Source organism: Drosophila arizonae, chromosome 3 (genome assembly GCF_054131065.1).
Source record: "Drosophila arizonae isolate 15081-1271.41 chromosome 3, UAZ_ARI_1.0, whole genome shotgun sequence".
Taxonomy (NCBI): Eukaryota; Metazoa; Arthropoda; class Insecta; order Diptera; family Drosophilidae; genus Drosophila; species Drosophila arizonae.
The window spans coordinates 3,454,448-3,598,626 of record NC_142923.1 but is presented as its reverse complement, the minus strand read 5'-3'; the positions used below and the strand labels follow the sequence as shown (position 1 = coordinate 3,598,626).

Below are 144,179 nucleotides of genomic sequence, written 5' to 3'. Positions count from 1 at the left end.
ATTGTCTGACCGCAGACTATCTATCGCTCATCGAGGTCTCAGATGTCGGCCGGACGGAGGGCCGGTCACATATCCCCGGCAAGGCATCACGCACAGCCAAGCAGATGGAGAGTTGAGGAAGGCAGAGCAGAGATGTGAAGTGAAGAGTCGACTCATGGGCGCCCCCGAGGCGCAGTTGAGCGATTTCCCAGCGGTGGCAGCAGCTCGAGCCTGGGCCAAAAATGCAAGAGTCCCGCAACAAAGTACAAAAAGCATGGCACAAAGTCCAATTTGTTTGTAATGGCATTTACTTTGTTTACAAAATAAATTTTGTATGCACAGCGAGTAGTTTTGGTCCCTCTACCATTCGCTATCTCCATCTCTGTCTGGGTCTGGCTCCGGCTCTGGGTCTCAGTCTGTGCTGGAGCCAGTGTGCGACGCGCTGGCAAGTCGTGCAGTCGCGGTAAGGCGACTACAAGCTCAAAGAACAAAAAACAAACAGAAAATACAAAAAATACAAAAAAATAAAATAGAGATGAATGCATATAGTATAAAATTCAAAAATCGCTGTACCATAAAATTTCCCCATTGGGCGCTTGGGTTTTTGTTATGCCACTCTAGGCAAGGACGATTCTCTTTGCCTTTTTGCTGTTTAATTTTGCAATTGTCCTTTTCGACTCGAACAGAACTGAAACGGCAGCTGGAGAATGGGAGAACGGGAGAGTGGGAGTGGGAGTTATCTATTCCGGTCATGGCTGTTGCGGTTACTGATTTATGTTTGTTTATGTTGTTCAACATTTGTTTTATTTACCGCACATACTAGAAATAATAAAAAACACGCCAAAGCAAATAAACAGCTTAGCATGTCGCTCCACTCACTACCTTGGCAAAACCAAAAATCAAATTCTATTTTTGTTTAGCTTGGCTTAGATTTCTCATGTTGTAAGGGAAAAACAAGTTGTTACACAGTCTTTCGACTATGTTATCTATAAATATACTTGACTTAAGGTTTGTATCTCTATTATTCATAATTTTTATTATTTCTACCTTAAATCATAATATTTCAATTGTCTTCTGGCCAAGCTGTACCAAGAAATGCAACGAGAAACCAGTTTTCATTCTGCTTTGCTAATGCTCATAGAACTCAGTTAATCTGATTCATTGCGAAATAGAAGAAGAAGAAAATGTGTATAGTAAACCAGTTCTGAACTTTATGTTTCAATAGACGCAGTTAAGTCTCAGCTGTGCTCATTATTGGTCATTAAAATTTTAAAGCAAAAAAGCTTTGCTGTTGAGTCGGGTCAGGTCTTGGAAGTTAACGCAAAGTTCGATGCGTCACAAGCTGTGAAATTATTATTCTTACAAAATGGCATGATGAAATTTTGAAAAAATTAAGAAAAAATCATCAAAGAAAATAAATAAAAAACAATGTAAAAATGTTTTTTTTTTTATTTTTATTATGGATATTATATGGTTTTATATATATATACACATATTTATAATATATATGTAGTATATATACATAAAGAACAAAATACTTAAAATATTTATTAAAAACAAAAAACTAAAAGTCATATAGATACATTTAAATTAATTTAATTTTATTAAAAAAAATAAAATTAAAATAAAAATAAATAAATAAATACTAAAAATATGTATATATTTCATTCATAAAAAAGGAAATATTTATTTTATTTTTATTATTTATTTTTATATTTATTTTCAAAATAAGATTATATATCTCCATTTTTGTCATATATTTAAGCAAATGAAAATACAAAATATTCTTTTTTTTTTATTTTTTAAATATATATTTTCAAATAGTGATAATTAGGAAATGCCACCAAAACCTGACAAAAAATATAATAATAATATCTGTGCCGTTTAATAGATATTTATATTATTTATTCACTATCCAACTTTATACCAGAATGCATCGCTTTAGCTTTTCATTACGCCCTACTATATATGTCAGACAGTGCTGATTTGCGTTACCTAATGAATTCTCTACACATCTTTTGCGTGACTTTAGCTTAGCTAATTCATAAGAACGTCAGATAACTTACTTCAATAAGATTTGAATAGAAAGAAGTTTGAATCTTTTGTTAAGGGTATTTAATGATGCTTTTCTGGGCCAATATCTGTTAGACATCGATCGGACAGCCACCCTGTAAAATGGGTACCATATTTTTCTGATCAATTCCAGAGAGTTCGGCCACTTTCTCAGTCTTCTGAATAACTTCGGAGCTCGGCATCCGCTCGCGTGTCATTATGACGGCATATGCTGAAATCCACCAACCGTTCAGGCTTCTAATTCCACTAATTAACGAACACGCCCACGCTTACCTATATTTAAGATGCCTTCCAGCTCTATGCAGGCGTACTGAATTGAATATGTTCTATAGTCCGTGTCCAGCACATACATATTAAGGCCGTCTGGTGAATCTGAAGAAACATATTTTAATGAGTTCTCTTTGTTGTTTGCATTTCTTGTGTAAAAGCCTCACTATCAGTTCTTATTGCGTATTTTCCTCCCTTTCGATTCACTCTCAGTATCAATGTAGATCGCCGACGCACATTGCCGCTCCTATATTTAGGAACAAAACATTTAAGTATCCTTAGGGTTCAGTTTGATTAAAGATCACTTACTGGTTGTCGATATCCGATCTTAGAATTCTATATTTACCACTTATGTCCTTAGTAACATTATACTTTACGCATTTGGGCAGTGATTTATGATATAATGGATACGTGAATTGTGGATACCATATGCCCTCATACCGTCTCATATTCAAGTCTCCAACGGCTGTCATGTTCGCCTGGCACGACCCCCTTGAGATCCTCGTGGACAGTGCATGACTGCCAAGCGAGAGCATCAATATCACCGAGCTGCTGATTATATTATTATAAATAATTTACACTGATACGAATATTTACCTACATGTAAAACACTTGATTCAACATGTTTGCTAAGACACAACTGTTCAATGCCAATTGACGGAATACGATATAGATACGAGACATTTCTTAAAATCTAATTTGATATACTCTATAGCTTGAAGTATTGATTCGATATAGCTATATAATATATACTTACATCTAGGCATAAGTAACATGGTTCTGTGTATCCAAAGTAAAAAAAGAACAGCTCAAACATTTTTAACATTTTTTAGATTAAATCTAAATAAATTTATAAAATACAATAAAAAGAAATTTAAAATTATATATATTTTTTATATACATATTTTTTTATTTTTTATTTTATTTTATTTTTTTTTTTGCATTTATTTTAAGCGAACAGTTATTAAATATTTATAACATTTTATACTGTTTTTCTTATTTTTTTTAAAGAACGTATATACAATATATTATGAACATTCGTAAAGGAGCTGCTAATCAAACATTTAAATAATTAAGGTTATTAATTAATTATACATTTTGTGCATATTAATTGACATTTGTTTTCTTTTTAAATCAAGCATATATAGTATTTTGAGTATATGTTAGGAATATACTATGTCCGTACTGTTAGCTAATCGTTTAAGAAGTTCATGAATATATCGAAAAGACGCTCATTGAAGCGCCTTAGCCACTCTCATGCTGTCTCAATGGCCTTTGGCAGCGCATTGCTGACAAAGTCTTCGTCCAGGAGCTGAGTCGAGGCCACCTCGGTGCCATTGCCCTCCAGCTGGGGGCAGTGCTTCTGGTGGGTCTTGATGAGCACAGCGCGACTGATCTTATTATCGTCCAGCACCTTGTACGCTGTCTCGATGGTCTCCTTGGTGGGCTCGCGCTGGCGCGTCAATATCCAGACGATTTCTGCAATGGCAAATCAGATGATTGTAATTAACGTGTTCAGCAATGCGTCCCTCGTTGACCATTGGCCAGTTAATTATGCAGTTGCATTAACATAATTATGGCAAATGCAATAGCTGATTCGACTGTTTTGCATGCCAAATTAGCCAAGGCCAAGGCGGGACGTGCTGCGCCACATTTGGCCTAAGCTTATGGGCTTCCGCATACTTACTCAAATGGGCAAACGGAGTCAGACTGCTGCAGCTATAGACAACGGCATACGATTCATAATCGGTGCCCAGCACCTGATAGTTCGCCCTATTAGCTTGCTCTGGAATGTAGAGATACAAAAATAGCAGATATAGATACAAATATAGATAGATGCATAATTACTAGGAAATAGAGATATAGATATAGATGCAGATGCAGATACAGATACAGATACAGATACATATACAGATGCAGATGAAGATGCAGATACAGATACAGATACAGATACAGATACAGATACAGATACAGATACAGATACAGATACAGATACAGATACAGATACAGATACAGATACAGATACAGATACAGATACAGATACAGATACAGATATAAACTCATAGTACTTACGATTCTTGGAGAAGACGACAGCCAGCTGACCCGGTGCAATTACCTTGGCAGTGCCAGTCACATTCGATGGGTTTCCGGTTCTATAGATGAAAGATTCAGATAGAGCTCCTTATCTATTCTACAACTTATGTACAATCTTTAATACTCACAATCTATTGATAGCAGCATTCAGAACAGACACTGTGTTGTTATCGGCAATCTCGTAGCGTGCGTAAATACATTTCTTGCCTATCTCAAAGAGAAACGGATACTTCGCATACTCATACCAGACGCCCATGTACTGAAAGACAATTGAAAACAAGTCAAGTGAATCAGCTGTTTTTGTTACCATCTGAAGCGTTGTTATATAATGAATTGTTCCAGAAAAAAAGATTGAATAGATTCAGGTCAACAGGCTCAACGCTATTATAATGGATTAAAAACTCATTTATCAAAACTATCTATCTAATCTATTACCATTTGGTGATAAGCGGTATACGGTTTTCTCTTTAAATTTGGTTTATCAAGCAGTTCTTGTTTATTGACATAGGGGCTTAAAAACTTAAGTTTGATTTTGTTGAGCCTATTCCAGTTTGTTTTTAGATTATATTAATGAGAATTTTGATAATACTTGTACGGTATTTTCATCATATATTGGAGTTGAGTTTTTTTATTATTGCAATTATATGAAGTATTTGTATTTATTTATTTATTATTATTATTATTTTTTTTTTTTTTTGCTTTAACTTTTATGCAAAAATCTTTATTATTATAATAAAAATAAGTCAAATAAAATAATAATAGTAATAACAAAAAAAAAAAAAATTTTTAACCCTGATTTTCGATTTTTAATGGGAATAAAAAATATTGTTTAATTGAAAGCAAAAATGCATATTAATTTTATGATAATAATCAATAACAAAATGATTTATTTTACTGCAATTATTATTAATTATTTTCAATTGTAATACTGCTTTCATCAAATTCATATCTTGCTGTAAGTCAATCGATATCAATTAACGAAAATTTTAATTAAAAAGTTATTCAATAGATAACCAAGAAACGTAAACATGAAATCACAATGACTTATCAAGTCGAATAACAATAATACTCCATGGAATGTAATTGGATGATAAGCAGGCACAGAAAGTACTAGAATGCCAACTTGATAATTGGCTTTTGCATAATTAATTGAAGCGCGATTGAAAAGCGTTACAATTTATTAATTTCAAGATGGTTCCAAGTACTCAAGTGCTTAACAAAGGCACGTGTGCGTGAGTATCTAGATGTGTGTGTGTGTGTGTGTCACTTACCGCTTCCAAGTCAAAGTCTTCCGGTATGTTAACCTCTGGACACTGGCCAGGGAAGGGTACCTGTGCTGTCACCAGGACTGCATTGATGGCCACAAAAGCCAGAAGCCAATATGACGAGCTGCAATCATGAATTACAGGTGAAGAGTCAGAGAAAAGGAATGTGTATATGTTCTATATAATCTCATATATATAGATGTCTATTTACCTGATAGATTTTTGCATTGTAATTGAAAACACTTGTTTAATTAAATTAATTATTATAGTATATTTATATTAGAACTGAAGGTTAGTATATTTACAGCTCGTTGTATTCTCTGTTGGCTCGTTCGTTGAACACTAAAAATTCATGCGGCTGCAGTGCATCATTTATAGATTCATCTTTGAAAGCTTTTAAATTTGTTTTTTTTTTTTTTTTTGTTCTGTTGCTGATTGTTGGCCTCTGCGACTTCGCGAAGCTTTTTGCCACTTTTTGCGCCGGCGCTGCTTTGTTGTAAACAAATGAAAAGTGAAATTCTGACGATCCAAACGGAAGGGCTCAAAGCTCGCTGTGCGCTGCGGGGCAACAGGTGCGAGCTGTCGATGCTCTGCTCGCATTTCACTTGGCAGCACGCGACGCTTTTACTCGCCTTATCGCCAGTGGCATTATGCATTGAATCAACAACAACAATAATCATAATAATAATAATAAATGTATCAAGTGCAGCTCAATTAGATTACAATTCCTATATATACATATATTATAGTATATATAAGTCATGCATACGATTAAATCTTTGCGGTTATATGACAATCGTAAAGTCTCTAATCTTTCAAGTATTCGTAAGTTTATTCGTTGTAAGCTAATGCATTTTTTATTCCAGTCTATACTGTATTGAAACAGGGAAATATACTTAATAAACTGTTCCTTGGTCACTGAACTGAGTAATTTTCGATACAAGTTCATTATAGCTAACTTGAACTGAAAATAATTTTTTTTTTTTTTTTTTTTTTTTTTTTTAATACTCAGATGCTGTAATTCTGGAAGTTTTGGTATAAAATAAAAAATATATAGCTCTAAAATAATATAATTTACAAAACATTAGTCATATAATATAATATGCTAAGATCTTAAAAATATACTAGTCTTAAATAAAAATAACCGAAGACGTATTTAAAAGTTAGTAAAATCACTAATCTATATTATTAACCTTTTAAATTTTTAAATAACCATTTCGAGCATAATGATAGTAAATTTGCTAAAATCTTCCAGAACACAAAATAAGTATAAGGCGAACAACCTTTGCTGTATTTATCTCACCTACACACATACACATACATACAAAATTATGAAAACAAACTAAAGCAATAACAATAACAACATTACATATAACTCCCCCTTCACACTCTTCGGTTAGCTTCCACACAGCGCAAAGCTTTTGTTCGCATGTGGAATGTGTTTGCAGCGCCATCTACCGGGAGCTCAACTCGCATGCACTGTGGCGCCATCTATGCAGGGCTTTGTGCTGCTGCAACTGCAGCACTACAATCACGAGTGAAATCCTTAATAGAGCCAGCTTGTGGTCGTCTTGGTCATTATTTATGGAAATCTCTGGAATACACACACCTGCATACACTCACACACACACACACACATACACGCATATGCGCGCACGGGAAAAATTGTTGTGTTGCGGTTATTTAAAAGAGAGAGAGAGAGACAGAGAGAGAAATAAAAAACATTTTCGTATTATTAAATTAATTAAATGTAAGCCACAAATTGAGTTTAATGTACAAAAATGCGCCCATGGCAAAGGACGAAGCGCTCTACAAGCCATTCACATATGGCCTAGGTAAAAACGTTTACACACACATATTTATTTAAGTGGGCAGCTTGAAGAATTGCGTTTTAAATTATATGATATTTATACGTATATAAAGTGATTTATATATTGGTGGTATTAATAAAGAAAGTTAGAAACAATATTTATGGATTCACTCTGTGAGGCATAACAAAATAAAATAAATTATCTAAAAATTTTCTCATGATAAAAATATACATATGAAATCAGAAAACAATAAATTTAATTATTTTCTATTGCAGATTTACTAAAAAATACGTTTTTTTTTATAAACTGATAAAAGGAAAAGAAAATTATACTAAAAGTAACTTAAATTAAGAAATAAAATTGCATAGAATTATTATTATTATTTTTTTGTTTTCTTTTTTTTTTTTTTTTTTTTGTAAAAATAAATTCATAATAATTAACAACATTTTTGTGATATTAAAAAAATAAAATAAATAAATTTAAAAAAAAAGTCAATAATTTAAATGGACATATTTACGAGCAGCCCTCGCATATTAAACAAGCCACCATTGCATGTGTGTGGATAGATCTGAATGGCCTGCCAACTATTTTCGAATGAAAATTTATGATGCTCTCCAGAGCTGAGCCGTTGCGACAAATGAAAGGATCCATGAAATGGACAAGCCTAAGGAGAAGGGTAAATCCGGAGGGGGAGGTGGATGAGTAGTATAGGTAAATGGGTTGACTGATCTGCTTGGCTGGCTGGCTGGTTGGCTGGTTGGCGGGCTGCTTGGATTTGGTTGTTGGCTGTTGTGTTGCTGCATGCAGTAATTAAATTTAAAATATGTACAACGGATGTTTGAGTTTTGAAACAGGTGCCGAAGCGGCCAGCAGAGCCAACGGAACGGGACGATGCGATGGGCGGATGCGAATGCGGATGCGGATAATTGTATCAAAGGCAACCGACACGAAGCGGCGCAAGCGAGTTGCCATAAACCGAACAAGTGGGCTTTGCCATATGCAAACGCACACACACGCACACTACTCCACACACACACACACACATGTGTGTATGACACACAATTCAATCATTTTGGATGCATTTTAAGTGTATTTTGCGGTTATGCGCTTTATGGGCATTTTGTGCCATGTAATTTGATTTATATGCCAATCTCTCTCTCTCTCTCTCTCTCTCTCTATCTCTCTGTCTGTCTCTTTCGCTCTCAGTTTATCTTATTTTGATTGAAAAGAAATCAGAGTGCTGGCCACTGGATGCGCGTGTGCCATTTAATTGGCTGCTGCAATTTTAAATGTTGCTAACCAATTGAATTAAATTTGTTGATTGTTATGCAGCTGCTGCTACTGCACGCAACAGTTGACAAAAGACAGTAGGATTAAGCCAACTAAGCAAGTACTAAACGGCAAGTGACCATAGAGAGACAGAGAGAGAGAGAGAGAGAGAGACGAAGACAGAGACAGGCGTTTACTGTATAATGACCTTTCACCCAATTCCTTTGGGCTTAGCTGCGAAATGTCCCGAGCCTGGGAATGACACAACATGACGCAATTTTGGCTTAGCACAAATACAAACACACACACACTTACACACACGCACACGAACACTAACACTAACACACACTCGCTGAGGCATTCGTAACATAAATGCGCTTTTGCCTGCTTTTGTCACAGGGACTTAGCCAGGATTCACATCAGCTGCAAGTCGACAATACAGATTTGAATTGCATTGAATTGCAGTGAATTTAATTGAACTAAATTTAGTCATTTATTTAAATTGATTTATCAAATAACTATACAAATTGTTTGTATTGCAGTGTAATCAATGAAGTCTTTGGAGAGACGTCGATGATTTACATTTTAGTTATTAAGGATAAGGATAAGGATAAAGATATTCACTGTCATCAGCTGCTGTTGCTATTCATTTCTATTGCTTATTAATTTACACTATTTTAATTTAATTTATAGGTTGTTGTTGACAAAGAGGTTGCCTGTCTGCCTGTCTATGTGATCCACATGGGCTTTGATTTGTTTATAAATCTGCTGATGAATCCAAGGGACTTCGAGTTCTTCAGAAATTTCTTTGTTGACCTGCATTTTCCACATTTATTACAAGACAATTATAGATAAAACAAAATGAGGATACAATGAAATACGTTTTTCACGCAACGCAACGAAATTGAAATCGTTTCTATTTTCCATAAATTCATTCGCTTTAATTGAATTAAATAAACAACAAAACAAAACCAAGTCTAAATTCTTCACTTTGATTTCCCAAATAATATTCTTAGCTTCAAAATCAATAAAGAAAAGTCAACAACAAATAAGCTTCTATCAAAAACTGATTTATTATATTTGACTTTCGAACAAAAAATAATTCTCGTATTGATGCTATAAATACAAAATACATAATTTATTTAGCAGCTTGTTGTCCTTGGTGGGTTTTGGGCATCAGCTGAACTTTCACTCAGTTCTCGCCAGAGTTTGGGGCTTCTTCGGGGCAGACAACAAAGGCCAAAGTGTGGAACCGGCTAAAGTATTTTGATTTGTGCAATGCACAAAAGTATTGTCGTTTGGCTCCGCCAGTGGCGGCAATTTCTTAAATTTTTTATAGCGCATAACCTGTCTGGCACACATGCGCCCCTCCACGCCCCCCAGCCGCCCACTTGGCGTGGAGCTACCCGCAGCGCCGGGCGCTGCCAGCACTCGTTGTGCGCTGTTTGTTGTAAGGCTCCAAGTTAGAGCAAGGACTAAGGATGTCGTCGCTATCGTTGGCTACGCTTATTGCATTATGCCAGCGACTCGCGCGAGTCAGTCGGCGTGCGTGCACAGCGGCGGATAGGCGGCGTGGGGGAGGCGCGACTGGCAGGAAACGGCTCAGGATATATCCTCAGCCAAGTGCAGCTGATGCCATTCTTGGCCCGTGGCAGTCGCGAGCTGTTTGCTCTTGTTGGTTATGGCGTGCTAAGAAGAAAAACTCAGCGCCAGAAAAGAACAAGAAACGGCCAGCATTGCCAGGAGCCGGTGGACTTGTAAATACCCTAACTAATGGGAAGCTTTAAGTTTTTTTTTTTTTTTTTTTTTTTCGATGAAGTGTTCATTAAAGAAAATTTATTGGAATGAAAACTTTAACGTAGTTTCTCTCAGTTTAAGCTTTGTGGCATTAAGCTTACAATTGTGTTAATGAGAATGGGCCTAAGACATTAATGTGCCTTCAAAGCTTTGACTTTATGTAAAAATAAAAAAATATATAATTTATATTTTATGTAAAAATAAAATAAAATAAAAATATTTATATAATGCTAATTTATTAAATATTATCTAGCATTTAAAAATAAAATAAAATAAAATGTTTTATATAAATTTAATTATCTAGCATTTAAAACCCTTTATTTTTTATAGAAAAATCAAGATACTAGAAGAGAAAATATTATCAAAAAGATTTAACAGCTGAAAGTCTAAGAGCTTAGAGCATATAAATCATTTTGAATTCAGTATTATTATTTATTCGTCTAACATATTTTATGTATATATATATATATATTTTTATATGTATATAATTATTCCCAAGTTGTTTATAATTTTCAGATAAAGTATTCAACGATCCATCCATAAATCTAATGTTTAATATTTATTAAAAAAAATATGAACTTATTGATTGAATATTTTAGCTAAACATTTGGCGTTTATAAATTCCCTTATCCAAAAAATCTCTAAAAATATATTTGTAATATTTTTAATATTTTCGCTTCATCTCCAATCGTATGCCAAAATGTGCCAAGCTCCACTTCGGAATGCTCTTATAAATATAGGAATTGGCACAGCTTCTGTTACGCATCCCCTAACTAACCCATCAACATTTCCTGCATTCAGCCAAGCCCTCAACTCCCACCACTCTCTGATTCTCTTGCTTCCTCTCCCATTCATCCACCCCCCGCTGGCTGGCAAGAAATGTTAATACCAAAAACGAACCATTTGCCGCAATGAAAATCGCGTAAATTTCATACTGATTGTAAGTGTCGCCGTTTTGGTTGACGTTGTCGCAGCTCAGGCAGCAGATGAAGACGTCCTTTAGGAGGGGCGCGAGGAAGACAGAGAGACAGGGGAGTCTTCACTGCTGCCGTCTGTTTGTCTAGCTGCCTCCTGTTTTCGCAGTGTTCGCCTGTCGCCTGCAGATTGTCAGCATTGTCACAATTGCAATTCTTAGTTTGGCGCTGATTTGCTTGCCATTTTGTGGCATTTACCATAAGCGTCTGTGCGGCCATAACCATACCGACCGAGAGCTAAGGACCTCAGCCAAAATGCCCTTCGATTGCATTAATAGCCGAGCAGGCCAGCTCCAAGCAGAGCAAAGTGCGTCCAGTGCCAGCAGCTGCAAATATCTCAAATGAGAAAACTTTTCCACTGCTGCCAAACAAACATTTTTCCACTATGTCGTTTAGTTGTATGTGTGTGCATGTATGTGTTGGTATTCACATACACATTGTAAGCGTGTGTAGCCAGCTGGAAAGTGATACTTAAATTAGTCCACGAATAGTGTCTATATATATTGTGTAAACTTTTGAGAACTTTTGCAGTGAAACAGAATCGCTTTGGCTAGGAATAAAAGAGAGCATAAAGCGAACATCGTACAGGGCTATGCAGCATAGCAAACAGAAACTGCAAACCATTCAAATGATATTTTACAATATGTTTGCTATGCTTCAATCAGGTAATAAAATGGCGCAAGACGGTAAACAAGGGGAAGAACTATTGAGAGAGCATGGGGAGTATAAAACACACATGAAAATAATATAATAAATAAATTTAATGGGGACTCGCCAAGACATCGATCTTTCTATTCTATATTATTTAAAAATTTAGTTAACTTATTAAATATAATCTACTGATATTCGAAGTGTTCATGTTGAAAGAACGAGAAAATGAAACTAATAATTTCATCCCACTGGCTCTAAGAGACTGACCTATCAGTTAACATGGCTGATAGCTAGCCATTTAAATCTTAACTAATATAAATGATATTAAAATCAGTTTGCAATAAAATGACTAATAAAAGCAAACAAAAGGGACAACTAAACTCATACAGCTTCACAGTATTCCCAAACTGGAAGACAGATGTGGGCCCATAAGGACTTAATTCTTGATTATCTTTCATAAATGATAAATGCATATTGGGCCCATAGAGGACAAAAACTGAGCACGTCGAATGTTTCAACAGATGCAATATTATTAATATATAACTTGTATAACTTAATTTAGTATATATTGATTTATGCTTAGAGAGACAGAGAGGGAGAGAGCGAATAAGAGAGAGAGAGAGAGAGAGATAGAGAGAGAGAGAGAGAGAGAGCGAGAAACTTGTCTGAAGTGACATCTGAGCTGTGATTAAAAAATAATTTGAGCGAAAAATATGAGGCGAAATGAAAATCTAGCGAGCACGTCGCCAATTCGCAGTGACGGGCGCAAAGGCGGCCGCTGGGCGGGGCAAGTCAAAGAAAACATTTGTCAGACATCGGGAAGACTGATGGCGTTTTTGATGGCCGAGAATCAAGTTTGTTTTTACGTGACAGAAACAGGAATAGGAATAGGAATAGGAATAACAGCAAAAGCAATAGGAATAGAAGCGGGAGCAGTAGCTGGACTTGGACGTGGCATCGCAACGCCGCTGTGTGGGAATTTGGCAGCGGATATCAAAGGTCGCAGCTGCTGCAAATGGCTGGTGCTTGGGCGAAATGAGCGCCAGCCATTCGCTGTGAGAAATCGCTCGTCATTATTGACGCTTGCGAAAATTCGCTAGAATCGACACCCACACACACGCACCATCACCAGCGCCCACTCCCTGCCCCGCCCACTGGCTGGGGCCATAAATTATGCCACTTTCTGCGTATGGCCTGCCGCACGAATATATATATATGTATATAGACATCTGTAGCTGTGAAAAATCGTGCCCCAAAAACTTTCGACCCCCGCGCCCCAAACTCGAACTGTTGCCAACTTATTGAAAATCACTTAGACACACATGTGACGCTCGAGCCGTAGTCGGAGTTGGAGTCATGGCCCGGACTGGGGACCAATGCATTACGTGAGCGCACAACTGAAACTCCTTCTCTCTGTCTCTCTGCCCACTTTGTATAATTTATGTTTGAGCATTAGAATTTATTTGTAAACCCTCTTGCCCCCCTTGCCACACAGCACGAGCTAATCTTATGTGAACCAACTGCCCTGACATGGGCATGACAGGCGTGGCTAAACTGTGACCAGTCAAAGCGATTTAAATTGTTTAAGGCAATTTCAACTTGGCATTGATTTCAGAAGGGTAACAGAAATATGACAACTCTTTAGGGGAGGCATTAAGTGTGGGAATTTATTGTAATTTTATAATGAGTCGTGAGGATAATTTGAAAATGCTTATAATGAAATGAAAGTTCTTTACTTCAATGAGACTGCTTTATTCAGTTTGAGACTCTTGAAGGACTATGCTATGTTTTGGAATTTTAGTATACCTTATCAAAATATTAAAGCTGTAGGAGTTCTATATAATGGTATAATAATAAATAATAATAATAGTAAAAATAAAAAAAATATATAAAAAATTAAAAAAATAGAAAAATAGTGCCTCATGAAGTAATATTTATATTTAGAATGTATTTATAAAGTAATGTTCATATTTATAATATTAACCCATCATTAAGATTATCGAACAAATCTTATGTTACATTCATTAGGCACAGAACTCATTGAGAATAGGCATTAGCAGCTGGCTTGATATTATTTAATTCTGAATCAAGTATGCGGAAATATTAATATTGATTAGACGAATAAGTTCTACTTTATTTATTTGTAAAATCTTCTACAGTCGCCAAATACACGAGTCGGGAATTCAATAAGAATTCAAAATAATCTCTTATCTAACCTTCGTTGACTGTAGGACAAACTTTAGAGATTCTCTACTCCATTCTGAAACTATAGAGCAGCATGAGCTACAACTGCAATGGAGTTGATAAAAGGCCAAGCACTGATGAAGATTTCCGCGATTTAGCAGACTAACCAAACGTTCAAGTAGTCTCACTCGATTTAACAGACCTGAATCGTCATCAGCTGTTGGCCACGTTTCTAGTTGAGCCAGTGGATTCATTCACCTTTGCAGCTGTTCAATTGACTCCTTCCCTCTCTATGGTACGGGATTAGAGACAGGCCAACCTCAAAAAATAGAGCACGCTTATCATGCATCTTGAAGAAAGAAACGCAGAGAACTTAATATGTCCTTGCTCTCTGCTGTCTGTTGAATGTCACCGGATATAGCATTCTAATCCACAATCACAACTCAAACATTGCTTTAAAATCCGTTTAAGCAGCGTCCTGCATGGGGGAGAGACGACCAAGAGATGTCCGGGCAGCTGTCGCGGCTGGCTGCACTTGATAAACGAGCTGCCCCCTTTTCGGCAAGAACAAACGGGTTCGCCACGTCCAAGGCTCGAGGCTAGAGGCTCAGTGGCAAAACCCCAAAACTAAGCCTAAGCACTGTCAAACTCGGACATTCTAAGGCTGCTAATAGACACAGCCGAGCGTCAGCGACGACGACGGCGGCAGCAACCAGCGACGACATATTCGTAATTTATGGCCCGAGCCGGGCAACGCGCTCAATGTTATCTTCGCACTGTAAAGGACGACGGCCAGGACGACGCAAACATATCTCAGCGCACACCGTGGTGAACAGACTCCGGCCGGACCTGGCCTCGCCTCCCCAGCCGCCCTCCTGCTAACAACATTCACGCACTGCTTTTGTGGCCGTCAGTGGCCGTGGTCTGTAATTGTTTTCCTAATGGCACCGGCACCCCAAACATTGACCGCACTTAAGTTGTCATACGAGTATGTGCTGTACAAATTTATGAGCTACACAGGCCCCGACTCGGGCGCTTGTATTGCGTGAACAGCTCTATTGTACAAGGATGCAGAAGGCAGCTTAAAGGTTCTCACTTACCAATTCCTAAGAGTTTACACTCAATAGAGCTTCGGGCGAAGGTGCTGGAGTAGGTAAGACGAAACTGATATAAAAAAATTAGAGTCTGAATCCAATGGCGAATCTTGTTAAATATTTTTCAGATGAAATGTTATCGATATCTGCAACAGTTGCTGAAATATAAATATCGGAAATGTTATCACTCGTGCTTGATCTATATATCGTTGCGATTCCCTGACTGATTTATATCATTATTTATATTAGTAGCATTTATTGATAATATGAGACTGTTGTAGCGAATGGATAATCTTATTGGATTTCTTTACAATAAAATGTTATCGATAACTAATAAGATTGTGAAATGCCGCTTGAATATGGTCACTCTAAATGGCATTTTGAAATATATTTGCAAGAAGCTTTTATCGATAGTATATCGAGCAGATTATTACCATAGTGCTGGGAAATGCTAACTTACAAAATTATGGATTGTGCATTACAATTTTAAGAAAAATAATTTTAAATATTGTCTTCAATTTTGACTTAAGTCAATAATTCTGTAACTAGTTCTAGTATATCTGATCCAATTTATGAGGTCCTCATATTTTACTACAAGCAGCAATGTTTGCTCAAGCTGCTTAACTTTCTATTCGATTTTACATTTTATTTCTATTACTTGTTTTTCACCTATTCCAATTTCCCATTCTCTTTCTCTTCACTTCAATCGCATCGATATTCGCTTTCGATATCTTTGTAATTGCAAAGCGCTGTAGAAACTATTTTTTATTCCAGCTTAAATTCCCAACTCTTGGCTCTTAGCTTAGCTATTTCTATTCATTTCGAAATGACTTTTGAATCTCTTAATATGTTATTTCTTTCCCCTCTCCAGCTTATTTCAATGCCATTAAAGACTGAGCCATTTTGGCCAAAAATGAATTTATGTAAAAAGGCTTTGGTTTTGCAATGCAAACATGAATCCACAATAGCGAAAGCAAATCCTTTGGCCAGGAGCAAGAGCAGCAGCCACAGCAAGGAGTAGCAACTCAATTAGTTGCACGCACCCATTAGATATTCCAGGCACAGTTGCAGAACGATTGCAAAGCCATAAAATAGCCAAGGGCCGCATTGAAAAGACCAAAAGATTATTTTTGGGCCAGCCAAAAAACAAAATGAGACCAAAGATGTCACGCAGCGGGTTGCCCCAGGGATTTGCCATGGCACAGCAAAATATATACATAAATACATACATACATATATTTACATATAATGCATATATATGACATTTTGTTATGAATACTAATCTGGGCAGAACTTTAAAGGGCCGAACCTTACACACTTTGCATAACTCGGACAATTGCGTGAAATGTTATGAATGCTTGACAAGTATTCCAGAAATGAGAAATATAAGCAAGACTTGTTGATTTAGAGTAGTTATGATATGTGAATTTCAAATGAAATTGAAGAAGGGCTCTAAGTGTCTGCAAGGGCATTAGAATTTGGGTGTACTTTTGGCTATAGAAAATATAGAACATATTTGAGGTCTGCTTGTATTTGGAGACTGGTTCAGTTTTTAAAATTGATTGAAAATATTGCATCTCCATCCAAGATTATTTATATGAAAATCGCAGAAAGTTTCTCAAATTAGAACTAGAAAATCTCAAACATCAACCACGCCTATCGAAAAGAAATATGATATGCTATTTAGATTCTGTGTTGCGAGTTCTTTATTGAGGAGAATAATCTATAAATTTAAATCACTTGTAGATACGCGATATTGCTGCAACCTTCCACTTAAGAACTACGTAAGTCTATTCGTTCAGTCAGTTGCTTCAGCCCGGGCCAAAGCAAATGGAATCTCCACTGCATTGTTACTTTTTGGCAGCGCACTCGACCTTGCGGCACAAGTTGACTAACTGTTCCGGGAGCGGATTGCCCGAGAGGCTCTTCACGCCCAATGGCTGCAGCTTCTTCAGCAGATTCTGGATGCACTGATGCTGATAGTTCATGGAGGGGGCCGCCTGGCCCGTGTAGATCTTGTCATCCACATAGAGTATGTCGATGCCCTCGTTCATGATGCGCACATGGTAGTGATGGTTGCTGGGGAAGAAGTTGAGCTCGGTGCCCAGCTCCTTGGTGATCAGCGTGTTCACCTCATAGATCTTCACCAGAAACACGACTATGTCCGAGCTGCTGTACAGGGTCTGCCCAGCCGGCAGCACCGTGATCTCGACGACACAGCGCTCGCAGCAGATGAGCTCCGGCTCATACGGTTCCATGGCATGGAATGTCAGCAGCGTGCAGTCGGGCTAAAAGAATGGAATGTGCTAGAAAAGCCATAGGTCCGAAGATGCACTGGATAGTGCTCAGAAATACCTTAAAGCGCTTGCGATAGCCATCTAAGATCTCCTCAGTGCTATAGATGGTGCCATGCCAGCGTGGAGGTATAAAGACCTCCTGGTCGGCCGAGGTCAGCAGCATGACGCTATGCTGAAAAGCACATGACATTGCAAAATTAAGGGCTTACTTGCTTATTGCTAATTTTACCAGATGGTATGGATATTCGTGCAGATTTTCAGGAGTTATATCCTTCGGGGCACCAAATGCATCCAGAAACATCTTGATTTTTATTAAATTCGAGTGATAGTACTATTGCTTTTAATGTTTTATCTCAGGTGAACCTCCTTGGTCAGAAGTTCGGTTGAAAAGAATTTGTTGAGCCTTAACAGCTTTGATATCGCGAAAAGCTAGAGATGAGAGTTGCAAAAATGATAGACAGAAGCGGTCTATCGATAACTGCGTACGGAATGATATGAAAAAATATTACTTTGAATTTCTAATAGGATAATAATAGGTTAAATATAAAATGAACTCTTTTTATCGTTAGTGCTGCCAGACTGTCGAAGTTGCCTGATAATGGCAGCAAGTGCTGCCAGACTTTCTCACTGCAAAATTTTGAAAGCAGTGCTGCCGGACTATTTATCAGAGCAGAAGCTGTCAAACTGTTCAAAGCATAAAATGAGCTGAACTGACTAAGCAATCATTCATAAATTTACTAGACTACTCGCAGTTTATGAAATTTTTCGGTTTAAAAAGAACAGCAAACAAAAAACACAAAAAAAACAAAAAAAAAAAAAAAATGTTTATAGGAACGAGATACATATGTTTGATATATTAGAATTTTCTTGCTAAACAAACACGGCTTATTCAACTATCAAAATTATTATTTAATACATATATATTTTCAACAGAAATTATATAGTTTTGGAAAGCATTTTTTTCAATCATCATAGCTCATCAAAACATTTATTGTAATCATGATGTTCAGCTGCTTCTTGAGTCGTCCCTGCAGTTTTGGTATTCGGGTGATGTTACACGGCACCAGTTTTGGGAAGTCGTTTTACTGCGGTCCTCAGATTTGGTATATTACTTCTCTTTGTAGGTATAAATATAGGCATAAATACTTACATACTTTTCTTAAACATTTGGGGAAGTTATTAAAAGAAAGTCTTAAAACTAAATTTCACATATGAGCGGCATTATTTTATTTATATTATATATCTTTAATAATATTATATAATGTTTGAATATCATTTCCTTATTTCCAAAGCCATATCGTCTAATTCCACATATAATATAATATAAAATTAAATTAATTTTTTTGGTATTCTCTAGCTATTCAATTTTCCTTTTCGTCTGCGTCATATTTATACACTACTATGTCACTTATTCAGTTTTTGTAACATATATTTATTTTTATTTTATACATTATATTCATATCTATATGCATAGAATTCATTATTTATTTATTTTTATTTTTTTGTATTTGAAAATTTTCTTTTTATTATTTTTATATTGTACTTTTTATATAATAATAATCAGCTTACAGCTACAATAAGTTCCAGGAACTCGGAACAATACGTTTACAAAAATATATTTGTATGTATGTATATTCTTACATATTTATATATATTGGATATTTGTACGCAATTATTATATATGTATATTCCCACAATTCGAAATAACTCCTTATAATCATGTAATCATATTTTTTGTTTCACTGTAATAGGTTTATTTAATAATAATAAAACTATGGCAACAGCTTTCAGCTTTTTAGAGTTGTCGAGCCTTTGTATAAGCTTATTAAATTTTTATTAATGGAAAATATTTTGATGTGAAAAGCATGTACATCCGCAAAATTCAGTATTTAAGGAAGTTTCCTCACAGCTTTAACCTTTTTCCCATTTCACTAGGAACTCTTAAGGACCCCTCGCTCAAGCCAGCCCTACAGGCAACAATAACAGCCGTAGACATGGACATTCTGTTTAACATGATAATATTTGTACTATGCGCAGCGCTGTCTGCCTGCCACCTGTTGCCCACCTGTGTAGTAATTGATGTAATGTCTGTCGAGGCTGTGAAGTGTCACAGCCGCTGCCGTTTGCAATTGCAATCGTTGTTGCCGCCGCTCGTGTTGAGTGCCTTGTTGATCCTTTTTTGCACAGCTCCAATGGCTCCACTTGAAACTCAAAAAAGGAAATGCATGAAAAAAGGAGTTTTTTATGTGGAAACCGTGCAGCTGTCTAGCTCTAGTCGGGCCTATTGCCCCCCAGCCCCAACCACCACCCCAAAAAGCATTTGAACTTATGTATGTATAAGCACTTGGCTAAATGATAAATAGCATACGAGTTAAGGAGGCTGCATAGGGCACCGTGAGAGCTCCCACACACCTAGTCACCTTGGCGCGTGGATAACGAGAGAGAGAGAGAGGCGCGCATCCTTCTCGAGCTAAGCCCAAATGTAATGAAAATGAGATGAAAATTATTGCACCGTAAATCAGCTGCGTCCCGGGCGCCCAGCTGCGCTAGCTGCTTTCCTAGGGCTAAACGTTTGCAACTGCTTAATTTGGCTTTCATTGCGTCTTTTCTTTTCCCTTTTGCCTTTCTCTATATACTCTCTTTTTTTTAGCAATCCTTGCTTGGCGGGCCTGACATGAATTATTTAACGATCTCCAGCTGCGTTGATGCGATTTCGCAAGCATGGCTCTAAATTAAAGCTATAACAAGCTTAATGCACGCCAAAACCGCAAAACGGAAGACGGACCCCGAACCAAAGCCAAAAACTTCATTTAATGCTACAATGCTGGCCAAACAATAAGCGACCCCCAAACTCGACTCGACTCGACTCGACTCTATGTAGCCATAGACACAGATACAAATTCCCATTCAGATACACATACATGCATACATACATACATACGGCGCTTTGGCCATGCTTCATGTGGGGACTTAACTCTTTGTGTGTATGTGTGCGTGTGTGTGTGGAGCACCGAAAAACGTCGTTGTCGACTTTCCAATTTCAAGTGAAAAATCCCGCGAATGAACATGTAAACAACAATGCCACGATAGGTGGGCAAAGGCCAAAAACAACAACAACGTTAAAACAAAGGCACAAGCCGAGACGACTAAGATTGATTCGAGGCATAAAATATTCGACTAGCGAATGCACTAGGAATTTGATAGTAAATATATTCAAATGAAAAAGAAGATGAAAGCCAATAATACTATCAAATAATGTTTTGGATTCATAAATTGTGGATATGACTTGAAATACTTATGTGCATAGTTTGTAGTAAGAAGCTAGTAAGTAGCTAATAGTTAGTTCAAGTGAAGGTTTTAGCGCCACACTTTTTAAATTAAAATTGTGTTTACAATATATACAGAAACCCCTCAACTTGCTAAATTATAAATAACATAGTTATATATATTTATAAAATACACTATACAATTATTCAAAATTTCCAATCACAATAAAATATTTTATACTCACTCTCGAAACTGATATAAGTATATTGGGTCTCTGTAATGTCCGCCTTGCTGTCCGTCCGCGTGTTCGTATGAATGCAAACCTATTTATAAGCGTTTGGAGCTAGAAACTTGAAACACCGAGGATAGACTGTTCAATACCCTCGAATTATGAAGTGCAAACATTTTTCCAATACTGCCACTAAGCGCATGGGAAATTGGAAAATTTATTTTCCAGTATGCCAGATGTCATATTAGTTGATATGGATATATTATTCGGATTGACTACAACATACAAGATCAAAAATTTGTGGAATGTATAAGCGTGTTGGCAGCCCAAGATTAAAAATTAAATATTAAATTAAAAATCTATGCCCGTTGGGTCACTTTAAATCAGGTGAGACAGTAGAGAGTCCAGGTCTAAATGTGTACGACAAATAATTGGGAATACTTATCGATTTCGTATATTTAAAAAAAAAGTGCTGATTTAATATTCAAAACCTTTCTTATCATTATTGGTTTACAGTTTACTTTATCCTATTCAGAAAATCAATTTTAATGCAGTTGGATTATTTATTTATTATTGATACATGGATGCATGATCTCTTATTGATATAGACAATTTCCATCAACTCTCTTTTAATTGAATGTTGAAAAATCCCTAAGCTGTTTCATTTTGCAGCTAATATATCCGTCTAGACATACTCTATATTCAGCATCAGTTTGGCAAATCCGGCCGAAAACTACTGACAGACACCGCTGGGCGCATTCAATGCCAACGCTTGCTTCCTGTATCTGCAGCTGCAAGTGCATATGTATGTGTGTCTGTATCTGTATCTGTATCCGTTGCAGTCACTGTGGCTGTAGCTGCAGCTCGAGCTGTGGCGCGTATGAAAAATTTGCAGTGAACGTTGGAACCAAAGGGGAAATCCTAAAAGCAAATGAAATGCTGCTGAAACCCACTTGAAATATATTTGGCAATGAAAATATAAGCAAAAGGAGATAAGCGCAGACATAATAAATAGAACGAAACTAAACTCGCGCGTCGAGAATGCTGCAACGCACTTGCAACATTGCGTGGCATGCAACACAAACAGCTAAAGCAGCAGCAAGCAAAAGTGCAAGCCAAGCTCAGCTGCTGCTTTTAATCCCTGGAAATTTGTCTAAAAACCCGAAAATCCGCGTCGTTCCGTGTTCTTCGTAAGGCTGATGAATGACATCGCTCTCTCGCTTGTCGCTGCTGTGCAAATTATAAAAGCAATTTGCATTATGTGGGTCGCCGTTGTCCTGGCTTAAATGTGAATAAAGCCACGAGGAATACCATGCCCCCACCCCCACTCAATGCCCACCCAACAAATTATTCACGCTCAGGCATTGTTTGCGAGTCGTTAGCTGCTGCCTTTGGCCTTAAATTAGCTTTGCACTGCAAGACTATGATTTGTACTCTGTCAGAACTCATATTCAAATAAACTTTGTTGTTGAAAATGTGCAGAAAACCAAAAATGCAAAACTCATTTTGATTCTGTAGTAGGCCAATAAGAGTTTAGAAGGAAGAGCACTAACTAGTGCTGCAAAAATATCGGATCGGAATCGTTATAATCGATATTTTCGAATTTTGGCAAAAGATCGATATGGTTTTCTTAGTATCGATATATCGAAAAATGGTTATTCTTGGCGTTGGTTTTAACTGTGTAAGAAGCGCATTTATTTAATTTTGCTAAATTATATACAAATTGATTGATTTAATTTAATTGCAATAGAAAGAAAAAAAATTGATCAGTTTTTGGGAAGAAAACGTAAGTACAATTGATATATCCTATTGGAAAAGCTTGGAATCATAGCTTGTGTGTTTTAGGCGCGGCGAGGGTGGACTCCGATGAAGAAAATAAGACCGTGGGAGCCCCAAAAAAATCCGAAGTGTGGAAATATTTTGAAAAAGGAAAGGATGGTTGTGCGGTGTGCAGAAATTGCTTTAAGGTCTGCAAAACAAGTGGAAATACCACAAGCCTTAAAATCACTTAACACGCATGCATCCATCGCTGCAAGAGAGTGAATTGGCACCCAAGTCCGGTAGCATTTTGCACTTCGTAAATAAAAAATATGAGGCAACGTCCTCTGAGAGCGAGAGGATGTTTAGCAAAGCTGGAATGATTGCTAATTCCAGAAGGGCGTCATTAAAACCGGAAACAGTAAACAAACTATTTTTTTTAAATAAAAACCAATGGGTTTTGTCTTAATTTCTTTTCTTTTTCAAACTGCCATGGAGGCAATTGTTTTTGTTATTATTATAATATAATTTTAAGGAGCATAGTGAATTTGAGCTTTAATGAATTGCTGTTTTAGGTTTAAGTTAATGAAAAATAATTTGTTATACGACTTTGTTCGGTTGAATAAATTTGTTTTTGTTTGATGCTGTTGCTTTTATTTTAATCTTGAAATGGTTGCCATTTTATCCATTAAGAAGTCATAATTAATATAAATAATATAATAGATTCTAAGCAAGAAAATTAACATTTAAAAGAAGTGTTCGATATATCGTTTTTATCGATCTTTTTCTCTGAAAATATCGTGAATATCGATATTACGGAATATCGATTCTTTTGCAGCACTAGCACTAACTATACAAGATATGCATATATCGATACTTAAACATATCGATGGGATGTGAAGCTGTTGGTGTTGGCGATAGTTAGCGTGAGTGCGATGATCGTGAATAGCTTAAGCAGGGGAAGAAGAGGAAAAGCGTAATTTTTAAGTAAAAGCGAAGAAGCTGCGGAAATCTAATAATTAAATAACTAATTAAAGCCTCATACAATTTATTAACAATATATGTATACATATATACAAAAATATATAAGCCTAATCTTTATTAAATAATTATTCAGAGTGCAAAATGTGAGAATTTTACTCTTTTTGTAGTAAAAAAAAAAAATGTGAAATTTTTAAAATGTCGTGTAAATATAAGCAAATATGTATAATCAATTTATAGCATTTTTGTCAGCTAACAAATTTTTCTTTACATTTTATTCTGTATTTTAAAATTTGATGACTTACCAGATTTCGAATAATTTTATATTTAAATGAATATAATGTTAAAAATGTTTCATATATAAAATATACTTGTTAAAAAATATTTTAATTTCAACTTTGTTTAAAATAAAATTTGTTGTAAATGGACTAATAATATTATTTTTATTTGAGAAATGGATTAAAAAGATTTTTGAATATAAAAAACAAATAAATAAATAAATAATAAAGAAATAAAATAAAATAAAAAATAAAAAAGCGACTGCATACAGAGTGACTAATATATAATTTGGTAAGAATATAACGTAGTAAGAAAATGAACTCAAGGTAGATAGTAAAATAACCTTAAATGCTAAATCAATCTAAAAGTTAACCCAAGGAAAATCTACTTAGTAAAATTATCTTGGTTAAAATAAACTAGCTCTAGACTATTAAAAACATTTCTGAAAGTTACTTTTAACGTCAATTACTCTTTAGGTATAAGTGTTAAAAGCTCTAATAAATTAAATGACCTTTCAGAAAAGAAAAATGCATTAGGCGAACCCTAAAGTCGTCTAATGTGCCTTCATTTCAATCAACTAATTGCCATTGAAATGGAGAAACAACAAATATGCGAGCGGCGGCACTTGCAACGACTCATTCTGATTAAACTATGACTCAATCGGCTGTCAACGGAATCCACCCCCTGGACGTGGCCGATGGGCGAACGGGTGGTCCACGCATAATTGCGAATGCATAAATAAATTGATGGCTGTATGCTGGGTTTAAAGCATAATAAATTTTTTGAATGCGCCATTAGCATGATTTATGCCTATTTAATTTTTCATAACAATGCAAGCGAGTGAGCCAACACACATACACACACAGGCGCAGACACAGCAAGGATAATGGGCAAGGACAATGAGAGCAACTACACATAATGTGACAACAGGCGCAGCATTAGCGCCGCCCGCACAAAAGGACCTGCCCACAGGACGAACGGCTCTGCTGGACCACCATAAAGAAGAGTGCATAAAAAATGTGATCCGCCTAAAGGGAGGGAGGGGAGAAGGAGCTGGGGAGGTCAACATAATTGAATAGTAAAAGCGCGCACTGAAAATTAACCACCACAAATGACGCAAATAATGTTAAAATGTCAGCCATGAAGTAGTCCGTCAGTGGTGTGGCAGGGAGGCGGTACAACTAGTTAACGGATACGAGGGATGCGCTGGGGTAGACCGCATGTACGGGCGATTAAATTTCATTGAAATTGAATTACATTAAAAAGTGCAAAAGGCGAAAAAGCAGCACAAAAGCACACGCTGAAGCTAGACTTGAAATGCGACAACATCCGCAACAACAACGACAACGACAACAACAACAAGAGCAGCAAGAACAAAGCGAGCAACAACAGCGAAACAACTACTCGGCCATCCTCCCCTCGGGCAGGACAATAGTGCGCAAATTAACTTGCAAAAGCGAAATAAAAATCGCTTATGCGACCATTTTTAACAGCGACTACAACCTGATATATGTTCGTATACTCAGTGGAATGTGAGTGAAGCGGGGTATATTGGCTTTTTTTTTTTTTTTTTTTTTTTGAGGTGTGTATTGGCATGGAACGTACATATATGGTGGATAAAGTGGATATGCGAGTGCAGCCGTTTATAATGAATGTGTTCTTCCTCCGTTTTCAGAAGAGCCCTAACAAAATTATGATATTTAACTTAAATTTAGCATTATTTCATTTGAGAAATTTGGTATATGATTTGAAAAGTTTGATATTATTTTAAACAAAAATTTTTATATTTTTTTAATGGTTGCAAAAATTTTACAAATATGTTTTTAGTCTAAGGCCTGTCTGGCATTCATTATTTTCAGGTTAAAACAAACATTTGCAGGCTTCGTATTAATCATAGTCATCTCTTCGATCTATTGATCCATTAATTGGCTATATTATTGGCACTTTATATTTATTTATAATAATATGAATAATATTTTAGGTATATTTATTACAATTCTATTATATTTAGATATATGGAATATATATTATTGATTATTAATCTATGTATAGAAGAGTTAATTACTAAGTATAGTTCATGTACCACAATATATGGAAAACAATATACTAACATATTAAAATATTAATATATGTCAAGTATAATAATATTATATATATTGAATTTTAACTTTTCTCTTCATATATGTATGTCAAATTCGAATATTTTTCGAGTTTCATTTGTTTGTTATATTCACTTAATGTATTTCAAGATATATGGCTGATATTAGGAACTATTCATATTAAGTGCTATATGTAGTTATGTCTCTATCTCAGGCATATATCCCACTTTAAAATTGTTCGATATTCGCTTATATTCACAGGGATTTCAATTTAGCAAAGGGTAACTGCTGGTCTCTACTTTCAGCTTGTGCCCTTTGTCTATGTCACTATACTTCTATCTCACTCGCACGCTGCACTGACTCTTTAGTGTCCTTTGCACGCTGTCTCTCTCATCTGTCTTCCACACTGTCTCCCTCTCCCATTTTGTTGCTGCAGTTGTTGCTTTGCTTAAACACCATCTGCCGCAATTTGGCTTAATGCTAAACAGCCAAGTTACTCGTTTCTTCTATACAGCTGAACACACATACATAACATACACACACACATATACACACGCAGTCATGCAGACAAACCTTTGGCAAACGTTGCATAGTTTAGGGCGCTTTGTTTATGGTCGCGTCCCTTATCCTTTTGGCCTTATCGCATTTGTCGTCACCGCGAAAAGCAGTGGCTTATTAATTAAGTAATTTACGGATTTATTAAAAGTTTGCGCCTTTTGTGCGGCGCGATTCTTTGTCTCCGCTTTCAGAGTTCTAATTGTGCCGTCTAATTACTTGCCTAATTCGTCGAGGTGAAGCACACAAATGGCAAAAGAACGAGGCCATCTTGCATTAACTGAATAGCTAATTAACATATGTTGAAGATTTAAATCAATTATGTAATAATTATAATAATTAACTTTATTAAGAAATTTATATTTGGTTGAATTGTATAAAATATATAATATAAATTATAAATAATAATTTCATTTATATAGTATAACAATATTGATAATTAGTTTTATTAAGAAATTTACATTTATTTAAAATCGTATAATTTATAATAATTATATAATTTTTTTTTTTAATTTTTTTTTTTTTTTTAATTTTACATACCTATGTATGTCAAAATAATATGATACATATATTAAATTGTATATTAAGTTTAGTTTTTGTGTTTAGCTCTTACACATAAAGTATATATGTAAGTATATTCTTATGTATGTATATTATATTCTTTTCTTTAAGTACAATATTTCTCCAAAGTATTTTTTCAAAGTATTTATTCGAAATATTTCCTCCAAGTATTTCCTCCTCGATCACGTCTACAATGCTTCACTTCACTTTACTGCACTGCACGACTGACCCCCACTAGGCCTGGGCGACTGAAGAAATGCTGCAGCTGCTGCCCCTTATATAGGGCCACTTTTACTCAAGCACTAAGTCTCTCTCAGAGGTTGTGCCCGACGCCAGGTAGAGATCGTTACAGTCGAGCTTACTCTGACCAATGGGAATACTCTCTGATGCTGCGAGCATTCTACCTCCGTTTTACTCAAGTATAAATACCAGATGAGTACTGCTGCATACATAAGAGAGAACATAAACGATCTTTAGTAGTTCTTCGCCATTATTTGCCTTTCTTAGGCGGAGACTTATATAGAAGGAGACAGAGGGAGACAGACATACGAACAGATATATGTAAGCATGAGCACTCGCGTATGTGTGTGTGTATATGTGCATGTCGAAGGGTTGAACGATGAACAGAGTCGACTGGAATTTTCTTATGTGTTAAAATTTTTTCGCACAGTAAAATAAATATTTTAATATTATAATTTTTAAACATTGACTTTTTTATATTATATTTTTCTAAATAAAATTCTTGCCCACTTACCCAAAAATTCTTGAATATATTTATTCGTGTCAACTGCTGCTGTGGCTGTACTTTTGACAGCTGGGAATCAAATAAAGAACTCGGCGAGCAGAAAAAATAAATCACAACAGAACTCATCATTGCGAATTATACAACTCGCAGCCAGCATACGCACAACATAACATAAATCTACTTGACGCAACGTGCCTCCGACCGCCACTCCAAGCAGATAACAACAAGAATCCCCAAACCCAGCAGATTGAGTCCTCAGAGAGTCTGAATGTGTGGCGCAGCGGGCGTGCCGAGAGAGCCAAGATTTATGAAACAGTCGAGTATTTTCTATTTAAGTTAATAACAATCATAATAATGGAACTATGAAAATTGATGCAGCTCTCCCTCTCCCTCCCCCTCTCCCTCTCTCACAAACACACACACACACACACATTCTGGGCGTGTTGTTGTGTTAAGCTGATGATAGATGATGTGCATATAAGCTCAAATAAACACAAAAATCGCTATTGTCTACAAAATAAGTTGAGCATATTGTGAGGTGGGCCGCGAAGCGGGAGAAGAAAAAAGAATACATATATATAATGCCAGCAGGTCGTATACGTAATGTAACATTAGGTGGGCGAAAGTCTTTGCATATTTGAGCAGCTGCTGTGCTGCTTCTGCATTTGTGACATTCACTTAAAAATTCCATTACAGTAAGCTCCAATAACCACATGAGCAGTAGACGCTGTCCCCCAAAAATCTTATTTCAGGCAGCGTTAAGCACACAAATTGCAGTTGACAACAGCAGAACTAAGAGCGCATACCTTGACACATGCATATATACATCTAAACACATATATTTATATACGTAGTACTTTAATATACTTTGGGGTGGCAGCGTTTATTTGTCGGCTACAACTCATTAAATGCTGAAGAGCACTTGAACAGCTGCTCGAAACAGTTAAAGTTGTATTTTCCTTTGCTCCATTGCTCAAAGATGAGCCGCATTTGACCTGCGGCTACACTTAGCGAACACCTCGATGAGCAGTCAAATATTTTGCACGAATTTTGACACATTGTTAAGGGAGCGAGAGGATTTCAGAAAATTATGCTGCACGGACAAATACTTTGCACTTCTTTGCCTATCAACTCTTTGATCGAAACGCATTTTTGATGAATTGGTATAAGAAGTGAAGAAGCAAAGATGTGCTGATTTGTAGCTGTGGCTGTGGCCCTTTAACAGCTAAACGGCTTACACGTTAACTGAATTAATTTAAAATCGATATTTATCGAAATGTAATATCTAAAAATATCGACTTACTCGACTAGCAGAAACTTAGTGAAGATGAAAGAGTCTGAATGTTAATTATGTATGATTCTTTAAAGAATGTATAAAAGCTAACACTATTGCGTTATAAATTAGGAATACTAATAATCGATTATTATCGAATTTTTGTATTTATGAATTACTAAATGGAGTTTGGTAAAACAAGCCAAGAAAAGGGAAGAACTCATGCAGCAATAACTATTCTATAAATCTTGAGCAGAAAAATTGATGAAATCGATAAACTGACTTTATGAAAGCTTTATCGAATTTCAATATATGAGAATGTCAATTATGAAAATTTTCAATAAGAAACCTGACGTAGATTTAACATTATGAAACTCAATATGTATGCTCTGTTATACCCCTTTTCATCACCACTTACAGGGTATTCATAGCTGAACAACAAATCATGACCGGCGGCACTCCTCGAACTGCTTTGTAATTTTGTAATCAAATTAATGTTGTGTATTTAACAAAGTTTACGCCAAACTTCAAGTAGTCTCCAGCCACTATCGCAGCTCCACCCCGGCAAGAGCACAAGTCAACAAAAATAAGGGAACACGCAACAATGGCCAGAACAGAATGTGGCCTGCAGCGCCGTGCGAATGCGAATGAATGAAAAGCGTCAAAGAATTCACTTTCATACTATCGCAAAAGAGAAATCATTCAGACAGACTCTGGCCCCTGTCAATACCGAGTAGCTAGCTGCAAGGCAAAAGGCGCCAGGGTTGTCAGCGCAGCTCGGAAACGAAATATATATATAAATATAGATAGATAGATATAATATACAAACTGTCATTCGCAAATATCGTGTGGCTGAATGTGTGGCACTGCTGAATGCACACAAACAGATCTGTTTAAACACATATGCTCGATGTATGCTTCGAGTGTTTCCCATTTCAAATGTTTGCTTACGCATCTGCTGAGTGTGTGTGGTTATGTGTGCGTGTGTGGTTGTGTGTGGCTGTGTGTGCATGCTTGGGTATGTGATTTGGTCATGTACATTGATTCAATTTAGTAGTTTTCATATTTAAAGTGAGTCGCTTGGCTTGACTGAACCAAAGGCAGGCTAATTGAAATGATAAACAAAACTGGATGTGTTCCAAATGAGGTTGATATATTTGTGAGTTGCTGAAAGTTCTACTGTTAAAAAGTGTGCTAGACTGAGCTCTGATCTTACTTAAGCTGTACTGTATTATGGTATAGGGAAAATATAATATCTGAGCAGATTAGGGTTTTATTTCAAGAGAGAGAGAGAGAGAGAGAGAGAGAGAGAGAGAGAGAGAGAGAGAGAGAGAGAGAGAGAGATCTATGAGAGGAAGTTATTGTTCAATGCGCCATATGATAGGATCTTAAAAGTACCAATAATTCATGTTAGAAAATTTGTTCTTATTATCTTAGGGAGCTTTTGAAAGCTATATATGTTTTAAAAAAAATAAAAATAACAATAAAATAAACGTTTAAAATATTACTATCATACTATACCCCACTTTCAATGAGTATTTAAAAACTTCATACCCAGTAGAATTAATTAAATTTTGAAAGCTCTATTATATAGTCTCAGCCAAATGAGTTTTGGTCTAAACAATGCAATTCTGTTTCTCATCTGATTTAAAGCTCTATCGATATATATATTTATGCTCAAAACTCAAAACAATCCTACGTAAATTTATCTTCAAGCGAGGTAACTAGTACAGCTTTACTCCGTCTATAAGCGCCTGCTTTTCAACTTCCCAATAACAACTTTAAAACCTTGCACAGACTTTAAAATAAATATCGATCGATCGCTTTCAGTCACGCAGTTTGCCGAAACTCTCAGTCGCCCACACATTTTATGGCATTTGGCTAAGCTATCTCGTTGCGGGCTATCGAGAGTCATTGTCTGCTATGCTGCTAACTGTTCAATATGCCAATCAGCACATCATATTGTCAATAACGAGTACCGTAATAGCTTCCAGTCAAAAGCCGATGCAGTTGCCAGTTACCAACATTAAGCGGCTCAGTTTAAATATGCGCAAAGCCTTTAAGCGGTTCTCCGACTCAGACAGTTGATGGCCAAACAATGACAGGCTAAACAACAATAACAACTACAATAACAACAAACAACTATTTGTCTATGAGTGTGAGAACCGCTGTGTGTTTGTGTGTGTGTGTGTTTGTATGGGTGAATACACATAGGTATGCGATTCAAGGCAATTTCCTTAATGCTATTTGAGGAGCGTCTGGAGTCGTCTAGCAGATGGCCATAATTAACGCACGTTGTCTGTCAGGCATTTTGGTTCAGCAAAGTTCCCTTTATGAACACACGCAGAAACTTTGCGACGCATGCACTGAGACAAAATGTTTTGAGAATGTTGAAAAAGCTTTAATTTTTATATAAAATAGTATACTAAATATAGAAATAATAAAATTAATTATATGTATATTTATATTTTTTGCGCATATTTCACTAATTTAATATTTTATTTTATTACATGTATTTCTAAATATGTATGTGTTTCTAAATATTATATAGTGTAATAAAGTATAGTATGGAATACTTTTTCTTATGTGAAAAATTTTATACATGTATGTATGTCTAATGAAAAGTACATATTTATTAAAAATGCATACTACTAATTTATGAAAAAGAAGTCTGGCATATAAAATCAAGAATATTCAATCTCATCATTTGGATGAGAATTTGTTAGTTTAAAATTTCTTCACAATTATATATTTAAGGCATATTTGTATATGTTCAATGCAGAGGGTTTATATTTATTGTAAATAAATTTCAATTTGAAGCAAAAAAAAAAAAAAATAAATAAATAAATAAATAAATAAAATAAATTCCATAAAATTAGGAAAAATAAATAAAAATTAAAGTTTTTTTTTTCAAAGAATGTAAACAAAATATATTATTTTTTAAAATTATCTTTTTAATAAAAATAAAATAATGAATTTTATACTTAAATCTAAATTTTATATTCATAATCTCTTTATAATTTTAGACTTTTAAACGAGTTTTTTATTTTCCTTTTCTATATTATTTGTTTTATTTTTTTAAGTTTTTTTCTACTTCAATTCCATATAATAAATATTTTTATTTCAGCTATACATTTATATTTATGTTTAATTTTTTGTTGATTTTTCTCAGTGCACACACATGACAATAATAATTATTGTCTTTATTATGCTCCTGTGCATGTTTTACTATTTTACTTATCCGAGTTTTGCCATTTAGCCAAATTGGCAGACATTTGTCTTCAGGTCGAGCTAACTACTGCTGCAGCTCGCACTCAGACTCCAAGTTCGGGTCTTGGAGTCCTCGAGTCCTCGTGGACTGCTTTGGCTGTCATTGCTCATACTTCAACCGACATCCTTCAACCTGTCCGCCAGCTTTCAGTTATACTATCTCTGGTATTTCTCCTTATTCTCGTTTTGCTTATTTTTTTTTCTCTGCTCGTCCAACTTCACCTTGATGTCGTCTCAGGCTCCACATTGGATGCCTGCGAGTGCTCGGTGCTTAAAAGCTTTTCATTTAGCTTAATTAACTTATAACAATTTGGTGGTTTATTATCTTAATTTATAACCTGAAGGCATAAATCGTTCCACTCTTTTGTCTGGCGCCGTCTGCTTTCTAATTAAACTCTTAAGTGAATTTCATTTGTGAACTTTTCTCCATCTTCATTTATATTTCATTTTGATATGAACGTCTTCACTTCTCGTCAAGAGTTTTCACTTTGATTTATTAGCGAGCTAATCAAAGCTCTCTATCAGAACCCAATCAATTTGACAACGTAATTTATTTGCTCGCATACACAAAAAGGAAGGCATAAAAAAAAAAAAAAGAAAAAAGAGGAGAGAAGCGAATGCAACTGTAATACAACTAATTTATTTAAAATGCTCGTTCATGCCATGTCGAATTCTTGTCTATTCATCAAAAGCCAAAAGTCCTGGGCGACAGGACATGGGTCAAAAGGCTTTTGTGTTTGCTCTGACCCCACCTCGCCAAGGATGTCCCTTGACCCCAGGCCAAAGCTATGCAATTAATATTGAAAAGCTCAGCACTACGCAAAACTTGGCAACTCAGCTTGAGGGTGGCTACCCTGCCGCAGGAATGAGTGAACTCAATGAAGATGATGGAATTGATGAAAGCGAGCATGTGACAAATGTGCTGCCCGGCCAAGGATTTACAAATCTGGCTAAGCATTTCTTGAACGTAATTAATTGAACAGATTCCACTGGCTGGTCAAGCAGAAGATACTGAGGACGAATGGAGATAAAGTTGACATTTGACAATGGACTAAGATAGGCATAGACTAAAGTTACCACAGTGAAGTATGTGAATATATTAAAGATATTAATAAGACAAATACTTGGCCTTAAGTACATGTAAACATATTTGGGATTGACGGTGAAGGCATTTGTATGCTGTCCAAGCCAGATTGATACTGATTTGAGTAACTACCTTTTTAAGCTATAATTTTAAGAAAATTTATTAAAAATTAACGGGACTTGCCATTTTAAAAAAATATATATATAAAATTATACAATAATCAAGCCTGTGAAGGTATTTTAATATTGCTCTCTTAGAAAAGTCGTTTTTACGGCCATATTCGCACTCAATGCATATTCATTCATATTGATGTATCGGGATACTAAATCTGGTGACGGTTTTTCTCGCTAATTTATAAAGGAAAACGTACCCAATATTCTTATAGTATTTCTTCTCTTTGCTTTTACTCAGAAGACCCTCGACTGCAGTTCTGGCACTCTCATCGAATAACTATCGTTACTAATCATATTCATATAAATATACACACACATGCACGTATGTATATGTACGCATTTTCTCTTCCTCCTTACATACCAGTCCACATCCAGACATGGAAATTAATGAATTTACTTCTCCTCAATATTAACTAACAAAACAAAAAAATAGCAGCTACTCAAAGTAAGTTTTCCAAATCTTTCGTCGTTCTGCCTCATTATGTGATTCATTAAACGTTTAGCGGGTTTTTCTCTCAAATATTTTTGTCTGTCAGCCTTGTAGTTTGGCTGGTGGGGGCTGCTCGGCTGCTGGGTGGGCGTGTCATGAGTTGCACTTTTGATAGTGAGAGCGTGCGCGCGCGCCTGTTTAATGAGCTATAAGTATCTGGCGTCAGTCGAGACTCGACTCGTTTGGTTTGTCATCGCGCCGCTAAGTATGCAACAACTTTTGACAAACGACATTACGGCCATTGGCAATTAATTTCGAGTGCGATGAGACAGCAGTTCGACTCTGGCGGCCTATTGGCGGTCATTGCGTAAGCACCAGTCATGAACGTCACATTACGTCTCATTAGCGGCCGTGGCTGTGGCTGTGAATGCGGCTGCTGCTGCTGCTGGTGCCGCTGCATCCCGGAAATCATTTATTTCCGCCACTCAACATGAAAATGAGAACGAGAATGAAAATGAAAATGAAAATGAACAGTTTTTCGGCACTTTTCAGCGGCAGTTTTTCAAGTAGCAAACAACAAAAAGCGACATTGTCATCGAATCTCTATGGGGGAGCGGACTGGGCTGGGTGGGTGGTGGATGCTTAAACTTCCCCAATTCCCAGAGCTGCAAAAAAACAAGTAAAGCTGATGTGATTGGCTGTGACTGACTGGTAGATACCCTACGTTAGTCTATACTCTCTGTCTGCGCTTAGTTCAATGTATTTGGGGTGTATCTAATATTTTGTAGCTGTACTAGCATATACCTTAAGTTCATCAATTTTCTTTGATTGCGCTGCGTTCTTTATTGAATATCCATAAGCATTTCTGAACTAGAAGATACTCTAATGCTATAGAGTAAACGACAAAAGCTGCAATAAAATTAAAAAAAAAAAAAAATAAATAAATAAATTAAAATTAAATAAAAATAAATAAAACAAGTAAGAAAACTCTAGTCGAGAGTGCTCGACTAGATACTACCCTGAACCCAACAAATAAAAATGCCCATTTAGTATGGCTGAAATTTCAATTTCGATGTATTTAAAAATATAAATAAAATACCAAACTCATTTAATAAAATATAAAAATATTTTGAAACAATTGAAAAAAATTAACATCAGTTGCATCGATCGGGATTCGAACCGCGACTTCTCGATCGAGCGTCATGCAGCTAACACACTAGGCCACCACACTCCTGCTAGTGGCGCTGGCAAAACTCAAATAGATTCACTGCTGCAGCGCCATCTACCAAAACTAAACGAAACTAACTGCTGATGTGATTCTAAGAATCTGCTAGAATACCCAAACTATTAAAAATGCACATAAGGTATAGTTAAAATTTCAATTTCGGTGTATTTAAAAATATAAATTAAATAGAAAACTCATTTATGAAAATATAAAAATATTTTGAAACAATTAAAAAAAATTAACATCAGTTGCATCGATCGGGATTCGAACCGCGGACTTCTCGATCGAGCGTCATGCAGCTAACACACTAGGCCACCCCACACCCTGCTGGTGGCGCTGGCAAAACTCAAATAGATTCACTGTTGCTGCGCCATCTACCAAAACTAAACGAAACTAACAGCTGATGTGATTCAACGAATGTTTTTGTTGTAGCTGCTGCACGTGCGTTTGTTAATTGCCAAATATTTGATTATTTTTTATTAATTTTTGACTGAACGGAATTTAATGAAACTTTCAGCATATGATCTACATATTATATTGAATATTTGAGAAATTTAAAAAAAAGAAAAATCATTCACAATTAGCTATAGTGGCATCTGATTTGAACTTGAATGTTTTTACTCGATAAAAACATAACGGGATGATTTATCTAATTTTAAAAGCAAACTCGACGTCCGCGCTGTATATACGGTCATTTAAAAAAAAAAATTCAAGTCTCTAGCTCTTATATCTTCGGAAATCGACGCGTTCAAACATACGGACAGACGGACAGACGGACAGACAGACAGACGGACAGGGCCAAATCGACTCAGCTCGTCGCCCTGATCAAGAATATATATACTTTGTGGGGTCTGCCACGCCTCCTTCTGCCTGTTACATACATTTCAACAAAACCATTATACCCTGATTTCCCATTTTCAATGGGTTCAGGGTATAAAAAAAAGAAGATGGGCTACATTTTTATCGCTAGCCTTAGCATTTGCCTAGTTGGTTGACTAGAATATATTCAAAATTAATTGCTTTAATATAATAATAATAAACAAAATATTGAAATAAAATAAAATAATATTATATAAAATTTTAAAAATTAGTAATGACAAGAATGATAAGAAAACTCAAAGTTATATTTTTGTAAAATACAAAAATACAATTAAATACAAAAATTTTTTCTTTTTTTTTTTTTTTTTTTTTTTTTAATCAGAGAATTGGAGTTCATCTAAAATTAAGACTAACTTAAGAATTAACCACTGGCAACTGGGGCATTCAGTATGATTAACAATGTAGTTAAACTACAGCTCTGACTTTCATATTATGGTGGATTGATGCGCTAATATCGTAGAAAAGAGGAAGGGAAGTAGATAGCCAGACGGACGAAGAGAAAGAGATGGAAGAGCAAACCTATAGAAAGACAAACATAACACGATCGCCTTAGTCTCATCTCGTTCAATGTAAAATATATCTCAGCCAATCTGACATTCTTCCATAGCTCCTGTACAATCATCACACCCTCTCAATCAATAATTCCAGGGCATAAAAAAACGTATTTCAATTGAATTGATTTTGAATGCTGCGCTGTCTGCCGCCTGTCTGCTGCCCATTGAAAAGTGCGTGCGTGTTTTTTGGTGGGGCACAGAGAGCAGCAGCGAGGTGGTGGCTATCGGTGGGGTCGTCGCACACGTTTCTATTAAGTTTCAGTGAAATGTCTGTGCAGCAGCAGCAACTCCCTCAGCCACCCACTGAGCATGCCGCACCTCGCTCTGATTGACTTTTGCGTTGACATTTGCGCTGGGTTATCGCGCGCCGCCCTTCGCTTGCTTGGGGAGTTTTGCCGGCACTGACGCGCCGGGGCTTTCCCCGCAGCAATGGGCGGCCTGGTCCACATCCACATCTGTGACTGTCTGCTGGCTGTTGCTCTTGTGATTCCACAATAAACGCATTATGCTGCCATTAGTTGAGTGCCAGAGCCTTCCGCTTGTTTGCCAGCTTCCGTTTGTGTTGTTGTTTGTGTTGTTTGTTTGTTCGTTTGTGACTCGCTTTTCAGTTTTCCTTTCTTTCATTTTTTTCACTCTCTCTCGCTGTCCCCAGCAACAATAAAACTGCCTTGTCAATGGGCGAGCTCTGTTGCCTCTATGTGCGCAAACAACATTTTCAAAACTTTTCATGCAATGAATTGTTAATTTACTTAAACAGTTGCCCCATTTGCCAGCCGTTTCTTTATTTTTCCATTTGCCCCACCTGTGGGACAGGCTGCTCAATGACTTTTTAGTCAGCTGAGCCTAACAGGCTCAGGCACCAAATGACATTTACGCTGATTGCATTTCTATGAGTACATAATAAATTCTTAGATTGTAGAGTTGCCCTCTACTCCAAGGCCTAACAAGTGTGAATAGAATGCAAAGGGAAGAAACAGTTAGTCCATATTCACCTACCTGTTTCGAATTGGAAATGAAAATGCCATTTGCGACAGGATATCGATAGAAAGTTAATCAGAGCTAGTTAGACGAAATCTCAATTGAATAAAAAACAAGGAAAATTATATATAAAAACAGTTTTGAATGAAATTTTAAAAATTATATACTTTACTTAGTAGTAATAAATAATAGGAAAAAAATATTTTAAACCTGAGGAATATACATTAAATAGATTCTTTCTAATCTAAGCTAAATAAAAATAAAAAAAATTGAATAAAAAATTCAATTAAATTTAAAAAATATATAATATAGTAATTTTTATGTAATAACAAAAAAATATGTAATTTAACCTGAGAAAAATTTTTTTTTAAATATATAACATTAATAATAGTGCGTTTGAGTTCTCATACATTCCAATAAGGTAAGAGATTGTAATATTATAAATGACTACATATAAAAAATAAAATGACTACGAAAATATTTATAAGTATTTTGATATGCAAATGAATTGCCACAGACATTTGTTGAAGGTGAAATATATGCCATATTATTTCTTAACATTGGAAAGATTAGTATTAGTGTTTCTTTTTTTCCCTTTCTAGAGCATTGTTATCAATTTCATGGCAGAGGTATATTTGTGCATAAAAATTGATATGCTAATGAACATGGAAGAGAAATAGTAACATATAAGAGAATATATAATAGTAGAGAATTACAAAGATGATTGGCAGAAGGCTTTGATATACTATGGGTAGCTCTAGTTAAAGGTTTTTGTGACTAATGTTCTAATATACAAATATTAATTAATTAATTAATTAATATTAAAGTATTAACAAAGAGGTATTCTGTATTGTAATAAAAGTCAGATATAAAATCCAGAATAGGTACTACTATAGCTGATTTTATAAAGTTCTGCTATCTGCGATTGTTTTTCGATTGGTCTCCAGTTGAGTCCCAACTATTTCGGCGTTTCAGCCATATTCTGATCACACTTTACTCTTCCACCATCGATCATTTGAATTGGTTTTACAACCATCTCATCATCTATGTATAAATCAGTTCTGCCTCAAAATATTGCTGGCCTAACTTAGTTTCTCTCAGCTTTTGCTTTTCCAACACCTAAAGTTGAATTTTTGCCTAGTTTGTTGTTGACGTTGGTAGTAAATGGCGGTCAGCCTCACACGCACATGTACACGCCCATTCAAGCAACTTCAAGTGCTACACACATACACACACATTCACACACATGTGTGTGTTGGATGCAGCTGCGTGTGAGTGTCACCTACCGTTTAACGATATTTTGCTGACAGCGACAACGGATAATTAGTTTCGCTAACGAGAAAACTTCCACGTGCTCGCCAAGTCACACACACACACGCACACACACACAAACGAGCATCGCACTTGACACATGATGGGGATCTCGGGTGCAACATGTTAACTCAAGTAGCATTAACAACAACAACAACAACAACACGAGACATGGCCAACACGTAGTCCAATACGAGCTGCTCAGTCATTCGAAGCGAATCGCTGGAATCCTTTGGCTGCCTCGCCTCCGTTTCGTCCTGCTGCTAATAAAATGATTATGTGTTTGTTTTAGTGCTCGCAGCCAGCAGACAGGCAACAGCCAACAACCAACAGGCAACAGGCAGCAGCAGGCAGCATCAAGACATCGTAACGCTGTTGTCTCTCGGCCTGGCTGGCACTTTCGAAAACAATTGCTGCGATTGTTTACATATTAATGACAGCTACTTTTATGAACTGCCAACATTTCGGTACATAATTGAATGCCGCAGCAAGTGCCTGGGCATAAAACGCCATTTCACGCCGGCTGAAAATGAAGCGCAAATTGCGCACATCTTTTCCTTTTTCACAGCTAAAGCATATTCTGGGAGCCCAAGTAATGGGCACATGTGAAGTGTAATCAGCCAGATGGAAGCAGTCAATTTTTTTGACTACGAGCAGCTAAACATAGAATTTCATTGAAATAGATTTGATGTGGAAATTATTATATTTTTAAAGGCTCTCTAGATATAACACAGAAATCAAGTTTATGTCCGCGTGGATCTTAGCTTATTTGCTAAATAGCAGATTCTTGCCTTGAATGGCTGCAATGTGAGCTAACTATAACAACACAATATAGAGGCAAGACGACATCGGAGCTGCATGAACATAGTAACAGTATATATTTGAGACTTGAAAGAACATGACAACATTTTCCTAATTTAGAGTGAAACAAGATCTTAAGAAGGCGACCATACAGTCTTCCATATGAGGAGTACTACTAATTTATAATTTATAGTTTTATATTATTTTAATTATATTAAGAAAATACAGTAAAAGAAATGTTCTTTGGTTCTAGAAGTAAAGTGAATATAAACTTAATTTGGTTTTCATTCATATGAGTAGATGAAAAACCAATATACTCATTTATATTCATGAATGGTTATATAAAACCTAATTTTTGGCTCATAATAAACACACAAATCTAGTCTCTATTTCATAAATTTCACTCCTATTATATGCAGCATATTTTCATGTACCATAGCTCTCTGCATCTCCTCTCCCCTGCTCGCCCACGCCCATTCCAACTGATGATTAAATTTACATTAAGCACATTTTGTAATGCATTTACCTTAATTTTTTTTCTCTCTCTTTTAAGCAAACCGCTCATAACAAATGTTGCCATGCAGCCGCCCGTCTCCCGTGGCCTCTGTTCAAAACACGCACCGGAAGTGGCTGTCGATTTGCAACAAATGGCTGCCGGATGTTGCCAAATGGCGCACGTGAGTCGCTCTCACTGTTGCCGCTGCTGTCCGTCCTACTCTTTTTTTTCAGCGTTCCTCTAACCCCTTGGCAATTAATTGCCTAGCACGTAATTATTTTGTAGTTAAAATGGGCACAGCCCACTCACACATACACACACACGCGCACACATGCATAATTTTGGGTTTTTGCAGCTAATTAAAAGCGCGTCGCTCTCCTGAAACTAGATGGCTTGCAGCTAAGTTAAGTAAGGGTAGCCATTGCAACGTCGCGACGGCAGCAACTTTTCAATTAGCCCTGCACTCGGTCGGCCATTTGTTTGGTGGGCAGGTGCGCCGGAATTGAAATTTATGTTGCCTACTTTTGTGCGCTGATAAAATTCAGGCTTGGCACATTTGCGAATTGACTTTGACTGTGGAGAGGGCTTAAAACGAGTTGCGAGAGCAATAAATGACCAAAATGCATTGAGTGCAATTCTTAAACTAATGCTCAGTTTTATATTTTATGTAATTTGTATAAGTTAAATTATGTATAATATTTGTATATATAAAATGTCAAGCAAATACTTACGAATACCAGCAGGTAATATTTTTTACTTAAATTGCATATATTTATTCTATATTTCACTTTTGCTGCTTGAAGACATTTATATTTGGATTTTATGAATTTATTTTATACATTAAGTGTTTGTTAAATTAAAGTGAATGCGAGAATTCATCGTACTCCAGCTTATGCTGCCGATTTTATGTGCTCAATATATTAAAAAAAAAAAAATTATTTATCATCACATTTTTAAAAAATACAAGATTTGCATAGAGTAATAATCGTCAAAAATAATAATAATAATAATCTCAAAAATCGTCTGGTTGAGGACTTCAGCTGCTGGCTGTGAATAAATGTTTTGTAGTAGAGCTTTATTCATTTTTGGGCCCTCTTAGCTCATTTTTGTTGACCATGGTAAAAATCAGATATATTTGACGTGCTTACAGCTGCAATACCTGGAGACCTTCTTGTTCTTGAATCCTTCGCAGTTTTAGTCTAATTACCAATAACAGTGACTTCAATTCTCATTCGACACGCGAACTTGAGTAACCAACTAAAATATAGGTATTTTCTCTTTGAATAGCCCAGTCATTAGTTAATAGCTAAACAACTCTGCCCACTCAAAGTAAATAAAGAGCTAATTTAATTAAAATTTCGAATCAGTTTCATCTTTGATGAAGTCCACAATGCAGATAGGCAATAATAGAATAAATAGACGTGTGTGCTTGTTTTGTGAATTTCATAATTATGGCATTTTTTATTTGCATTTTAATTGCTACATTGTAAATACGCGTATTCAATATCAATAATTACACATAGACATACATTGAATTTCTGTATTTTCTAATGGATAAACAACATACGAATATTTTACGATAAACACATCAATATATATGTACTTAATATTTTATGCTTCATACATTATTTGCTTGAATATATGCATATGTTTATTTATTTACTCATGTGTGTATATATATATATATGTGTGTGTGTGTGTAAATGCATATCTAATGGGGTTTACAAATTGTGTTTAGCCATTAAATTGAAGGAGTTTTGTTATATATGCCTGCTGGTAATTACGCACTAATTACATAAGTAAGTCTGTATGTATATATGTATGTATTCTATGTATAAATTTATATTTATAAGTAATATGTGCTTGTGTTTGTGTTCTACAACTAAATAAATGGGCTCTGCTATAATTATTTGATTTTTAATTACTATATGCACAATTTGATTCGTCGTCCTATTTGCATATGCGAATACATTCAATTGAAAACTCGTCTATGTTCTAGCTTAATCAACTATTTACATTTTACATAATTTATTAAATTTATGGTTTGTTAATTTTAGTTCGTAATTAAGCTGTTAGGTAACAATCTAACTAATCATCATTTAAGCGCCGGCTATTAGCTGCCCGCATACTTGGAGGAACTTATCATACGTTTCGATAACATTTACAATCATCTACAACTAAAAACTAAGCCTAATTGGGTATAAAGCAATTACAGTGAGAGAGTGATATAGTAGAAGAGAAAGTGCGAGAGAGAGAGAGGGTTAGTTAGTCTATCACTAGCATAGAGCCATAGATATTGGCACTTCTTAGCAAGTCAGCTTTATGTATGAGTAGTTAGTTAGTTCGAACGAAACCTTTAAGAGTAACTTGTTTACTTCCTTTGAAATTATCAGCTTTAACTCAGAAAATGCTCTCAGTCTTGGTCACATTTAAGAAAATTAGTTGTAACAATATTCATATCAATCATATATCAAATCAATTTCGTGGTAAACTGTCGTCTAAGTTCAAATGCGTTGGTTAACTGAATGGAATAAAGTTTTAGGAAAGAAATAAAGGAGGAAAAGCTGTTGAGCATTATAAAAATCTTGTATTGAGCTTTGAGTCTAAAGCTCCATCGTTTATGGGACCTGAAAGTATCTCAAAATATTATTAGGTCTGCAGGAGCTTTTGAACTTTCTTGGCTGATGAAATTTGCAGCGCACTGAAAGCTCATTAAAGCTTCTAATACAAAGAAAATGTATTCAAGGCATGACTTCAAGGTTTTTTTTAAATATCAAAACTTAAAGCTTATGAAATTTTATAATTTCATTATTGCCAAGTGAGCTATCTAACGTAAATTTTCAAGCTTTTGCTTAATCGTTTACAAATTCAAGCTTTCTACTAAAAAGTTTATCGCATTATATAGAAGGAATAGTTTGATTAAACAAACAAAACTTAAAAACTCAACTTCAAGCTCTTCATTCTTCGGCTTTACAAAAGCTCAAACTAATTTTACTTTTTTCCTTTAATTTCTATTATCTACCTTCGCTTTATTCTTTCAATTAACCAAGACGCTTGAACTTCTCGTATTTTCTTCGCTTTTTCTACAGTCAGTGCGCTTAGTATGCGCCCCGTGCTCACTTCTGCGCTTAATCAAAATTTTCGGCGCCGCCGTTGTTGAAGCGTTCGCACCAGGCGAGCAGGTCACGCACCTCCCTGGCATGCAGCTGCTCCTGCACCTGCGCCGCCGACTGGCTGCTGCTGGCCGCGGCCAGGGGTCAGACATTGTGGCAGGGCTGCTGGCTGCTGCTGCCGCTGCCGGAGTTGCTCAGCAAACTGCGCTCGCTGGCCACACTGCCGGGGGCGTAGATCAGCTCGGCGGCCTCCTTGGCCAGGGGCTCCTCCACGTGGGCCTTGCGGCTGGAGCGAGTGCTCTGTGCGCGCCAAGATTGCGAGTCGAGTGGCAGCTGCTGGGGCAGATGTTGCTGCTGCGGCTGCTGCTGCTGCGGCACCAGAGGCAGCAACTGTTGCTGCTGCTGCGACGGCTGCTGCTGGTCGTCGACCTTCACATAGAGGCGCTCCATGTCATCCAGATCCCCGTCGGCCGTATGATACAGCGCCTGGTCGTCCTCGTGCGACATCAGCATGGCCATGGGCGAGGGCGAGCCGCCGCAGCCGGAGTCAGCCAGGCCGTTGTAGCAGAACGAGGAGCCATCCAGATCCAGCAAGTTCTGCTGATGGCTCTTGGCCAGCGTCTGATCCGGCACCTTGAACCGAGCGCTGTCCCGACCAATGCTGCAGCCATGTGGCAGCTGCTGCCGCCGCACGCTCGCCGTCAACTGTTGCTGCTGCTGCTGATGGGTGTTAGGGGCCGCCTCATAAGTGTGGCAATTGCTCAGCTTGTTCTCGGTGATGTGCATGTGCATATGCTTGTCCTTTGGATAATAATATTGATCGGAGTAAACAGAGCGTGCGCCGGCCGTGTTGCTGGGATAGATCTCGCCCGTGGTGGACATTTGCTGATAGATGTTGGCGCTGGAGTGCGGCTGCAGCTGCAACTGTTGCTGCTGCTGTTGCTGTTGCTGCTGTTGGTAATGCGGATGCATGGGTCGCTGCATGCCATAGGAGCTCGGGCCTGGACGCTGCTGATAACGAGGCTGCTGCTGCTGCTGCTGCTGTTGCTGTTGCTGCTGGCCGGGATTGAGTATGACGGAGGTGGCGTAGGGTGCGGGCGAGGCATTGCCGTGACGTCCATACTCGCTGGGCGCCTTGCCAAAGCTGGACACCTCCGCATAGTCGGTGGGAATATTCGAGTATTCGCCCACGTAGCTGCAAATGAAGAGATAAAAACAAACAAAAAATCATCATTTATTGCCCGTCGCTTGTTTATTACAATATTCCCACAGAGTGGGGAAGTGAGAGTGACAGAGAGAGAGAGAGATCGAGAGAGAGGTGAGGGGGTAAACACATTTTTCGGTTATAAATTTGTCGGTTCGTTTCGAATTTTTGGGTCGCCCTGCCCTGCGCTTGAGGTCGAGAATTTATGGCGTGCGGTCGGCATACGTAGCGGAAATTTGCATTCGCCTCCGCACGGAAGCACAGCTCCCATGCAGGGCGGACGCGTGCTCATGTGTAAAAATGGAATTTATATTTCGGATTTAACATTTTACATATTCACACCTGAACAACTGCCCAGCTCCATTCGCCAGCCGTTAAACCCAACTAATGTACAAAGCTGAAGCTGGAGCTAGCGTTGGCGCTCTAAGCGGCAGATAATGCTTATCATCAGCTGCACCTGGGCAGAGCAACCGAATGAAACTCACGCACTCAGCTAAATTAGCTGAGCGAAATATATCAGAAAAACGAATTGAGGGTTCTAAGTGCTGAACTTGAAAATACCCTTTGCCAACTCACTTGATTTGTTTGCAATATCTGAAATATTATTTTATATATATAGAATTTTGTTTTATTATAGTATTTATAAATATTATTTTACATATAGAAAACTTATTTTTATATCAATATTTTATACAGAGAAAAGGACAATTTAATATTTCATTTCTTATATCTAGCTCATAAAAGTCTTGAGATTCAGAAACATTAAAAAAAATCCTATTTCTTAAATCAAGATCTCAAAATTCTTGAGAACAAACAACAGCAATTTCAAGAGCTTCAAGTTCTTGAGAAATATGAAGCTGAACATATTTAAATAATATAAATATATTCAAAATTTCTTTTTTGAATGTTACCTAAGCAACAGTCTGTCAAAGTACACTTCCAACAACACTTTTACAGGTCACAAAAAAGGAAAAAAAAAAGAAAAAAAAACGATGTGAACACAAAAATTTTTAAAATTATTTTCGTATTTAAATACTGAAAGCGGATTAAATAGCAGCCAGCAAGGAGTGAGTGAGACAGAGACAGAGACCGAGTAAAGCTAAAAGCTGACTAAAATATGTATGCACATTTATATATGTATGTATGTATATATGGCGCATTGATGGAGTCGCCATGGTGCAGTCCATGTGGAAATACAAAAAAGCAACAACGAAAACAACAAAAAACACTTTGGTGCGTGCATTTCAAAATACGCTTTTAATGCCCTTAATGAGTTTTCATTTGGCGAAGGGAAATGTCTGCGCGCTGAATGAATCCTTTGTGCCAAGGAAAACCAAAAAACGAAAGCAAAACTGGCTGGGGTCAGCGTTAAATGTCAATGGAAACTATGCACAAAAGTAAAGGAACTGCACGGGCATAAGTAGTTTAGGTGGAGCTTACTTTGGGAATTTTCAAAACAGCTGTATTTTTAAATTAAAAAAAAAATAATAATAATATAAAAATAAAAAATAAATTGATACGAGAAATTAAAAAGAAAATTAATTATCGTAAAATATATTTGAATTGAAATTGATTTAAGTGACAAAAAATGATTGAATGAAGGAATTTAACTAGCCTGCAAGGGCTGCAAACTGTCTGAAATACTTTACAGTGTGGAGCAGTGGGAAAAAATGTAAACGATTTGGTTTGCTCGTAAGCTGATAAAATAATTATTTTTATATATGCATGTATTATTTTACATATCATTTGTTGAAATTTTTTATAGAGAATTGAATTATATACAAATAAAGAATGAAGCTCTACTTTTAATGGAATTCGGCGCAGTGCAGAAAAATGCCAGATATGCAATATGTTAAAAATTATTTACAGTTTTTTGCCAAAATGCCAATGTATTTGTATATAAAATTATAAAATGAAAGGTATTCAGTTGAACATTTATATATATACATAAGTACAATATATAAATATGCATTCAAGGTATATAAACTTCAGATGGAAATGGATTTTCATCAAGAAGGGAAAAAAAATCGTTGATATCATTCACCTGGCATTGACAACTGTTTGAAACAGTGATGATAATGATATTTAATAATCAGGTAAAATACCTTCTTTTGATTGTATAAAATAAATATAAAATTTCACTAAATATATCTGTATAGAAAACATTATCCCAGATCTGTAATATTTTTAAAATACTTATTTCTACATAAAAATAAATATTTTCATAAATAGCTTTTTTTTAAATTGAATAAATTTTTTCAGAGTAGTTTCCTTTTTAGAAAAGTGTTTTGCATATAGAAGCCTTGATAGAGAACAACATTTTTTTATATAATTCATACTCAACTCTTCTATTCATTATGGCCTCTCATAACTAGAATATTTAATGAGGCTACCAACACTCTTAGCGGACTCTTAAAACAGCATTAAAATGGAAACCTAACGAATGCATTCATTTTTCTGCACGCTGAGCTGTTTTTATTTTCACACATATGACACTCAATAAAGTGTGATTACTTTTATATTGTTATTGTTATGATTATTGCGCTTGTTATTGTTATTGTTATTGTTATTGCCATTGTCAGTGCACATTTCGTTCAGTGAGTCGTGAATGTGTTTGTTGCAATTATTATTAATATATTTGCGCACATTTTCAATTTGTGTTTTTAATGTCTAATTAAGTGTGCGAAAATAATTTTAATTATGTCGCTGCAGATATATACAAATATACACATACTTATATATTCATATACAGTAGTTGGCCATGCAAATTGCATTTAAATTATGGATATATCGAGATTTATATAAATTTATATATATTTCATTTGCTCGTTACATTTATTTTTATTTTTATTTTATTGATATTTGGCCCCTGCCCCGCTGCTCTTCAGCTGCTTTTTATGCTTGATTGGCATTTAATTGCCTTTCAGCGGACAGCTGTGATTTTTGCCAGTCGCCGTGGAGTTATTACAATCCACTCTCGAATTTATTCGATCCTAAAAATCGCACTTTAAGCATCGATGGAATATTAATTTAAAGTATATATATATTTCTCTCTCTCAGTGATTTAATTGCATTCAATCTATGAGCTCTGCTGTGCGTAAAATTGGCCACAAATAAATAACAATTACGGCTTTTTCGGCAGCGCGAATCAACGGAAAAATTAAACAAATCTAACAAAATGCAAACAATTATTTTCTGCCTTCTGATTGCCAGACAAATAAATTAGCCACGCCTGCAGTTGCCAGCTCCACCAGCCACCAGCCTCTATATATAAATATATAATATTTGCAGCTTTGATTAACCATTCCACCATAGTCGAAAATGATTTATACGAAATGTAACCAGTAAAAAAGAAAACATTAAAATAATTTGACCAAAACATATTTCGGGCAGGCCAAGCAAACTGTTTGCACAAATTAAAGTGGCTCAAATTATCAAAAAAAAAAAAAAAAAAACATTTCATTTTAAAGCTAAAAATATTGTGAGAGGTATTAAAAGTCCAAAGGATCTATATTTAATTTTTTCTTTTTTTTTTCGATTATAAAAATAGCTAAAAAAAATATATATATATACATATATATATATATATATATATATATATATATATATATATATATATATATATATATATTGTAAATATAATTTAATCAATTTAATTTAATTTGTTATTTTTTTTTTTTTTTCATTTTCATAACTGATAGAAGCTATTAGTTTCCTATAAATATATGCCTAATTAAAGCAGCTCTGATTTCTGTTTACATTACCTAAGTACAACTCCAGTCATTTACAGTAATAGATTCCCACCCATTTCCCATAGTTAGCTAACAGCTAAATGGGACTCTGTTCAACTTTACTCGAAAGCAATTTAAAGCTATTAACTCTTAAAGCTAGACAAATGTATGTGCTGCAGGTAGCAGCACAAACTGCTCGACACTTCAATAATTACATTTGTGCCAGAGCTGGAGCTGCCTGAAAAACTATGCAGCCAATGTGAACTGTCCGCCGAGAGCGAGAGAGCGCCAGGGAGCTGTCCACTTGCTGTTGCAAAAATCAACATAAATAGCGCGCCAACATCTCCATTTCTAACTTGATTTTTGTTGGCCCGGCGCCGCCTGCTAAAAAGCGAAAACGAAAATCTACCAACAAAAACAAAGTGGGAGTATGCGCTGCCATTAGATGGGGTATATGCGACTAGGATATAGCCTAAGTATGATTGGGAAAAAAGTTAACTACATCTTAAGAATATAAGAGAGCTGCTTAAGGAAAATCGATATTTATCTGGCTTTTATTAATTGATTGAAGTAGTTAAAATATCATAAATTATCATATAAAAGGAAAGAATATCTGTCTTTTCTTTTTATTGAATTATTCATTTGAAATATCATTAAAATATCAATTTTAATAAATTATCTAATAAAAGGAATAAAAATGTCTTCGATATTGCTTTACATCGATTTAGATAAAAAATGATCGATAAATTGCAAACTTTTTATAGATGTATAAAATATGAACCGATACGCTTATAAATTTGTCTCTCAAACTGTTCTTGCATTATATATCAATATGAGGAGGAAAAACTCGGAGTTTTACTTAGGTGAAAAATCGAAGGATATCGATAAATGAATCTATTTCGACTGCAACTTCTTCGCTTGTTCCATCGATGTTATTCACGAATCATATAATAGTCTTCAACTCTTGAGTGTTACCTAGCGCTACACCCATTCAATATACCCCCTTTGAGCATTTCCAGGGGCCACGCGGTATTACAAAAGTTGTGCTAAAAAATTGTTTTTGCGACGCGCCAGAAAAATGCAATTTCACAGTTTGGTGAATTTTTATTGTCGTCGCTTTGAGTGGGTCCCCAGTTAAATTTCCCATTTCCCTTTCTTTTTTCGCTTTGCGCATTTACTCTAGGTGGACTATGGTGGAGGGGGCGGGGGCGTGTCTAGCTACGTAACTATGTGGAAAAACTTACCGCTGATGATTGCGTTCGCCGGCATGTCCATGAATATCATCGATGCCGCCTGTGTTGCCGCTGCTGGTGGTGGCGCCGCCAGAGCCGGCACCACTGGCACCACAGACTGGCGCATAGTCCGCTATGTGATCCTTCTGCATGTCGAGGGTATCGCCACTGGGCGAAGTGCGCCAGACCATGCCTCCCGTGGAGGCATCCAGCCAGTAGCCGTTGCCATTGCGCGTCGATAGGCTCGGCATTTTAAGCACGTCACTCGTGTGATTGCCTACAGGTGAGAGAGCACAGAGGGAGAGAGAGAGAGAGGTGGAGAGTGTGAGTGAGAGCAATTAAATGTTTTGCTACAAATTGTGTGAGTCAAATAAATTGTTGCCCTAAATGAACAAACAAAACATAGGTAGAGACAAGCTCCACGTAAGTCCTTCTTGACTGTTCCCAAAAACCGATTCGCAAACGTGCTAAAAACAGCTTCTTTTGGAACTTTATATTATATTTATGTAAATATTTTTTGTTTGTTTTAAAGTTGAGTTAAACAAAAATAAGGGGAATATGCGCAAAATCAAACTATAAACGCATACAGGTCCTGCAAAATCGTGTATTGCGGCAAATTACAAACTGCCCATGGTATGTGCGCGGCTCAACTCTACATCGAGATCTGAAACTGTTTACTGTGGAGGAACAGATTGGGAGACACACTAGTCGATATAGTGACAGACTGGCTAGACACCGGAGCAGACTAGCGAGAAGATTGCTTCCTGCGAGACCACTAAGGCGATTAAAACGCTTGGGTTTTGCCAAAAATATGAGATAAGTCGTTTAGGGATACTTGTAAATATATATTTGTAAGTCCTCCTGAATTGTTGTTAAGGTACTAAACTTGCATTGTACAGATTCAGCGCTTAAAATATATATACAAAAAAAAAAAAAAAAAAAAAAAAAAAAAAAAAAAAAAAAAAAAAAAAAAAAAAAAAAAAAAAAAAAAGCCGCAATTATAAAATTTTCTAATACATCTTATATTCTTCAATAATTAGCAAGAGTTTCTAGCAATTATTTTTAGGGCGAAAGTATTTTATTTGTATTTGGTATTCGTTTGGCTTGTGGGACTTCAATGCAGTGCTATAAATTCAGCGCATTAAAAATAATATTATGCCAAGGGCGGGTCACAGGAGGCGTATGCGCAATTTACCCTATTGTCACAGCACACACACACACACTCAGACACACAGTTGAAAATCAAATAAATTATTGTCAATTTTCCAGTTGGCGCTTGTGCAAAAATGTGTTGCATACTTTCGAGCAGCTCAAATAAAATAAAGGAGTGGAGAGAAGAAAAAAACCGTATTGCATAAAAAATGCAGCAATTAAACTGTCCCCGGGTTATAACTGCGCATCAAGCGAGTATTTTATGGCACCCGTTGTTGTTCGGGGTGGGTGGGAGGTGGGCGTGGCAATTGGGCTGTTGTTGTTCATTGTCTACGGCCATCCAGGTGAGCTTTGCGCTTTTTGCTGCTTAGTTTATTGCAACTGGCGCCCAATGAATATGCAACGGGCGTCGTTTTTTTAGCATTTCATTTTTCTGTTTTTGTTTTTTTGCGTTTTTGTTTCGTGCTTCCCGTTTAGCTGCGGCTTGTTGAACAATGCCAAAGCGGCACAGCAACGTGGCAGTTGTTGCTGCCACGGGGACAGCTCAAAACAAAATCACAACTATATTGTAAACTAGTGTAAACTATGGAAATTGAAAATAATAGCCAGCAGCTTTTACGGGCTTGTACTTGATGCGCTTTCGCTGCAAAAGTTATTTTCCCATAAAGCTAATGTTTTGCAAGGATTTCATAAATGTTTTAAGCTCCATTTCATGATGACCATGTGATGGACAAATATAAAACAGAGATGACGTATCAAAGCAAATAGCAGTAGTAGATGTAGAAGTAGCTGTGGAGAACGTAGTAGTCATATTAGTTAGATTGAAAATAGGAGTAAGAAATAGTGACAGTAGTAGTAGTAGTCGTAATGATAGTAGATAGATTCAGTATTTGGCAGTTATAGTAGTAGCATTAGGCAGTCATATTGATAGTAGCAATAATAGTAGTAATAGTCAGTAATATTGATAGTAGAAATAATAGTAGTAGCAAGCAGTAATGATAGTAGGTAGAAAGGTAATAAGTCGAGTAGTAGTAGCACGTAGAAATAGTAGTAGTATGTAGAAATAATAGTAGTAGTAGTAATAATAGTATTAGTAATAGTAGCAGTAGAATTAATAGTAGACTAGGAGCAGAATTAGTAGTAGATTAGTAGTACTAGTAGTAGTAGTAGTAGTAATAGTAGTACATAGAAAAAGTAGTAGAAGTTCATTTAAGAAGTATGTATAAATAGTAATAGCTGTGCATAGTAGCAGTATTTAGAAATAGTAGTAACAGTATATAGTTATAGTACTACTACCTGTAGTATATATATGAGGTACTAGTAGTTGAAGAAGCAGCAGCTGTATGATTATGAAAAAGTAGTATGAAGTGCTTGAAGAATAGCAGTAGTTCCTTGTTTTCTCACTTTAGTAATAGCTACTATAGGAAATCTTTATTAAATTTGGAATGTTATTCCAAGCCCTTTGCTGCTCATTGATTTACTTCCCAATATACACGATTTCCCACTTAATCACATCCCATTTGTGCACCCAAATTGGAATCGTATCTGCCACTTGCGTCAGTATTTAATTTGCCAGGGGCCTTGTTTATTGCGTCGCGCCACAAGCCAAAGAGCTGCGTTTACTGTGCTGCAACCAGCTAAACGGAAAGCCTAAGCACCAGTTGCCACATGCAAAGCGGGGGCCGCTCCGCTCAGTCCGGCCCTTTGGCATTCTCGTAATGCTGCTAATTTCAATTAGACCACAAGGTCTGCCCTCAAATGCAAGTGTTGAACATGCCAGGGACACACACGCACACACACACATGCACACACTCAACTTGTTGGTTAATAATGCACACAAAACTAAATGCATAATTGCAGCCGACTCTAGGGTAAAGCTGAAGAGGGAGCGGCAGCAGTTCCTCTCCGGCGTGGAGCGTCACGTGCAAAATGTTAATTTCTATTATGCGCCCGGCACGAAAATTTCTGCTGTGCTGCCTGCTAAAATATTTATTCGCACCTATTTTGTTGTGCCGGTGTGTGTGTGTGTGTGTGTGCCTCGCGAACAATGGAAAATTAGTGTTATTTATATATGCAAATCTCTGTATGTGTCTGTGTGTGTGTGTGTGGGAGAATGCAAAAAGTCTGGCTAGGAAGGAAGCGCCACTAGCTGAACGCAACGGATGCAGCTCGGATGTGGCCGGGCACCGTCTCCTCGTCGCCATCGTCGCCCTCGTCTGCTGCCATTGCTACGGTTTCTCGTACTCACCTCGCATGGTATTTAGTGCCGACTGCTTCATCATCATGTGCTTGCGCTTCACAAACACCATGGCCCCAAAGGACAACATCATGATGGCCAATATGGCGCCCAGCAGTATTATGAACCAAGGCTGCGTCAGCACATCGTTCACATGATCCTGATTGATGGGATAGCTGTGGACGAGACCAAATCAAAAATGCAAATAAATATCAAAATTATGAAATGTGATTAACACTGAGGCTAAACGATCTGGCAACGCTCAATCGTCATGCGAGCTTATTAAGTTGGCTGCGCCTGAGTAGTGCCAGAAAGCTTAAAGGAAACAGATGAGATCTTTTGCCAAAGGAATTACTGGAATATATTCAAAGATTTCTAATTCATCTTCACTTTATTAAATGAATTAGGGGATTCATAAATGAATACACAGTTCTTCATATGGAGTCCTCACAGTATTTTTAGTAGAATTCTTCAACTTACCGCTGATTGATAAACGGATCGAGTCGCTTCGTTATCGGATCCAGTCGCAATGTCGCTGGCACACAATACGGTCCGATGCCAGCATTATTGCCCGCCGCCACGCCCACCGTATACATGACGCCCTCCGTCAAATTGGCCAGCACCAAAGTGGGCGAGGCAGCATCGATGGTCACATTTGTCAAAATGCGCGAGAAATTGTGAGCCGTATCGATGCCGCGCACAATGACGTGATAGTAGAGCAAAACACCTGCAATTGGGGTTAAGCATGAGGATTAAGGTTAATGAGGGGTTGATTAGGGCGGGAGGCAGATAGGGGCGGGTGTACTTACCATGCTCCTCCTTCAGTTGGGGCGCCTTCCACTTCAAGAAGACCGCAGAGGCATTAAGCAGTATGGCCTCCATGCCAAATGGCGCCTCGTTGGGCACTAAAAGGAAAAGGAAAAAAATGAAAGATGAGTTCGGATGGGTTAGGACTTTTTGGGTCTACGGCTTGAAATGCGTTTTTGATTGTTACGCCAGCTGCTCTAATGAGTCGCGCCCGCTGCTGCTCTAATTAATTGCCATTTAGTGGGTTTAGCACTTGAGCGTAGTTCGGAAACAGTTCCGGGTAGAGGCAGACAGCTCATTGTGACAGAGCGAGAGAGAGAGACAGGTGGGGGGGATAGGGTTGTATTTTTAGATGGCTACGCAGTGGCTGCATTCATCAGCGACAACTCCTGCTCTGGGCACACTTCAAAAGCTCATCTTCATTTGTTTATTTATTTCCTGATGTCACAGCACCGTTCGTTCGCTGCTCCGTCTGAGGCAATTTCTTTAAATAAACACACGTGCGAATGCGAATGCGAAACAAAACAAAGCAACGACATCGTCTCTAAATAGCCGACCGTCTAGGTGGAGCTATATACATATACATATACATATGTATATGTATAGGGTTAGGTGTACTTAGAAGCGTGTTGCTGCGATTCCTCTCTCACTTTTTTTTGTTTTTGTTTTTTCTTTCTTCTTGCTCGCTTTGTTGCTGCTGCTGCGACATGCTAAAGTGCTCGTCAGGCTTTTTGTCTATGGGGGTTTTCTCTTGCTTTCCATTTTTCCCGTTTTTTGATTTCGTGTTTTCCTTTCTGTTTTTGCTAGCCGTGTCTGATGACGCGCTTAACACGTAGCTGCCATTGTGTGGCATACACGACCTCGGGCCAATTGTAGCTGAGCAAAAGCCAGCTACAACACAATAAAGCAGCAAAAAATGTGCTGCACTTCACATTTGACAAACCAATTGGAAAATTGCAATCGAAACGACGCACTTCACTCGATGTTTATACTCATTTTGCAGTCGCGCACTACCGAAACCGTATCAAACCAACTCAGCTCTAAGTGGATCATCTGTCCGTCAACTGAGTTGCTGACTTGAATGATGCTGACACTGGCAAATTGACAACATTATTTTATATTTTATAATTCTTCTTGAATTCTTAGCATTAACTGACGTGTTCCCTAATTTGCGATTTGTTTTTATTTTAGCGAATAACTAACATACGAAACTATTCTAATTTTTAAATTTTAATTTTTAAATTGATTTTTTTTTTATTTATTTATTTTTTTTTTTTTTATTCCTATATTATTATAAACTTATCAGATCGTCATTATGTTTATAAATGTTTTATCAAAATTTTTTTTTTTTTTTTTTTTTTAATAAAGTTTTCTTCTCCATAATAAGAAAATATTTTTTTTTAACTAATAAAAGTAAAATGAATATAATTAAATTAAATTGAAGAAATATATTATATAAACCACATTAAAATTTTTATGCAGAAAAATTATATAAAATATAGTTTTTCACATAAAAAAATAATTGTTTTTTGTTTTAATGAATATTTTAAATAAATTTAGTTAAAATATATTTTGAAATATTTTTATTAATTTTTTATGGTAATATTTTTTTATTTTATTTTATTTATTTATTTATTTTTTTTTTTTTCATTTCTTCTTCAATGTAATATCCCCAAATTTCTCTAGATTTGCAGCATATTCACTAGTCAGCTTCAGCCTGTCGGCTGCTTCTAGCACTCCCCAGCTGAACTTCTTTTCTGCTAGCTGTATATCCTTTACTTGCCCAGTTCCGCCTTTGCTCTGGGAGATGTGCCAAATGCTTCCTGTGTGGATGCTTAGCTGCTCCCACCCCCTGCTCACGCTCCTGCAACTGCTCGAAACAAGCTCTAACAAACGCGCATCAAAATTGCATGGCAAGGCGCTGCAACACTTTGCGGAGACACCAAAGAGGCAGCAACTCCTCCGTTCGCAGGCAGCAATAATTGTTGTTTATCTTTACACAATTGCGTTGGCAATTTCTTTGAGCTATTGTTGTTGTTGTTGCTGCTGGCAGTGGGGAAAAAGTCAGACGCGCAGGTGGAAATGTGATGCATACGAAATGAGTTTTGATTTGGTTAGCAGCAGCGCAACGCAGTGCAATTTAGACAAATGCATCTACTCGCAGACAGAGGGCGCTTTGCCGTTGACGGGTGTGCATTTTATATTGCAGTCGAGCGTTTGTTGACTTATTTGCGGCACTGTCGTGTCGTGCCTCCTCCCTTCCTCTGCTCAGTGTTTGCCTCTGCGGCTTGCATTGCTTGACATTTGCCTCGCTGCTGTTTATAGTTGCCTCTCTCTCTCTCTCTCTGCCACTCTTGCTGCTCTTTCTCTATTTTTGTATTTAATTATTTCGTAAAAAGTCGTCTCATTGAGAACTGTGCGCTCTTTTGAAGTTTTTCGGGTGATAAAATGCAGCGATAAACCTGTCTGCAAAATTTCGCTGAAGTCTTTGCATTTTTGCAGCTCGAGAAAGCATTGAGAGGGTAGACAAAGAGAGAGAGAGAGTGAGAGAGAGCTGAATGGAATATTTGGACAGTCTTATCAGCTGCAGCTGGAGCAAACGCGCATCTGCAGGACATGTGTCTTAGTCAACTGAAGTTCGCTGCAATATCAGCTAAAGTCGACTAAATCCGCCAACTTTTCGCTGAGATATGTCGAACTCGACTGTGATATCTAAACAGTTCTTTAAGCTACGCACAGTGTGAGCTTGAATGGCCAAAGCAGAAAACTTGCCTGGGTTGTACCTTAAGATTTGGGAAAGATGAACTTATATGAGTTGAGGTCTCTAAAGACAGCAGCAGACACAGATATGCAGATTATATGAAAGGGAAGAGTAATATTCCATTGACATCCTCTTCTTGCTAGTTGGTATATTTTTAATATTGTCTCTATATTTATAACGATCCAGGAAATCCTATGGCCTTGTTGATTCCTTCTCTGTCTGAACGTCCAGCAAGCCGTAGATTCAAGCAGAGCCTAGTCTAGAACTGCTGCAACTAAGAAATTTTACATGATGGAGCGCTAGCTCTCCGTAGGAGCTTTATACCTCATTATGTCTTAGATAAAACCTAATCAGAAGTCATTGACTTGAAACGTTCTTTTAGGATTAATTTATTATCAGTCCTTTCTCGCTTTGCCCGTTTATATGTCAAAGCATTATGTTTTACTATATGAGAACTCTTTAAAATTTGAGATAATTCCTAACATCTAGTTGATCAACTTCGTCTGATAAATTCTTGAAGATGTGTAACTATTTGCAGTAGTTCATTTTCAACATGAGCAGCTCTACGATGTTCTCATCGTAGCCTATCATTAATCGATTTAGTTCGACCCAAATATCTCCGAGCCAGCACGCACACAACACAACGAGCAAATTTCTCTGCAGCTATTTTTCAGAAATAGTTTCTCTACTCCTGCATTAAAAACGCCTACTGAAAAATATTGTAATTGCAAGTTGAGCTACATAGCTACGGCTGCAGACAACATTCTGTCGAGTCATTGGGCGAATGAATCCTTTCACCTGCGACACATGTAAATCATCACATCAGGTATTCAATACGGATGAATTGCTTCACGTGTGCTCAAAACCTGAGCCTACGTGCTTGTCGCGTTTATGCTCGGGCCAGGGACGGTGCCAGGACGAGGGCCGGTGGCGTTCGCATTTCCCTTTTTTCCTTTGCTGTGCCTAAACATTCCGCATGATTCGCTTTTTGCAGTGTTCAATGATTGACATACTTTTTATTTGCCATATCCGAAAGGAGTTCTCCCTTTTTATGCGAACCTCGAAATTATATGAGATTATGGGACCCGCATCCCAGCAGCTGATGCCAGGCTGAGATAAGGGAAGGAGAGGTAGAGTGAGAGTGAGTGTGTGAGTGAGAGGGGGAGAGGTCCTGGCTTGGCATTTATGTAACGCGCTCATATCCTTTTATTGTATTAGGCTATTGTTGCAATGCGAACTGCTCGAGCCCCATCCCTTCCTCAGCTGCATTGGTTGTCACATGGAACTACCCCCGCGGCACACAGAGGGTTGCTGTGGCCTGTGCTGGCATTTATATGGTTTGTTAGATTTCGGGCTGCGATTTAGCCGGTTCATTAGGCAACTGCATAGACAACTTTTTGCCACGCATAAATAATACATCAAAGTAGAAGTAGCAGCAGCAAAAGGCTGCTCCCACAACGTGAATTGAAATGAAGTACTCACCATCTTCGAGGGTACGGGCAAGGCGCGAATTCGACGGCTTGCCCTCGACTGACTTGTAAAATGGCACCATGAAAAATTCATAGAGCGTATACTGCACGAGTCCCGTCATCGTACAGGACGAGGCACCGCCACCATTCAATATGGTGAGCATGCGATATTTGGTGCTGTACGCGCTTTGGATTTGGCTCGGCGTCTGTGACTCCGGGCCATCCATGGCATCACGTTTGCCGGCAGCGGCAATATTTGGTTTTGTCGAAATCAAAGCCGACGCTGACGCTGAGGCCGACACCGATGCGGACGTGGAGGCCAGCAGTGGATTGGTATTGGCCGTGAGCATGTTTGTTATTGGATTCGGTAGCTGGCGCGCATAGATGTAGAAGCCCTCGACGTATTTGCCATTGATGATCTGCATAAGCAAACAAAATTTATTAGCTCGAGTGGCTAGGCTTTGGCTCTCTTTAGGCGCTCGACTCTTACCTGCCAAGTGAGTTTCATGCTGGTTGAGTCCACAACGCTCGCATTGGTCAGCTCCACCACATCGCCGGACAGTAGGCTGGCGCGTGCCTCGCTCAGGTCCAAGCCGCTGTTGAAATACCGCTGCAATTCGAATAGAAATTAAAGTTAAGCTAAGCTCAAGCGTGACTTCCTTAATTCCATCTCTACTCACCGTGCCCACTGCGATGGGTTCCGACATGGGACTAGGCAGGGATAGACCGTGCGAGTTCTCTGCGCGTATCAGGAAGAAGTAGTTCACGCCCGCCACGAGGCCCAGTTGGGTGTACGTCGTGTTCTGTATGCGTGTGCCCACGGCCACCCAGCCATCGGTCTCGTTCTTGCCGAACATCTCGACGACGTAGCCCACCAGGCTGGAGGCGCCCACCTTGTTGCTGCGCGTCCAGCTGAGGGTGACCGAATCGTCGGTCTTCTCCACCAGCTGCGGCTTGCCGGGCGGACCCGGGTAGGTGGATAGCTCGGGGGCGCGATAGAACTTGATGTTCGGATTGGTGGGCGTGTCCAGGCGCAGGTAGCCGCTCCACGATGACTTGCCATTGCGATTGGTGGCCACGCAGGTGTACAGGCCCTCGTCCTCGTGGCGCTGCAAGTCCGAAATTGTCAATGTGCCGGACTCGGACAGATTGCGACGCTCGTGCTCCTGCACATCGATGGGTATGCCGTCCAGGTACCAGGAAATCTGTGGAGCCGGTGTGCCCAGCGTGCGGCAGGGCAGCACCACAATCGACTTGACGGGCAGCGTCTGATTCACCGGACCCTGCTCAATGATGGGCGGGGGCAGCTCGAACTGTGTGTCCACCGTGACAACGGTGCGGCTGCTAACGCTACCGACGGCATTCAGGGCATTGCAGACGACCACCTTGCCGGAGTCCTCGCGGGCAAAGCGCGCTATCGAGAGCACCGAGCGACCTTCGGGCGTGAGGCTGACCTCCAGGCGACCGTCTCGATAGCCGGGCAGCAGCAGCGAGCTGTTGCCCTCGACGGACCAGTACAGTGTGGGCCGAGGATGACCGCTGGCCTGGCACTCGAATAGCACTTCATCGCCGATCTCGACCAGCTGGTTCTTGGGCCGTGTAATGAACTTGGGCGGAGCTGTGGATGGGAGCAAAGCAAACAGCGGGTTGTTTAGTTTTAAAGTAGAGTGGGCGGTGAAGCCTTGTGGGGGAGAGGAGGGTAGCCGGCTTCTGGCCTTTGGGGCAATTAACTTACCGTGCACGGTGAGTATGCCCGTGGCTGTAATTGAGCCGACCGCATTGTCCGCCTCGCAGCTGTATTCGCCCATGTCCTCGAGCGTGACGTCGTCCAGCTTCAGACTGCGGTCCTCAAGTATGTGCACACGGCCTGCAGTGGGAGAAGGAGAGAGAGAGAGAGGGAGAGATGGGGTAAGTAACATGTGAGAGCAAGTCAAAAACGAGCAACTAACTCGGACGTCTTCTTCTACTTCGTTAGTAGTTCAAGTAGCGTAAAAATGGCCAAGACTGCCAGCTAAGGAGTTCAAATAACCGCAGCAAAGTAAGCCAAGAATAGCTAGCCAAAGGTGGATACAGAGCAGGGCTGGGGGCGGGGGTAGTCGTCGACACAGGGTCGGATACACACATTGAGCAGCTAGCTTTTGTGGTTGTGTCCTACAATAAGAGATAGACGACAACAACAAACGGAGCTTGAGCTATAACAAAAGGAAGCTAGGAAAGTAAACTCTCGTGATGGATATCGACGTGTCAATACCCTGTAAGATGAGAACAGAAACTATATATGGGCTATATGAATATTCCTGTGTTTTCCCTCAGCCTGACTTTCCTTCATGGCATTTTCCCTGCTTTACTTTTGAATACAATATTTCCCGCAGATGTTTTCCTCAATGCGTTGCATTTCTCTTGGCTCACTCTAACTACCCCTTGGTAAGTTGCTTTCTTTTTGGTTGGTTGACTGACTGCGAAATAGGTTTTAAATGTTGTTGTTGTAGTTGTTCGGGATGTTGTTCCTGTTGTTGTTGCTCCTTCAGTGGCCACTGTGCCAATTGTTTGCTTAACAAAAGTTTAGCCCACGCTCTCCCTATCTCTCTGTCTCTCTCTCTCCCTCACTCAACTTCAAGTCTCGTCTGAGCTGACGGAATGTGTTTTTACCGTATTTTCTTTACGGCTTTTGGCTGCGAGGGCAGTTTAAAGAAGCGTAACTAGCTCGCAGAGGGGCAACAGACTAAGTGTGTGCGTGTGTGTGTGTGTGTATGAGCTGAGCATTCTCCAACACTCTTCCATACATTTGTGTAGCTCCTCCCCCCCCACTCCGTCGTGCTGGTTAGTTGCACTCTTTGGCGTTGGCGTTTCGGGGGGGAAAAGTGCGTCCCTGTCTGAAGGACAACATTGCAACAGTCGAGTGTTGTGCAAGCAAAATTGTTGATTGCTGCCAACAGAGATTGGCAATTAACGGAATTAAAAGTTACAGTTGTGTTTACACACGGAAGGGGGCTACGACGAACGGGGCGTGGCATGGCCCACCCACAGCCACAATCGCACTAACAACAACAACAACAACTAACTAACTGTCCGTATAGGTGTTTATTACACTGCGCGAAACGAGTTGGCAGAGCGAAGAAAGTAAAGCTTAGTCTAAGCTAATGTTGGATATTGTATGGAAATAAGAGAGATGCTATAGAGAGGTTATGAGAAGTCCCAAGTTCTAGAAAGTGGCTGAGCTCTAAGACTCAGCTCAAATTTTCCATTAAGTCTGATTTGAGAGCCGTTTACAGGGGCTTTGAAGACGAGTTTCTAGAGCTAAATTAAGGTATCAATGGAACTAAATTAGAGTTCAATTTAGTTGTTTTGGGATAAAAAAAAATTCACCTTAATATTCAGCAAATGGATGGGATAATAGCTCATATAAATAATGTAATATCATATGAAATAAATTGTATTTTTCAACTCTAAGAGTTAAATACCCATGTATCTATGTTATTTCATAGACAATTAACTTTCCGATACATAAATAAAATTCAATAAATTCATCTATCAATAATTTATCGCAGTGTAGCTCAGCAAATGCTATTGCAGTGTAAACATGAAAGGCCACAGGCCAAAGTAACCGCATGAAACTAACTTTGTTTTTATTTTCTGTCTTTTTTTTTCGACCCATGACAGTTGCCTTTATAAAAACTGTTCGCCCTATGCAAATATGGCAAAGCAAAAGCTTAAATTTCATTTGAAATGAAACTAAATTCCGCTTAATTGACTGAACACGTAAACGACACGGCCACAGGTCTAGTTATGCACTAGTTTAGTCGATGGCTATAATAATAGTAAAATGGGGCTCTGCAGATACTTACGTAGAGGCATGTTGCCGCCGGAGGCTGTGCGACGCCAGAGAACATCCGGCAAGGGATCGCCGCCGATGCGACACTGGAAGACAACGGAGCTGCCCACCACAGCCGTCTGATTCTGTGGTCCGCGTATGAGAAAGGGACGAACTGCAGGAGAGGGAGAGAGAGAGAGAGAGAGAGAGAGGTAAAATATGTAGTAAAACCGTCTTCGTTAAGCACTTCAGGTATGGGAGCTCATCGCACTTACCGTGCACCTTGAGGAAGGCGGTGCTCGACTCGCGAGTGCCCACGACGTTCTTGACCACACACTGATACCTTCCGTCATCCGACTGACGGGCGTCCTGTATGGCCAGATTACCGCCATCGACGATGCGGATCCGCTTGTTGGCGCCGTTGCCATTCAGGTTCAAAGTTTGTCCGTTCTTGCGCCAGGAGATTTGCGGTTCCGGTGAGCCACGCGGTGCACCACATTCCATCAGCGCTACCTCGCCCTGGGCCACTCGTGTGTTTTGCGGTTCCAGTCGAAATTCATCGCGCAGAACTGTAAATAGAATAAATGGGAGAGTGTGTAAGAGAGAGGCAGAGGAGAGAGAGAGAGAGAGAGAGAGAGAGTGAATTTTGTTACGGGTTAAGCTTTGATTGATTCAATATTAATAACTCCGACTGAGTGAGGGGGAGTAACGGACACCGGCTTCAGAGACAAACATCCTGCAGCATTTGCTTTATCCCTTCTTCATGCTTAATGCCCTCAGCCATTTGAAAGCTACCCAGCTACAGTTACGTCCACGCCCTCGACGCCCACCTGCTTGCGCTCAATATGCCAATAAAACCTTGATAATGATGTGCTGTCCAAGCTTTGAGCTGCTACTGCTGCTACTGCAGCTCCTGCTGCTGCTATTTCGACTCCTGCTGTTGTTGCTGCTGCAATATTAATAAGCTTTGGCATTTGCAATGCGTATTTTCCTGCTGTTATATTTCTTTTTACGTATTTTACTAACAGAAATTGCAAAATTGATAATCAGCGAGTAAGCTCGACTAGCAAATATCCTGTGAATGTTGTTTAACCATAGAGTTTGAGTAGTCAAAGGTAACTGAATTTGAATGCTAGCTATAGAAACTATTGATATTGGCTCTACAACACTAATAGATCATATATCATATATCATATTTCATATTCCATAGATCGTACAGTACTTTGAGTTTAAGCTTAGATATTAGTTGGACTAATAGAAAATACTCTTAAAAACCTTTTTTCAACTGTCTTTCAACTATCTTAGGCAACACTTACTGACCCTATTTCTAATCTACATTTAAGCCAAGACGATCTTCAATTTCTAGAAATAGATATTGACATAAACTTGAGGAATGGGAATTAGGAAATTATATAGTTAAGCGAATAGTCTGTTTCCTAATGGGCCTGTTCATTGCCAACTTTCCGATGCTTATACGACTGCTCCTCAGCTCCCGAGCAATCACATCTACAGAAGAAACTCCTGTTATACCTATCCACAAGAAATAAGCTCATAAAATAGCACATACAAAACGTATTCCATTTCAAAGCACCCCGTTTGCATGTCAATTACATATACAGGGTATTTAAATGGAGAATAACAAAATGTAAAATACGAAATGTGAAATGCAGAATGCAAAATGCAAAATGCAAACTGCACTTCAATAAACGCATAATGCGCTTCACTGGACGCCAAAGGCAACACAAAAAGCAGCTTCGCAAACTAAATGCGAGCTTTACGAACCAATCCAGCATTCAGTCCAAGTGGACCGTACAATGTTGTTAAAGATAAACAATTGTTGAGAGAGCCAGGTGAAGACTATTAAATGCGAAAGCTGATGGCCCTTTTCAACCGGGGCTCAAGGACTGCAAGGATTGAAATTGAAATCCTTTTCTCGACTGCGGCTACGCAATATTAATTAATCTGCTTGGGAACAGCCCCTGGCAACGCAAAGCAGCCCCAAAAATAAACAGTATACAGTGAACGTGTGCGCTCCGCCCCCTCATCAACCTAATCGTTCCATCTGCTGTTGCTCTGGATATCAATTACAAAACATTTTTGCGAACTGCGAACTGCTTTATTTTATTAATTAGAAAGCAATGCGAGTGCATGACGTGCTGCGTCTACCAGAACAGGAACAGAAACAGGAACAGCAACTCGCAACTCGCAACTGAACATGCAATGCAGTTGCTGAAGGGTTGGCCAGTCAGACTGCCCACAAAAGTTCATTAGCTGTAAATGTGCAACGTCAATCGATCAACGTCATTGAGTGGGTTTTCGGTTTTTTTGGCATTGTGCCTACAAAAAACTGTTGAAAATTATGCTGGCAACTAAATGATGTCGGAATATGAGCTAAGGCAGTCGGGCAGTTAGTTAAAAAGTCATTTTTACATAGATAAACCTCATTTTGATGGAATAGCAAAGGTTAACTGACATAGGATTTTTATAAAACTTTTTACATAAGTTTGAGGAGGATTTCAAGTAAGTTTTGTTAAAATGTTTTAAGGATATATCTAAATTTGTGGATGGCATGATGATTTTTATAATCAATATTCTCCTCTGTTTAACTTAATCTCATTTTCAATTAATATGAATAGTAGTATCTCTAACACACAACAATTTCACTAAAATTTATAAGTTTTCCGCTTAATTTCAAACTTATTTACTAAAAACCTATCTTGCCTAAAACAGCAACCCTTAACTTACACGCGATTTGGCTAAAATTGAATGTATACTATTTCGGCTACTTCCTTATCAATTTCGTCAATATTTTATAATGATTGAGCTAAAATTGTAGATGATGCAAATGCGTATGTTTATTGAAATATCCTCATACAAGTTTTATTTTCATTTTCCTGCTCATATATGCTAGTCTTCGTTATTTAAATTTCCCACTTTACGATTACTCTTTTCAATACGATATAGCTATACTAGACCCATGCCCATTAAATCAGTATCCCTAAACTCACATACAAACTAGTTGAAATTTTCAGTAAATTTCGAGGACTATCGAATATTTACTTATACAAAAGAGCTTAATAGACTGGCCCTGAAATTCCCGACTTATAGACTTATTACTTACATGCTACTTGCAATGTTGCATTTCTGGAACGTGCGACGCCCAATTCGTTCTTCGCCTGGCACCAGTACGTGCCCGCATCGCTCTCCCTTCGCGAGTGTATGACCTGAAAGAAAGAGAGGAGGGGGAGAATTAGAGATTAGATACTTTACAGAAGAGATATGTGTAATATTATTGCGAGTAGTTATAAGCTTAAGAGCGACACGTGTCGGTGCAAAGATCAAAACGAAATGCGCTCGACCAAAAATCAAATAAAACTCTAGACCCCAAATTCAACTGCTGACCAACCAGTCCACTCGACGTATACGCAATTTAATTTAATTAAAAAAAAAAAAAACAAGTAGACAACCCTCTACAGAGGGTCGTGTCTGTCCGTGTGTATGTCTGTGCCTTAATCACTTGGCCTCTTCAGTTTTAATTGGCAACAAACTGTAAGCCGGCCGACAAGTCACTTAGGATTGGGGCACGACTCCAAAAATGCCATTGAAAACAATAAAAATTAACTAGGGGTAGGCGACGGCAGCTCTTCTCGAATTTCCGGGTTCTGTTCAGCTCGAGATATGCGCAAGTGAGTGTATGATGATTTTTAATGATAATGATAGCCCTCCTCCCCTGCCCCATGGCCCATGGACCACTCGACACTGGTGTCCGGAATATTGCAACCCATTCGTCAAAGAAATAATTTGTAGAAATTTAACAAAAACTGAATTCAAAACGCGCTCAACTCGAAATAATTCGTTAAATTCCATTAAAGTGGAAAATAGCAAAGGAAAAAATAACAATAAATTTTATATCAAATACATTTTTGTTGCATTTAATGAAAATCTACTGAGCGGGGGGTATACAAAAATGTAATATAAACAAAGTCGAGGGCGGGGCAAAAAAGGAAAAAAAAGAAACTGACAAAAATTGCAGTGCAGGGGTGGGAGTTGGGGGTGGTTAGCAGAGTGAATGCGCCCAACCCCCCGTCGTCTGCCCCTGCATTAAGACTCGTTAGCTTGAATTGTGAAATGTGCACGCACGAGGAGGCAAGGGGAAAGAGAATGCAGAAAAACTTAGAGATGGCAAAAGGGACGATATTTAAATACAATGTATTTAAACATTAAAATTAAGATGTAAAAGATTAAAAAATTAAAGACAAAAATATTTCAAGAAAATTACTAAACTATTTGCAATTTGTTTACAAAATTTAACCAATTAATTTAATAAAAAAAAAAAAAACATATTTATATGATAGAATAGTTTTAAGTACTCCGAGCATATTTTGGACTTTTATTTTTTAACAGAAAAAAAAATAATTAAACTCATCTCATATTATTCTATTTCCTTTAAGTATTTAAAATATTTTCTGTATATTATATATGGTTTTCACCCTCATTTTATTCATTTATGTCAAAAACAGTTCACAGTTTATTTTGCCTCATCGATATTTTCTGGCATTCCCTTTCCCACCCCTTTTCTTAAATGTTATGCCATCCCTAATGCTCAACAAGAACAGTTCTTCAGCCTAGACATTTCGGCAGGCTTGTAAAGGGGGGCCCATACTTATGCCCATTCCATTCTTATCGCTTGTTGTTTTTATTACGAGCTGTCTGCACTTTGTTTTACTTGCCGATCGAAATGCAACGAATCGGAAGCGCATAAAATAATATGAGCAACAATTTTGATGCACAAATGTTGCGATTCCCAAGAAATGATGAAACGAGAGGAGAAATCGTTGTGGAGCAGCTGGATTGAGGGAGTCTGGTAATATAATGATAGACTTGAAGACTTACCTTCAGAAAGAAAAGGCCGCCCGCGGGTAGCATTATGCGATGTGAGCCCGCGTCCGTCTTCAGTTCGCGTCCATCCTTGAACCAATGAATCGTTGGAGGTGGATTGCCCTCGGCTTTGCAATTGAACGTGAATGGATCATTCTTGGGGACCGTCGTGTCCATGGGATGTTCGATGATATGTGGATTTTCGCCTGTTGAACAGAAAAGAGTTGGAAAATTAAAAAAGGAAGAAAAAGGTTTTACAAACTGATGTCTATTGTTTCTTGGGGTGATTCAATATTTTATTATGCACTTTAGAGTTTTCTAGCACAGATCCCACCCAGAGACTAAAGATTTAACATATGTGCATGTTCTCTTAAGTGGTTCCCTCTAGGGACAGGTCGTATATCGTTTTTCCTTAAAACAAGTTTTGTCACTTAAGTAATTAATGCGCCATTAGGAGTTCTTATGTAGAACAAGTCGCCCCCCATCAGGCACCTAAAATTCTGTTAAGGAGCATTGAAATTTTCTTGACTGAAATTCACTTGAATTTTGGTCCACCCCACAAATTCAATTAACTCCAAGAAAATATTTGCTCGCCCACGGTGCAGACAGAAAGAGAGAGAGAGAGAGGGAGTGAGAGTGAGAGAGCAGACTAAACATAAATTTACAAGCATGTCGATAAGGATGAAACAAAGGACAACGCTAGATAAACTTTATTAAAAGCGGCAGCAAAAAACAACAACAAGTATAAGAATGTCCAGCGAAATGGAGAACCGACTGAAATGTAATTACAAAAAGCGCTTAAAGGTGAAAATTTATGTATGTGTGGGAGAGAATGGAAAACGGAAAATGGAGATGGGAGAAGCTCGATGCTCGATGCTCGATGCTGGCTGCTGGATGCTGGATAGTAACATCATTCAGCCGGAAATTAAGTTCTGCAGATTTATTGAAAGCGGATAGTAATGAGAGCTGAGCGACAGAGAGCGATGATTGAAGCGATATAAGAGTTAGAGAGCAGCCCATAAATGGAAACTAAAGCGAACGTATAAGAGTTTAAGGCCAGCGACAACAAAAACAATGCAAAAGAGAATGGGCAGAAAAAATGGGTAGAAAAAACTATAACGGCAGATATATGTATGGCGCATGCAAATCAAATCAAATCAGAGCGAGCCATTGTTATCACTATGAAAAATCACTATTCAGTGAATTCACTGTGAGCCATTTCTCAAATGCCTCCTACCACGCGAGAGAGGGATAGAGCGGCGAGTGAGAGTGAGTGAGCGCACCTTGGTAAATTTGTCAATTGCTTTTGTGCTTTGCTAGCAACAACAGCAGCAGCAGCAGCAGCAGCAGAAGCAGAAGCATCAGCCTTTTGTGCGCTTCACGCTTTTGTTTGATGCAATGCTGTGGCCATTGTCTGATTGGGCGTTCTCTTCACTCTCGCTCACTCTCTCTGTGTCTGTGTGTGTGTGTGCATTGCGTGCTTCTCTATTGTTGTTGTTGTTGCTGCTGTTGTCAAGGCGACAGCGCTTGCTAATTTAAATGATGAAATGCCTGAAGAGACGAGTTGAATATAAAGTAAATGTCAACTGAAAAGCTCGCCCTCTCTCTATCTCTCTCGCTCTTTCAAACCTCTGCACTGCGGTAGCACTGATTATTAAAAATTCACAAGCCATCCAGAGCGTTATTTGTGTGTTTTTTTATTTCTTCAACTATTTTTTTATTAGTTCATATGTATGTACCTTTGGCCAACTAAAATTCGTTGGGCAGCTAACAAAATATTTATTTAAGCAAAAATATGTTGCTGGCTAAATCCACACAAAAACGGATAGAAAAGAAAGGCAATGCATGCAATTTTAACACATGCACAAAAAGGTAGAAAATTCAAGTAAAACAAACTTTGATAAGCTTTGCAGCAGCCGAACTGCAAAAACCACCGTGAACCAAGTAAGAATTTACAACAAGAATTTCTACGCAAAGTCAGAAAGACGAAAGAAAGTTTCTTTTTCGTTGCTTTCATGCACAATCTTTTACCAATAACAAATATGTAAGTATAGGTAATGATGACTCTTGAATACTCTCCTCTACTGATAACTGATTGATTTTGCGCACTCTGCGTAGCATATTCTCATTCTCTGCTATGCCAGTCGAAAATTGCGGTGCAAGAGAAACCGCAACAGCTTTGAAGCTCTGCTCTTCGTTTGTTATTAAGCCAGCACTAGAGTAAATGAAAGAGAGCGAGCGCGATGGTGAGTGGGAGTGTGAGCAGCAAAGGAAGTCTGACTTTGCACTTAATTACGCTCATTTGGTGTACGCACTTTGTACGTGTGTGCGTGCGTGCTGCTGCATGTGTGTACAAGTGCATTTGTTTGTGTGGGTGGCAATTTATGCATATGAAATAATGTAAAAGAAGTCTGTGTAAATAAACAGCAAAGTGCTGCCGGCGTTGAAATCATGCAAGCGCACATACACCTATGCAAACAGACACACATATGCATACAGAAACTTTAGATAGAGATAGAGAGAGAGAGAGAGACTGCGGCAGCAGCAGCAGCAGCAATAATAACAGGAAGTGCATTTGTTGTTGCCGCTGTTAAGAAATCTACGGCTGCTGTTGATGCAGTTGTTGTTGCTGTTGCTGTTGCTTCTGCTGCTGTTTGTGCGTATGTTATCTTAGTTTATGTGCTTTTGCGCGTTTTGTTGTTATTTGCAGTTGCTGTTGCCGCAGTTGTTGTTATTTGTCTGGCATAAGCATAAAAATATCTGCCTTTGAGGCGTATCCCAGCAGCCCGAGCAGCAGCAGCAGCAGCAGCAGCTGTTATATGCGCTCTGCGCCCTCGCTCTGCCGCTCTCTTCCACTGCTAATTTGCGGCTCTGTTGGGTGCTAAGAGCAGTTGCGCCAATATACGATCATTATTAGCATGTCAACAACAACAGCAACAAAATCACAACTTTCGACAAACACAAACGACAAAGACGAACACGAAGACGAAGACATCAACGTCGATGACGACGCGCCGTCGGCTACATGACAAAGCCGCAACAGGAGATGAAGCAACTGCACAAATGCATACATAAATACATGTATGCAAATATGTAAGTAGTTGTGCTGCCATCGCTATGATACCTTTGCCCTCTCTCGCTCACTCTCCTACGCCCACTCTTCTACTCCATCGCTTTCTCTCTCTCCCTGTGCATCTGTTTGTAATCAAACAAACACCAAATAGACTGCCCGTCTGGACATGGAGTCGAGTGCAGGTGGAAAATGTCCAGCTGTTGAGCCAAATTCTTGTGCTAGCTGTAAATGCAGCCTGCCGGAAAACCACTGATTATGATATGTTTGTCTCCCTCACACCAGCTGACTTAGCTAACACACATTGAAAATAGAATTTGCTTGTTTAAATTTTATACAATTTCCTTAGTTTTGCGCCTCGAGCCAAATGTGCGTTGGCAAGGCAAACTTTTTGTAAAGAAATTAGGCACAAAAGTCAAATTGTGACAGCTTCAAATAGCTGTAAAAGCTCTCTTTGGAATCAACTAACTGTATCGTTGACACTGCGGCGCTGCTTCCGTCGGTTGCGTCGACTGCGGCGTTGGCGTTGCTGTTAAAAAATTAACAAAGCCTGACAACGGGCGTGCTTCACTGCCAATAGAGTAACTGTTGTTGTGCTTGTTGTTGTTGCAATGGCTCAACATGGCAGCTCGACAATAATTTATAAGCTTTTAGTGCAGCAGCAAAGTGGCTACAATAAAAACAACAACAACAGCAACAACAATGAGAGCTAAGTTTTTGATTTGTCTGTTGTTATTGCTATTTCTACTTCTGCTACCATTTATTTATTTATGTTGAATGTTTAATTTTTAATGTGCATGCAACTTACGCGAACGTTATGAGAACTAGCCATGAATGCCAAAGGGCAACGGAGCGAAGAGAGCGGAAGAGAGCAGAAGAGAGGAGCATGGGGGCCAACTGAAATGACGAAAAAGGGTTGCCTTAGCGTCGGGCAAGGCGAGGGGCTTAAGAGTTTTGTAAGCCTCTGGCACAACTTTTGCCACTTAAGCTTTATGTAAGTAAATATGTTTGTGTAAAGGAGGCAGGGAGGAGAGAGTATTGTCTGCACGTGTGTGTGTGGGCATGTGTTTACATATTGTTGTAGTTGACTACATAAAATTTTGAAAAACCTGCCATAAGTCAAAGAAAATCTCTTTAAATTCAACAGTTGAATGCGTTGAAGAGAGCAAGGAAATAGGAATTGATATAAGCAGCGTATAAGATTAACTTAGCATGCAGTTCAGATTGTCTTATACTTCTTTATGTGTCCTATCACAAGTGAGCATGAAGTTAGCTCTTATATTTTGTAATCGCTTTACATTTATGCATGTATAAGAACTGTTATGTTAACAATTCTAATTAGAAGATTCACATATAAGTATGTGTGCATACTCAATTGGTAAAAAAGCTCTTATACTTGCTGGTAAAATAAGTTCGCTAGCATACAACAACAAATCGTATATAAGAACTTAAATACTTTTTAATAAGATTTCCATTGCACGTTGTTGAGGTTATGCGCGCTTGAGCTGCTGCCAAAGAATCATTCAACTGTAAATAGAAGTACGTGTACACCTGCATAACGGCATTAAAACTCAAATACTAGCTTGTCTATTGAAAGCCCGTATAACAAATATGCATTGCAATATTCACGAGAGGCGAAACAAATGATTCTCCACTTCAAAACTTGCTCCTGCAAATCTGAGAGTGCAATAAAACTTTGCCAGAGTGTAGGTGGGAGAGGGCGTGTGAGGGTAACGGAATTTGTTGTTGTTGCAATGCAAAGTGTAAGAAAAATGGTGTAAAGTGCGCATTGTTCTTCCCGTTGCTGTTATACAGCATGCATGTATGCGTGTGTGTGTGAGAGAGAGTGGGACTTTATTTGTATTTGTTTTTTGTGTTTGCGCGCGCCTCGCTTGTTTGTTTGCTTAGGCGGTCGTCAGGGGGCGAGGGAGATGGGTATAGGGAGTTAGGGCGGGCAGAGAGAGAGCGGAAGCTGCTTGGCTGCCAATTATTTAAATGCTGGCATTTACGCTAAAGCGGATGTGGACCAAGACACTGGAGGAGGCAGAGCACACGGAACCAGTTGCCAGGAGTCGGAACTGTGAGTCGGAACCTGGAGTCGCATAAATCATTATCACATTTATGTAATATGCACAAGGAGCAAAGGAGACAGAAGACAGAAGACAGCCGACAGCCGGGCCATAAAAACCGCAATAAACCAACGGGGATTATGGCCATAATATGAGGACTTTCATTGAGGGTAGCAGAGACAGAGAGATAGAAAGAGAGAGGGAGAGAAGGAGAGGGAGAATAACATGTAAGCAAAAGACAACAATTTTATTGCCTTCTGTTTATTTTGATTGCAACAAAATGCAAGAAATCAAAAAATCAAATAAATTATTCAAGGCGAGCTGATATTAATATAAATGCCGAATAGCATAAGGATATGTGAAGGGTATGTAGGGATATATGAGGATATAGCGTATATCCTTATTGCATATAAACAAAAAACGCTTCGGGCAAGAAACATTTGATTGGAATGAAGAAACCGCAAAGGCAATTCTCGAGGGTTTTTGCTCTCTCAATATTTTCAATGTCAAATTTATGCCAGAGCACGCCGAGCGTCTGGCAACGCCGGCATCGGCGCCACGCCCCCCACACCAACACCCACGCGCACTCAGCTGTCTGCCGCGCTAATGAGCCAAAACGCCCCAAGGTGCGGATAATGTTGAGAATAGGGAAAATTCTCAGACAGCCTTGCAGACAAACTCATATACTTGCTTTGTCTCTCTCGCCCACATGCTCATTCTGTCTGCCCCTCTCCCCCTCCCTCTCGCTCTTCCATTAGACTTGTTTTTTTCGCACATTTTACGCATTTTGTTAATTTGGCGCCGCCTTTGGGGTTCGAACCACACGGCCAGCCACTCAAAATTGTAACGAATACCCTGTAGAAAAAAGGGTAAGCAAGCGGGTTCATGTAAATCCTAGTCAAAAGTTCTGTTAAACTTTTGCTCTGTTCGATTAGAATTCTGAGTATCCTTTAATATTTTTTAGCCTCTGTAAGTTCTTTTCATTTATTAACATTTTAATAATTTTTTCAATTTTCTCAAATCGTTTTTTATACTCTTCAAATCTTCCGTTTCTGAAATTTTCTATAATTTTTTTTTTTTTTTTATATATTTTGCTACGGCTTTCAAATGCTCCTATGCATAATTCTATTTAATTTATCGTATATCATATATTTATATATTTATGTATTCATCTTTTAAAAAACTCATATGCCCATACTTATCATTTACAGGTCATCTCTTAGTCTACTACTCCCTCAGTTTTTTCAGTTGTTTTGTCTGAGCTTTTTCTTTTGGTTTCCTTTCGTCTTGACTTTTGGGGTTTTCCCTCTGCGACTCTGTTTTTCAACTGTTAATTAAATTCGACAGACTTCTCCCTGTGCTTGTGTGTGTTTGTGTAGCCACGCCTCCTCGATTCCCCCACATACGCCGCCCATTGTTTTTACTTAGCTGCAAGTTGTTCAAAAAATATGCATTGGCTGTTATCTTTTTTATGAATGAATGAAAGGCCCCGGCGCAAAAAAAAAGGGTTCGCTTCTGCGCTCGCTTATCAATAAATTCATAAATGCCGAAGAGCCGAGGCAGCAAAAAAAAACATTGAAATCCTTTTAAAGCTGCCGGAGATAAAATAAAGGACGCTCACACATGGGACAGCGATCAATGTCACATCGCATATTTATATGAGCCTCCTGCTCCGCCCTGCTCACTCCCGCCCAACGTCTCCTGCTCTGCATCCATTTACCATTCAGGCTTTATCATCGTTTATAGTTTATATCTTGGTTTTCCTCCATTTTTTCCAAATTGCATTAAGAACTTGTATAGGCGCTTATCTCACTCTTCATAAACTTATTAAGTGCTTTATGCAAATAGACCCAAAAATGATGTAAGCCCGGCGAGTGGATAAACCGCTGAGCTTAGCCGGTTTCGGGTTACCTTGAATCGAAAATCTGCATTACAATGTGCGCGCCATTTTTCAAAAACTGAAAATGTTGGTGTAAATGAAAAGTTATGGGGGGTTTAGTGTTACCCAAAGCAGACTCTAAAATGCTCTGCGTGAGCTACAAATTGTAGAATTATAAGAGCAAAGTTTTTTAGTTAGAAAATAGCTCTAAAAGTTTGAGAATTATGCCATAGTGAGAATTGCAGAGAAGAGCGCCTTAAGGAGACGAATTGGATAATATCTATAGCTCTCCTATGCAATTCTCACGCTGCTCAAAAGCAAATACTGAAGTGTCTTTGAGCTATTAGGTTGATTTTATATAACTTTGATAATCGTATAAAACAGCGTCTTAGGTAGATGCGATGTTGAATAGCTTAAAAGTGCGCTTAACAGATAAGAGAGCTTTTCTTTGAAATTCTTAGTATTTCTGAAGCAAACTTTTAATTTGTTAAAAAATATTATGAGCATAGAAGTCCGAGATCTGAAGTAATAATGTGAAGCTTCAAAAAAAAAAAAAAAAAAAAATATATATATATATATATATATATATATATTAATATAATATATTAAATAATATGTTAAAATTGGAAAATATGTATAAAAAAATTTTTTTTTTTTTTTAATTTTCTAGCATAAGTAATACTCATTGATTCTTCTTAGCAATTATCTAAGCAAATTTTTCTGCCTTTTCGAGGTTATACTGAAAATATACAATATACATATATTGTAAAAATTCTTATATATAATCACACAATGCAATGTATTCAATTATTTATTAAAAAGAACAGCCACAGCATTTTTGCCTTATAATGAAATACTTGACAAGCAGTTCATATGAATGAACCATATCGGAGATAAGAGCTGACACTAAATACGCGGCTGTCAGACCTTTTGTAGCTGATAAGTCTGGGGCCTACCCTAACATTCACAAATAGCTCGCATATGACAGCTAGAAAATATAACATCAAGTGAAATCCAATTAATCATTTTCGCTTAATCTCTGAATTGTCTTATAGTATTTCGATTTGAATTTCGTTTCACATTTCGTAAGCCGATTTTCAACAAATCTCATAGTTCACACACTGAGTTAGGAACCTGTCTGCTCTATAGGACAATATGAATTCATATTTTGTGGTTTTCTGCTTCTTCTTGCTTTCATAATTTGTCAAATGTGCTTGCTCTTTGTTTAAATAAGTGGAAAAAAAGCTAAAATTAATTAGATTTGTCATAGCCATTGACATTTCGACAACTTTTCTATTAATTATATTTGATAGATGTGCGGTGTGGGATGGGAGACGGCGCGGACTGGGGGGACTGGGGGCTGAGGTCTCTTGCGACTGGGAGGGCCACTGGAAATTTTGAATGTGTCAGTCGTGCGAGGCTTGATTTATGGGCGTGACACAGTTTCCAAATGCTCCACATTTATTTTACTCGCCTGCACCAATAGAGAAAGAAATAGATTGTTAACTATTTGCTCTCAGTCTATTGGTATTTTTTAGTATTTTTGGTGGTATTCCTTGGCATATTTTACGTATTCTTGTGTGCTTACCTAGAAAGAGAAAGAGAAGAGGAAAGTGTGATTAGATTTTGGGTTTATATTTGAGAAGCGTTCGTAAAGAAGTTAAAATAAATATAAACCTAATTCATAATGAAAAAAAAAAAAAAAAAAATTATTTCATTTCAGAATTATGGATCCCTAAATAAATATAAACATTTTTTGAGTATTTCAAAATTTTTATAAAATATTCTTTTTTATTAATACTTTTTCTAAATTTAAAATTAAATAAAATATTTTTATTTTTAAAATCTGCTTTTAAATACTTTTTAATTCTTAATATATTTTATTTTTGTTTTTATACAATTTATTCAAACGATTTTTTTTCCTATGTGAAAAATTTCAAAATTTTTGTTTTTCTTTGCTACATTTTCTATAAAATATTTCTAGAAATGTTGTTTAATTATTTCACTGTATAAATTGTAGTTTTCTTATAGAGAATGGGCTAGCTTTGTTTCAGGGAACTGTCGCATATGCCACATATAAATGATGCGATTTTTACGTTTCTGGTTTTTCGATTTATGTTCGTTTTGACAGCTACGACAGATATGCATCGACCCCTGGGCACAAGCCACGCAGCTACCCAGCGCAGTCCAGCCCGACTGCCTGACTGGATGCCAGCCCAGCTGCTTCTACCTCAAACAAAGAGATCATTATCGTAGAGAGAGAAAGAGCGAGAGAGAGAGAGAGGGAGATTGAGAGATGAAAAGGAACAAAAAAAATGCACACAGATGTCGTTTATTGAATATCGATTTACGCTGACTTCGTTAGAAGAGTCGACGAGAAAAACGCATGTTAAATGTAAATATGAATAAATGAGCTAAGCGGAAGAGAGCGAGAGAGAGAGGGAGAAGGGAAACTCTGACAAGGGGGAGACTTTAGCTAGAGTGAAGTTTTTGCTGCAGCAATGAGTCATGAGTAAAGTTCAAGTTGTTGGTTTCAATGTCACATGTTGCATGTCCTGCAGGCAACAACAACTACAACAACAACAACAGCAATTGTTAAGGGGGCCACTTGAAGCGCGAAACTCAACACTGAAGCTCGAAACGACAAAGCCGCCAGGCCCAAAAGATTTTAGCATTGGATAAGCAAGCGGCAGCAGGACACAGAGTCGACTCGACTCGAGGGAAAAAAAAAAAAAAAAAAAAAAAAAAAAAAAAAAAGGGCCGCCGTCTGCTGCGATGATTGATTTCATGGCAAAGTTGATTTCAATCAGCAAATGTTTATGCAGTTTTCGTTTTTTCCCTCCTTCATTTTTTGTTATCCTCCTCCTGTTTCAGTTCTCTGCCTGGGCCGGTGCCCTTGGGGGCTCGCAAACTGACAAGAATTATGACACTATCCATATTTGGAGCCGTCTCGGGGGTCCGGCTGTCGTTTAATTGCCAAAAGCGCATAATTATGGCGCGTACATTGAACCAGCCCACAAAGATAAAGCCCAAAAGCTAATAGGCTTTTAAAGAAGAGCGAACACAATAAAAAAAGAAAATGAAAAAAAAAAACTAACTTAATCAAGAGCCATGAAATCGCCTTCAAGTGAAAGAGAAACCACGATAAAGCCAGAAGGGCAAAGGAACAACAAAAATGCTTAGCAAAGTTATTAATATCGAACCTGATGATAATACAAATTGGGAGTAGAGGTTGAAAGAGAAAGAACCAGGGGAGAGGGAGAAAAAGAAGAGATGGTTTATAAGCCGCACAAAATGAAAGCAAAAAGGGAGCAATGTAGTGAGAATGAGAGGGAGAGACATCTCATGTGATATGTGATATGGTATAGGAAATATGTTAGGTTAATAGAGCTACACTCAGCGAAAATGTGTGGAAGAGCGAAAATAGGTAGATTTACTGAAGAAGAAAATAAGAAAGAGAGAGAGAGAAGAGAGGGGAGATATAGAGAGTGAGCGGGAGAGAGAGAGAGAGAAATAATTAAAAAGAGCTGGAGATAGAGAGAAAATGATGAACAGAATCGATTTATTGAGCATGGTTCAAGGAGAGAGATTGGGAGAATTTAGAACTTGTTTTTCCAAAGGAGTTAATCTCATTTGTATACAAAAAACTCAGCTTTTTCGCTCAGTGTAGTCTGCTCAGTTCCCATCTAAATGCCCAGACTCCTGCCTCTGCTGCATCCGCCCTCTTGCTCCCCCTCTCTCACCACTCTGTTCTCTCTCCATATCAGAGGCCATGTCCAGCTAAACTGATTTAAGCAGCTCACACAACATTTAATAAACGTTGAAAGTAAATGTCATTAGTGAAAGAGACGCTGAAACACTTAGGATAGTGGCAGGAGGTGGGAGGCGGGAGGTGGCCGTGGTGTTTCGGGTCGTATGCCATTCTGCGCTGACACTTGATGAGCTGTCATAACATTAGATCATGGCTGCGAGGCATGTGGAGGAGGCTGCAGCCGGCGAGCAACAGCAGAAGGGCAGCTCATTAGACGTGGAAAACTGTTTACTCTGCTTATTATTATAAACATTAAACGAGGAAAAAGGAAAAAGGGAAAATGCTGCAAATGCGAAGAAATGAGGGAACAAATGGGGGAAAACTGAGGAAAAATGCTTCAACTAAAAACTTTAGCTCAAAATTAACACGAGAGCAGCGAAAGGGAGAGAGAGAGGGCAAAATGGGAACTTGGAATGTAATAGAGTGCCTAATTGATTGATTGATGGATTGATTGATGTATGGAGTGTGATTGACTGCCTGGCTAAATGCCTATAGAAGTCAAAGACGAATGTCAAAGGTGTTTAGAAAAATGGCTTTTCAAATATCTCTAAAAATACTTTTGGGACTTGTTGAAATATTTTTCGAAAAACAAAAAAAAAATATATGTGAGACAAATATTTCTCTATAGAAATATATTTTTCATCAAGAAATTTTCTCGCAGCTGTCATTGTTTTTAAGTGCGCGGGAAATTCGATGCGCGTAATGAAAGCGACACTTGACTGGGCTTACATATGTATATATATGTATATCTACATATACGGCTGCGCCTCTTTGCCAGCCTGACTAATCAAAAAAAAATTATGAGACGATTTGTTACACCAAATATTAAGTTCATTGTCGGCGCAGAAGTAGCACTTATAGGGAGTGAGAGGGGCTCGACTTGATTGAGATGTGGGCGCTGAAATCGAGCTGGCATTTAATCAGAATTCGGGCATTGAAAGAGAAACTGAGAATGGGAAAGTTGAAATTTAATTATACTGGTGGAGGGAAACTATTTGGAGGAGTAGAGCTGAATCTAAACGAGAGTTGAATAGAGATTGAGCATTAGAAATTGAGCTGCTTTGAAAGCACTTAGAAACGTAAAGCTTTCGTGATTTGAATATGCTGAATTTGATTGACTATTGAATTAGAATGAGAGCTACATATGTATATGTGATATGCGTATATTAAGCAGCTTAGAAAGCTCTGCAAAGATCGCTTAAAAAGCTGCTGCGATCTAGTGGCTTTGAAAGCTCTAGGTACATAGTATATCTTTGGAAGCCTCTATATCATGAATGAAGATAGTTGAGAGCTTAAAGCAAGCAATTGTTCAATAGTAATGAAGCTGCATTGAACACGCTGAAAGCTCGTTTAATTGGCTACATATTATCTTTTAGCAGATCGTTTGAAATAAAGGGGAAAAAATGATTATTATAACAAACTAAACCAGAGTCAAGCTGGAAAGCAGCTTTAAGTATAGACTGTAATAAAAGCAGCCACAAATGACTTCCGTTACAGACACAAATTATAATGTAAATCGATGCAACATGAACATGAAATATAATTGAATTGAAAATGTTGCCACACACAGCAACAACAACAGCAGCAACAGCAACGGCAGCAGCAACTGACAGCGGACAACTGAGGACAACATCAAGCAGCGGACCAAGTAAAGGGCAAAATGCTAATAAATGCTAAAAAAAAAAAAGTGTACAGAGAGAGGGAGATGGGACACAGCACAGCGACTGACTGAATAGAAAGAAAACGCTAAACACACAACATTGTGGCTCGTTTGGCCAATGACAACTTACGAGAACGTCATGTAACATGCAACTGCACATCAAATATGGATGGCAAGAGGAGAAGAGGAATAGCAGCAGCAGCAGACTGAGCTGGCTTGGCTTGGCGGCGATATATCATCAAAGTGCAGGCCAGATCAAGAGAGCCAAAGAAGTTGCTGCTGTAGCTGTAGCTGTAGCTGTAGCCAAAGGCAACAGAAGCAACAGCAGCAGCAAAATCAATGCAATTTCTATTTGTAAATGACCAAAAATGAACAACAGAATGTTGTTGTTGTTATTGTTGTTGTCAGTCGGTTGCATACAATTTGAGGCAATACATGACTCAAATGTTGCCAGCCATGTTGCATGTTGCAGCCAGCGACCACCTCAGAGCAAAGTCACTTGCTGCTGTCTTTCATTTTTTTTTTTTTCTTTTCTTTTTTTAGTTCTTATTGTTGCTGGTGGTTGCTGCTTGCATTTCTATTTATTTCACAATAATTAATAAACACATTGCCCACCATTTATCAGTGGCATGTAGCAATGTTGCTGCAGCAAGTTGTTGTTGCTGGCAAATCGATTAAGCTATCTGTGGACGCAGCTGAGTTGAGCGAAAATGAATTAAAAGCGCAGCCAGAGGAGAAGGCGAAATGCAAAAAACATGTGAGCCGAGAAATATGAAAAACGGGCGCCGGCTTTTTGATGCATGTTGCTGCAGGGCAACAGCAACAGCAGCAGCAGCAGCAGCAATAAGAAAAGCAACAACAACAACAGCCAAGGCTTCACTTGACTTGCGTATTTGTTTTTATTTTCCATTCTGGGCGCACAAAAAATTCAATTTAAAAATTATTGCTGCACGGCGGCAACATGTGCCTGCCCCAAACATGTTGATTATTTAGCAGCAGCAGCAGCACTGCAGTGCACTGGCTGCTGCGAGGCGTGCAAGACAAGTGGGCGGTGCAGGGTTTGCGACAGACGCAGCAGCAACAGGACAACGGCCGACAACCAACAGCAGCAGCAGCAGCAGCAACACACAACAGCAACATAATTTGTTGCCAGCAACATGGAGCAGCATCTTTCAGGTTGCATTTTGCATTTGGCATTTGGGCTCATTTGCATTTTACTGTCAAATTAATCCAATTTAACACAACAGCAACTGTTGCTGTTGCAGAAATTGTGCTGCTGTTGTTGTTGCTGCTGCTGTGGCAATTGTTGCTTGGTTAGGGCTACGCAAAATGCTTTTGCTGCCAAAACGAACAACATAATTACCGTTAAGAATTGCGCGTTGCACAGAACAGTTGCCACGCCTCCCCGCACCCGCCGCCCCTTAATTGCCAGCAATGTCTGCATGTCTGTCTGTCTGTCTGCCTGTGGCCGGCGTAGCTATGCAGCTGCCCCTTTGGCCGAGGCGCACGACTTTGTCTTGCCAAACGAATCGCTGACCAGCATGTGCAACATGTTGCAGTCAAGTCTCTAGCAGCAACTATTGCTGCTGCTGCTGCTGCTGCTGTTGTTGCTACTTGGCTGCTGGGAGAGATGACCGCACGTATCGATCGCATTCCGCGTTCCTAATTCGCGTTTGCTCAGGCTACGGCTACAGCTACAGCTGCCTGGCCATATATAAACAGGCAGATATCTGGCGAGAAACGCTCGACTGTCGCAAATCAGATAGCAGCAGAGAGGGGCGCGAAAGAGAGAAAGAGGAGAGATAGAGTCAGAGAGAGAGAGGCCTTTGTCCGCTACGCAGCATACGTGAAAATTATTTGCATACGACGACGACAGCGACGTCTGCAGAGTTTTGTATCTGCAAGATACAAAATATATTAAACGTACGAAACGAAATATGTTAAACGCGTGACTAATGTGAGAACGTTCCAGCAGATAATACATTCGGTACGTCGCGCCGTTCGTTAGGAGCGGCGGCAAGAGACTCGCGACTCCAGAGACTTGATCAATGATCAGACACCGACATCACAGGGCGACTGCTGCTTGGCTAATTAGCTATGCAAACTATGAGATACACAGCGCAAGATACAAGAGCTAAACTTTTGGCATTCCTTTTAGCTTTTCTTTTTTTTTTACCCGTTTCCTTTTATTCTTAGCTGGCCTGCTTTTTTTTCTGCTTTTTGGCATGTTATTTGGCGAGCATCATGCGTGTAGGAAACTCTAACTCGATTCACTGCCAATTAGCTGCCATTTTTGGCCGCGTGTGGGCGCTTAGACCGTTTTCAAAACAGCAAAATAACCCAACTCTTTCCTTCAAGCCTGTAATTTAACTAAACACTGATATTGCCAGTCAGTGCCGGCTAAGTGGGCCTTGCTTCGCTAAAATCCCATTCAGCTGCAAATCTTTATAAACGATGTTATCTGGATCAGCCCACGGCCATTTTGCAGCTATTATCAGTTAAATGAAGCTCAGTCTTTACGATTAGCTATACTTAAGATACACCTCACTCTCTCCCTTTCTTTCTCTCTTGTTCTTTCATATTCGATTGCCGCTTAGCAAGTGCATTCGTTTATCTGGCCAATTCGCATGTGAAGAGATCTCTAATGATGCCTCCAGTGGCACGTTTAGCCATGAAATCGTGCTAATTTCTGGGTATTTAATCAAAGAGCCATTAGAGTGAAATCTTTTCATTTTATTTATATTTAATTATGGCACAAGGCTGCAGTGGGCTTTCATCATTTTATATAATTTTTTGCTTGACACTAATTGGTTAACATTTTGAATTTTCAGTTAAAAATATTCTCAGAGAATTAGTTTTATTAATAGCAACAAAAATAGTATCAAATAATTAAAAAAAAATAAAAATATTTAAAAACATGAAGAAGAATTTCGTTTCGAATTGAATTTAAAATTTGTTTCATATATAAACTTAAAAATTAATTAAAATACAATATGAAGAAACAAAGGAAAATCATATAAAATTAAAATATATGTAAAGAAATATTTTTTCTATAATTGGATAAATTTCTTAAAGCATAAAATGATTTTTTTTTTTTAAATTTTATGCTTAAAATGTATTTTCTTATTTTTCAGTTTTTTTTTATTTAATTTTTTTTTTCTTTTTAATTTTTAATATACACAAGTATTTTTAAAATTTTTTTCTGATTTAATTTAATTTTTTTTTTTTAATAAATAGAAGTTTCTAATATTCAAATTTATAAGTTTTAAGTACATAATTTATTTGAAATATTTTATTTAATTTTTTTATATTGGTGTGTGAATTAACAGCGTTCCCGTTTGGTTTCTCCAATTTAGCAATTTTATGTATATAAATATATATATATATATCTTTCCATACTATAAGTTTTAAGTTAACATATAATATTTGAATCTTTTAAGAGATTCCTATTTGTAAAAATTTCTATCTATCATCTTACAGCAAACATTTCTCGTTTTTCCTATATTTCTCTACTTTTCTTCTCTTCTTTGCTTGGATTATATCTTGTTGTATTATAAATTCCATTTATATTGAGTATAACTTCCTTTTTAGGACTAATGCCTAATCTACTTGCTTTCATCTGTTCCAGTTTCCAAATGCTGCCTTTCACCCAAACTGCCTTTGCCTTTGCCTTTGCCTTTGCCCTTGCCTCCGTCTAAGCCACCTGCCTGCCTGCCTTACAGGACATATATATAGCTATATCTATACATTTATTCCTACAGTTCCTAACTTTATCGACTACATTGTATCCAAAGAGAGAGAGAGAAATTGTTACCAACATCGAGCAGCACAAATTGTCTTCTACCTAAACTCTTGAGACATACCAAATGCCATTGTTGTTGAACCTTTTCTTTTATTTTTCTTTCTCTCTGTCTATCTCTATTTTCCCTGCTCTATTGTGTGCACTTCTTTCTTTTTTCGACTATTTGGTTTTTATTATTTTTGGTTGAAATTTATGACTCGTTGTCTTGGGTCTCGGCTCTAGTGTCTGGAGTGTGACCAAGCCATGTGTTGCATTCAGCTTGAGAATGCGTTTCTTGTTTCTACTTACACACCCAGATATATCTATATGTGTGTGCGTGTCTGACTATTGTTTGGGCATTCGTTTAGTGTGCTGCAGCTAATCGGCTGCGTTTTTCTCTACCTACGCACTCGATTCTTTAGAGACCTCGCAGCGCCCAGGCACACCAACAAAATTTCTACTCTATTTGGCGGCACAAATTGCCTTTGACCTTGTCTTTGTCTGGTCAAAGGGAATATTTTCGGGACACAGACAGACAGAGATAGATGGAGAGACAAAGAGAGAAAGAGACAGAGAGAGAGAGAGAGAGCATCGCCTTGTCGGCCATTTTGAAGTTTCCATTGAAATAATTTTTCGCCGCCTTTGCATTGTTGCTTCAATTAGGCAAAAGGAAAACTTTGCACATTAAATGGAAATAGCAATGGCAATGGAAATGGCTCTAACTGTCCAAACTCCCTTCGCTCCTGCTGTTCAAACAGATAATCATAAAAATTTAGCAGCATGAAAATTGTTAAATTTTATTAGTAAAGTTTTTTGTTCTCTCCCATACGCATACAAAAAGAACTGAGCTAAAAATTTAATTTGTAACACTGGCCAACATCAAAAGCAGCTGTTTTTATTCTCATTTTTTCTTGTTTGGTTTGTTTTTTATTTGGCTATGCTGTCGAAACCAACAAACAAACAAAATTGACTTGCGGGGCATGTTTGCCGGGCAAATACTGTTTGACGGGCATTCTTGAAGTTTGTATATTGAAAAATAATTTTAATTTACCTTATATCATTTATATATATTGAAAGATCTACATAAGAGTTAAAATAAATTTAAATAGATTTTATATAGCAGAACTAATATAATAAATATCAAAGCCTTTGCTTGGATAGTTGCTGAGTTCAATGAGGCTATTTATTGAGATATGACGATAAATGGCGGTGTAATCAAGTTTTCCATGTGTCTAAATATTTTGTACAATTTCAAAAATATTTGTATGTGCATGTTGCTTGATGAGCATAATATGATATTAAGTACTCTGATCTAATGTTTATTAGGGTTTCGTTAATGACTATTTATTATTATTTATTTGTAAAAGACACAAAAGCTTGTATACCAAATTTCAGGAGGCTAGCTCCTGCAAACTCTGAGTTCCTTGAGGCTGCAGCGCTTTAAAATGGGTTTAAGTAAATATATTTGATTAAAATATATAATTTCTGTATCAAAGTTGCTAGTTAGTATGTATAATTTTTATTTCATATATGTTCATATTTGTCTTTTTTACAGGGTATCTCATATCTAGCCATAAATACTTTTAATATACAATATGATTCTTTTTGTTAACCTCACTCTCTTCTCCATTTTTCTGTTCGACTGCGCTGGCCTTTATTGCAACTGCGTATAATCATTGTATATAAAAACCATATAGATTATGGCAAATGTGCGTGTGCGTGTGTGTGTGTGTGTGTGTGTGGGTTTTACCTGACTCTGTGTGGGATTAAGGCTGCCAATGCGAAATTATACAACTTTGCCAACTTTGGCTTTGTTTTGCTCGCTCTCTCAATCTCCTTTGATTTTTTCGTTGTTGTTTTTCTTTCGTTTTCGATTCTACGAAAATTGTTGCTTATTGCTTTTGGTCTCTCCCTACCAAACCCTCCGCCATACCCGGCATGCCCTGCTGTTTCTCGCTCCCTTTTTTGGCTGCGTGAGTTATTGTCTGCATGCAGGTAAGCGTGAAAATTTGCTAAGCCAACTTAATGCAACTTCTTCTTGGTAACTCTGTTTGCTGCTCCTGCTGTTGCTGCTTCCTGCTGCTGACCCCTACGCATTGTTTTCTTATGCTACGCATTGTCTTGCACGTTGACCCGGTGCACCCTGTCTCCGTGGCACCCTGTTGCCCCGTTGTCAACTCTTTGGCAATTTATGCAGCGCTCACATTTATCTACAACTTGTATCTGCATCTGATGTTTCTCTCCTCTGTTGCGTTGTCTCGCTGTCGCTGCCTAATAGAGATATGACTTGGCATCTGAACCGTGGCTTTATTTCATTTATCTCGCCTTTTTTACAATTCACAATTTACATTGCATGTTGTCACGTCATTCTGTCAACAGTTTGCAGCTTCGCCTGGACACGCCTCCTCACGCACACACACAGAGAGAGACAGAGGGACACCTCTCTGAGAGGGCTTTGGCAATTAAGTCCGGCGGCTTTTGGCCAAGTTCGCGCGAGCGGCTTTCCTTTTAGCCCACAAATTCTTGACTCCAATTAAAGTGCTATGAAAATCACTTAAGTGCCGCCGCATTTGACAATCAACTTTAATAGAGATAGCCCCAGCTCCAGTTCCAGCTACAGCTCCAGCCTCAGCCTCAGCCTTGACCCCCAGCAGGACTCAAGCGGACCCGAATGGGGGAAACAAGTTGCGATAACAACAACACGACTTGCACAAAAAAAGGGCGCAAAAAATTATGAAAAATTAATTTCTGCCCGACGGCAAACGTCGTTGTGTTTGTTGTTGTTGTTGCTCTTTTTTGTTGCTCCGTCAGACAGACACATGGAAAGTGTTTCGCAGGGTCAGGAAAATGTATTTTTTTGCTGTTGCTGTTGTTCATGTTTATGCGTGCATGAAATGGCAAAGAACCCCATCGAAGGGGCATCACGAACAATGTTGCCAGATGAACGCGATAATAGTCTAATGTGACTGCGAACGCGTTTTAGCTATTTGATTGAAATAATAAAAGCGAAGCTACTGTTTGGAGTGGCATACCAATGACAGAGTTGCCAGACTGTTGAGCTTGAGCTTAGAATTGAGTTTTAGAGTAGCTTCAGGGCAAAGTTGGAAAATAATTAGCCATTCTTTGCATATAAGCATGCATTTAGAGTTGAAAACATTTATTGGCGTTGCCAGATGTTTACAAAATTTGTTTAAATTTAAGGAAAATATGAGTATTTTCTATATGCTTATATCAAATTTGAGTTGAAGAGTTTGTAATAGGTAAAGAGACTTGATTTGTATATTTTAGATTAAATTTTTAGCTTACAGCGTTGCCAGACAATAACATAGCTCAGAAAGAACTATCTAAATTATAAAAATTTTAGGAATTACTCTTCTCACAATTCATATGGCTGATTTCAATCGCATTTGAATTTCTGCTAGCTCTCAGCTCATATACAGCGTTGCCATATCGCTAATTAATTCATATATGTATGTATGTACATGCCACATCAACATTTTAAACTATTCCATCAAAAAAATCATGAGTAGCTGTCACGCATAAACCACGCCTAAAGGCCTCTACAATAATCATACAAAAGCGGCAGCAAACAGAAAAGGAAAGAAAGAAACAAAAATTGCTCACATCATGCTTGAGTTTAACCCTCGAGTTGCTTTGGCGATTGGTCGCATGTGCGCTGCGCTTTTGTCTGCATGTTTTACAATACATTCCACTGTTGCGGTAACGATGACGATTGCCACCACCAAACCAGCAACAGCAACAGCAACAGCAACAGCAACAACAACGGTGGCAACTTTGGCTGCAGGCTTGCTCCCTGCTCAATCTGCCTCCTCCAGTTGAGCTGGGGCTGCTGCTGCTCTTCCTTTGGGAATCTGTTTGGATATGGGCGCATTCAGCGCGTTGCCCTTCGATTTGTTGGTCTGTCATCATGCCTCATCATTGTCAGCCGGCTGCCCGACTACTCGACTGCAACAACAGCAACAGCAACAACAGCGTTTATGTTGTCGTTGTCGTTGTTGCAACATTTTCATCATCATTATTTTATGAAGCAGCAGCCTTTACCTTGCTCGCTTACACACTTTATTTTCCCTGCTTCTATGCATTATTGAATATTGTTTATAAGGCGACATGTTGCTGCCGCTGCTGCTGCTGTAACTGGCAGCAACAGTTGCTGCTGCAAATATGACTTGAACTGGGCTCGGAGTAAACAGCGCCATGCCTGGGAATGTTTATATGTTAAGTAAATATTTACAAAAAGAAAAAAAGGAAAAGCAACTCCTGCAGCGACAGCAACATCTGCAGCAGCAACAGCAACAGCAACAGTTGCATTTGAATACAGACATCAATGCCAGCCAATTGTCACCCATAAGCCAAATCACAGCAAGTGCCAAACGATGTCAGTTTGTCAGGGATCAGTGATCAACGATCAACGATCTGTGATCACTGATCACTGTTCGTTGATCCGCACAGCAATGCAGTGTGAATCAATGCAACAGCAACAGTAAAAGCAACAGCAACAATCTGCAGTCTCTTCGCAGCAATCTTCAAGTCTCGACGTTGATTTTTATTGACAGCTCACAGCGGTTTATTAATGATCGTGCTGTGTAGATCAGCGCCAAAGAAAGAGCCAGAGAAAGACAGTGAGAGGAAGGAGTGAGGAGTGAGCAGATCGAGCTGCAGATTGAGATGGCGACACGCGATGCCCGCACATCAATCTGTGCAGCTCTTGAGACGCCCAACTCAACCGCTCGCTCTGCTGTCTGCTGTCTGCTCAGCTGAGGATCACTCAGCTGTCCTTTGCTCTGGCCCCAAGGATCGTCATGCAAATTCTTGTGCATGATTAATTAGCTGCACAAATTGCAGCTGCGTTTTGTAATTAATTTTCCTTCTCTTATCTCTCTCTCCCTCTGCTTCGGTTTTCCTGCGAAATTTATGAAGCAACAGAGCTTATGCAGTCGGCGCACGTAGAGCCTGTTCAGTTGAATGCCCAATTAGGCATGGGCATAAACGATTAATCGATAATAATCGATGCGACAATTTATATAAGAGCAAATCATGCAGCGCTGCAGATCTTCGCCGCGATGACTGCGCAAATAAATATTTCGAAATTTTCCTAGAAGTCGACAGCGAACTGAATTTCCCACAAGGTGCGTCAGTGATTCAATATTTAACATTGAGCCACACCCGGCTAACCCAGTTCTAGTTCCAGTTCCAGTTCACATTTCGATTGCAATGTTTACTTTACAAGAATGAAGGAGAAAAAACAAAAAAAAAAAAAAAACAGCCAAACAAACCGAAACTCTTCAAACAAATGTCGGAACGCTGTAATTTGAGCCTAGGATAGATTTTATATATAGTCTAAAAACAAAGCAAGAGGCAGAGACAGAGATAGAGGCAGAGGCACGGCGTCTGCTGTCAGTCAAGACGGTCTCTCTTTCTTTTTTAAAATGTAAATAATGCTAAAACGAGGGAAATATAAGAAATGCCAAGGCGACGGCGACGGCGACGCCGACAAGTGACGCCTTATCTTAAATGCATGCCTCTTCGAGAGTTGCCTCCTGCCCCTGCCCTTGCCCCTGCCCCGGCCTCTGACGCATTCAAAGTGTCGCAGCACTCTTGCAAGTGATTGGCCTATCGCATTTCTTTAGCCATTTGCCACACGGCGCAAAAGTGCAATAAATTAAATAAAAAACCCGCTTCGCACTTGGCATCTATTAAAAATATATATAAAATCGTGCTGGAGTGGGAAGACTCTGGAAGCCAATCGCTGCAACTCTAAAGCTAATGAATTTGATGACAAAACTAGTTGAAAAGCTACTAGGGTTTATCAACTCTATATATGAGCGCGTGGGTTGCCTTTATAGTTGCTGCATTTACGTAGCAGCAGAAAGCTAAAATCTCCGTTAAACTGCAGCAGTAAATCAAGTTTTATGCATTTAGAAATATTTTAAGAGTTTTCTCGATAGAAAATACATAAAGATAATCGCATGTATGGTATGGTGTAAGTGGTATGAGCTTAACTGAAGGCAATTTTAAAATATTCATAAGTTCTAATAAAAATTAACTAAAAAATTAATTTTAATTTTTTATAAAATTTTTTTTATATTTTAACTTAAAAACATTTTAAGTGTTTATTATCATTTATTATTATCATTTTTCGATTGATCTCCAATTGATTTGTAACATTTGAAGACATTATTCATGTTGTTTACTTATTATTATATTGTATGAATATTTTTATTTTTATACATGTACATTTTTTTAAAATTATATTTTTATATAATTATATTGTATGTATTTTATTTTCATACATTTTTTTTACATTATTATTTACATTTGTATTTTTATATTATAATATATGTTTATTTTTTCTATATAATTTTTATTTATTTTTAAATATATATGTATATTTTATTTTATTTTTATTTTTATTTTTTTTTTTTTTTTCAAACATCTTTATTTTTTCTTTTCCTATTTATATATTTTTATGAATCGTATAATCAAATGGAATTCATTTCATGTAAATTCTCTTAAATTTCCCCAAGTCAAATATAACTCAAACTTAACCACTAGACTTAGTCTAGCATTCCTAAGATGTCTCTCGCGTTAGCTACTTGTTATTTCTCATGGAGTTGCCCACGATTTGTTGCAAATATTTCGCATGCAATAAGTAAAGTTTTTAATGTTTATGCTAAATGCGATGGCAATGCAATATCAATATCGAATGCGGGTTCTTAACATATTTCAGTGTCTTATCAGGCGGCGGCAAATGAGTCGAAGACTGAGACAGAGACAGAGGGGGAGAGAGAGAGACTCTGACTCAAGCTGTGGGCAACATGTTGCAAGACCAAGTGACCATAGTAGGTTGTTCCCGTTGTTGTTGTTGCTGTTGTTGCTGCTTTTGCACGGGTTGACAGTCATTTAGATTTATGGCTGATTGTCTGCGTGGCAGCGTCAGCGTCTGTTTATAGTACTTGTTATACCCTAAAGCCATTTGCAACTGGGTAAACGAGTTATCGAAAACAGTTGGCCCAACAAAGCTAATTTAATTCTTATATACGAACAATTGGGAATGTGAAGACATATGCTTTTACTTTTTCGTTTGAATTTGTGTTTTTGTGTTACATTTGTTTTCTCTGTTTTTTTCTTATTTCTATACATTTTTTTTAGGGATTTTTGCATAGCTCGGCAAATTTAGCAGTTGACACATACAAATTTGGTTTATAAACTCTGTTCAAGTCTATGAAGACAAAACTGATTTCCTTTCTTACATTCACAGCTCGATGTCTTCAAGACCGATAGGCCATTTATATTCAACTCGAGTACCCTAAAGGCTCTAAAGGCTTAAGTTAAAAAATTTCTTATAGAGGTCCTTTTGAAATATCGAAATCTAATCATTATTTCATTTTATTCATAGCTTTGGTATTGCTCGAGATTTCTAGGATCTCTTATTTAAATCTCGAGAGCTATAAGATTATAAGTTTCTTAATTTGGCATGTGTGATCTTGGATTATGTAAAAGAAGATATAAATTTTCCTTTTTGTATTATTGTATAGATCGACAGCTTTAGCAACTGCATCATTCTTTGTTCATAACTCGACAACTGTAAGAGCTAGAGTATGTGGCTGCCTAACAGCTATTAGTTTAACTAATAAATTACAAAAATAGAATTTTCATGGCAATCATAATCTATGTTCGCCTTATAGGGCATCTCTTAGTCGCTCACTCTTGCCCAGTTGCCTCTTATTGCAGTTGTTGGCCGTTTTTAGCCTTATTTGCACGCAGCGCAGTCCAATTTTGCATGTTGCTGCTGCACGTTGCTGCGACTCGCCGTTGATGGTTGTCGTTGTCGTTGTCGTTGTCGCTTACGCAGGTGACTACAAGAAAGCAGCGCCCAGAGCCAGAGAGCCAGTGCCAGTGCCAGTGCCAGCTAGTGCTGGCTGGAGTCAGAGCCAGAGCGGCAAACTTGTTTAGCAACATGGCCAATTTGCATGTGTCGCACTCGACGAGGCGGAAGATGCCAGCGACGGCCACAGAGGGGGGAGATTGGGCCAAGTTGAGCTTTTGGGCGGCCTAAACGTTACAGGTCCACACTACACTGTCTGTCTGGCTGTCTGTTTATCTCGCTGTCTCCCAGCTCTCGCATTGGTATTAGATATCAGAAATGCGATAAACGTGAAGCATTCTTTTATTGATTTAAATGCCAGAGTCGACTACGCTTGTGGCATCTGCTCGCTCGCACAGCTTTTGGGCCACCAAATTGCACAGTTTATGAAATGTCGGAGTGAAAGAGATTAGGATTAAGCCGTTTGTCAACTTGTCATAATTGCAGACGGCTCTGGCGCCGTCCGTCGAACGGCTTGTTAGCAAATTATAAACTTTTTTTTTACTAACTTGCAGACTGCAGTTGTTGTTGTCGTAGTTGTTGTTGTTGTTGTTGGCGACGTGCCTCAACGCCAACGTTGGCGACTCTGTGGCACGCTGCACACGCTCAACGTGGACACAAACGATGACTCAAGGCAACTCGGCTAGCAAAATTTTTTTTTTTTGTATAATTTGTTTGTGTGCCGCCGCGTAGGCAGCGCCTCTCAGCCAACCAAATCTCAACTTGCAACTTGCAACTGCGAAACGCTGCCGGCAACTGCCAACTCCCAAACGCTGCAGAAAACTTTAGCTTTAGCTTTAGCTTCAGCTCCAGCTTCAACTTCATCAAGTGCAAATATGCAAATCTTTTAACTGCAACGTTTTTTTTTTTTTTTTTTTTTTTGGGTTGCACGCTCCACGCTGCAGCAAATCCTTGTCGAACCACAAAACCTACTCAACAGCCACAAATCAAGCTGCCAGCATCAAGACATACATATTTATATATTTCTATTTGCAACTCTTGAATTAACTTTTGCTCAACGAAATTTATGCTTTAAATGGCTTTTTTGGGCAATTAGCAGCGGCCATTTATAGGCTGCATGGATATTTATATAAAGCAATTAAGGCAATTATTTAAATACTTAAATATAATTTATGTAATTTCTATTCAAATATTGGTTATAAAATTTATATCATTTCGAGTCAAATATTTATTATTATGTATACGTTCTTCATTATTAATAATACGATTTCTTCAAATATAGTTCATATTATAATATATAATATATAAATATACATGAATATTTTTAAATAATTTTGTCTTTAACCAAAAAATTATCTTTAAGCAGCTCAGTCAACTTAGTTTATTTACTATAAATTTCTATATAGATTTAAACAAGTAAAGGAATCAGCAAGCACTTGAAAAAGTATTATCAAATATGCATAAAAAATCCCAGACTAATATAATAAAAATAGCAAAACGGTTGCGAGTCTAAGCAATTGAAAAAATATTGTTTAATAGCAAATAGCAACAGATATATACAGTCAAATATAATATAGCATAAAATAATATTGTGCCGCATTACTCATGAAATGTGCTAGGATAAGATTGACTACAAGAAACATGAATATAAAATAAAAGCAGCTGGCTAAACAGATTAGATTCAGAAAATAGACTCAGACCTGGATTGTGGAGTGCGGGAATAGCCCTAACAAAACTATGAAAACGCAGCAGGTATACCATATACCTTATGTAAGACTTATGAGAGAAGTAAATATAAAATATCTGCCAGTTTTTTCGACGTATAAAAGCCATACATATATATTATATATACTAAAGGTGAATATCACTATCATCATCTCATATACATATGATTCATATATAAGAAAGATTCCATCAATAAGATAAATAAGAACTTGAGCCTAACTCATCATCCATCTAGTCCAAGTCTTTCGATTTCTATACAAATCTTTCTTACAAATTCATAGCCATATCCAACAGCTTTTGTCACGACAAACCGCAAAAAATTCCATTAAAACCTCAGCAGAATTTGAGGCCTTAGCCAAATCGTATGGCCGAGTATCCCTTGGTGTTGGTTGCCAGCTTGATTATAGCTCAGCGGGAAATCTAGCTGCCAAATCACCTTTCAACTTCTCTCTGTGTTATTTTTCTATGCTCGCAAAACGCTTCGAGCTTTTGGCAGTACGAGCAACGCCTTCTCTTCAAAAATAATACAGAAAGAAAAGGAAAAACTCCAGCATTTTCCAAGCACTCGTTGCATGCAACAACTGTGCAACATTTGGGCAGCCAAAAAAGAAAAAAGAGCTGCAAAAAAAAAAATAGCCAAAATAACGGCTGAAAGTTTGCATTTAACGCGGCTGCCAGGCTTAATTTTTTCAACTCATTTTTATTTTTTTAATATCGCGCAGAGCGAACTGAAATGGGAAGACATGAAAGAAAACCCACGGCTATGTAAAGCAACATCAACTACAAAAGGCGACTCGTTGCATTTTCCACACACACATACACATCTATCTATATAGAGTGTGGCTTGCTGCAAGTTTATGTCCAGAATCACGTCCATGTCCAGGAAGCAAAACTCTTTGCGTATTTGCGTAGGCAAAACTTGGCGCTTGTCTAAGCCTCAGACCCGACAACGACTCCCAGCAGCAGGAAGGCAAGCGGGCAGGAGGCGAGCTTAAATTGAGACTCGGCCTGTTCGCTAGTTGGTTTTTCATAATTAATTATTATTTAGCTGGAAAGAGCTGCCCTGGCAGATCAAATAACTCAGCTCAGTGGACACAAAAAATGCAAGCGCTTAATTAAAAGAAAAAATAATAAAAATAGCACAAAATATCAATTATCTCACGCACAAAACGAAGACTCCAATAGACTTACAAATATTTTATGTAGATTCTTTATCTTCTAAGAATTAGAGCTAGATATGCATAGGTAAGAGATAAGATCTATTAAAGAACTACTAAAGATCAAACTTAGCTGAAGATGTGCAAATCTTTTTGGCTAATGAGCTGTAAATGTACTATATGTATGTAAATGAGTAAGCTCTTGAAGAGTAGTATGTTGGGTCTACGTTCAGCTAGGAAATTTGGGATAAAATACTCTGGCGTATAAGAGCAGACATGAAATTTTACTATATCTTTACTAAGTTCTGAGTTCAAATAGACAGTAAAAGTAAGGTTAGTCTATATGATAATCTACATGACGTATATTGTTTGTCAATTGATACATTGCAGTTTGCCTGGATACCAAATTTCAGCTGCTGAAAATCTTAAGAGCTGCTGAAATAAACTAGAATTTAAATAGATGACTTAGCTTCTAGGTTTTTTACGCAAATATAATCACTACAATGCTGGGAACTAAATATTAAAAGAGTATCTTTGGTAGAAGCTGAGTTCGTATGGGACAGGCAACACAAACAGAGGAAACTTTTATGCCAAATGCTCTAATGAAACTCTCAAATTCTAATCCTCAGATAATTATCTGCCCCAACTGCTCAATTCACATAGATTTTTTATGCAGATAATGGGACTTTACAGCTAGTTTCTTATATATGTATATGTTGCCCACTTAGCCTAGTTTCTATAACTCAAGGGCTTTCGGCTTTACGAGCTGAAAGTATCTTTTCGCAGGCAACAAAATCAGTTAGCCAATCATGTGATTGTTCAAATAACACGTTGCCGCAGCAGCCGCAGCAGCAGCCTCAGCACTTGACTTCATTTACATGTCTCGCACAGATTGAACTCTCTATCAGCCACGCCTCCATGGCCCACGACCCAAAAAAAAAAAAAAAGAACAACAAAAATCGGAAAGAAAATGTAAGGAACTGCATAAGCTAGCCGAACTGCTACTTAGCCCAATTTCGCATAATGCACATGAGTTGCCTGCAGTGAGCGAATTCTTTGGCCTCTCTCCTCTCTCTTTTTTTCTGTTTTTGTTTGGCTTTTACACTTTGCTACAAAACAAGCCACTTTGCAAAATTACAAAAGCGCCAAAGGCCTAAAACGTTTGCCAGACGAAAATTGAGCCGCAGCAATTGTAACACTTTTTTTTACAGTCTATTCTCTCTCTCTCTCTCTATCCCTCTCTCTTTCCTTCCTTCTGCCAAAATCTCAACTAGGCAATAAAACAAAATTGTTTAAGAAATTCCCGCGAGACAAAGCTTCTCTCTCCCTCTCCCTTTCTCTCTCCCTATCTCTCTCTGTCTCTGTCTTACGCTGCTTGTCTCGCTCTACTCTAGCGCTTGCTTCTTTCAAAAATTGCATTCCAGCTGGGCAAAACGCTCCCCAGAGTAACATTAAGAGCAGACTGCTCGAGCTCTAGCTCTAGCTCTTTCACTCATTCTATCTCACACCCTACCCCCCTTTCTCACACTCTCTCTCTTTCTCTTCCTCTGTTTTACTGTCACATGTTGAGGGCGTTTAGCAGCAGATAATTTTTATGACCCGCTCTGATTCCGCTTCATTTTTTCGTAAGTGTTGCTAGTGCTGCACAAGCAGCCAGCGATTGACCCACCACCAGCTCTCAATCGGACACACACCGACATCCACACACACACACCCACCCGCCACTGCTCAGTTCACCCCCTTCGGTGGCTGCCGTGTGACGTGTGCGAGAGATAATTTTATACAATTTATTATCAACGTCGCGTGCAACACTTGCCACATGGCCAGCCACACAGCTCATCAGTGGCAGCCTCAACTGCTGCGTGTTGAATCGTGTTATATATAAATGTCTGTATATATGTACATATATCTGGCAATCGGCATTGGGCGCTGGCGTTGCGTGCCGCTGGCCGCTTGTTGCATTAAAAAGCGTTTAATAAGCATTAGATTACACGTTGCAGCATTTTCTTATTTTTTTGCAGCTAACCGATTCTGTTCGGGTTAAGGGTGAGCATTTTGCTAAGCTTTATTGGTATTATCTCACTTAATGCAGCGAACTTTAACAGAGCGTAAGATAGCGTACATGACCTCAAGGGGATTTCCCCCTGACACACGCACACACACAGCTTACGCTCTGCATGAAATTTGTTTATCTGAAAACTTTAGATTTTGATTTATGGAATTTATAAACATTTTTAATTTGAAGTCAAATGTAAATTGGATCAAATTTATATTACCATATATCAAATACATATGTCAAGAGATATGACTCTGGATAGATAAGCTAATTATAAATGAATATAAAACAAAATTGACTCAAAGTTCCTTAATTGTTTAGAGAACAAAATAAAACTTAATATTATTTAAATATTTTCAATTTCAATTCAAACATTTTAATTTTTTTGTTTTACTTTCCTTGTTTTAGGAAATTTAAAATAATTTTAATATATAATGAATATAAATTTATTTTTATTTTTATACCCCAATCCCATTGAAATGGCAATTTTTTTATTTCTTTATTTATTTTTAAAAATGAATTTAAACATTTTTAGTTTATTTTTATTTATTTTTTTTTTTTTTATGATTATAAATTTTAAGCACTTCATTTCTATGACTTTAATTTTTTATTTCATTAAAATTTTATTTTTTTGTCCATTATAAATATGCCTCTTTTTACCTTTAATAAGCTGCTAAATTCGAAAAAGACTCTAGGCAAAATTTTTCATAATTTTTCCCTTAACAATTTCCACGTTTTTCCACTTAGTGCAAAGCACATGTGAGTGAAGCAGCGCATTTTCCCTTTTCCCTTTGCATGGGCAACCGCAGCAAATGAAGACAAAGTCTAGCAAAATAATCGACTTTGTCTTTAAGTCTATAGACATATACTAGGTGTGCATACATATGCATGTGTCTGTGTCTATAGCTCTATATGTATTTGTGTATTTGAAATTTCGTAAAGTCAAAAACTAACCGCAAAAACCACACAAAGACCTCAAAAACTGTTTTCGTTTTGTATTTGCTTATTTCTCTATATTTTTTTAGATCTCTTTTTTTTTGTATTTTTTTTTTTTTTTTTTAATATTAAGTATGTTTGCCTTTTGATGTAATTGGCCAAGAAAATGGAATCTAAGGCAACGCAATCGGTTTCATGATTATTGTGGGACAATTTAATTGCCCACGAGAGAAGGAGGAAATAATGCGGCGCAGCTTTATAAACAAATGTTTTGTGTAATGGAAATTGTTGCAGCTTTAATAGATCGAACAAGAATTACATATAAATGTATATGTATGTATGTATGTATATACGCATGCATGAACAGATGATGACAAGAGACATGTTGCTGGCATATGAGTCAGAGATGATGAGCAAAAGGCAGAAGGGAGGAAGAAAATTCCCATTGAGTAGATCCAGTTGTGGAGAATAAAATGAAATAGTTTTTGATTAAATATGGGATTTGGAAATTTGATGAAACACTTCACTATATAGTTGTTTTAATGAATAAGAAACAGTTATATTTAACCATAGAGCATAGTTTTCGCTGCTCTGACTATTAGCTTGCTTATAATAGTAGTCCTATATAGGGCAAATCACAAAACATAAGAAGAATATCTGTAGATTATAGTTTTATAAGAAGAATCATATGCTTTACATGAAATGGATGAATTTTTTATATTTTTTTATTTTTTATTTTTGATTTAGTTTTATTTCCTTATTTAATCATATTTTTTTTTTTAAATATTGTTTTATGTATATTTAAGTTAACAAATCGAAGCAGGCTTTAATTATGTCCATGTAAGCAAATTTTTGATATTTCAAACAAATTCTTTTAAGAAAGTTAGCTTTTATAAGCCAAGCCAATTCCTTATGCATTATACACATTTGATAGGTTTAATATACTATGTCCATATGCATATCTATACAAAAGTATTTATATGTATAATAATGAGCAAACTGTCCATAGTTCTGTCTATTATTTCTTAAAAAATGCATTTAAAAAAAAAAAAATCTAGTCGAACTTATTAAGCATCATAATAATACATTAATAAATGTTTTACTTATACATCGTAAATTCTTGAAAGAAAAATCATTCGACAGCAGTATAGACAATTTTCTATAGAAACGTATCTCCGGCATTATTCCCAATTTTTTCCTACTAAATTTTAATAATTTTTTCTATATAATCTAACTGTAAACTGCAGCCGACGGTAAATGTTCCAGGGAACTATAACTACACGCTCACATATACACCTAAATATACACACTCCTACAATATGCTACTCTGCATGTCTGTCTGGCCATATTTTTGAATAATGTGCGATGATGTCGTGTCTATAAAGCGGCATTAAAATCCATTAGCAAACGCGGCGCATAAATAAAAACCGCGTTGCCTTAATTTCCCCGCTGCAATCTGGCTATAGCCAAAAATAACCAAATGGAGACTAAACAAATGAGGCTAATAAATAAACGAGAGGGAGAGAGAGAGAGCAAGAGGGCGCAAGACTTTGTTGCACTTCCACAAAGGATTTGTGCAAATGGCCGGAAATGAAGGCCAGGTTTGGCCTTCAAAAAGATAGACCAGGCGGAGAGGGAGCTGAAATGTTGCAATATGCAGAGTGAAAACTTACCCTTGAGTGCGGCAACTAGTGTTAATCCATTTAATCCAGCCAAAACGAGCAGCAGCGGTTGCAGCAGTTGCAACAATGCAACAAACTGACGCATCTTTGCGCTCTCTAATTTTAGATGCGTCGGCGACGTTCTGGCGACATTTTGATTGTTTCTATTTTCCTCCTCTGGCTGTTTGATCTTTTTGATTTTATTTTTATTTTGTAAGCCAAATGCGTGAGCACACATTTCATTTGAATGCATTTTGTCAAGAATTTTTTGGGTTGTTTTTCTAACTTCTATAGAATTCACTATTTCTTAGATTTTTGTCGTTTCACTTTGCTCGATTTTTCACTTATATTTCACTCGTTTTTATTATTTGTTTATTCTAAGCCATGGCGCTACGAACCGGAAACCGGAAACCGCGTGCAGCCAATGACGTTCGCCCGTTACGCACGACAATTCGCGCTGCCGACGATACGAACTACAAATTTTCCGTTTAACATGCGAAATTCGACGAAACGAACGTAACGCAACGTAACGTAAGGCAGCGCACGATACCGCTCGCACAACCGAAGCGCCCGAGTACCAGCAGCAAATTGAATCCGTCTAGCAACATTTTCAGCGTTTCGGCCTGTTAAGCTACCAGCGCACGTTCCACACACAATCCACAGCACCTCGACTGGCACTGTTAACAGAGCGTGTTACTCCCTCAACTGTGTGTGGTTGACTGTGCATGTGTGTGTCTCTGCACTGTTAAAAGACTCAATTCTGTGCGTGTGTTGTTTTTGTTCTTGCTGTTAAACTTGTTGCATGCTGTGGATGTTAGCTGTTCTGGCTTTACATGCGCTTTGTTTACATCTGCAGCGGCTTGCTTTGTTTTGTTTCGCTGTGCCGCTTCGTTCCACCGCAATGTTCAGCAACATTTTAATGTTGCCAAGCGTGTTTAATGGCAACATTTGCTTTGCTTTGCAATTAATTGTGTAGAATATTTAAATAAATCTAATTTTTATTATGAGCGGACATGTCTATACATAGCGTATGTCTTGTTGTCACTTTTGTCTCTATTTTTTATAGCTCATAAAAATATAATACGGTAAAAATCACGAACATGCTCTAGTAATTCTTTTAATTAGGTGGGTAATTAATTTTTGATTTTTTTTTATATTTTTTGCTTGATATATAGTTTTTTAATGATACGAGGAGATAGGTGCATATTTTTATTTTAAACTGTAGAATATACATCCGGTAGTTTCTGCACATTCTAAAATATTATTTTTCCAACACTATACAATATTTTATTCCAAGTTTTATTTAATTTTCAATTTATGGACTATTTGACTATTTGGCGTTGAATTGTGCGTTCGTTAAAACTTAAAACAGGTAAGAATCTTGAGCTTGTCATGTATTTTTCTTGTTCTCCATTCTTTTGTTAGATTCTCCAGTTGTTCGCACATTTAAAGAGCTCTATTCAAAAATAGAAGTGAGTTAATAATGTTGACCATTTGCTATCTAATCTGAACGAGTGCCGCACTCGCTCTCCAGCTGTTAGCTCATCCATTTCCAAAGTGCAATAAAAAAAAAAAAACTTTTCAAGACATTTCACAACAGAATTTTAGGTTTTTAGATATCAAGAGGGAGAGAGGGATAGAGAGTGGGAGAGGGAGCTGCGTATTATTTTTATATCGGCGTCCGTTAGAAGCCGCTAATGAATTTTCAAAATCAATTGAATGGACATAGATACTGTATTAATTTATCAAAGTGCATAACCCAAACCCCAAACCCCAAGCCCCGAAAAAAACGAGACTTTTTATAAATCGCTGCCTAATTTCCCAAATGTTAGTTAAATAATCAATAACTGAATAACCAACCTCTGCCCTGTCTCTCTCTCTCCCCCTCTCTCACTCTTCTATCTATCTTTCCTGGAGTGTGAACTGAGTTCATTAATGCAGCTCAGCTCGAGAGATACAGATACATTTACGAAAAGTGTAAAATAAAGGTGTGTATCTTTTATATAGAAAATTGTGCGTGCATTCAGGTCCAGTCAGGTATTCGGGATAGGGCCAAAGGCAGTGAGCGGGAGGGGGGCAGGTGTTGTGGCAACAACAATGCGCATTGTCTTCACCGTAAAAGGTCACAAGTGCGTACAATGCACGTAGCCTGACGGGCCGCAGGTAGAGCGAGTGCATCGAATGCAAACGTTCAGGTAAAACATATTTCAAATGGCCGATAATTGGCCAATTTACAGCGCACCGCTGCGCCGTTGCCGCACTTCACAGAGCGCTGCAAACGGGCAACGTTGCATGCAAATGAAATAGTTTCGTTCCGAATATTTCGAGATTTGAAAATTGCGCTGTTGCCGTATTTCAATAAACACTGAAAACTGACAACGTCGCTCTTTTTAGAATAGTTTAATAAAGTCGATGAAAATAAATAATAATAAATTATAAAGATAACTGTAATATTATTTATTTATTTTATCTTTGTTAAGATAGCCAATATTATATATTAATACGTATAATCGAAATATATACGAAATCAAAACTCATCACAGTTCTGAAACTGGGCAACATTGTGCTTAGCAGTAAGTTATTAGAAATAAAGCGCTGTTGCCACACTTCACTTTGTGACTCTACTGAAGTTTGGCAACGTTGAATGCATTTTCTAAGCATTCACCTGTCTTAAATCTGGATTAGCACTATGCTTTATAACTCAACAGCGCTGTTGTCACACTTCACCAAGTCCTCTGCCCGAACTTTGGCAACATCGCTCTGAGTTGGCTCTGGCAAAATATTTTGCTGGCTTAAGGGACGATTTAAATGTAGTTGTCAAAGTCGCAACTTGTCACATTGTTATTTGACTGACTGTCTCTGACTATCTCTCTCTCTCTGTGTCTCTCTCTCTCTCTCTATCCCTCTCTCTCTCTCTCTCTCTCTGTTTCAGTCTGTGTATCTTGTCTGCTGCGCCTAAGCCCTTGTTAATGACATGTAAGTTGCGTCTCAATTGCGGATTTTCTTAGCTTACGAATTGAAATGACATTTTGATTGTCAGCCAAAGTTCATTCTTACACTTCAGTTGAATATATATAGATATCTATGTACATGTATAAAATGAGTGTTTATTTAACACGACATTTACTTTTCGTAATTAATTTGTGCTCGTCGGCTAATATGCCAATCAAAACAGACTCAAATGGCTGCGCGAGGTTTTTGTTTTCATTTGAGATAATAGAGGCTAATAGATATAAATAATAAATAAAGGCCAAGAGCTTGCTTCTCACGGGCTCTTGGGGCTTGTTTTGTTTTAATTGAGTTCCGCAGGCTGATTCGTCTGGCATATGATTGCTTTAACAAGCAGAGCCGAAGAGTTTTGGGTTTATATAACACATGAATGCAATATATAAAGTCAATCGAATTTAATATTTTTAATAATAAAATTATAATGTAATAATTGTTTACATATTCTTATTTAAAATATATAGTATTAAATTAAATAAAATTTGTGTATGTTTCACATTAACTACAAAAGTACTTTAAATAAAACAAAATTTAAGATGGACTTAAATACTTCTATATAAATTACTAAATTAATTCATTTTTTTTTTTTCATTTAATTTTTGTTACGAAAAATATAAGTGAAATTTTAAATAAATTTTATAACAGAAATTTAGGCATTATATTTTTGTTTTATATATAATTTTCATAAATAATTTTGTTTATTTTGTATTGTACTTATTTATTTAATATATATTTTTTATTTTATTTTACTTTTATATTACGTATGGCATATTTTTTATCATTATTATTTTGAGCTAATTTTATTTATTTATTTTTTTTTATAATTTTGTTTTTGTGTAAATTCTCTAATAATTAAATAGTAATTTTAAATCCGCATCTATATATTTTTGTTTGTGTGTGTGTGTGTGTGAGTTTATTTATTTTTTTCGTCTTTGTTTATACATGTTTTTATACCCTGAACCCATTGAAAATGGGAAATCAGGGTATAATGGTTTTGTTAAAAGTATGTAACAGGCAGAAGGAGGCGTGGCAGACCCAACAAAGTATATATATTCTTGATCAGGGCGACGAGCTGAGTCGATTTGGCCCTGTCCGTCTGTCTGTCCGTCCGTCCGTCCGTCCGTCCGTCCGTCCGTCCGTCCGTATGTATGAACGCGTCGATTTCAGAAGATATAAGAGCTAGAGACTTCAAATTTTTTTTAAAATGTCCGTAATTACAGCGCGCATATCAAGTTTATCATTAAAATTCGATAACTCATCCCGATCTTTTTTTATCGATAAAAACCCTTATCGAAAACCAGTTATAAAATTATATCTTCTACACCCTTATTGCTAGAGTCTCCAAATTTTTAATGTATGCTTATATGCAATTTATACAATTTCGGTTTTTGTTAAAATTTACCCCCCACCCTTAAATTCACCCCCTCACCACCACTTTTGTAAAAAGCGTATTTCAAATACTAGAGACTTGGGCTTTGGAATATACACACATATTCACCATATGATTACGCTCTACAAGTTTCATTAAGATCGTATGTCTACAAAAGAAATTATTTAACAAATAAATTCTCATAATATTGCCAACACTGCAGCGCAGCCCAGAGCGCAGGCTTATGCGTGCGTGTGGATGCATGTGTATGTATGTGTGCATAAAAGAAGTGCAGAATGATTAGAATATCAGCTTGGAGGGTTCAGGGTATCTCCTAGTCGAGCAGTCTCGACTGGAGCTTTCTTACTTGTTTAATCCCTTTTTTGTAATACTTTAATCGGACTACTTAACAACGCATTCAAATTGATATTTCCGCATTTATTTATTATTTAGTAGACTTGTGGCCTCCTCTGTGCCGTTATCTTCCTCTTTTTGGTTAAATTTGCGCACATTTTGGCAGCGGCACTCAAAAGTCAACAAATTACTCGTACGCACACACTCGAGATAATTGAAATTAGCGTCTGTGACAGCCTGATTGCCAGCTGAGATCTCCAGAGGGAAGAGCTGAACCCGAACCTTTTGGAGCCCAACGACGAGCAACGAAGCAAAGCAAGACGATTCGCCCACTCGACCCGCAAAAGCCAAAACCACAGCCAAAGCCAAACCCAAATTGAGTGGGTTTCTTGGACAAGGCAGCACATGAGGAAATTCGCAGATGGGTTGGGACTTATGTGGAGCCCAGGAGAACAGGCGAAGAGGTCCGTCCGTCTGTCTGTCTGTTTGTCTGTTGTGCGTATAGCGCATGCTCATCTAACTCTGCAGATTGTATAATACTGGAAAGAAAAAATATTTATATATATATGGCATATAGGGATATGATAATGAGCAGGAAATGGATTCGAGTGTGTGAAATTTATGTACAGGAGTGTCGTCTTCTGCGCCATCGTCCAACCCCTTCTAGTTGGCCAACGTGAATGATGATTATAATTAAAAATCCGTCTGACTGTGTGTGTTTCTGATAATGAATTTATGCCTCAATTATTCACTTGATATATGACGACGACCAAAATCGTGTTTTCATTGACTAAGACAAGAGCCAGTTAGCTCTTTTTTTGTATAATGCATAATATTACTCAATTGTGGAACATAACTTAAGGAACACTAAAATATTCAAATGAATAGATAGACACATAAAGGAAAAAGCAAATGAACATTATTCTGACATGTTTATTAAGAGAATGTGTCAAGGTTTTTTTTTTCTAGCCTTTTGATTTACTCTACCTAAAAAAAAGAGTTTTATTTATTTGTTGTTTATTTAAAATGTGATTGGAGAACTTTTTGAGCAGCGATACAAATATTTCTAGACTCTTATGTATATGAACGTATTGTACTGTTTTCAATAACTGGTTATAGGCTGGAGCTTACGTATGAGTGCCTAAAAGAAATTGTCGGTAGAGTCAAAGTAGAGACTACAGAGAGCACAGCCAGCAAAGAGCACAGCTAGTATAGATGCTTGGAAAAAGTACAGACTGGGCGCATGAACACAGATGGGGCTACCCTTAATGTTAAGTTAATGCGAGATAGTTCCTGGTTCCTAGGTTGAAGACAGACCAAGAAGAGGAGGTTTTTAGTCGGTAATGACGGTGCATAAAGCATTTTGAACTGCTTCTCAGCTACACAATATATATATTATATACACGTATATGGATTTAATTGAAGTAGACAAAAAAAAAAAAACCAAATAATATGAAAGAGAATGCTACATATTATTTTAAAATTTACAAAAGGCAAAGTTCAGATTTTAAGAGGTAAAGACATAAAGCTTTATAGATTTATGCATTTCAATGAGAGCTCAAAACACAAAAGTATATACAATCGTATATATATAAAAAAAAAAACAAAAACATTTTTTTAAGTAAAAACAAAATAAAACAAAACACAAACACAAACAAACAGAACAAAATACAATTTTTTTTGCATTCGAGCCTTATAAATCAGTCTGAGCCGATTTGCGTTCTAAATCGGTATTGAATGGTATGAATCATTCAAATTCCTATAAAATATTCAATGAAGTGCTTCACAATTATAAAAAGGCATAAAAAACGAATATATATATATATAAAATTGAGTTGTGTGCATAGAAATTCAATATGAGACATAATTAAACCCGCTGCGCAGTTCAAAATAAACAAAAAACAAACGAAAAAGGAGAAAAAAAAAAAAAAACAAGAAAAAACCAAACAAGCATAAAAAATGTTAAACAAAAAGAATGAGTATTACAATTTCGTAATCCAAATGTCACACAATTGAAATATGTAATTAATTATACAAATTCATGAACAAAATACGTAGATAGATCCAAATAGATATATGTATGTACATGTATGTGTGTGTTATATGGGTTGCATTTATGCCGCCTGCTGTTTATTTGGTGCTACCAAAAAACAACTCACAGCGCGTCGATAGAAATCTACAAAACTATTTGCCACACAAAAAGAGAGGCAGGAGCTTGGCAGGGGCTGTGGGGGCGTGTACATGGACCGCCAGCAGCTGTGCTGGAGAGCAGCTCCATAAAAATTGGTGCCTTTTATGATACCCTGTAACTGGTTGAAATTGATGAAAGGCAGTGGGTAGATTGGTTAGTGTGGATGTGCTAGAGAAAGCTTAGAGAAATAAAGAAATGATGAGAAAGAGAGAGATAAATTTTAAGAAATGATCTCCCCTCTCTAGCTTATTTTGCGAGCTGGAATACGAGCTAGAAAAATTCTTTACAGAGAAATCTCTTTTTCAAATTTCTACATAAGATTAAGTTTATCTAGAACTGTTTATAAATTTATATTATATCAAGTAAAGACCGCAACTGATTCTTGCATCTAGCTCCTCTAATACTATCTGATATAAAAGCTACAGTAGCTAAAGGTTCAATGTGTTTTCTCTCTGAACGAACGTTTTCTATCCGAACTCTATTTTAATTATCTATCTCTGTACCTTTTCCATTTAGGCAAATTATTCAATTCTTCTGTTCAAGTTTCGTAATACTCTGTGCCTTAATATCGATAGAAATCGATAACAAACATTTGGCACGTAACTAACCTTTCCTCAATACGCACATGCAGGCTATCTAGTATTCGATCATACCCCCGCATAGCACGCTTCATTGTTTTTTGGTGCTGCTGCTGTTGCTGTATCGTTGCTCATATTTCGTTTTAATGAATCCACTCTATGATTATCTAGATTTCGAAACATTTCGAAGCTCATGTATGAGCTGTATTTAAACACCCACACACACACACAGATGCACACGCCCATTGAATTCGATTTGAATGCGCTGTTATCAAACGCGCCGTCGGTGGTCGCCGTCGACTACTGAAAATATTAATTAAATGCCATAAAACACAAATATTGATAAATAGTTATCAACAATATTCAATTTAAGGCCCATGAAATTGTTACAAAACGCCTGCAAATATGTAGCCTAATTTATGAGCTTATTTTAAATAATATGTGAAATACCCTGTAGAGTTATTGAGCATCAAATATATATTGATTAGAGATGTTGTTATGGGCTGGTATTATGATAGAGTACTAAAGTGTAAATATTTGCAAGCTGTATCTAGAAAGAAACTTATTGAGAATGAGAGAGAGAGAGAGAGAGAGCGAGAGAGCGAGAGAGAGAGAGAAATGAAATACCTTATTCTTAGTTCTTTATGCCTATTCTTCCATCTCTATATACCTTAATCCCCATTATGTTCTCTTTTGCTATATATTATTAATAATATTCTAAGCCAATCTCAAAGTAAAAAAAAAAATGTATTAAAATATATTTATTTTTTTCTTTTTATATAAAATTTTATTAATTGATTTAAAGTTAGTTGTCTAGAGTATCCTCAAAGTCTCTCACGCTTTCACATATATACATATGTATAAATTTCAGTCATATTTTTGTGGCCCACATCCAATGTCAATATTAATGTTTAATTATGCAACATAATACATGTGGAGTAAAAATTAATGCCTGGATTTATGCCTTATTGAAATTGTGATCTCTTGCGCTTGATTTATAAATATTTTATGCACGCATTTTATTTTGCCCAAGTTTCAAATTTAATTGACTTTTAATTTCATTAGCTATGAACGCTAAAGTTTAATAGGATTTGGATTTACTTTTATGGGCGACTGTAATGTGAAATTTTGAAAACACCATAAAAATGTGTTTGCGTAAAGGAATAAAGCGGCTTAAATGGTATGGTAAAATTTGACTTTGAAATTCTGAAGAAAAAGCGTTTTAGAGAATTCTTAAAATAATTGTTAAAAATAAATCTAGAAATTTTGTTTTTTAAATTGAATAATAAACTTGGAGAGTTAACAAAAAATTCTAGACCTTTAATGTATAAAATAATATAAATGAGTACAAATATAAATAAAAAAAATTAAAAATATTTTTTAATATACATTATGCTTTATTTATTTGCTCCAGTTTCAGTTTCGTTTCAGCTTACAAGACATCAAAATGTTCTTGGTTAATTATGAGAGCTACTGATGTGCCACACATAAGCATGAATCAACTCTTGCTGGTCAGTCGATCGGGCAGGTCCTCTATAATCACTTAATACCCGCAGAGCTAATGATGCCATGGCTTAAGCCGAGCGTAGCCAACAATTTAACAACCATCTATCATTAAATAATTTGTTAAATTTCAAACTAAATGCGCCAAGCGCAGAGCCCTGCAGGGCCTTAGGGCAGCCACAAAGCCAGACAGCCAGCCAGCCAAACAGCCAGCGCAGACTTGAACTTCAAGTGGGGACTCTAGACTCGAGATCGGGTTGCTGAGTCGCAGTCGGAGTTGGAGTATGTTTTGTGAATACGAATGCGAGAGCGAAGCGTTTTTTAATTAGTTGTGCAGTCGATAAAAATGCGCTGAAAATGAAGCGAAGCGAAACAAATAAAAAGTGAGAAAGAGAACGATAGTGCGAGAGAGGGAGAGGGTGAGCTGGAGAGGGCGGCAGTTGGGTATAAAGATTCGCACGCAGCAAAAAAACAAACCAAGAAGATCGTCATCGGGCTTCGTCTTCGTCTTCGTCTTCGGCATCAGCATTGATGGTCTGTACGTGATCGGTTCATAAAACTAAAAGCAGCCATAAACTGATAATTTGAGAATTTATAAATTTAAAACGCAGACGCGGACATTATGGGACTTGGGCTATGGGCATCGACTTGGGAAACGCCAATAATGTCGAATCCGATCTCGATCGATCGCAGCTCAGCAGACAGGAAGCAATGATCTTACTAATGATCATGATCACGATCATTATGATGTGTGCCCCGGTCAGACCAATAGATAGACAGGAAGACAGAGACCTCTGAATCGTTAGAGACTTCCAAGAAGCAGAGCATGCGCCATAAACGCTTCTCTAATGCCCCCGAACAGCCACTTGCGGCTGTCGAAGCGGAAAACAGAAGAGGGCAAAAGTGTCAAGGATACAAATTAAGCGGCAATGACACGAGCTGAGCGAGGTATACCAGAATCGAAAGTTTCTGATTAAATCATAATAAAACATTTTCATCATCTAGGGATTTGTCTTAAATCTTCAGGTATATTTGTTTGTATAATTTAATAATAATGAAGTGTTCAAAATATTAAAATATAATGGAAAAAGTTTTTGTATATTTAAGTAATAGATTTGAGAGTTTTAGTTATGAAACCTTGATAAATTTGAAGCGTTCTATGTATATGGTAGTGTATATCAATCAATATTTTGTAAGTTAATTCTTAAAAAAAAAAAAAAAAAATTAAAAAAAAAATTAAAAATATTATTTCAAAATAAAATTATATCTAGGACTATTACCAAATTAATTAAAGCTTTTAATTAATTTAAAGCTTTTACAATTTTGAAACACACTTGTTCTCAATATATAAAGCTGCTTTGTTTAATTTAGTTTTGAAGTATTTATTAAGGTAGCTGAGAATAAAAAAAAAAAAAGAAAAAGTAATGCGATATTCAGTATATAAAAATAATAATAAAAGTTATAAAACTTATAATAAAATGTAAAATAATTTTATTATTATTATTATTATTTTTTTTTTTCATAGTTTTAAGTTTACGAGCTAATGAATTTATGAAAGAAATTTCCGGTTTTTACTGAAAGATAGTCTGACATACGCTATCAGATGACTGATTAAGTCTTTAAAGATGTCTTGCATGAAAACTTTTATAAAAGCTTTAATGTACTTTCAAATCTATTTATTGATGATTAATGGTATTTCGGACTGGCCTTTTATTCCATTCGAAGCTGATGATATATGTAGACATAGGAGCTATTCAAATAAAATATATAAAAGCAGCTTTTCTTTTCTATCTGGTACTTGTTGATATGTGGAGATCCACAAGCTATTCAGATTAGACATATAAAATCAGATTTGCCTTTCTTCCCGCATGTGTGTAAGTCTAGAAGCTTCACATCTGAGTGTTTGTCTGCCTAGTAGCGCTACAAAGCTTAAACCAATTTTGTTCGGCTTTGGCAACGTCAGGCCCACGTCTTTCTTGTCTCTACTCAGAGATTAAGACGGCGTTTCGGCTCGTCTGCTCAGGCAGAAAGGCTATTGCAGAGAAATGCTTGAGTCTCGGGCCCACACGATTGTTTTTATGTGGAAAGTTAATGTGCGTTTTTTAAGACGATTTCTTACGCGCATTTAAACATTTTATTTTTAGTCGCCTACAGTTGGGGCTACTTAGGCGTAGTGGAGAGACCTGCTACTGGCAGGTCGTTAAATTGCCACGTCTTAGGGTTTCGTCTCTTTTCGAGTTTTATGAGCGTTGCACTAATTAAAATATTACGCAGAAAGCAAACGAAACGAAACGAAACGGAATGAAAATTCCAAATTCGTGTTAATTCTAGAGTCAGAATGCAATTTGCAATAATTAAGCATTAGGTTGGCATCAATAAAAAAAATGCTGGAGAGGAAAAGTAAGATTTGATTTGGGTTGCTTCAGCTTGCCTGATAAGATGAGAGACAAACGGATCGGATCGCATCGCATTGCATTGAGACTTATCTGCGCGGGTCAAGAGCGTCGTCGACCCTTGGCGACAATAAAAAATTGAAAATTACCAAAGAGCGAACGATTGCAGGCGTCTCAAATCACAGTCAATGAATGAAATGTGTGCTGAATGAAGTGGGTACACACACACACGCACACACACACACACGCAAGCACACACATGTATGTATTCGATTGGGCATGGTAAGCAGACCTTTGTGCATTGCATTGCAAACTCCATTCTCTTCACATTTTATAGAGCTGTGACAATGTTGCTGTTGTTGTTGTTGTTGTTGTTGTTGTTGTCAATCGGCGCTGGAGGGTTACCCTGACAGAGGCGTCGATAAAGCCACAGGGGGTCATAAATTCTTGAGCTTCTTGCGTTTGTTTGCCACTGCCCGGGAGATATCAATGAAAACGCCGACAACGACGAGCGTCTTGCCACATTGTCTCCCTTAAGTTATCGCCAAAAACGAAAAAAAAGAAAAAAAACAAAAACAAAAAACAAGAAAAACGAAAAGAAAATAAATAAAAAAATAATAATAACAATAAACAACAACAACAACGACGAACGCTAACAACAAAAACAAGGAATGTTTCAGTCAGCTTTTTACCAGGCAACATTTTGAATGCATTATTTACTTTATTTTGTTTTTTTTTTTTTCTGCCAGGCATGTGTCATGTTTTTATGCCGCATGGAATTATCAAGAAATTTATACATTTCTTACAGGGTATCAAAAATTGATCAAGGTGCGGTGGGCTTCAGAAAGAGAATGGAAGGCAAGAAGTTAATCAATGGATGATATATAGCAAGGTTTATATAATAATATTATTTGGTCTAGAAAACATGTTTATACTTGAATGGAAAATTAAAATAAAATATATATTTTTTTAAATTTTTTGTTATGTAACAAAATATGTTATGTAACGAAGTAACAAAATAAAATATAAATTTAAAAATAAAATAACAAATTATTTATTTTTTTAAATAAATAAATATTTATACATAAATAAATAAATAATATTTTGCATAATATTATTTATTTTGATTATTCTTTAACAATATAAAATATATAACTTATTATTATTATTAATTTTTTGTTTATTTTTTAGCTCCGAGCTTACAGGGTATTTAAAAATGGATCATTCGAATTTGAAATGCAGTTGTCTTTAATTTTATTTATTTATTTTTTTTTTAATTTGCTGTTGTTGCTGCTATCGCATACGATTTAGTGTCTTCTTTGCTGCTTATCTGCGGTTGGCTTTCTTTCGAGACAGGCTGGACACTACGATTGGGGTTTCGGGGTTTTGGGAGAAGTGTGCGGAAAGAGAACGAGCGCAGGAGGAGGAGAGGGGCAGGAGCCGTCTCCGAGCGCATGTGTCATCGGCGTTAAGTGCTACGGCAAAGAGTTAATCTTGTCGATAATTATAATTTATGGCTCGCTGTGTGTTCACCTACCTCAAAAATCAACAAGTATCAAACACACACACACACACACACACACACACACACACACACACAAATATATATACATTCTAGAATGAGTTAGCTGCGCTTCCTCTCTTTATCTATCTCTTTCTCTCTCAGCTAATCACAGTTTTAATTGGGCAAAAACTTGTATATATAAGCCATATAGACATACCACATATGTATATACGTATATATTTAATTTCGAATTATGCTTTTTGTTGCTCTTCATAAAAGTCAAACTGACAATATTTATGATACAGATTGCGCATTGTAATTGATCATTGTCTGGGCGATCATAAACTATAAACGAATGCGATGTCTGCGTGTTGTTGTTCCTCTCTTTGATTTTTTTTTTTCTTGGTTTATGTGCTAAGCCCAATTATGTCAATCAGAGCCAGTGGCTACTGTATTCACTTTCACCTACTTAGATATGGACGGGCGTATACGCAGCTCTCGGCTCGCGGCGCTCGACGATATCTGTATCGTAATTTATCATATTGATAAGCCGCAAATGTTGCGACGTCAAAAGCGGCTTTTGCTTTAACCCACTTTAACCCACCACAAGAGCAACTACAGCAATGCACCACCGCAACACCGCACCAACACACCGCCGCTTAACAACACTGGTAGCTAAATGCTCTGTAGATAAGTTTAACTATGAATTCCAGTTCCTAAATGATCACAGCGCTCTCCTTAATCTCTCACATTAACTTAATTTACGCGATTAATCCTTGGGAAAACATGTAAAGAGAATCTACGCGATGCAGTTTGTGCTAGAAGATACCCTAGAGTGTATGCTAAGAACTGTGTATATACGAGTTATGAATGAATTCTTATTTTCAAGTATTGATATATAAGTATTATATATAAGATTTTCAGATATGATTTCTGAGAAACTTTTTACATTATAATGGCGATATGTAGTATAAAGAACATACTAATAAATATTCTGTACTCATATTCTATACTATATAAGTCATAAAGCATATATGTTGTTAAAGTATAATAAATCAATTGAAGATTCATTAAAATTTGATTTAAACAAATATTTTATCACATGGAAAGTCAAACTTTAAATTACTTATTTAATTATTATTATTATATAAATTTTGAATTATTTTTCAAATATTTTTTTTAGAAAAGCTGTGAATCCAACATAATAAATATCACCATAAAATAAATATCACCATAAAAGCTTCCTCAGAGATCATTAATACAAACCTTTCTATATTAGAAAGAAATCGTAAGAAATATTTCTATTATTGCTTCTACATGTTATTTATATTTGTTGAATATATTTCAATTATTTTAATAACCTTCTTCATATGGCCGCAATGATAGCTTGACATCTCTACACTTAGTGCTTTTCCTTTACAGGGTATTCGAATTGATGGCCACAACAAATGTGCACGCATTTTCAGGCAGCTTCAATCATAATTCATCAGTCAAGTGAACGCGGGACTAGTCGAAATGTTTCTATTTACAGGCAACATGAACAACCAGCACCAACACCTTCCTCCCCTTTCAGCCCTTTCAGCGAAGGCTGCTTGAAGCACTTAATCATGCGAAGGCTGCGCAGATTAACTCATTACTTAACACGCTTCCACAACTCGTTATAGAGAGGATCTTCGCGCCGTGTTGATGGATGCTGTGCTGGATAATTGTGTGGCCACAGAGAAAGCCAGCCAGACAGAGAGAGAGAGAGAGAGAGTGAGAGGGGTAGGCAGCACCTAATGAGCGGGGGCGTGCCATCGAATGTTTCTCAAAATATATATACACTATATATATATATATTCAGTTTTCAAATTGATGTTCACCTTCTGCTAGTGTCGCACCCCGCTGAATCACCTTCAACGGTGACAGAGCGACATGAGTGGGGCTTCGGCTACTTTTTGGCTGGCGCATTAACATTCCACAGTTGTTGCTGTTGCTGCTGTTGCTGCTGTTGCTGTTGGGGGTGTTGCACAAACACAGCAGCTTAAGTGGAGGCTCTTTAATAGCGGCAGCTACTTTGCAGCCACTTGCCCCACGCATCAACAAGATCTCGAGTTCATTGCTTAATCCACTCTGCTGCGGTCGGGCCCCAAAGGAATATACAGCTGTAAGATCACTTAAGTCACATTTGCTGCTCTCCAAATTTAAAGTTCACTTTATGTTGTTTTTAAATGAAAATAAATGAAGGTTTGCTGAACATTTTCAGCATTTTTGCATGTTCGCCATAAGGAAGTCATTTGTTGTCAGAATGTGTTCTTTGTGGGTGTGAGGAGCGAATAGAAGGGTGTGACGTGGATGCGATATACAGTTATATATGTAGCCATGCAGAAAACATTGAAGGTTGAAGTCTTTTAGAATACGAGTATAAATTTTATGTATGAATATGACTTGAGATACTTAATAATAAGAATATAATCTTAGTATATACGCATATCCTATGATATGAGTACTCATTTTATGATTTAATGGAAAACTCTTTTCATGCATAATTCTACAATAAAGCCTAACAACTTTTCGCTTCTCCAAAAGATGCTCCATCAAATTATTGGAAGAGTTAGAATAACATCAAGAAACTCTTTAAAAACTTTAAATTGATCTGCAAGTTCTTGAGATTTGAGAGAGTTTAAGAATTTCTGTTACATCTGAAGTCCATTTATATTTGACTCTTTAATATTCCGAATTTTACAAACTGGCCAAGCTATTTATAGTTTTAAAAAATTGCTCATAAATTATATAGTAAAAATTTTAAAATATTTTTAAAGCACTCAAACATAAACTCAAGCAGATTTGTAACATAATTTCTAATTAAAATATAATGAAATTAATTAAGCAAATTTCCATTAGCGATTCCGCCAACATTTACTTAAACACTCAACAGCCTTCACAAATTTGTGTGCCTAAATATTTAGAATATAAAACAAAATTTCGTTTTGGCCACTTCTTAAATAAGCAACGCCCATCAAAGTATTGGCTACGTTTGTGTGTGTGTGCGCGTGTGTGTGTGGGTCGCTTTGTAATTTATGATATTGCTGAACAAATTTACAGCAATAATTAAATAAAAGACACACAGACAGACATACAGACAGAAAGGCATCAAATGATATAAAATGCAGCTCGCTGTGGCTGACAGACGTCCAAACTGGAAATGCGTGCATAAAAACTGAGAAATCAAAACGATTGACAGACGGCCAGACACCGACACGGACAACAGAATGCTGTGGGAAAAGTCGAGTGGCATATAAATTTCTATATGTATTTGATTTAAGCTGCTGGCGTATAGCTGCTGCTGCTGTTTCTGTTGCTGTTGCTACCTCTCCCTGCTGCTCCTGCGGCTCCTGCTCCAGCTACCCTCTGCATGGCATAGCCATAACCAATTATTTACCAACATTCATGTCCTGCGCACATCCTGCACACAATCGCAAAATGCGGATATGCAGTCAATGCATTCAAGATATGCTCTCCCCTCTCCCCTCTCTTCATCTCGCCCAGCTGCCTTCCCCCTGCCATTTCATGTAATTATAGACATTTTCGCAACTATTGTGTTACATTTTAATGGCTCTCTACCTGAATTTGAATTTGCCAGCAAGCATTGGCAAAAACTCAAACCGATTTCAGGCCAATGCTGAATGGTTGGAAAATACATCAGCTAGAGCAGCTGTAGGTAGCTGTTTGAGTACGGAATTCCACTGAACGTGGTCAAGTAAAATTAACTTTATTTCATCTTTTATTCACTTGGAATATTACTTTATGGCCAGGCGGCTATAAACTAAATTTAAAATTCAACCACAATAATCCGCTCTGCACAATAAAATCTCTGTTAAGCACCCTTTAAAAAGATAGCCCATCCATTTATAATCCTTTAATGGGCGTCTATAAGGCATAAAGCTAACAATGAAGCTGATAAATTTCTGTTCATTTCTTTTGCCTTAGCCTCTCTCTCACATGGGCTAAGCCCCAAAGGCTCATTGTTGCATTTAAGCACATCATGATGATGATGTTGTTGTCGTTGTTGTTGTTGTTGTTGTTGTTGTTGTTGTTGTTGTTATTATTCTTGTGGCTGTTGTTGGTTAGAGAAATGTCAAAGCAACTAGAAATGCGCCAAAGATTTTTATAGTCAGGAATGTGCGGGCTGCTAAATTGACATTTGAAGTGTTCAGCGAGTCAGGCAGGCAGAGAATTGCTCATCAAGAATCATTAGATAGAGATCGAGTGGGAGATAAAGAAAAGGAAAAGAAAGAAAAAGTAGAAGTAGATTGAAAAGAGATAAATATGGCTGATATAGCATTTGGAAAAACTAAAACAAATTTAAGAAATGACAAAAATGGTGCAAAAAAATATTTCAAACATTAAGAAAATATATTTTCCTATCTTTTGTTAGAAGTATTACAAATTTTATTTAAAAAAAATATTATTTATTAAAATTTATTTATAAAAAGAAAAAAAAAAAATTAAGAATTAAGAAAAATATTTTTCTTTTTTTTTTTTTTTTTTTTTTGATGAGGGAAGAAGGGATTACATTTGATACACTATTTAAATTAAGACATGTCCTCAAGAGAAGAAGCAGAATAAAATGAAGTTTCAATTATTATATAAATTTAAGTTTTACATAAAATTAAATCTTCCTATTTTATATTATAAAAATATATTCAATTATAAAATTTTTTCCTGGTAGCTAAAGTATATTCTTTATTTTGCTTCAACTGTTCATTATTTAATAATAATATTTTAATTAATATTTCAATTATATTATATGAAATCCCATCAATTCTTTATTTTGCTTCAACAGTTTAATATTTTATAATAATATGATAATTAATATTTCAATTATTATTTTCTAATAGGAAAGCCCACCAGAAATTCACAGACTTATTATGAAATATTCCCATTATTCAAAGCAGATGGCCCATGTGAAATATAATTTTTTCTATTTCTTGTTGTCTTTTCCTTTCGTTATTTTCTATTTTGCTAGCAGTTGTCAAATGCCCATTTGATTTGCCATCAATATGCGCAGCAGTTGAAGAAGAAGAGCTCAAAAGTGACTCGAGCTAGACAGGCGAAGAAAGCAATGCATATGATTAATTGCTGGGTAACTTCTTCGTGTGACAGCAACAACAAACGAGCATTCTTCATAAGGTGCCTCGCCTCTTGTCCCTTGTTGCCCTCTGGTGGTACTAGAGAGATTGCCCAAAAATAACATCAAAGCAAACAAAGGCCGCTGAAAATATGAAGTGCAAACTGCGACGATGTAACGGAGAGGAGGATGCAACAGCAAAAGCAACAACAACAACAAGGAGGCAAACAAACAACAAGAGGAAGACAAACAGTAAGTCAGATGGAAATCTTGGCGACAGTTGAGAAGTTGAACAAATGTTGTTGTTGGATATCGCAGATCGTCGGGCAATATATACATGTATATATACATATATATATATATATATATATATATATATATGTGGGCTATTGGGGAGAACTTGTTTCTTTTTTGGCTCTGACTGTCGCCTGTCGCCGCTGACAGCCGACGAGACGTTTCGCTTCCTACTTGGCTGCCAAATTCCAATGGCGATGGCAGCATGCAAATTGCCTTTGGGATCGCAGCAGAGACGCAGGTGAGGTGTGGGGGGCAAGGGCCTGGGCATCGGCATGGGCATGGGCATGGGCATGGGCCTGGTGCCTGACGCACAAATCGAGTTGTCGTAAAATTAGCACTTAATGCTTTAATTAATTACGTCGACGTGCGCTGAGCGAAGTACAACAGATTTTCGTTGACTCTGCTGCTGCTGCCTCGTCGTTTAATGCATTTCGCATTTATTTATGGCCATTGCATGCGCGTAACTCAACTCCGCTTGCACCAATATCTCCTCTCTTGCTCTCTCATCCTCGCTCTCTCTCTCTCTCTCTCATTCTCATGCAGCTTGTCTCAACGTCAAGTGTCAGGCTGGCGAAAAGAAATTCATTGGCATTCCTCGGACACGTTTCACACTTTCACAGCACAGCAGACGGCAGAGAGACAGAGAGGGGGCAGGATACGTGCGACCCGTTGTTGCACGCTTTACTCTCGAACGGTTTTTATGAATGGGGAGTTGCGCTACCTGAGCGTGACAGTTGCTGCCTGTCTGGCGTTCTATATACTATAAAAAGTATCTTTTCATCTCTAGCTAGCCCTTTACGACTGTCTAGCTGCAAGTTGTATCTTATCAACGTACTTCAGCCTGTGCTCAATTGATGGCCATAACAAACTCACGTTGAAAATTACGTTTATTGCCTCGAAACATCCTTTTGTAATTTACAGTTATTTTACCTTATTGATTTATGTGTACACACAAAGTATTTTGAGCGTGGAAGACAATCAATGCGATGGTCAGTCCAATGATCCGAATCGGATGAGACAGATCAGATACAGATAAAGACGTACATGATACAGATACAGATACAGATACAGATACAGATCAGATACAGATACAGATATACAGATACGGATCAGATCGATACAGATACAGATCAGGTACAGATACAGATACAGAGAATACAGATACAGATACAGATCAGATCAGATACAGATACAGATACAGATACATACAGATACAGATACAGATACAGATACAGATACAGATACAGATACAGATACATATACAGATACAGATACAGATACGATACAGATACAGATACAGATACAGATACAGATACAGATACAGATACAGATACAGATACAGATACAGATACAGATACAGATACAGATACAGATACAGATACAGATACAGATACAGATACAGATACAGATACAGATATTTTTGCATCTGAATCTATAATTTTGGCTTTGGTCCATTGCAGCTCTATCCAAATCAGGCCCAAAAACCCAAATATGTTTCAATTAACCTGTGGCCGAAACAAAAACCGTTTCCTGCTTCCCAAATGAGGCCTCGCGGAATGTGTTTTCTGAGCTGTGGTGCGCGAAATGCAGTTTACTTGTTGGACATGGAGAGGCTTGTGGCCACAGCGAAAGCAAATCGGACAGCAGCAAGAGCAACAACACGAGCGACAACAACAATATGCTAAGCCCCGAAATGAATTGGTAATTTATTATGCGAACGTCATGGCGTGGGCTAATTAATGGGCCAGCGGATCGAAGCTGGAGCTGGAGCTGTAGCTGTAGCTGGAGCCATGTCAGCGCTTATCGGACGCGTCCGTTCATCGACAGCATTTGCCAAATTAATGCAAATCATGCAAACCAGCAGAAGATGCTGCTGACCACTGCCGCTGCCAGCTGACAATGATGATGACAGCCACAATCATGACGATGATGATGATGATAATGATGATGATGATGGCGTATCAATGTACGCCTAATGAGTCAAGTGGCCAAAGGATTTTGTGGGTGCGTTTGTGTCTGGACGTCGAAGCTAATCCAGGCCAGATAAATTGTATAAATTGTCTACCAAAAAGTGAATCACAGGCTAAATACGCAGACAGGCGGCACAGCAACAACAACAACAACAACCAGCAACCAGCAACAACAACAACAATGAGATTGTTAATGTCGTCTTAGGCTCGAGACAGAGTCAGATAAGACATACAAGCCGACTCGAGAGATGAGTTCACATTTCGGTTGCCATTGCCAACTAACAATTATTCATGCGCTCATTCAATCAATTCAATCGAGGCGTGGCACATTGAAGGTGTCGCTATTGTTGCGGCCATGCCTGTGGCTTCTTATTTGTATAATTAATCATGCGACAATCGCGCCGATAGCCAAGTCAAGATACAAATGTATCTATGAGTGTGCAGCGCCAGATGCCAGAGCGGCCTTTGACTTCAACTTGAATCACAGTTAATGTCTATCGAGTGAGTGAAGCAAGTGAGAAAGTCATTGAATAGGTTTGCTATGGGTAGTTGGGGGAAGGAAGTTCAGAAATTGAGAATACTACTACGAGATGTATTTTTAGCCTATGCTGAAAGGGCTGTTTGAATGTGTGGATACAAAATTAGCTTTGGATTGACAGTAGCTAGAGGTTCTGATCTTTGATATATTTTCAACTTAGACTAACAACAGCTATATCTACTCTAGCAGTTGCTGTCCAATCAACCTATAAGCCCCGAATAAATCCCTACTTATACGATTCTATAGAAGCACAGCGAGTTGCTTCGAGAAATCACAAACAAGCATTTTTTTTCTTGGTTTCTGTCAACGCTGCTTTTGTCAATATTACTATCTATAAATATTTATTCATGCAAAGCTACTCAGACTCCGACGCTTAGAAAACAAAACTTTTTCTCAAGAAATACTGAAATTTGATGTCAAGTCAGTTGATCGCTGCAGCATTGACAGACTTATTGGGCATATCTGTTGGAACAAGAGCAACAAAAACAATGCCTGTGTGGCCCACGCTGTATGTAAATGAGAGCAGGCCACACACACACACACACACACACACGCACAGTCACTCATACACATACAAAAGAGAAACGCCACGCTCTACCAAAATTTAATTAATGCGACGGCAATTAAACATGCATCATTTACAGTCACTGCAGCAGCAGCAGCAGCAGCAGCAGACGCGACGCCATCAGCGGAGGCGGCAACATCGACACATGCGGCATCCACAGATCTGTCAACACTTTTTAAGGGTGCGAGGGCGGTCGACTGTGAGTGTCTGGGAGAGCGAAAGCGTGCACCCGCGACAGCTTCTTGACATTGTCCAACATTGGCATCATTTGTCAATATTAAGTTTAATTAGCAAAGCTTCGAATCACACACCCAAAACTTGATGCACATATCTTATATAGCTAATTTACTATATATACCATATACAAATTGTTCTCTTTTCAATGAGGTCCAATTCGGTGGCCAGTTTCCTTATTATAAATAAACATCGTTTATTTTCATTACGAAATTTTGTAAACTTCTCAGATTTATTTGTTGAACAAATTTTATACATAAATAAGGGAAGTACTTACTACTGGGCAAAGTTCAGTATGGAAACATATATCTTTAGACTCTTGCACTACATGTATGTATCGAAATGTGCAATGGAAAAACTAAAAACACACAATGATCGATTGCTGGCGGCATAGGAAAGCGCATTGCGCATACGCCCCATTAACCCTTTCAACAAAATGCATAAATTTAATTTTTCATGCGCATGTTGTTTTATGTGTCAGAGACACAACTTAAGAACAGAACACAACAAGCCGTTGCGGATGAGCTAAGCAGCTGAATGACTTGCAGATACCCTGTATAAAGTTTCATTCTTATTTATTCTTATATATATTAATATTTTATTTAATTTCAACAATTTTATTGTACTTCGTTTAAAAAATTTTTTTTAATTATAAGTATATGCATTTATATTTTTAAATATATACGGCTATTATTTTTATAATAAATAAATTATTAATAAATTTTTTAAATTGCAAAGAATGTCTTTTTATCAGCATAGATTTGCTTTAAAAAAAATATTTTTATTTTTTTTCTTAAATATTATAAAATTATATGCAATCTCTATTTATATATTTATTAAAATAAACTTGTTTGCATTTAGTAGTAGAATATGTCATTCCTCTATGTAGCAAATGTCATTGTATATAGTTAGAAATATATACCTGCACTGTACCTATATACTTTCTACAGGGTATCTCAAATCATCCACAAATTGTGGTCTGTTTTATAAAAAATCATTTGCAATTCGCACCCAAATGTATTTTTAATTATTGTTTTAATATTGTGCCAAATTATCACATCATTTATATATTTTCGATGTTTTCCTCTCATTTCTTCTTCGCTCCCTCCTCGTGGGGCACTTCAAAGGCCTCGTACACTCTGCTAATGTGTTGATTTTTCGACTCGATCGCAGTCGCATAAATCATAAAAAAAGAGGAGAAGCAGCAAAAGAAAACCCGAATGCAAGTCTTCGAGCACTTGAGAGCATTTACCAAGCAGACAAATACGTAATGCATATTTGAAATCTAAAAGAAAATATTTTTACTCGACAAACGTTTGCCAAGTGGGTGGCAACTGAATTAATTTGCGGCTTTTTCAGTGAGCGGACTCTCACTTCCTCTCCCCCTCAATTCGGAAATTTTTTCTTTTTATTTTGGTTTTTATGTTTGCGTGTCGAGCAGACGCAAAATAAATAAACTTTAAGTACTTTTCGAAATTGCTGTTGGCTGTTGTGTAATCTTAAGTAGTGCAAGCCATGCACTCACTCACTCTCCCACTCTGACACACATTCCCATTCGCTCACATACAGCGAGACAGCTCAGCATGTTGACATATTAATGCAATTAGTTTGAGGCGCACTTCGTGCTAATTTTATAGTCCTGCTCTTTGCCGTATTTACATTATTCATATTTGTAATGCCCGCCCCCCATTGCCGCACCCCTTGCTTTGAACTGCTCTGCAGCGCTTGCATCAATATCAGAAGCTGCAGCTGTTTGCATTCCCAACTTTATGAGCCACGTTCCAAATTTATGCCTCGAAATTGACATCGTTAATGAAAACAAAATATTCCCAGCACTAAGAAAACTTTACATGCCTCTGATTTATATGCATCGAGCAACTTGCCCAAAATGTGAAGTTTTCATGATGCCGTTGATGTTATGATTGATCCCAGAAATGTCTTTAGGCGTAGGCATAAATTAGTGAGAGATTATCCAAGATATCTGATTATGATGAGATGCAGCTTATGTTAGTTAGAGTGTAGTCGAAAGACTTTAAGCATATTAAAATTTGAAATTAATTCAGTTAACATTAATTCTGAGGGTTAATGAAGAATGAATTGAGTTATTAGAAAGATTTTCTGGATGATTGCTGATATGAATTTGAGGATTTAGATTTATAAATGTTTAGTGGAAATGCTGGAATTCTTTAAAAATTATGAATGCCACAGAAATAATTTCCAAGATACTTTCATTGAATACGGATGAGATAAATCGAGCTTTCGGTCTAGGTAGAGAGTTTTGGTAAAACCAACATAGTTTTTTTAGAGTTTTTCTGGATGATTGCTGATCTAAATTTGACATGATTAGGATTATGAATATTTTATCTCAATGCTGGGATGTTGGCAAGAAATTTTATACAAATTATGAATGCCACAGAAATAATTTCCAAGATACTTTCATTAAGTATGGATGAGGTAAATCGAGCATTAAGTCTAGGTAAAAAGTTTTTCGAAATATTCAATAAATATGCCTACCGCTATGCACTCATGCATCTTGACTATTTAACTCATCAGCTTGTTAAAGGGAAACTGATCGAGTCAATGATTGATAGCACCCCTGCTCCATAGCTAAATCACCTATGCGAATTAGTTTGTGTTTCAACTTATTGGCACCCCAAACATACATCACACATCTCTCGCGTTTTGACTACCTGTGACGAAACCTTGCATAGAGCCCAGAGAAAAATGTCGCATTTCTCATTGTTTGGGCAAACACAATTTACACAACGTTCGCTGCAATTATCCTGCGCAGTTTGTTATTTTTTGATTATGAAGGCCCCTGGCAGTCTCTCTACCTACTACTAGTCTGTGCATGTATGTATGTATATAGTTTCAGCACCATGGCAAACCCAATTACATGGCTACAACAAAGGCCGTGGCACGTTTAGTTATAATTTATGGGAGCAGTGCGCATAAAAAACCAACTACAAAACGGGACGCTGTGCCGTCCCATTTCCGCTTGCGCAGAAGGCTAATCAACAATTTTTCTAACCCCTCGCATAAAAAAGGGAACCACGAACCACCCGGTGCGCGACTCTCAGCTACAACACATATATGCATGTGTATGTGTATATATAGATGAGTCCGATCGAAGCTGCTGCCGCGTGCTGCGCTGACTTGTAATCCCAGCTGTAAATGTGTGGCTGATCCCGCAACGATCTTAAATCATGTTGCTATATTTATGTTGTCACAAGAGATTTGCATGCAGGCAGCTCGGCTTGGAGAGGTGTGGCTAAGCTGGGGCTTAAGACCAACACAAAGAGAGACTGAGTAGAGAGTGTGAGAGAGTCTTGGTCTCCTTTCTTTCCAGTTGGTCATATCCGGTTCTCAAGGGTTGCACGCGCCACTTTTTTATAGCGCGCGCGAGAGGCTGACTACCCTTACCCGAAATTTCCTGGTCCATCGATCATCTATTTTAATTAGCAACAGCGTGTCGATGGCATTCACAAACTATCAATTTCACTTGAACACCCTTCGCTGGCTATTTACATAAGCACAAATGACATGTGACGAATCTCAAGTACAATTCAGGACACATTTCGCTCTCAATGGAGAGAGTGACACAAAGAGAGAAAGAGTGAGAGGGAGAGAGAGAGAGAACAGCATCTCTGTCCAGTGGGCGTGGCGTTATACACTTGGAGACAGCCATAAACACTTAGGCATGGTTCTTCCTCCAGCCACGACAGCTGTGAACTGCATTTGATAAATGGAAACCCAATGAAAGATAACCCTACACCATATCGAGACACGCACTCGCATTGGAATATCTTGCACAAAAGACACGGCCAGCACAGGAAGCGGCTGCTGTTAAAAACTATTCTCAAAATGTTCTACCCTATATGGAGATAAGCATTTCGATTTGGATGTAGACTTTGCTTGTTGACATCAGTTTTGAAAAAAATCGCGAAAAAAGTATATTAAATGTTCTACAATAGAAATTTTGCTATAAATCAATTCGTTTTTAATTGCTTTAATATACAATTTTATAATTTGATTTATTAATATTTTTTATATTTTTCATTACAATTTTAAAAAGTATTTTATTTCATTACTTTTTTTTATGTATCCTAATTTTTTAGTTGCTAAATAAAGTGTAATTAATTATATTTTTGATATTTTTTTTTAGACATTTAAAAATTAATTCTTATATATAATTTACAATTTGTAATACTAATATTTTTTTGTTAAATTATATCATTATTTTATATATGTATGTTTATTGATTGATGATTGATAAACTAAAACAACAAATATTTATGTAACATTAAATTATTATAAATTATAACTAAAAAAAAAAAAAAAAAAAAAAAAAAAAACAACTACATTTACGAATTTATTTTTAAAAAGATTTTTTAGTTATAATTTGTAATGCTAAAATTAATAAATATTTTTTAAAATAATTTATTAATTTTTTTTTGTTTATTGTTTTTTTGTTTATCAAATTTTATATATTTATTTCTTAAAACATTCTTTTTTTCACCAAAAAAAAAAATTTTTTTTTCTAAATTTTAATTAACATAATTTCATAAGTTCTTCCTACAGCTTAGCGTATACAGAGGTCGTCTTAGGGAACCGCATTCGGTCATCATTTCCAGGTATTTTCTGTTGATGATTCATTGTCGAGCACTTCTCAATCGTGTGTGTGTGTGTATTTATGTTTGGCTCTGTTGTACAAATGGGTGCTCCAAGGATTAGCCTTTCATAATTCCATGTTCTGTGCGATGATTTTCAAGTTTTGATGAGTGCTCAGCTCGATTGGAGATGTGGGTCTTCTTAGGAGTAATTATTGATTGCATTGTTAACGGAACTCAATACAACTCGAATGGTTTTTCAATTAATTTTTATAATATATCATGCGGTCTGGTGCTTGGTATGTGTGTTTATGTGTGGGTAACCAAATGTTGTTTTGTTTAGCAACGTCCACAGACCGATGCCCTCCATCCCGCACTCTCACTGTCTTGCTGCCTCCTGCTGTGTTTCCTCTGTGCGTTTGCTGCTGTTATTGCATTTTGTAAAGTAAACATGCCAAGTGCTGCTGTCGCCCGTTGCCACCCACAAATTACACACACACACATGGACATAGACACAGACACAGTTGCACATTATGCAAATATTTACTTTGCGTTGATGAGGCTGATGAACAGGATGAATGTTGCCGATGCCGTTTGAGCCTTGTCCATTGATGAAGCCACTCGGCACAAACGCCACACGCACACACCCGCACACACACACACACAGACACATAAAGGGTCTAAAACGCAAAAAGTGCTGCACAAATAATGTCATACGGCTGCCTCATTTGCTTTGCCAACTACCCGCACCCTCTCAGACTCCCGCTACCTCTTATCTACTACACCCCATCCCCGCTGCTGCTGCTGCTGCTGCTGCCAACCCCTTGGCAACCTGCTGACTGCGTTTTTTAATACCCTGTATTCAAATAAAGGGTTAAAGACAATGGCTAGCTTGAAATTGTGTAGAACTGTAGAGCTACGAAGAATATCTCTGATTCATGTGGGTACACAGATATGGATATATATGTATATTGATCATCTTTAAAATTTTATCAAATGTGAATTTTTATATAAACTTTTATCACTTAGCCTTTAATCTAAGTGCTTTACCTCGTCTTCTTCATTTACATCAATCTAAAACTTTTTATATTTAGTACAAGTTTTTAGTTATTTCCTTTCACTTTAGATATTAAGTTCACTTTAAGACCAAACTTTCCTTTAGAAGATACAAAAATGCTTCAACCTTTATATGACCTAACAAATGCCCTATAATAATAACCAGTAGGGGCTCACATAATACACCAAAAGCCTCGACAAACTAAAGAAAATGTAAGCTGCTTCATCCACAGCTACTTCTAATTGCAATTTACAGCATATCTCCTGGACGTGCATACCCCATAAACTGAGTGTAACTTGTTTTCCTTCTATTTTTTTTTACCGCTTTGCAGTTTCTCAAACTGCTGTTGGCATAAATTTCAAAATTAAAATCGCAACGGCGACATATGCGAGCGGGCCAACCTAACCCGTCGACGCGATTGGGGGCAGGAGCAGGAGCAGGAGCAGGGGCGCTGTTGCCACGGGGTTGCTAGCAGGGGGTGTTGCAGGGAGAGGGCTCGCTGGTGTGGGCTAGGATGTGTTCACTGCTCTCAAAAAGTAATTATTTGAAGCAAAGACGGCGCTAGGGGTTTGTGTCTTTGTCCAGATTCAAAACTCATTCGCTTTTTGCTGCAGCTGTCACTTCACTTTGACATTTCGCAGGCATTAGCCTGCTCTCTTTCTCTCTCTCTCTCTCAGTCAGTCAATCTCCCCTACTCTCTCTTACACAATTCATGTTTACATGCGCAATAATTATAAAATTTACGTTTTGTTGTAATTGTTAAATAAATCAATGTCACAGCGTTTTTATCCGAACTGCATTGTTCCACTCGTTAGCTCTGTGAATAACCTTCTTTCTCTCTCTCTCTCTCTCTCTTACTCTCGCTCACCTTTGCAGCTTTTCTGGCATTCGTTTCACCCCGAGCACTTCGAGTGCTGTGCAGCGCATTTCTTTTTTGTTTCGATTTAATTGCTTGTTAAAGGCGAATTGTGCAGTTGAGTTAATGATCCAGGAATGTGCTGACTTGCAATGGCCTGTAAAAGCGCCCGAAGGGGCTGAAGTGGGCGGGGGCGTGCCATTCAGGGTGGTGGACGAGCAGCAAGTCAGCAGTCAGTTGAAATTTGATATTCACTGCACTTTTCAGCTCGAATGGAAATTAACATTGAAATGCAACGCTTAAAATCGATGCTCAGCTCGTCGCTTGAAGATAGTTTTGGGAAGAGGCTGTGGGTGGTGGTCAGAGCATATTTTGTCTGTTCATCTGGAATCATTCAGCCGTTGCAGTTGCAAGCTTTAGGCAACACTTTTCATGCCAGTGCGGAAAAGCATTGTGTAATTTGGGCTTTTCACTCATTTAAATGCACTTCACACAAGTGGACTGTGGCATATTTTCAAGCACTTGGTGGATCTAGAATTAATTTAACGTTTAGATTATAAAGAAATATATTATTTATCAAAATCAATTTATTTTTACGGCAGCATTATATAAGGTGAAGAGTCTAAATCAGTTTAAATCAGGGACCGTAAGGATTATGACTTTTATCCGAAAAAAATCAAAATTATTTTTTTTATTATTTAAATTATTAATTATTAAACTTTAAATATATATAATATAATATCTTAAGGAACTTTAAAATAAATATATATAATTATATTCATTATATCATTTGAACAAATTATTTCTACACTCTACAGTCTTATTTATTACTTAATCAATTCTAAGTGTTTATAGCTAACAAATTATATCAATAATTGACTTCAGCTTTTTCTACTTCTTTGTTATTCATACCCAACATACATTTCTAGAGCATTCCATGGTCGACTCTCTCGCTCAGCTTTGCTGCCTCATTTGTTGCATAGGCGAAAATCCAAGGCACACACAATCAATTTGATGTCAAATTCTGCTTTTTTTCGGGTGCACAACAATAGAAATGCAGCTTCATTAAATATGAAATTCAAACTAAAAGCAATTGCAGATTGCGCTCAAAGAGCTCAGCAATGGAGTCTGGCGACAATATTCATGCTCTCTGTGAGTGTGACATGTCTCTGGGCCTGTTACACAAACATTTTACAATTTTTGCAATTGCTGAGCGAGCTCACACACACACACACACACACATGCATGTACACACACATATACAATAAGCGGACAGCAGCCAAGGCGGCGACACAGAGATCCGGGTCTAGAAGTACAGACACTTGAAGTATTAAATAATTTGGTGCCATTGTGTTGACACCACAGTCGAGCAAAGCAACTGGAACTAGGTTCTACTACACATTATATAGTTGTATACAGTTGTGTCTCTGTGTGTGTCTCTGTGTGTGTATCATTCAAATTATTTCTTCATTTTGTGCTAAAATATGCAGAAAAAGAAAAAACAAGAAACTAGCACAAGACATAAGCCAACGTTGGCGTCATTGTAATAACTCCTCATGGAGAGTATTAAACATTTATGAAATCTTGTGTAAGGGACTAAGTAAAACGATTGTCAATAGAGCAACATTTTATATAGTAGTTTGTAAATAATCTATTTGAATTATATATTAGCTAGATATAAAGTGATTGAAAAACGAAATTAAGTAAAAATATTGTGTGATTAAATACTGACAACATATATTATATATATATTTTATTTTAATAAATTCATTTTTTATTAGAAATATTACTTTACAATTTCTCTTCCAGCAAATAGGGATTCAAGTATTTACAAATTTCAAATTCATTAAAAAAAATGTTAATTTAAAAGTTTATTTTTTTTTTTAGTTGAAAAAATTTCTAAAATTTGTAAGCTTTTTTTAAACTTATTTGAAATAACATTTTTATCTTAAACTTTATATGTAAACGAATTTCTTTTGATGGTCGCATTTATTTTATTTATCATTTCATTTAATTGTTTTATATGTATTTTTTTTTTAGCTTTCTAGTAATTGCATTTTAATTTTGTGTAAGACAAATAAAATAAAATAATAAATAAGTAAATAAATAAATAAGTATAAATATTTTTAGATATTTTCATCTTCAGTATATATAAGACCAATTAATTTATTTATATATGAACGATTTTTGCTAAGTTATATGCGTCAAAAAATTGTCTTTCTTAGTGTATACATTATTAATTTAATTAATATATTAATTTATATATAGTGTATTATATTTATTCCATCTCCTCTGTTCTGTTCTGATACCACTTGCCAGGGGTAGAGCAACGATTCGTCGATAGTCTCAAGTATTCCATAGTTAATATTTACTTTCTACTTATGTTATTGTTGGCACTGTCGTTGTCTGCATTATTTGCCGTTTGATTCCTACCATTTTTCATTCATGTCTGCATGTTTGCATGCCCTCTCAAAGGACAACAAAAATAATCATGATGATGATTGTGATGATAATGATGCTGATGAGGATGTTGACGATGAAGATGAGACTGAGACTGAGGCTATAGCTGCAGCGGAGGCGGAGTAGGTGGCGGAGGCTGCTGAGGATGTTGGCTGCCAGAGTTGGTTTTTGTGCCAGTGCATGCGAGTATTTGTATGCATTTCCCATTTGGCTCTTGTCATTGAGAATAAACAACGTAATTGCAAGTTTGTGTGGGAGACACAAAACGCTGGCGACAAATAATCCAAATATATACCAATACATGCATGTCTCTCTGCATACTTAAGAGGTCGCTGCTACTCTCTCCCCCTCCCTCCCTCTCTCTCTCCTTTAGTTCTATTCGATTCGTAACTGGCCAGCGTCCAGGCGTCATTAATGTTCGCGGCTTTATGATGCAACGACCTTTGACTGGACAACATCTTCAAAGAGCGTACCCGGAAAGGCCTCAGACTCAACTTCAAACTCAAGCATCATGCAACATGCTACATGCAACATGCCATAAAATTTATGGCACACGTGTATATGCGGCACGCGGCTTGATCCCCCACACTCAGTCAGCAATAGCCACTGCCATAGCTATAGCCATAGCCACATTCATGCCGTATACCCATTCCCGTTCCGAGTCCCATTTCCCATTCCCGGAACACATGTGGGCTGCATCTGTTCAAGGGGCAAACGCTCTATGATATATTCCCAAGTTCCGAGACTCAAGTCTTTTCATTTTTCTTTTCTTCTCTATGTTTACTTCATAATTTTTTGTAAAACCCCAAAAACCTTTTACTTTATGCCGCAGCTTTACGAGCTAATCACGCTGATTGTGACCGTTGTGGTCGCTTTGTTGTTTATATACCCTCTAGATTTGCGAGTGCTTTGTTGGCAAGTTGAGGCGATGAATAAAAAGTAAATAAATTAATAGGTATATTAAGTGGAACCAGAAGCTCAAAATTACTTTAGAATATAAATATATTTTTGCTATATATATTATTAAAAAATTCCGAGATAATAAGTCAATCAATCACTTACGTCAAGTCAGTAAGTCTTTCAATCCGTACATCAGTAAGCCATTCAGTCAGTCAGTAAGTCAAGTTAGTCAATCAGACAGTTGCTCAGTAAGCCAGTTAGTCAGTCAATAATCTTTCCGTCAGTTCACCAGTCAATCAGTCAATCACTTATTCAAGCTCAACTATAGTCGTCAATAAAATCTCTCAATTCTGTCAATATATGTGTCCGTCGATCAATCAGTCAATCAGTAAGCCAAATCAGTCAGTCAATCAATCAATCAGTCATTCAATCAGTTACTCCGTCAATCAGTCAGTCAGTTAATCAGTCAGTCAATCAATCAGTCAGAAAGTCAAGTCATTCAGGCAATCAATCAGTCAGTCATTCAATCAGTTACTCCGTTAATCAGTCAGTCAAACGAATTCAATCAGTCAGCTATTCAGTGAGCTAATAATTCAGTCAGTCAATAGGTCAGTTAGTCAATAAAATTGAAATGGATTAGAGCTTCCGTCAATCAGTTTTTCAATCATTCAACGATTTATAAATCCAATTTACTTAGTGCAAATACTTGTACTATTGCCATATGTTTGATTTACAGGGTATCTGCCAGTCCATGCTTTGTTGACCTCCTCTCTCTCTGTATGGCCTGTCAGTTGGCGAAGCGCCTCTCAATTTTGTTGGGCAATTAAAATGCAGTTTCGCTGCGAGACATTTATGCGTCGCAGACGTCGCCTTGCTGAGTGATTTGTACTCTTTCCAACTTGCCATCTTCCTCGGCTTTTGTGCGGCACCGCGTGTGGGCGTGTCACTGAGGCAACTATGTATGCGCGGTCATCAAGTTGTCAACTGTCTTCATTTGCAGCCACATGCGTCCGAGTCCAAGCTCGAAAATCAAATTCGAGACACAAATTCAATTTCGATTGTTTGCAAATTTCATTTGACTGCACGCGGTCAGGGGGAGGAGGAGGAGGGTTAGTAGGAGCTACTGGCACTCGGTGCAGCTGGTCACAGCCATGACAAACAGCCGGCTAATGTGCGCATACGATTGCAGTCCACTTCAGCCAGCGATTTTCCACTCCAACCCTCGATAGCCTAGATTTTTCTCAGTTTTCCATTAGCAATTGTGCAGTTGTTATTGCTGTTGTTGTTATTGTTGTTGTTGCTGTTGTTTTGTTTTTGTGTTTTTCTTCTCTTTTTTTTCGCACTTGAACGCATTTCCCGAAAAGTAAAATTGAGCTTCGATTGCGTGTTGGCTGCCCCTATTTCACATGGGTCAGGGGATTACACAAAATAATGACGCATAAATCCGGCTACGGCAAAACGCAATCAGCAGCGCATTGATTGCCTTGGACGGCGGGACACAGCGTACGGACGAGGGCAAGGGGGAGGACGCTGCTGGACAGTTGCGGTGCGGGGTGGCTAAATTGTGGTAATAAGTATGCAACTCATTTCGATTATCATTGTGGCAAACATTCGACGAGAAACTATATATATGGCTTCTGGGATTTGTAGCTCTATCTACTTATATAAACCAGTTTGTTCTTAAAATTCTAAGACTATTATTTTTATAAACATGATATAGCATAAATATTTAAAATTAAGCAACATTTTAGTTTATTATTTTTACACACTTTCAATAAAGCTCAATTTATGTGAATGTATCTAATATTCTCTGCAGCTTCATCTAGATAACTTTAATTAAAGATTGCAATCATCTCAACGAAGCCATAGAATATTATTGTAATAGTGAAACTAAAAGAGCTAAACTCCCGAATAAAGGAAATTGAATATGGTTTTGGCAGATTGATGTTTATCTCTCCAAACTGTTCAGATCTCGTCCTTTAGAGAGCTAGATCTTTTAGGGTTTCTATTGAGATAATGGCAGCTGCATTTGGCATATTTCTTATATTTATAAAAAATTTTTATGAAGGAACTGTCTTCCTCTGAAGATTACCATCTTAAAGCCAAGGTAAAGAAATTGATAAAATTTCGGCAATATTATAAGGCTGTGTCATATTAGATGATAATATATAGAAATGTGTATGATAAAGCAGAGGTGTATCATTAAAAAATATGATTTGGGTTTATTTAAATTTAATTCTAAATCCGATTTAAATTTAGTTTCATTCATTAAATGTTTTAAAAATATATTGTAATAATATTTATCTTACTCAAAAATTGTTGATTACCTCGACTCTCTTACAATCGGTAGAACTTTACACAAATCATATACACTTATTTTTTACTTAAATTTCCTTAATATTATAAATTATATTTTTAATAATAATATGGCATTAGGGCCTTCTAAAACTCTTAAATCCCGCACATAAATTCATAATGCTCTGGCATTTTATTTTATTTTTATGACCAGAGTCTGCTTTTGACTATTTGCAACTGCAGCAAGCTAATTTGGAATTTTAATTCCATTTATAGCCGCATTGAAAGCCAGCAGAGTAGAGTAGCTGCCAAAAAAAGCGAAAGAAAAAGGAATGCCAAGGAATATGATATGGGGTGGGGTATCGTCTACTGCATGGGTTAGTTTTAGTCAGTCAGGTCTGCTCGACTCGGCTCTGGTCTGGCTGTGTGGAAATTTGAGTGGCTGTCGCGGCAGACAAGACGTAGTAGGATTTGGCTGTCTGGCTGTCTGGCAGTGTGGCTGAGAAATGCTTGCCAAATGCTGTTGCAGCTGCTTTGATGATGATGGGGTCAGGGGTTAGCAGAGGGTAGAGCAGGGTAAGTACTCGATGCGACAATTGTTGAAATTTAAGAGGTTGCAAACGCGTGTTGCAAAATGTCGCAATTTGCTGGCCGCGTGTGGCACGTGATGTGAAAAATGATGCGCACACACTCGCACACACACGCACACACACTCTTTGTAGTTTGTGATCGGATCACAACATAATCTGAGCCGCGTTATCACTTTGGTAAACAGCAGTCGAAGCCAGCTCGAATATCAATCAATTGCCCTACCTCACCGCGTTTTCCCATCATCTCCCTCTCTCCCTCTTCCTCTTCTCCTTAATCTCAAATATACGCTCAACACATTTGGCAAATGACGCGCTGAACTTGTGGGAAATGCCGACTGACTGAGGCACGGGGTTGCAGACTTTCAAACTAAAAGTAATTCGAAATGATTTTAGTTTCAACTTGTGAAGGCTATCAGCAGCCCATGCGATAGCCTCTTCAATTGCTCTACACAGCCAAACAAATTCCTTATCGCCCGAGACTTGAGAGCTGACAAAATGCAGCATCAAATTTCAACTGAAGTGGATCGTTAAAAAATAAATAAACAGAACGAAAGGAAAAGTCAGCGACATAAATTGTATAAACTGTGTGCAAGCCATACAATTTGATTTGCTTAGTTGTAAGCAAACTTTTTCTAAGAATGATAAAACTATTCTGCATATTAACTCAATTTAGAGTAAATAAAAAAATATATGAATTAATATTAAAATATTTTGCTTAGTTCCCGAGAATATGCTCAATTTAAGTAGAAATTTAATTTCATGAGTTATTTTATGATAGGCTTCCAGCAGCTGTGCTATCTTATTTCTAGGAATACCTAATATACCCTTACACTGATCAACGTTATATATACATTTTATTCAATTTGTACAAGTTAAACTTTTCTAATCCCATTAACGATATTTTATATTGTTTTTAATGCAATGCAATGGATTTTTACTAGGATTAATCCGATTCTATATATTTTTTTAAATTTCATGTAATTCTAATAGACTTTCAGCATTTCTTCTATGATGACCTGTAATAATTATATATACTACCTAATTTTTCGATAACCAAAAAGTTCACACTGATAATCAAATAATTTTTTCAGTGCACCATAGTTTCACTATTATTAGAACTAGTTAACTAATACAATGATTCTATAAATATTGACATAGTGTATCTACAAGAGCTTCAAATAAAAACTGTATAAACTTAGCGATCCGACCGCTGTATGTTTTTTGTTTCAGTGCGCAGCATTTGTGTTCAGCAACAACAGAAGCAAATAAACTCAAAAATATTAAGCAAAAATTTAGTTTTGAATTTCTGGCTCTGCTGATTTTCGAAAATCTCTTTGTCTTCCATTTACTTCTTCATATAATTTTCTACATTTCCTAAGACTTTTCTCTTGCTTAGTATGATTGCAGCTTATCATCGGCTGCTTCGCCGAATGAGGCCAAGTTCAGGCCGCCAAATGATGAATGGGCCTCGGCTTGGAGCCCCGTTGCCAAAAGGTCAGAGCTCAGTTCCGCCCTTATCTCGAATACATCAAACGAGCGACACAACATAGAGACAATAAGTGCGCAACGAGCGCAGATCAAATTGGAGCGCGCTATAAACGATTCCAGACTCCCAGGCCAGACGGAGGCCCTCAGTGAGCTATAAAAAATATAAACGCAGCCCGGCGAATATCTGAGGCGACATATATATGAATGTGAACGCATTTCTATGCAATTAGAGGCAAAGACCCCGATAGATAAAAAAAAAAAAAAAAAAAAAAAAACACCAAACGATGCGCTCAAAATGTAACAAATAGTAAATTTCATTTCGTTTTGGTTTGGTTTGTATATTTTTTTTATGTGTAGACAATAAAAGCCACACACGCCGCCTCCTCTGCAGTGGATGAGACGATGGTACCATCATATCTAAAAACGGGCGACACTTGACAAAGGCGACGTGTGGTCCATGGTTCGGGGCTTGAGACTGCGCGCTCTGCTCTCTGAGTTATGAAACACTTTCCGAATAGAAAGAAAGAAAAAGTCGTGCAATAAATAAAATGCTTCAAAGTGCACTTAAGATAAAAGTGGAAAACAAAAAACCGAAAACACAAAAAACATTGAATTTGTTGAGTCTCATCTCGAAAACTTCTCGAAATATATTTGAAAACTACAAAATCTGGGTCAATGGGATGTTTGTCACGCACTGAAATTATTTAATAGATTTCAAACTGAATTTCAATTCGAGCTTGGATTCGGATTGGCAAATTGAAGCATCAGCAATTTTTTGGTCTTCTTCTCTTTTATGGGTTTCAATGTCAGACGGGATCAATAAATCGCATAGATAACTGCATATTACTTCCAGGTGATTAGACGTGTGTCCATCTCTTACGCTTCGCTGCGTAACTGTGGCCAAACCCCAGGCACACAAAAGGTGAATGCCGAGCATATGCTTTGCCACCTCTTGAACCTCCGGAGCCTCAATCCAGATACCCATAAGCCCGGACGCACTTACGCCTGACTGAGTTTTTCACACGTTGCGGACGAGTCAGGCCAAAATCATAAGGCAAATTACTTGGGTCATGCGAGTTTTTGGGTCTGGGCCAAACGAAAACGACTGCGAATTTTTTCTGTCTGCCAGAGTCGACTTCGTTATACTCGTTCCTAGTTGAGCAAAAATTTATGTGGAAGAAAAAATGTTTGTACATTTTTATGAATTTGATAGTAAATGAAAATTGAAATGGAAAGAAAATTTCTGCAATTAATATTTAGAAAATTGAATTAATATATTCCTTATAGAATCCCTAAAACTCATTGAATCCATTGAACTGATGGACCCTGTAAGCCTTCATAGAGCCCATTGAATACATGGAACTCATTGAACTCATATAATCAATACAGCAAAGAATCTATAGATTACATAGTCTATAGAGCTTATAGAGCCTATAGAGCCCATAGAACCAGTAGAACACAGAATTTATAGACTACCAAGTCTATAGAGCTTATAGAACTTATGAAGCCCATATATATACATATATAGAATTCATAAATCCACAATCTATGGAAACCATAGAAATTACGTCGAGGAAATTTGATTTTCTTCAATTTATTAATTTCAAAATTTTTCACCTTATACGACTCTTTTATACTCTATCTTAGCTTCTGCAATGGTTTTTCGATAAAATAAGGTTAAGTGCCAACAGGACAGTATCAGAGTTTTTTATTAGAATCGATATACTTCTTATCGTCTTGTGGGCGGGCATACAAATAGCTGTCAATGGCCAAAAGTTTGTTGGCCACGTTAGGCGAAGGTCTTGCCAAGACGGCGTCCACGCAATAATTTATAATTCAATAAGTTAAAGTTGAATGCAGTCCCAGCAGCATAAGGTTCTGTTTATACAGAGAAGTGGAGGTACGCACACACACACACACACACGCACACACAAACGTGTGTGTGCCCCGGGGGCGCATGCCACACAATTCACCTGGAAGGCAACTCAGAAGCGAAGATTAATTGCTGCAGCGCCTTTTGTTGCCGGCACTTATCTTGACCCCCTCTCCAGCTTCACCCTCCCTCTCTCTCCAACCTTCTCTCGCTCTCTCTTTTTCCCCACTCTGTGTATGGCTATCTGCGCGATAAGGAATTTTATTCGCTGCCCAGTCCCTGCGACCTTTCCTGGTCCCTAACCCCTTTCAACTCGCAGCGCGCACACACACGTAATTGCATTTTGTTTGGCATCTCATTTTAGTTACGGTCTGGCAACTCTGCGACGGGGCAGCGCTCTTGATGATGTGGATAACGCGCCTACGAGCGAGCGAAGGTGTCGCCAAGGCGATTAGGAGAAAAGGCCAGCAGCAGCAGCGACTAAGCAGGAGTAGTTTAGTAGGGAATGCGCGACTAGCAGATACCGCGATAGATTCATTGAAATGAAGTAAAATATTCATAATTTCTATAAAATTGAAAAGAAAATATTTCGAGTTTCCTATAATCCAGAATCAATATACGAGAGAGAGAGAGAGAGAGAGAGAGAGAGAGAGAGAGAGAGAGAGATCATGTCATCTGCAATATCTTCAAAAATACTTTATGTTCTTCTCTCTAGCCCATCATACCCATTTCCGATAGCTGCCGGTTATAATGAGTGTCCGCCATGAATCACAGCCAAGTAGTGTGTGATAGTGAGACTGAGAGAGAGAGAGAGACAGCGAGAGAGCGAAGCGTCGCTCGTCTCTCCAACTAAAAGTGAGTGACTGACTCGATTCGTTAACGCCGCCAACTGTCACGTGATTTTGAATAATGCGGCGCTCATTTGAATTATTGTTGTCGCCACAAAGACCCTCAACGTGGCCAAAAGGGTTTAGTTATGGTCTCATTCACTCTCCATGCAGTAGTTCTCCAAGGAGAGCCTTGCCTCCTCTCTCTCTCTGCCACAGCCTTTGGCAGCCTTTAACCATGCACTCCATGCTCCATGCAGTAGTTCTCCTACAGCCTTGCCTCCTCTCTCCCTCTGCCTCAGCCTTTGGCAGCCTTTAACCAGATTTCTGGCAATGACAATTTGTCTGGCTGTCTCTTATAAAAGTGCCGAGTGATCTAATACGTTGCTTTTCCATTTGAATGTGATAAGAAATTAAACAGATAAGAAAAGGTGGGCTTGGCCAAGCAGTTGAGCAGCAGCTCAACAAAATATTCACAAGAAATATATTGTTGGGGTCTTGCAGGCTATTTAGTATGACTAATCGTTGTAATATGTGTTATTATATGTGTTATCGGAAAATATAAATCGAATAAATTAATCGAATAAATTTTAGTGTGAGTAATGATATTAATTTTTAGTGTGAGTAATGATATTAATAATGTTATTAATAAAATAATATATATTATATAAAATATATATATTGCATATTTCTTTGAGTAAAATCATTAAAAGATCTTATACATCTTACTGAAAGGGAATTACTTAAGATGACTTATAAGTTCTTATACCACGATCAGTTCTTATACTACGCCTCATCTTCAAACATAAGTCCAGAAATCTTCATGCAAATCCATAAAGGAACGATTTAGCAGTTATAGACGGCTTAAAAAAAATTTGTTAAAGTAGGAAAAGGTTTCCATAAAAGTAGAATATTTGATGGGGATGACTTTGAAGGCGTAAAAATGGGAATTCATGAATATATAAATAGCTTTAAACAATATTAAAGATTTACTTACTATTCTTAAGTATATCGTTAAAAATTATGAGCTTATAACGAGATAACATTTTTTCAAAATATCAACTAAATAATATTAAACAGCTTCTTTCATATCTTAACTTTTGATTCACTTTACCTCCATAGAAATTCCAGCGGCAACAGTTAGGATTGGCGCCGTTGCATTTGTAGCTCATTAAAGCTGTTGGCATATCAGGTCTGCTTAATTCAAATGCTTTTCTTTAATTATTTATCTGACGTGCTTGAAAATAATTTGTTATCTTTTTTGTAACCTTCTGCTAAGCAGATTCGTCTCGGCTGCTCATTTAAATATGTTTTGTTGTTGTTGTTGTTGCTTCTCTCTTAAGCTACTCACACTTGATGATTAGGCGACGCCTTTCTGTGGTCACCTGTTCGGGTTCGATCGTAAAATGAATGCATTTTATAATTTGTTTGTATCGCTAGTTTAACATAGCGAGCGGCGCCTAAGCTCTCCCCCTTCTTTGCCCTCACCCTTCTCTCTCTCTCTCTCTCTCTCTCCACACAGCTACTCGAGTTGATTTTCTTTGGTTTATTGTATAGATGGGAAACGGGCAACACTGAGTGAAAGTAATTTTTGGTATTTTTATGAACACACACAACAAATGAACGAGAGCGAGAGAGGGAGGGAGAGGGGCATACGTATAGAGCATATGCCATTAAGGCTGCATTCCTTTAGCGTGATGCTTGTCAAAGCATTTTGACGGGGTGTTGAAAGCTCTTGGCTGCATGCAGCACATTCAGCACTTCACACTGAATTGCTTAATCCGAGTGGTTTGGCCCCTCGACTCAGTTGATTGTTGTTGTTGTTGTTGTTGCTGCTGCTGCCAAAAACTATTAAAATAATTGGCTCGCGACGAGCTGGTTTTCTTGTATATAGAAGCCATTTGCATCTGATTTATTACAGTATAAATTTGTGCGCATGCCTAAGTAGCTACGTTTCTGTTAAGTTTTTAGAAAGTTGTCGTTGAGAACTTCGATGCCTAACCATTGTGGACACTCGTATTTTATTGACAGCCCATTCATAAATTATGCCTAATGAGCCGCGGCACAGCCTCTCGCTCCCCCACCCACAGTTTTTGTGATGCCATGAAATTATAATTGGAACGGAATGCGCAATGAGGCGTTGAGCTAATGCAAAACTTAAAGCCACTATTAATCAACTAGAGCCGGGCAGCCGAATGGTGAGGATCTAAAATTAACAAATTACATTATTCGAAATTACATAATGTAAACTAAGAAATGTTAATGACTTGATCTGGCAAAAGTACTTCAGGTCTTACTATCAATATTCGAAATATACAAACACCCAATGCAAGCCATTAATATAATTGTCAATTTCATTTTAGTTGTAATTATTTATTATTTTTACTATTATTGCTGTCATTATCATTATTATTAACATTACTAATTTCCACTGCGTAAGGTGGATAGAAGAAGTCTCAGAATGTATCCAACAAGTTTAATTAGACATCATAATGAAAGGAGTTGCTTAGAATAGATTCTTTTACTAATTGAAGAAGAGATCAAATTGGCAGACTCTATCCAAGAAGTTTAATTAGAGATAATAATCAAGCGAGTATAGAGTATAGACTTAGTATAGACTCTTTTACTACGGATCTAGACGTTGGAGCCGTAAGGATAAGGTACGGTTAAAGTATAGACACAGAGAAGTTTGAGTACAGCTTGAAGTTTATGGAGGAATAAAGCTGGTTCCTGAGGTATATTATGCACGTGGGCTGTAAAAGTACCTCCAGAAGAAGGAATTTTTTTAGCCTGCATGCATGCAGTCCGATATATCATTTAGGGTGACCATTTGACTGAGACTGCAGAAAAATAATTTTAAAGATCATTATCATTGTCATTATGATGGGATATAATTATAACTATTTAATATGGTCCATCTGGGCTCTTCCAGTAGCAAAACTGGCAATTCAGGCTTATACGCGACATCCAAAAGTGGTTCTACCATAGATAAGGTTGGCTGAAGATGACACACGAAACACTGCCGCAACTAATATTTCAGAGGTTGTTATCCTCAAATATCGCTAGACAGTGCAATGACTAATAATATTAACATCATTATAATTGGAACACTCATTATGATTATCCTTACCTTATCATCACTCTCGGTGCTACAGCTTTTGCCCAAGACACGCCATCCTTACCAATCTAACCCTTAACATTTAGCTGAGTTGCCCATAAAGTAAATATATCTCCGCTAGATATCCTCATCCATCGAAGCAATGAGAGTGTAACATAAAACCGATTCAGTGTGTGCATAGATACATACATATCTACAAATATTGACTCGAACATCCAGATAGAGGCGAACATAATCTATTTGCCTGGCATTGTGCAGCCATTCGCAGCTGTCCATTAGGATAACCAATTTGTTGCACCTCCGACACGTTCGCCCTGCTTTGCATATCGCGCGGGTAAACAAGTTCAAACCCCGCTCGAATTGTCATCTGCCCACGCAATTTGCGAGCAAACTCTGAAAAACATTTCGAGACCTTTTACAAATTGTCGTATCACTGCCTAATGGATCCCTTTCTCTATATCCCTATGTGTGTGTGTGTGTGAAGTGTGTTTCCCTCAAATGACACTGAGAATTTCTTTTTGCTATCAAATATTTATCAACACACTGAGAGTTGATCAAAGGGCGCACAGTGCCGCGGCAGGGGGCGGGGCCAGGCGTTGGCGTTATTAATCAAAAGCATAAAATTTTTTAATGATGTTGGCTTTATTGTCATTGCATGGCTGCGATAATATTTGGATTAGTTCAACTCAATTGCATCTTGGCCAACATGAAACGTGGCGCGTGGCTCGCCGGCCAAGAAGCAAGATGAACGCCTGCAATGAGACGAATCTAATGTTGCACACGTGCACTGCACAGTGGGTGGTGGTTGGGTGGTGCGGCTTCACGATAGCCAGCCAAGTAGGCAAGTTAAATGTTGTGTTAAGATTAGCAATGGCCAACGCCACGCCGAGACCACAAAAATCGCCTTATCCGGCTGCCTTCCCGGGGTTGGCAAGGGTTCGCCTCTATGCATACGTGCGCCGCATCTCAAAAATCGAAAGCAAACTGGAATGCGGGTGACATTATCGGCAAACAAACTGTACGTACCAAAGCCCCAAAAAATTCCTGTTCTCTCTTCTTTCGATTATGCTCCTTGACTGCCTAATGACCCAGCCAGGAAGTTGAGTAGAGCCGCAGGTGTTGCTTGCTGGCCTGGCCCGGCCCGGCCCTGTGCCATCAAATATGCTCGCACTGCGCATAATTTATGGCCGCAGCCAAAAAAAAAGAAAAAACAAAATAAATAAAATAAAATAAAAGTTAAACATCAAATGAAGTAAACCCTGCGCTAAATCCTAAGCAAACTTCAGACTTTTGGAGCTTATCGAAAAGGTCACGGCGGCGTCTCTCTGCAAACAAGCGACGCAGCCAGAAGACAGGGTAGTTAACACCTTGAGATCGACGTGTGTGGCCAGCGGAGACATGAGAGGATTGCTCTAAAGTGTTGAGAGATGAAGTATATATATAGATAGATAGATATGATACATATATATTTTTCGGTAATGCCTAACATTTCATTATTTAAATATATTTTTGAAATAATTTTAGACTTGATTTCAATTAGGCTAAAAACTCGCAATAAATTATTTAATAATGAAGTATATTATATATGAATAATATATAATAAATCAAAATATTATATTTAGCTAGAGAACATCTAAAGTGTATAATTCAATTATTACTATTAATTATGAATATGTGAGAAATTGATTTGATTTCAAGTGCCATGGCATAAATAGATCATATAGATCAACTAAATATGTATAAATTCTTGATATGTTTGGGTCCTCATATTTAAAGCATATAAACAATAACAAGGTATACACACCATAAAAAAAATATCTATAGTTGATCTATGCGATTTCTATATTTTATATCCAAATACGCATGATACGGCATATGAACTAAGCTTAATAAAGCAGTTCAGGAGCCTAAGGCTTCAACATATCCCAATCCAAGAAAGCCTACCTCACTACTTATTCAACGATATTAGATTTCGAAATAAAATGCATGCATTTTATTGACATTCTTTAGTTTCAGTCAAGTCAAAGCAAATGAAGTATTCTTTTTGTGTAATAAAATAAAGTAAAATACCAGCAATATGAACGAGAAAGTAATTAAGCTTTTAGTTAAATCAAATGAAAATTGAAAATAATAAAAAATATTTTTGCAACAATATCAAATGTACAAAACAGTAAACTGAAAGGCAGCAAATTGTGGAAATTCCATCTTTCAATAGCTGAGCATATATCGTAATGCCTATGCGGCTGTGTTAACTTTGAGCAGGTGCTCCTCTTACACACTCTTACACTCTCTATCTTCCTCTCCCTCTCTCACTCACACACAGTCACATTGCGAGCTGTCCTGTGGGCAAATTGAATGCCAAATTTGTCTGCACGCAGCAGCAAAAAACTTTTTAATTGAAAAACAATTTTCTTTTTTTTTTTTCAATATTTTCTGCTCAATATTTTCTGTTTTATTTTTTTTAATTCTTTTTTTTTTCAATTTTTCGGACAATTGAAGTTTCATAAATGTGATAGAGTTTCTTTATTTTCGTTTTGCAATTTGTGTAACTAGTTTCTGCAGTGGTTGGCTGGGTGGGTGGGTGCGCAAGGCGGCTCTTCTATGTAGGTGCTCCACAGAGCGTGTGGAACGTCGGCCATTTATTGACTTGACTTCCGTGCGTATGTCGCAATTTCCGGTTAACGGCAAACGGCAAATAAAAACGTAATTTAATGCCGAATCAAGCGGGAGTGTGAGTGCGAATCGCTGGAGTGCTGCAATCGATGGTGGTGCGTTTGATGGCGCTGGGCATCACGCATCACTCTGCAAGTTAATTGAAATCATAAGATTTGCTATTTTATGTTGCACATCGACCGGAGGGCGGGCGGCGACAGCAATTAAAATCAAGCGAAACCTTGACAACTTTATTGACATCTATTATAATTTTCACACTTTTGCCGATGAATTTTCTAGCTTTGAGCTGTGAGATTGTTCGCATTGCTAATTCGCATGCAAATGCACTCGGGCATATTAGTCGTTTTTATGAGCCGCATTGATAAGCTGGACGCTGACTTTAGTCCACTTTGTTGAATGACCAAGCGAGGGTGGCTTAAGAAATTTGTTTACGAACATATGTAATGGACAAATATTTAGCAAACGAAATTTATAAATATAATAATAATAATAATATAAATAATAATAATATAATATGTATATATAGTATATAAATAAGTATACCCATGTATGTAAAAATATTTAGAAAAAAAAAAAACAACAACTCATATATATAAATTAGAGATGTTTGTAAAAAGAATAAAATATATGATTTTTAAATATTTCCAATTTTTTATTTTTTTATTTTATACAAATATAATATATAATATAGTTCATAAATAATTTTTGTAATCCATTTTTTTTTTTTTTTTTTTACTATTTTTATATAAATGTAATTTATAAGTTTGGGTATAAAAATATAAATGCATACATTTTAATTTTAAATATATTTTATTTAATTTTGAAAAACCTTTGTAAAACTAAATTTTTTGTTTTTTTTTTTTATTTTATTTTTTTTATATTATCAATATATTAAATTTGAATTTTTTTTTTCTTTTCATTTAAATATATTGTATATATAATAGCACTATGATTATATTTACATTTTTAAAATTATTTTGTATAGCAATTTTATAGTATATGTATATTAAATTACTCAATTTTTATCCTTATATAAGCTCACCCATATTTCCTTCCACCTCTATTTCCAGCA

At 37.4% G+C, this 144,179-nt stretch overlaps 4 protein-coding genes and 2 long non-coding RNA genes across 7 annotated transcripts; 1 reads left to right on the top strand and 5 right to left on the bottom strand.

Annotated features, from left to right (window-relative positions):
- Window positions 1-2,077: 2,077 nt before the first annotated feature.
- On the bottom strand, window positions 2,078-3,018 carry LOC108609894 (apolipoprotein D). Of its 2 annotated transcripts, none has more exons than XM_018001669.2 (5): window positions 2,921-3,018; window positions 2,629-2,871; window positions 2,487-2,566; window positions 2,326-2,424; window positions 2,078-2,263 (listed from the first exon to the last, which is right to left on the bottom strand). In XM_018001669.2, the coding sequence occupies exons 1-5, from the start codon at window positions 3,001-3,003 to the stop codon at window positions 2,124-2,126; spliced, it is 645 nt and encodes a 214-aa protein (XP_017857158.2). In that variant the 5' UTR covers window positions 3,004-3,018; the 3' UTR covers window positions 2,078-2,123. The 2 variants fall into 2 exon arrangements, with proteins under 2 accessions (XP_017857158.2, XP_017857159.2); XM_018001670.2 differs by having other exon boundaries at window positions 2,629-2,868.
- Window positions 3,019-3,235: 217 nt separating this feature from the next.
- NLaz (Neural Lazarillo) lies at window positions 3,236-6,050 on the bottom strand. The gene is made up of 6 exons (XM_089464277.1): window positions 5,890-6,050; window positions 5,685-5,802; window positions 4,542-4,672; window positions 4,393-4,472; window positions 4,007-4,105; window positions 3,236-3,798 (listed from the first exon to the last, which is right to left on the bottom strand). The coding sequence occupies exons 1-6, from the start codon at window positions 5,904-5,906 to the stop codon at window positions 3,575-3,577; spliced, it is 669 nt and encodes a 222-aa protein (XP_089320403.1). The 5' UTR covers window positions 5,907-6,050; the 3' UTR covers window positions 3,236-3,574.
- Window positions 6,051-11,054: 5,004 nt separating this feature from the next.
- LOC149269597 (uncharacterized) lies at window positions 11,055-15,718 on the bottom strand. The gene is made up of 3 exons (XR_016269117.1): window positions 15,465-15,718; window positions 11,728-11,986; window positions 11,055-11,652 (listed from the first exon to the last, which is right to left on the bottom strand). It is a non-coding gene; the product is annotated as an uncharacterized LOC149269597 (long non-coding RNA).
- Window positions 14,235-15,642, top strand: LOC149269598 (uncharacterized). The gene is made up of 2 exons (XR_016269118.1): window positions 14,235-15,517; window positions 15,587-15,642. It is a non-coding gene; the product is annotated as an uncharacterized LOC149269598 (long non-coding RNA).
- A 1,422-nt stretch (window positions 15,719-17,140) lies between the features above and the next one.
- On the bottom strand, window positions 17,141-18,592 carry LOC108612064 (uncharacterized). Its single transcript, XM_018004956.2, has 3 exons — window positions 17,985-18,592; window positions 17,814-17,927; window positions 17,141-17,746 (listed from the first exon to the last, which is right to left on the bottom strand). Exons 1-3 carry the CDS (start codon window positions 18,054-18,056, stop codon window positions 17,309-17,311), a joined length of 624 nt encoding a protein of 207 aa, XP_017860445.1. The 5' UTR covers window positions 18,057-18,592; the 3' UTR covers window positions 17,141-17,308.
- A 23,530-nt stretch (window positions 18,593-42,122) lies between these two features.
- On the bottom strand, window positions 42,123-99,608 carry robo2 (roundabout 2). Its single transcript, XM_018004385.2, has 14 exons — window positions 98,761-99,608; window positions 67,113-67,303; window positions 65,341-65,443; window positions 62,495-62,788; window positions 62,254-62,394; window positions 60,144-60,275; window positions 59,089-60,026; window positions 58,899-59,018; window positions 58,422-58,827; window positions 54,181-54,276; window positions 53,852-54,098; window positions 53,384-53,547; window positions 49,996-50,260; window positions 42,123-45,011 (listed from the first exon to the last, which is right to left on the bottom strand). Exons 1-14 carry the CDS (start codon window positions 98,999-99,001, stop codon window positions 43,961-43,963), a joined length of 4,389 nt encoding a protein of 1,462 aa, XP_017859874.2. The 5' UTR covers window positions 99,002-99,608; the 3' UTR covers window positions 42,123-43,960.
- Between the last annotated feature and the right edge of the window lie 44,571 nt (window positions 99,609-144,179).

What these genes read in the sequence shown, in the direction of transcription:
- NLaz (XM_089464277.1), bottom strand. An exon ending in AATGCTGCTATCAATAGATT is followed by an intron (nt 4,473 to 4,541) that starts GTGAGTATTAAA and finishes TTTCATCTATAG; the next exon opens with AACCGGAAACCCATCGAATG. An exon ending in TGTCGTCTTCTCCAAGAATC is followed by an intron (nt 4,106 to 4,392) that starts GTAAGTACTATG and finishes TCTACATTCCAG; the next exon opens with AGCAAGCTAATAGGGCGAAC.
- LOC108612064 (XM_018004956.2), bottom strand. Translation starts at nt 18,056, where the DNA reads ATGTTTCTGGATGCATTTGGTGCCCCGAAGGATATAACTCCTGAAAAT. An exon ending in ACGAATATCCATACCATCTG is followed by an intron (nt 17,928 to 17,984) that starts GTAAAATTAGCA and finishes TGTGCTTTTCAG; the next exon opens with CATAGCGTCATGCTGCTGAC. An exon ending in GCTATCGCAAGCGCTTTAAG is followed by an intron (nt 17,747 to 17,813) that starts GTATTTCTGAGC and finishes CCATTCTTTTAG; the next exon opens with CCCGACTGCACGCTGCTGAC.
- robo2 (XM_018004385.2), bottom strand. Translation starts at nt 99,001, where the DNA reads ATGCATTCAAATGAAATGTGTGCTCACGCATTTGGCTTACAAAATAAA. An exon ending in AACCCATCGCAGTGGGCACG is followed by an intron (nt 59,019 to 59,088) that starts GTGAGTAGAGAT and finishes TTCGAATTGCAG; the next exon opens with CGGTATTTCAACAGCGGCTT. An exon ending in CCAACTGAAGGAGGAGCATG is followed by an intron (nt 54,099 to 54,180) that starts GTAAGTACACCC and finishes CCCCAATTGCAG; the next exon opens with GTGTTTTGCTCTACTATCAC.
- LOC108609894 (XM_018001669.2), bottom strand. Translation starts at nt 3,003, where the DNA reads ATGTCTCGTATCTATATCGTATTCCGTCAATTGGCATTGAACAGTTGT. An exon ending in ATACGCAATAAGAACTGATA is followed by an intron (nt 2,425 to 2,486) that starts GTGAGGCTTTTA and finishes ATGTTTCTTCAG; the next exon opens with ATTCACCAGACGGCCTTAAT. An exon ending in GGAAGGCATCTTAAATATAG is followed by an intron (nt 2,264 to 2,325) that starts GTAAGCGTGGGC and finishes GGTGGATTTCAG; the next exon opens with CATATGCCGTCATAATGACA.